Source organism: Enoplosus armatus, chromosome 14 (genome assembly GCF_043641665.1).
Source record: "Enoplosus armatus isolate fEnoArm2 chromosome 14, fEnoArm2.hap1, whole genome shotgun sequence".
Taxonomy (NCBI): Eukaryota; Metazoa; Chordata; class Actinopteri; order Centrarchiformes; family Enoplosidae; genus Enoplosus; species Enoplosus armatus.
In genome coordinates, this window is record NC_092193.1 from 9,424,035 (window position 1) to 9,568,213 (window position 144,179).

Sequence of the window (144,179 nt, forward strand, 5' to 3'; positions counted from 1 at the left end):
TATTTATTCCACACAGTTAACAAGTCATTGTATGTAATCATACTCTCAATAGTATGCTTATTAAAAAAACAAGCATAGCTGTTCATATCACTGTTGAAAAGCTGAATCCGTGCCCATCTTGTTTAGTTGCATTAGCTAGCTAAAATATAATGCGATTACCTTGTGCAATTATTTTCTTTTGAAGTTAACACAAGTACTGTACATGAAACTCCAATCATCTTTGTTCATGAAGCGTCCTTTAGTATCAGTAGGATTTTAGCCCTCAGGGATTGTCTTTATTTACTCATACTTCTTTCCTTCCTGTGTAATTTTGTTTTGTCAGTCATTCTCCTTTAGTTTGTGTTTTCCTTGTTTAAAGGTAGATGTTATTTATCAGTTGACATATTTCTTTTCTTTAAAGTGTCAGATCAATATTATGGGAAATGTGTTTATTTGGTATCTTGTGGCGAGTTAGATGAGAAGATTATTCAACTTTTATGTCTGTTCATTAAATATGACACTACAGCCAGGCGCTTGCTAGCTTACCTTAGCTTAGCATATAGTCTGGAAGCAGGGAAACAGCTAGCTTGGCTCTGTCAAAAAGTAAAACAGAATCAGTTTACTAGTGCTAGTTGGTGGATTTTGTTACCTTTGAACAGAACCAAGCTAGCTGTTTGCCACTGCTTCCAGCATTCATGCTAAGCTAAGCTAAGCAGCTGCTGCATATTTAATGCACAGAGGTGATGGTGTCAATCTTCTCATGAAAGCAAACAGCGTATTTCCCAAAGTATCGAACTCTTCCTTCCTATAACCTTCTGCATGCACTTTTACTTTCACACATTCTACCTTTATGCACACCAAATAGTTCTACAAATGTATAATATGAAGAATAATTCATTAATGACAAGGAATGTGAAATTGCACTATTTTAGTTGTTACTATCATGCCTCTAATTCCTTAATGCAAAGCACTTCATCTCATTCGATATATGAAAGTATATCCCAAAGGCCCAACAGAGCAGTATATGAATTCCATGAGGTTTTCTTTGTGAAAATGTTGGTGGTTATTAATGTAAGTAAGTCTGAGGGTGCTAGATACAGATGACGTGAATGAAGTAATGCACATAGGAAGACAGGGGGTGTACATACTGGCCGGATGTTGCTTTACAAGATGCATAGTATTGTTAATGGAACCTGGTTGTGGTTTTTTGTTTTCGTTTCGCCAACAATGATCAAGGGGCTGGCCACCGCGTATGAGTTGGCATCGATGAAACGAGCAGATCTGACTGGAGGCCAGGCTTTTGGTAATGCACTGCATGAGGGATTTTGACTTCCTGTTCCTGTGGAATTTTGGTGTCTCTTTGTTCTGCCAAGTGTCCATTGAGTAGCATGTGTCTCATCAGCGTCATCATGTCCTGAACCTTAACATCACTTCGTAATCTGTAGCACAAAGGACATGTTTATTTTTTTCATAGGATGCTGCATTTCATTTTGTACACTACATAAAAAGAAGAAAAAAACACATTAACATGTGCAGCAATAAGATTTTAAATTAAAAAAATTGTCTCTATAGTATAAGTACCAGTATATGCACATTATCAACATGAGTGTAATATGCTGTATTTAATAAATTATTAAACAGAGTCTAGGTGAAGTTGTGTGCTGTCTCTAGTGCTTCAGCTTGTAATTCGTTTTCTCAGCAGAGTATATTGGATTGCTTGACTGACCATGTACTGCAGGTTAGAATAATTGACTGCAATTGCCTTTTGTCAGCAGTTCGCTGTCTTTCTTTCATTGCCTGCCTTTAACAATGGGGGTTTTTACACCTGTGGCTAAATACTGATAATACCCAGACTGCTGGGTCAGAAGCTCATCAGTCACGTGAGGTGTCAATCTCTCACAGGAGACTTCAAACCTTGGACACAGACTCGCCCCCTGAAGTCAAGACATTTGACAGTCTACCACTGGAGCAGGTTTGCTGCATGGCCAGTGTGTCACTGCAGGGTCATGCTCCCTCTCCTCTCACATCACAGTATTGGGTTTTTGGTCCCTGGAATTGACTCACTCCACACTCACGGGCTTAGCTGCTGATAGGATATGCATTGCTGCAGTAGTGGATTTGATCCACCAAAGGCCAAACTGTAATCCCCCGGCACTCCACTTACCTTCACCCCAAACCCCCCCCTCCCCCCAATAAGCCAACAGACAGATGAGCTTTGGTTTTAGCTAGATGGTTTATGAAAGCATGAGAGTAATTAGAGTAGACTGCCAAGAGGGATGAGTAATTTACTGTTGGTTACCGTCTATGAAAATTGATATTATGTGGCAGGAATCCCTCGATTATAAATGTTGATATCTCTGCTCATGTGAGAATGTACGCTGCATAATTATATATTTACAGATTAATAAACAAGCAATGTTCCTAATGTTAAGATGGAATAAAGGATATTTCACAGTAGTATGGCGCAGTGATACTTTTAATCATGTCAGAGTTTGAAAGCAGTTTAATATTAACTACTGCATTGCCTGAGGACTTGTGAAAGAAATATGTCAGAGGGAATTATCAAGAGGCATCTTCACTTTTTCCTTCAAAGGATTTGCTGAAATATCAGCTTAAATAACAAATTAAACAATGAAATCCATCTAGGAAACTGCACCACATGTAAAATTACAGCACAATGGAGAGAAGCCAAAGAAAACCAATCTGAAGATATTGTGTGGCAGCAGTTGTAAAACAGTCGATTAGCCTTTACCCTCTTTTTAAGCATTGGAATCCCCCAGTTTGTCAGAAATTAGTCACTGTGGGACATCTAAAATCTTTAGAGGCAAAATCTCTCTTGGCCTTCGTGCACAACATCTTTCTGCTTTCTAAAAGAGCAGTTATGAGGTGCAAGAATCAGCATGCCCGCCACTCTGTCTTGCCCTCTCTTCCTTATCCTATCCTGACTGCAGCTGGCTGAAAATAGCCTTGTGTTATATCACACAGGGGTTGTAGGTTGATGGAAAGTGTGCTCTAATATTACCTCGCAGGAGCTGAAATAGTACTGTCCCTGGACCAGCAATGCCCCTGTGCCCTTACAGTGAAGCCAGAGAAGATCTTATAGCACCCATTAAGAAGCCATGTCTGCTCCTGATAATGAGGGGGTCATTGTGCGTACTCACGGCATGGCCGCAGAGGTGTTGAGGTGAGACAAATATCAGGAAAGCAAGCAGAACAAAAAGACCTGGGATTGAATGGATGCAGAGGTGAGTGAGAGGATTATTAATCGCAGGCTAAAGTTGGGGCTGCACATGCATTTCAACACTGCTTAAGCTTTGTATTAATATAACTTGCAACACACTTTGAAATAAACCCAGAAATCAGCAAAACAAATGTAAATCAGAGCTAAAGGAGCACTCCACCAATTTTACACATGAAGTTCAGTTCACTACCCAGCCTGTGAAAACAGCCACAGAAGACATTGTACAGGGACAGAGCTTTCCAGAGTGTGAAAATATGGGCTTGAGACTTAACATTTTAAACAAATAGCCTACCTTACTAAGTGGAGTTGATAGAAGTGGGCAGCTGGGAGGCAACAGGGAGTTCTAACAAAAGACACAATCAAGTTGCATAATGGGAAATGTAGAATCCAGCAATTTTGAGGCTTGAGTTATAATAGAGACAAGTCAGGATATCTCTGCAGGATATATTTACTGCTTCAATATTGAACATTTATCTTTACTGGATCCATCCAACAGCCATCTTAGAGGCTCTGGGGTGACCCGGGAAAACCATGTGTTTGTCAATGCAACCGTAAAAGACATTATGGGATATCCCAGTCCAAACAACTGTGCTGTGATGTACCTGGGAAACATTTAGGAGGGTATACAAGGAAGAGACCAATAACGGGCAAGAATGTTTCTCCTTTCCAGCTAAAAAAGCTATAACAACAAATGTGTGTGTGATGCTGATCGTCAAGGAAAAGAGCACTGGAAAACATATCAATAGTTCAGGAAATTCATTTGATGGAAAAGTTGACCTGTCTTTTAAGGAAATATTCTTGACTAAATTGACTATTTTCCTTTAAGTAGTCAAATTTAAAGCAAACTATCTTATTCCACTCAGTTTGACAGAATCTCATATACATTCTGTATCAGCTTGTTCCAACTCTTTATTTAAGCTACAGGATGTTTAGTGAAATATTAAAACCTACAATGGGTTTTTCTATGGCTGCACTGTTCCATTAAATGGATTCTACATGTCGTGCATTATTTTATACACATTTCCCCAAAATCTAAAATCATATTTGGTGTTGGGGAACACTAGAATCGGTTTGAATGATCTTGGGCGACACAGCTTGAGTTTGTACAAACTTGGGGTTAAATATGGAATATTAGAATGTATATTTCTGTCTCAGTACCCTATGACAACTATATACTCTGTGTTATACTATATTTGTGCTACCGTCATCATGTTTTGTTTCCAGAGATCCAGGTGAAAACCATATAAACATTTGAACATAAAAAACAAACAAAAAAACATGCAAATGATTTTAGAAGTTATTTTTTATTACATTCATACATTTTCAACAACAATAGCATGGCTCTAATGTCATATGTTCACAGCCACCATGGTAAACATGAGGTAGATCACCCAGACACCTAGGCTACCACTGGGCCGCACATAATTATCAAACACATTTCAGTGAAGATTGTGAGAGCAAGTTGCATATTAAGTGTTAAATTATTAAAAACAAAGACACATTCTATGGACCATTGGAGTTTAAGTTAAAGTTTTGATCACCAGTCTTAGATTTGGACTCATTTTTGGGTTCATTCAATAGTGGGAAATATTTTTTTCTGCTGGCAACTTGTATAGTGCAAGTTCACATTTCCTACCCCCAATGACATTCAGTGGATCTAAGAATCATTCATTTGGGTCTTGTGCAAAGCCTTCATGGATGGTTTTGAAGAAGACACACTCCCTTGGTTTAAGCGACCTTAGCATGCAATCAAATATTACACTTCAATATGATTATCAGTCCAAAATGCTTGTCAAATAAATAAGAATCCCTCGTGGACCTGATTTTCATTTTCAATAAAAATCCAACACAAGAACAGGAAGGGATACAGACATATGGTTAAGGACACATCTAGGTAGATTCTTCTTGCCTTTGCAACATAACATCAAATGCAGACAGACATTTATGACCAAAATATAATGGAAAAAGTTACACAAGACTACAAAACATCAGTAACCCTCAGTGGTTAAGGGGATGATATAATATATTAATAATGTAAACAAAGCTTTAAACAGTACAGTAGTCCAAAATCCAATTATTTCATCTTGCTTTACTCAGACAAACAACATTTCTTCTCCTCACAGTTAAATGGTTTCTTCATTCTCATTGGTCCGAAAAATGAGGGACTCAAGCAGTGACTGTATGAAACTTAATGTCACTTAAGGCATATTCTTTGGACAACCCTGTGCAGAAACATATAAAAACATTCAACTTTCAAGTATATGAAATGATCTGGTCAGCTGCTTTTGGCAGTGTGTTCTTTGATTACCCTTTGTTTTGGGGGCAAAAGATGACAGATTATGAGTTTAATGTGTGGACGGTGGCCAAGACCATCAGTGTACAATCAGCCTCAGAACAGGAGGTGAACTCCCAGGCACAGTCAGTAGCAGGATATTTGGCAGTGAAGAGGCTTGCTTATTATATAGCATTTACTGACGTCATGTGATTATGCTTATCCAGTATTTACGTCAGTAAACATGTAATTTAGAACACACCAGTAAACTAATATTACTTCTTTGCTGCTCCGTCTGATTGGCATTACACATTAACAGGTACGTAGTGAAAGTAAAACCCTGTGGCAAGTCAGATAAGTCTGTTCTGGACAACAGACCGGCTTCATGGTTGTATTTTCAAGCCATAATAGAACATTAACATCCTACATTCTTGAAAGGACACAACTTGTACTTTTCTTTCGTTGTGAATAAAGTCATTTGGAAATTAAAACCACGCTCACACAGCTCCTCAACAGAGGGATTATCGATGCCACAAAAATATTTGCAGAGGCACAAGAGAAAAGGATTCCCCATTTGTGGTGTAAATGTGCTAGCTCAAATAGTCGCTTATTATTTGAATCCCGATGGGGTTACAGTAGAATTTGAAATGCTTGATTACAGAAATGTAGTGAGCTGACTTCTTGTAGAGATGAGATTCGTGGAGTTTGAGAGGCAGAGCAGGTGGGAAGGAAAGCGAAGGGAAAAGGCAAGGGGCAGCTGAGGATGTCTTTGGTGCCAACATAAATTAATGCCAAAAGAAAAACACGGTGAACTCGGAGAAAAGCTTTACCCCTTTAAGTGATCTCCCTTTAAAACCCTGAGATAAACGCGTATGTACAGAATGGGACATACTGTAGTCAATGTCCATGTACACATACAATCTTCAAATAGTCACATCATTGATCGGAGAGCATCCGTTTTTGCAAAATACAACAACAAAGCAAATAGAGTTCAGTTTCAGCTCTTCTTCAGTCTTTTTCAGTAGGACACAAGCTCAAGTGGAGACAAGCTCAGCTATAAGCAAGAGTTAAAACATGCACTGACCCTCCTCAGAGCCAGGCGTAGTGCACTGTGGTAGTACAGCTGTAGGGAAAGCCATATTAGGTGGCCATGTGTCCACTTGTATGGCACTTCAGATCTCTACTGACCTTCTGACCTTCCACTGGAATGGCAAGAATTGTGATTGCTGGCTGGTTTGGAATCAAATCTCTCCTCATTTCTGATTGTGTTTCTGCAGCAGGGCAGCGGATGTTTCAGGTTCAAACATGGCGGCCTGTCAGAAAGTAGAGGGGCCGGTCCTCACTGCAGTTGGCCGTCTGAAACTCGTCCCGCAGGCGGAATTGCCACTCATCCTCCAGCTCCAGTCGGACGATGGTCTGACGCAGAGAACTTCGGTCCTGGCAGATCACACAGAGAGTGGCACCTGTGGACATGATCAAGGTAAAACAAATCAGAACCAGAGTACAGAGAAACAAGCCTTTGATTTGTTTGTCTTCATTTTTTCCTCGGTATTATATTTTGAGAGCAACAACCCATACCTAATCAGATCATCTACTCTATGCTGCACATGTAATACATATATGATGGTCTATGTGTAATGTTTCTACCTTTAATTTTTCTCGACTTATGGGTTTAACAAGAATGCGTCGACACACACAGAAAGACACATACAGAATATATTCATAGACATGCCCCGATGGCAACACTGTGTGTACAACCGTAAGGTAAGATAACTTGAAGTAGAACAAAAGCAGTAGCGATAACTACGACTACACTGATGAGTCACCTTTGAGGAAGCGGAATTTCTTGAGCAGTCCAGAGACGACGAAGGAGTCACAGAGGTAAAGCAGCAGGCCACTGAACAGCAGGCCCTGGTGGTTCAGGTTGGTGGAGTGTGGACGAGAGTTGATGTAGCACACAGAAATCTGTGACACAACATACAACAAGTTACAGCAAGTGCATATCTTTCAGGTTACAATGAATGAAATAATCATTATGAAACCTTAATAATCCCTGTGGGGAGATATCAGGGGCGTCTTTGCAAGCAGATTTATAGGTTGCATTGTGTGCAACTGTGCATCATGATTTATTTCCATTACAAGAGAAAACACAAACACAAGAAATGTGTCTAGGTATGCATATAATGAAGTTGTACAGTTATCACCTCTTGTGCACAAATGTAAAGTACAAATATGCAGTGTTAGCATTCACTGCACGTGTGTGTGGATGCGGGTCACAATGTTCTGAGCTAAACAGATGGTGAAATCGCACAATATTTTTCTCTGTAGGTTAAAACATTTGAAATAAACTCAGTCAGCAGGTTATTCCTTATTTTTGTAATAGTTAACACATTAGAGATTCCCCTGAAACAGTAGTACAGTATGTAGAAATATATGAAAGCATGTCTGGAGCACAACAGCACTTGACTTCTATCCCAAAAGAGGTTTTCACAGTAGGCCGTTAAGTCTTCCTGTAGGTTTAAGTTGAAGGAATGATGCTAATAGTCTCCTCTCCTGCTTTCAACTGCAACCACTTGGGAGCTCTTACCTCCGGGCTGATGTTGAGGTAGCTGTCGATGGACAGAACTGGGTTGTTTCTGTTATGAACAGCCTTCGGAAACAGTCTGTGACTGCAGCTTTGCAGGAACCTTTCAAGCAGGAACTGGGCCGGGGCGTCCAGGAGGGTCTGCTCGCTGTCTGGGGCGCAAACATACTGCGACGGACTGATTGGGGTGGGGTTTTCTATTTCCTGGAGAGAGAGAAGAAAGCAGTTTAGTATTTTATGTTTTAGATGGTGTTTTATAATCAATTCACTATAATTCCACTTACAAATGGGCACACGAACATGACACCCACCATGAGTTTAGGTTTGACCAGGAAGTCTTTGTTTCCCCCAACTGGAATGTGTTTCTTCATGAGGCTGAAGTAGTTGAAGCGACACAGCAGCAGCCCACTGCTGTTCACCCTTAAATTAAAGTCCACTTCCTCACAGCTATACCTGCACAGGAACAGCAAAGCCAGAACATTAAGACACTGTACAAATCACCAAATGTGTGACTGACTGATTCGATTCTCTGCTAACTTACCGATTAAGGTCATACTGAACGTTCTGCGTCAGGTCCACGTTAAGCATGACAAAGTCGTGGAGGTGACACCGACTGAAGGGGTGGCTGGGGGACTTGCGGGCCAGATTGCCGCTCCACTTGCGCGTACCGCACATTGAGTATAGGGAGATCTTCGGAGTGGTTTCCATATGCTGCAGAACCATCTTCAGAGACACGTTGGTTAAGCTTCCATCTGATGTCTCACTGAGAGATACAAAGATACAAAAACATGAGAATGTTTTTAAAAAACTTTACTTTACCCATTTCCCATAATAAATTTTAGAATGAACTGACAGAAACAGTTACTACCTGCTGTCTGCTGGCCGGTGCATGTTCCACAGCACGCAGGAGTCGTCCATCATGACAATGAAAGGCCATACATCTTGCCTCTTGACACCTTGCTCCTCCAGTCGGTTTCTCTCCAGCTCCAGGTTGTGGTATGACAGCTCTTTGATCATGAAGCGGGCAGCACCTTCAACAGATGGGAGCGCATGTGTCAATTTTCCATTTATACTTTCTCAAAACTTTTACACCTACAATGCCCTTCCCCTTTCAACCAAAACACAGCGCTGCAGGACGTAATAAGCACTGCAAATCAAGTTTAAAAGCTGAACATTACATTTGCATAGTGTATGTATGCATTACAAGTTTACTAGTGAACTCTTGCAGTTCAGAAAATGCATATTCTATAGACAGCACAAAGGGTATTGGGTGTATCCTGAACAGAAATATTAGCAGCCACGTTGACACTCAAACAAAATGGGTAAAAGGTTAAATGATCTCTTTAACTCACTGAACCCTGTTGCCGTCTATTTGGGAGCAATTTTGTTTAGTTACACCCATTTCAGCCAGGTCATACACCTCATTGGCTTACTTACAAATCAGACTACTGACTACTCTCCAATTGGGTAAGACAACATTTAACCTTTTACCTCCGGTTAACAAACGTGACTGACTGTAATAAATATATGACCAGGGTGGCTCACTCACTATAATAAATCCCTCATTATCAGCAGAGAAATGAGTAGTGAGGAGACGTAGACTTAAAGGTGCCCTGTGGAGTTTCTGACCACTAGTGAGCGCTACTGCAAGCTAACTGTAAGCTAACAAATGTGGATGTAAACAATGCAGGATTCGAAATATTCCAAAAAATCCAGTCTGCAAGTGGAAGGAAATACAGTCCACGTGATTGTTAGGTCTCAAGGACACAGGTAATGCATTTGGGTGAGAAACACTGAATGTAAACATCGCTTATGTTTGTTTACAAGAAAAACTTGACACGGCAGCTTTAACCTTATTTAAGTCCACCTTTAAAATATCTGACAAACTTTAGGGAGATTTAGTTTGTTGTGTTTGTGTGACCAAATGGTCTATTTTGATTTGATTAAAGCCACTATGTGTAGAATTTCTATGTGATTATAGCATATTTCAAATGATCCTGATGGCATAAGTTTGTTGTTTGTAGTAAAATGAGACAGTTCCCGGGATGACTGGTGCATCCACGGAGGAAGAGGAAAGGTTAAAAAAAGTTTTGTTTGGCTGCTCACCAACTCCCGCATTGTTAAACATAGCCGGCAGGACGAGCAGGATGTGGTTGGGCCAGTATTTCCTGTAGTGGGGCATCTCGAGTTGCTTGACCACCAGAATGTGCAGATGAGTGGCGCCCTCCATGGCATGGAAAATGTTGAGCAGGCCGTGCTCTTGGCGTCCTGTTGTCGGGGTGAAGATTGGACTCTTTAACAGATCAGGGTCCTAGAGACAGACACGGAGAAATAAGAAAGTAGAGTTAAAACAAAATGAATAAAGTTGTGACCCACCCTCTCCAGACACACAAACAGAAACACAAATACTCCCACATGGATAAAGTAAACTAACCCTGTTGGAGACCAGAGGCAGGCGCATGCTCTCCAAATGGCTGCCCTGCTGACTGAAAACAAAGTGCTGCTCCTTGGCTTTGGGAATGACAAACTGGAGCTGGACCTCCTCCCCCAGCATCGACGAGCAGAAGGTGAAAGCATGGAAGGTGCACTCCGACAGCTGCAACACACACATGCATTATTAACACAGAGAGGTCACCATTAAGCACGACTACAGTGAGTAAAAAGCTCTCAAGCTCTCAAGTGTCAAAGTATTTTGACAGGTTAGGGTACATGTATGTGCATCTATAAGTGACGTTACTCAAGCCTAAACACGGCAGCAGACAATGTTTGATGTTAGCCTGTATACTGTACTCACCTGTGTGGCTGGGCCTGCTTCACAGTAGTGGTGACACTGTTCACAGTGGTGAAAGGCATTGTGGGCAGCAAACCTGCTCAGACGTATGGACTTGGTCGCTCGTTTGGCTGGTCTTTGGCTCTCTCCTTCTTGCTTAAAATCTGCAGATGGCAAAAATCCAACATGTTCACACTCCTCCTTTGAGATAAGCTTGTTTAAGTTAACATTACATTTACATCCATGTTGTATTTACAGTGGCAACTCAGAGACTGCTGTGTGTGTTTGCATATTTCTACTGACCTCTTAAGTACTTTGGCATCTTGTCAGAGTAAACAGGGCTGGCCTTCCTGAACATGGGGTCCCGGGGGTAGGGGTCAAAAGGCAGCTTTCGAACTTCCTCAATGTCAGGCCACTGGGTATTTACTGGAGTTGTGACCTCTGATGTTTCTGGAGATGAAAAGAACATGAAAAGATGAAAACCACCATGAAGAACACAATCTCACATTTAGTTCTCATTATATCTGTGGTGTGTTTAAAAACATCAGAATGAATGGGTCAGTTGAGTCCCAATGATCTTCACCTTCTTCCTCCTCCTCTTCCTCATCGTACACATCTACCTCCAACAGTCTGATGAGCATTCGAAACAGGATACGAAGAAACTGCAGATAGGCACCGGTTTTTCCCACCTAGCAAAGGACAAAAACAAAATCATCCCTGTAATGTTAAAATTACACTTTTGACATTTTATGATCTTATTTTCACAGTTTAAAACTAACAAAAATGAGTGAGCAATAATATTCAGACATTTTGGTTCATTTGCAAATAACAGAATTTCTTCTGAAGTATAATTTTTAAATGATTAAAAATCACTGTATTCCTGAAATAACTTCTTATAATAGCAAATCAGGTTTGTTATTTTAAAATAAAGCCCATATTAATCTCAGTTCATCATTCATCCCCTTAATTTTCTATTTGTAAACATTTTACAAATTCACATATATGTACATACAGTGGATGATGCACTTATAGAGGAAGCAGTGTTTTGTTACCTGTGGGGGTCCACTGAGTAGCAGGCGTCGTGGATGTGTCACAGGTGGAGCTTCATAATCGGCGTGATGCTGCCTGGCAATGGTCCACTGGCGGTAGTACATGCTCTGCTCTGCCCCCTGCAGGTTGGGAGTGATAAGGGGCCTCAGCGGGCTGCTCCAGGCCACATCTGCATGAGGCAGCAGGGAGAAGGAGCTCAGCTGACTCCCTGACTCCCCCGACAGCAGGTTGTACGCCGCCCGCGACATGATGACTGTCCGCGGTGACACCCGAGCGGGCTTAGAGTCTCGACCGCACTGTGTGGACTGGCTGGGCCTCTGGGTGGAGGAAGAAGACGGTGAGGGGGAGGAAGAGGAGGAACTGGAGTAAAGAGAGGAAGGGGCCTTGGAGGCTTTGGAGGGGTTGGAGGAGATCTGGCTTCCCAAGGAGTCGCACTCCTGCTTGAACCCTTGTGTTACTGTGCCTATGTCCGAAGTGACAGCACCTTCAGGTGGGCACGTGGAGGTGGAGGGCTTCTGGAAATAGTCGGCAACGTCAGATGAACTGACACCGTTCTCTGCAAAAGAGCCTGAGTGGAGACATGAAGAGGTGTGAGAGATAAATACAAATAGCTGTATATAATGTGAAATGCTAACTTCAGTATCCCAGTGAAGTACTCACCAGAGGTTCTGGTTGCAGCGCTGCCGTTGCTCTGAGGTCTCTCTAGCTCATCTCCATCATTCAAGCTGATGGCGGCCTTCTCTCCATCTGATTCCCGAGGGGCCATGGCCTTTTTGGGCTCCTGGACCACACCCATGGACACATAGGTGCAGGCCAGACCCACCTCCTGCTCCAGGGCTGTACGGGTCAGGTAGCTTGAGTCTATCAGACGCAGGTCGCTGTATTTCAGAGACCTAGGAGAGTAAAAGTGTGAAGAAGATTATTGCTGAGAAAAGGTGTTTTTGGATTTTCATTTTCATTTAATATATTTTTTTTTCATATATATTTTTTTAATATATATTTTCATGTTTTTCACATCTTTAATTTTGAAAATGCATTTTACTCTGAAATGTATTTATTTGTAAATTGTACACTGTCAGATTGTCCCAAATTGTATCGAAAATTAGATAAAAGTTTAACCTTTGTTAGAAATCTAACAGGGTCTAGTGATGCTGACCCAGGACTGACACACTGGGTGCAGGACAAAACGTAACTGGACCTCTCTCGTAGAGAAGACAACACACTGTGTGAATGTAGACGTGTAAAACAACACTTGGATGGAGGATGAATAAAAGACAAAGCAACGGCACACCAGGAGGAATTATAGATGAGCTAAAAGTAAACGTACTATACTTTCCATGAAGAATTCTGATTCGGGGTATTGTGACGCATGAGCTTACCTGGGGAAAGTTTCTCCAAGAGGATCCTTCCCTGTAAGGATTACGATGCAGGGCAGCCCCTCCAGATCCTCATAAGTGTGCGGTACCCAGTCTTCATTCTCACAGCCTCTCCACGCCTACAGCAAAACACAATTATTACATCATTTTCACTGTTTAGTTATGTATGTATCATTTAGAAATAGACCAATAATGCATGTTGGACTGATTCTGGACTTTGATATTAAATAGTGGTGGAGTCTCATGGTGGTTTAAATGAGGGTTGAGATTAGATCTCAGTATTCTAAGAAAAACAAAGTCTGAGAAAAATAAATAAATACAATTCCTTGTCTGTAAAAACCCAGTTTCATTCAAACCCTGATATCTATTCTAACATTCATGAACTTGAGTGTTTCACTCGTGGATCTGATTTGCTTAACGCATCTTGCCTGAATGAACTACAGTAACTTTGTTATATAAATGTTGAACACGTTTCGTAGAAAACCCAATTAAGAAATGCCTCATGTGACTCTGGTTTCGTGTCATTCTCACCCTGAGGCGGTTGGTGAAGTTTCTGGGCAAGTTGAGTTCGGAGGCGGGGCTTCCCAGCAGCACGGCGAAGCACAACTGGAGCCCCAGTTTGTCCCTCACGTCCTCAAGTCGCTCCCGAGCCAGCATCGCCAGCTGCAGCGAGGGGACTCGAACTAGCAGCATGTGGCCCCGGCCCTGAGAGCCCTCTCTGCTCGGGGCGTTGATCAAGTCCTCCACCATGGCCAGGGTCTCTGGGGTGATGTGGTCTCTCAGGGACGGGGAAGAGGTCAGGGCCATCATGGCCTCGGTGTACTGCTGAATCAGCAGGTAGCTGCGGATCACCATGCTGTGCAGGTGCGGATGTCTGGGACACAAAATAGATAAGATATAACTGATTATGATGCCTCTTATCAACACAGACAGAAAACACACATGTTTGACAACAGCCTTCTGTGTTAATGGCCTCTCAGTGATGACACCACGCTGACCTCTCCAGCAGAGTGTGGACCATCTTCTCAAACGCATCGTCGCAACGCAGAATGGGGCTGGCCACGCCCCACTGCAGGGAGCTGCTGTAGTCCCTCAGGCCAAAGTACAGCAACTCATTAGGAGACTGCTCCCCCTGCTGGAATAAAAATATACCTGACTGAGTGTTGACGGTAAGAACATGGCATACTCTTAAATGTCAATTCTTTTAACTTCATTTTCCATTTAAACACTCACTATACTGCTCAACATTCAGAATTTACTTGAGTCTCATTGAATGATGCTTGATCTGAAAGCCGAGGTAATGCTTTCACATCATTATTTTTATCCTCTAAAATTAGGCAATTATTATTTGAGTAATCTTTTAGAAGCCTGGATATTATGCAGCAATAATTCACAAGAAAAAAAGCAAAGCTTAGAGGGGTGTCTGAAAAATGAAACTAATTTAAATTAATTTAATGTTTTAATCTCCTTTGCTGTCCTGTTAACTCAGTTTGGGAACAACTGCTCTAAAAAATGTAATTCAGATGATACTTCAATATTATGTTGAATATTATATCTATGCACATTCAATATAACAACAGGACCTTAACGCCCCTCCTCTGCTCTGAAACTCCTGGAATAAAATATTAAATAATGAACAGTTCAAGCTTAAATATTATTATTTGTCATTTTTTCTCTACAACCGTCAAATAAAGGAAAAAATGCCAAACACAAAAAAAGATATCTTATTGAATGTCTCAAAAGTCAGTAATGCTCAAGTTCCCTTTCCAGGTGCAGGTTAAGTCCACCAGATGGAGTAGCTAAACCACAGCTGTTACAAAAGGGCCTCTGCATGCTGCCATAAAGTTGAAATTGAACAAAATTTAGAAATGAATTAGCTCAGATGTCAAAATATCCCATTATGAATTTCACTAAACTGTGCCTCTTTACAATTGTGTGTCGTTTGACATCAGAATATTTGGGGTTTTTGGTGTTAAAATAATACTCACCAGACTTTCGCTGGAGGGCCAGTGAACTTCGTTGTGGATGCTGATGCGGGACTGGCGGGTCTGCAGTGTGTACGGGAAGCAGCTGACCTGCAGGACCAGCAGGTTCATGGCATCTAGGACTTCCTTGCAGTTCACCACCCTGTCAGCCAACCCCTGCAGCTCCCCGTGGCACACAGAGCCTGACAGAGCGCTGGAGAGGGAGCAAAGTGTTTGAAACCTGTGATGGATATTTTGGATTCCTGCCCAAATCGTACTATAGTTATTAATAACGTTTAACAAAAAACAACTTAATTACGGACATGGTTCACTAAGGCTTTTATGTTTCCTGTGCTAACTGCCCAGTGTGTTGTTGGTCATTCCCAAGTAAAATTCTCTGGAAAACAGGAAGTGCTCTATTTTGTGTTTTTGGCAGTGAAAACTTGGCTTGGAACAGGCAGAAGATCTTGGCAGCTGGCAGCAGTAGCAGCCATCTCTGAACAAGACCACAAGATGCCTACAAATGTCAAACTGCATCAACACAAATCCAGCAAAAAATGAACCCTAAGACATAAACAGGGGTCTCAAATGATCTGACCTACAAAAGTCAAGGTAATACATACTCTGTGCTGTATTTGTTTTCACTTACTTGCAGCTGTTCTCGTCTCTCGATATTTAATTGTGTGTATAAAAGGGGCAAGGCTAGATTTGCAGCCATAACAACTCATCTTTTAACACAGCTTTAGATTATCAATGAAGCAAAATAAAGTCCGTTCTCAGAATGTTTAACCGTAACTTCCTGTGTTTCTGGAGTCGTCTTACCTTGTGAGGTCGACGTGTGAGTTGTCGTGAATGAGGACAAACAGAGTGTAGGGGTTCTGTTTGACTTTCCTCATGAAGGCTTCCATCTTGGCGTGAACCTCACCGTCCAGACGCACCACGTACTTATCTGATTTCTGGTGGGCTGAGGGGACGTCTTCGATTCCCAGGTCCACAAGCACTCCTGAGCAAAGAAATGACGAATTCATGTTTGATGTAATCTTGTAGTCACAGCTTAGTGAAACAACACTTCTTGAACTTTAAGTCTCTGCATTGGAAAGTTCTGAAAGTTTAAAATCTGACCATCTGAGTCATCCTTGAGTCTTTATTACTGACGTTGGTGCTGGACACTAACCTGATTGTCGAATGCGCTGTGCCGTCTGGTGTACCAGAATGTGAGATGGAGGCACCAAAACAAGAAAGTCCACTTTACAAAAACGCCCCAAGTCGAGGTTCTGCGTCCCTGAGTCAGCGATGGAGCAGACTTGAGAGAGGAGGCTCCGAGCCACGCTCAGCTGGGTCGGATGGATCTGAAAGACCTTACTTAACATCTCCGCTACAGGAAAATAAAGAGGGAGAAAGCCAAGCTGTCATTTTAATGTTCAACAAATAAAAATGACCTCAAGCAACACAGACATTTAAAATGTGGAGAAGATTGCTACCAGTGACAAACAGTGCTATGAATTTATTGTGATTTATTGACAGAGAATCTGGTCATTTGCTGCTTACAGTACAGTTAAACCTACAGCTTTTGACTAAAAAGAGATATTTCTGAATAAAACAGGATGTGGCTGTGGTCTGGAATTAAGGCATGAAGCGCACATGTGACTGGGACACCAGTAAATTTTGCTGCATAGATGAATCACCACAGGGCTCAGCAACATATTGATTTACAGTATGTAGAAAAATAACTGCCCCTGGCAGATGAGCCAGTTCAGTTTAGACAGTGAGTACAACGAAGAGCAGTCTAACCTCTGTCTGATGGTGGTGACATGCTGGCAGCCTCCTGGGAGTGGATGTAGTCAGTGACATCGCCCTGAAAGGGCTGGATGACCTGTCCCTTCCGTCGTCGCTGGTATCGCACCAGCTGCTTGTCCAGATTGTCCCCTAAAAAAAAACAACCAGTCACCATAGTCACACAAAGCTGCAAGCTGCTACAACACAAATGTTCTCTTTGATGTAGAGTTCATTCACTGTAAAACATAGACACAAACATTTTGCAGTTATCATCTACAAGTCATCTTAAAGGGATTCTGTTCTATTTTAGTGATTATATTCTTTTACAAAATATTCAGAGAACACAGCAGAGCCACAGTTCATTAATGTTACATATTGATATAGCCTCGTTATTGCTGTTTTGCAGCCAGTACAAACTAAGGTGTCTGCAATGTCAAATGAAATGCATACATACTAAATAATTCACCTAATTAAAACAAATGATGACACTTTTAAAATGGCAAGTTAGATGGTTTGTAGAAAACATTACACCATTTCATCAACTATTTACTCGTACTGCGTAGTTTCCCTTAGGAAGTTGATATCAGAGGTTGTAAGCCACTCAGTTATTGACCCAACTTGTCTTGAGATCGATTTAGTTAGTAGATGACTGAGAGAAACGGAGCATCAGCTGTAATATTTTATTCCAAATAAAGGTAATGAAGGTAGCCGACCTTCATCATAAAACGCTGTGGGAAACATTCAGTTAATCTTGTTTCTTAGCGTCACTCACCTAGTGACGTGGTTTTGAAGTGAGATGCCAAGATGCTGACTTTCCCCGTGATGAGTTCGTAGCTGATTTCCTTCAGGAACTCATTGGTTGTAAGCATGCCTTCAGCTAAGGCCCGTGCTTGGTACTTTCCTGTTTCCAACACATGTGTTAAGATTACATTACAACTTTAACATACATATTGTGCACAGATTGGTCAAGGTAATAAGGTTACAACCAGGTTAGATGATTTCAGCAACACTCACCCAAAGCAAGCACACAGAACTCGTTGCCGCTCACTTTCGAAGCACATATAATGACTACATAGGTGGGCAGGCACTGCTGGTGCTGAGGACCCTCGCTGAGAGAACGAAGTGACTCAGAGATGCCCTCTCCCAAAGAGTTGTGGGTAACCACGACTTGGACGCTGCCCCCAGAGACGCTGGCTTCCAGCCGAGCCAACCAGGGCAGCTGGGACGGGGAGATGGCAGGACCCCCGGGACAGCATAGCATGGCCTTCAAAACAATCTGCTCCAGCTCCTCCCTCAGAGGAATCTGCTCCGAGCCTGAGAGAAAGACTTTAACATGAAAACCCGAAACCACTGATCATCCATTTCCTAGAAGGGTGTCCTTTAGTTTGCCTCACTCACAAGGAGTTTGCAGAATATTGAAGCTTACGTGTAACAAAATATACAACAGTTAGATATGTCATGTTTCTGATTAAATAAGACACCAGCACCTCCCAGTCATCTACCTCTGTTTGCTTGATAGCAACAAACATACAACATGTCCGTGAAAATACCAGTGACAGTGAGGCTTTTTCGTATGTGAGTCTGTGTTTGCTGCTTACCTAAACGTGCAAGATACTGTAAAGTGAGCAGAATCATTGTCTCCACACAGAGCAGCTGGCTGCTGTTGAGGCCCAACGTCTCCAGGGTTTTCTCTGTCAGCTGGCTGCTCTTATAGCAGCTGACCAGGAGGGGGCTCACCACTATATCGCCAACATTCCCATAGAAGTAAGGTAAAGTGCCATGCCCTGAAAAGAGAAGTTATCTTGAGACAAAACATATAGGAGCAAGAGATATGGGACAACAACCAGTAACAGCAACTTAATATTTGTTTGGCTGAGTTGTAAAACTTTCAAAACTTTTAAAGCTAAGCAGTTATTATATATACATATATAAGCTAGACACTTCATATTTTGGCACAGGTACACAATGTAGCTGTGACAAGCCAGGAAATGGCAAACTAATCAAAAATGTTATGTGGTGACTCACTTTACTCATCTTTTCACTTAGTCAAATTGATTTTTTTTATGGTTGAAACATTAACACAAAGATGTTATAATGATGGACATTTGCCCTGCAGGATGATACTTTAACTTGCAGTATTAAGAAGGAGCAGATCACTGAAATAAAGCTCATACCAATGAGGATGACAGGGCGAACTCCCGAAGAGTTGAGCAGGTTGTCGGGGACAATGACCGTCTCCCCAGCGGTGATGGGCTGGGGCTGAATCACTCCGGCTACTGGTGGCTGAGGAGAGGACACTCCTAACACAGAACCTGGAAGGAAAACAAAGGAATTACTGTACAGCTAAGTTGCTTCATACGCTAAATTTGAACATATTAGTGTTTTACAATAGCCAGAAAACACTGCAGTAATATTTGTGGCTGTGGTCACAGAAACGTTAGTAATAATGAAAGAGGAAGAATCAGGGCAGACAATTTATTTGAAATGATGGTAGTACATACAACCACAATTACATGATGTGGCTGAAATCTTCCTCAATCATGCAATTTTTAAAATAATTTCTGCAACAAAATCTCCAGCTCTATCTCCATGGAGATGCTGAGTGAATCATCCCTAACAACCAGAGAACGTCAGGGATGTGGATGTGGCATACTCATCCCCAAACCAGAGGGAGGGGAGGTGTGTGTGTGTGTGTGTGTGTGTGTGTGTGTGTGTAGGGGGTTATAAACAACACAGCCTATGCTCCTTAGGGCACAGGCACACACTTCTGCTAAATTAGCTACAAAGAAGACACATGAGGGTCAATTTACAACCCATCTCACACTGACTCGCGTAGAATACATTTTAGCTCCTTTAGAGCCGCCCTGATTGGGTTCAGGAACTGACCTGGAGAACAAACTATCGGCCGGATGGCCGGCACAGGGACGGCTGTCGGTGGGACGGGTACCAACGTGCTGGGATGCCAGCTCCGGTGGCGCTTCTTTGGAGGACCCGAATTCATGGCGGAGGATACTGAACATCAAATGCAGACACAACAACGTCAATACAGAAAATAGAGCAAAAAAGAATGAATGTGTAACATATTGTGCTTCTAAAAACATGTGACTTTATTTTCTCTTCAGAGAGAAGGACTTACCAGGACTGTCTGCTAAGTCAGCAGTGCGATACCCCTGACCTTGAGGCCCTAAAGAGACCTGAGAGGGGCTCAGTAAGGGAGGACGTCCATCAACACCCAGACCATTAGTCGGCCCGTTCACCCGCAGAGCTGTGGGTACTACAGACACACACACACACACACACATGCACATAAATACACAAGAGATAGTTAAGACTTTATATTTTACTCTATACTATCTATTCAATGTCTACACACTAGATGCTCTGTGAGGCTGTATGTAGGCAAACGAAATGCTACCATCAGCATGCTAACATGCTCACAATGACAATGCTAACATTTGATGTTTAGCAGGTGTAATGTTTACCATGTTCACCATCTTAGTGTAGAGTTTTAGCATGCTAACAACGTGCAGCTGAGGCTGTTGAGAATGCCAATAGTTTTGCAGTTTTGGACAAATTGAAATTTTGGCCTGATGATGGCGCTGATGATGGAGGAGAAGTCATTAGATCACCAACGTAATTACGATTCATCCTCTGGGCACCAAGAATGCTTCCATTCAATAGTTGTTGATTAAGGGCTAATAAATACATAAATAAAATGTTAACATAAAAATATTTTCACGACTGTAACTATGTGCAGAGGCTGAGTAATATATGAAAATTAGTCAGTACTAACAGTGGTTTATTTTTATACATCAACATCTGTGGCCAATGACCGGATTGGACATTTTCCAATCTCATATTCACTGTGTTTGCAAAACGCTGAAACATTGATTGGTATTTGTAGCCTTTGCTTGTCAATATCACAACCTTGTAAAGAGGCTAATGGATAGCAAGACCTTAAAAAGTCATTACAGCATTCCTTCCTTCAGTATTGATTAGTGTGTACATACAAGCGCACACATGTGCATGTGTTTGTGTGTACATGTTATTTGAGCGTGTTTGTGTGTGTGTGTGTGTGTGTGTGTGTCTAAGCAGGTCGTAGGAGATGCTAATCTTGGTTCCATGGTCAGCCACGGCTCCATCTGCCTTATGCTGAACCACGTAAAAAAAAAAAATCTGTAGCTAAGCAACCCTTTCGCCAGTGTCAAAGCCTGGATGCAACTATGGACGTGGGAGTGTGACTAAAATTTATGTGGTGTGATATTGCTTGTGTCTCTTGCATCATCAATCCTGGTTAATGATACAGCCAAAGTGAAGCATAATGAAGAGGGTAAATAAATTACCAAAGGTAACATGAAACTACAGAGGTACTGAAAAAGAGCTTCACCTATTGGTAGAGTCTTGTTTCCGGGTGTAGATGCCAGAGGTTTGAGGAAACTGCAGTCTCTGCCGAGGTCCTGACTCCCGAAAAAGACAGAGGTTGCTTGCGTCGTTCTGGTGGGCGGAGAATCTGGAGGTAGAAACAAAAGATGAAGTACATATAACACTCACCAACTCCCTGTCATGCTGGTGCCTGATGTTCTCTTGTCCACCGACCTTTGGGAGAGCACAAAACTCAAACTGCAGCCTCAAACGCCCACTGTTCCCCTGATTGGTCATTCGGTTACATTTGGCCTTCATGTATCAAACAAATGCTAACAGACTTCTGTGTCTATATCCAATGTCCACTGCACAATACAAACAAACCATAATTCTCCTTTTCATTAATCCTTTCAGGATAAATAGTTGTTTGGAGCGGAGGCGGAGAAGTGCATGTTGTGTGTCTGACCTCTCAGATCTCTAAGCGAGTGTCAGCGACCTCTTTGGGATCAGGATGTGCCCGGAGGTTGCAGTCAGGAGATTTGAGGTAAGAGTTATGCCAAAAACGAGCCCTACAGCTCAGCTGCCTAACGCATTAATGTGTGAGATCTCTGCTGACAGGCAGCTTCCAGCTTCAGAACAAATCAATACCGTAAGCCCAGGAGCTTCTTTCAATCAAAGAGGGAACAGGCACTCCTGTTGTGAGAGGTCAGAGAATAACAACATCTCCTTAAAGAGAAGCCGAATCTGTGTCATAGTCATGTGACGTTTAGCTACTGGTTTACCTGAAGAAATGATTCACATCGTTATTACATTACACGGTTGTTACATTTCTGTTTTTACATGACCTCGTATGATAAAAATCTTTGTGTTCTGTAAAGAAGTATGTTACTCAAATGTATGAAATTTCTTTTTTAGCCTTAAAATATTACGATATGACATGGCATCAGATACTGCAACAACCACTGCTAATAATAACAATAATTAAGAATATGGTGAAAAGGTTATTCCCGAGATGAAACCCAACCAACAAAGCCTCCTCTTTGTCACGCACTGACTTATCATCAACATCTGAATGCAGTGTAGTGTTTCAAGTGCCAGACTATGCTCACCTAATACATTTCAGGGCTTAGCCATCACCATCTGTCTCTATGGCAACAATATAAAACATATACCAACAGACAGCAATAACTGAAATATATACATATATCTATATATGTATAATCATCTTGCACAGAAGTTAATCCATGTCAGCCTGATTGCTAAATCTTGCGATACATGCATCTGTGCCGCGTGCCGTCTCACCTGAGAGGGAAAAGGGAGAGGAGCTGTGTCCACTGGTGCCTCCGTTTTCTTTACTGCTGAGAGAGGAGGACGAGCTGGGTTTGGACGTCGACGCACTGCTGGAGAACTGACGGGTTTTACAGTCTGAGAAGGCAGAGAGAGGAAAGACAAAAACTGTGACATACAGCACATCATCACAGAATAACATATAAGACCGGTGGTGCACTGCAAGACAGAAGTGTAATATGGAGGCAGAATTAAAAAGCTGGGATTTAGGGGGTGTTTTTACCTTTCCAGCAGATGAGGGGTCCTTTGCACAGAGCACCCTGAGAATTCTTCACCAGGTAGTATTTTAAGTGCTTCTGCTTCTTGGGCTGGGTGGATAACTTCAGGTTGATGTGGTTCGAAAACTCAGTGAAGTATCTGAAACCCTTTTCCCCACAGCCCACACAGTTTCCTGAAAAACCTGGAAGAAATGTAACAAAAATGGAATTATTGTATTATTATATATTGACATTATTTGCAAACATTTACAGTGCAGTGTATGAGCAGCAGAGGCCAACAACAGAGCGTTCTCATTCTACCAGGAATTTAAAATGATGCTGATAGCTGTCTGTCTCCTTCACTCTTATCTCAGACCATGGGAACAGACTGACCTAAAAGTGCATTTTTCCCATTCTCGTCAGGCAAAAAGCGGCGGTCCACAGCGCACACGAGGATGTGCTCAGGGACGCCGGGAGACTTGGCGCCGACCAGCTCGAAGCCTGCTGGGACTTCGATGGGCTCCGTTGCTATGGAGACCAGGCGGAGGTCCTTGCCGGCCTGACAGAACCCTGAGGAGGGCGGATTTTTTTCCGTCAGGGGAAGAAACAGATGTGATATTTGAAGAAAGAAAGATGGGTAGATCCAGCTGACAGCTTATTTATATATTAAGTAATGAAAACAAAGACATCGAAATCATATCTTCTTTAATTCTATCATCTTTAATAATGAGCTTAATATTTGTATTTCATTCTAAGTAAAAGTTTTTGTCCTTTAATATAAATATGTCTTTACAGTCAAAATCAAGGCTATTTTGGGTATGGGGGTTACCGTCCAGCGTGCAGCAGCCATCGGGTGCAGGGGCCTGCAGGTAGGGAAGTGGAGGGCTGCTGCTGTCTGAGTCTTCATCGTCCTCCAACTCCTCCAGATCGTTGGAAGAGTGGCCATTCATGAGCTCGTGGCCTGGCGGCTCCCCAACATGGAGGTCAACTTTCGACTTCACATCTGAAGGACATTTAAAATCAGATTATTTTTACTACAGCTGGATTAGAATTAAGGGGAACACCGTAATCCATAAATTCCTAAGAATTTTCTAGTAGGTTTCCTGGAAATAACTATGTACTTTGATACTATTTATAGGGAACTATAGCGAATAAGGGAACAGTAACCAAGAGAGACTTTTACTCAGCAAAAATATTTCATTTGTCCAAAGGTAAGCATTACACATAAATGAAAAGTACTAATAATAAATGAATTATCATTTATGTGGGTTTAAATGGAGCTGTTACCAAATAACATTTTCAAAATTTCAAATAAACTTCCTAGGAAATTATTAAGAAATAAAGACCCATCAAACTGGTGTTTAATATTCGTGTCAGTAATTTGGGTAGATAAATTGTCACTTTCATATACTGTAAAATGTAAACCAGAGGTGCATGACAAACATGCATCACTTAATTTTACTGCAGCCTTTTAGACCAAGAATGACATAAATTAAAGGTTCAGTGAACCTGAAACTAAACAGTTCTTGAGTAAGTATTTGTGTAAAGAAATGGGAAGCCTTTCCTATAAACCCAATGCAGTTTAAAACCAGATCCTGTTTTGCTGTTTCCTGCAAGGTTCCTACCTTCCATGTTACCAGAATACGGCTCCGGCTCAAGGTAGAGCTGTGTGAAGATGGGCTGTGGATCTCCGCTGCTAGAGCGCAGTGACGCCTCAATAGAGTTATGGAGAGCCTCTTCAAATCGAGCAGACTTCAGCTGCCCGGCATACGAATTCCCCATTATCTGTGGGAGCAAGGAGAAATGAGCAGGACGATGAGCAAAAGATGCACAGTCATGGTACTGTCTATCTCAATTCATGGATTCAATTCTTCCATAAGGTGTCACAAATTAGATATCAAACAGTGCATGATGAAAACTGTTTGATTACTGTATAAACAATCAGTTCAGTAAGGATTGTCTATTAGAAGTCCTTCAGCTGGAGTTTATGCTTCAAGCATTATGCTTAATGAATCAAGCTGTAGATGCCTCCAGTGTAGGAACTGTCTTATAGTTCAGTATAAGATTTAACACCAGCGCAACACCAGATGAATGTGTACATATAAACCTGAAGTAATCATGTGTGTACACTTTACAAAAGAAGAGTGGCAGTCACAGTGAGGAGAGGTTTTACACTATTGATGGCTGTGCTTTATATTAACAAACACTACAAGCAGCTGAAAAAGACAGACCAGTCCGAGCTTATCAATGACTGTAATCAACACCGTAGTTTTATTTTAGTGGAGGTGCAGATCTGCTATGTCGACTAAGATGTATGTCTTCCAACCCTAGTTGTATTTTTTCCATCTTAAATGTGCAGACCTGAAGGGATTTGATTCATTGATTAGTTCATCTATGTACATTTTTCAAGCAAAAATTCTAAAACTTTTCACTTTTCAAAACGTTTCTCAAATGTGAAGACTTGCTGCTTTTCTTTGACTAATATGATAGTAAACGGGACATCTTAAGGTTTTGGACTGTCACTGACAATTGAAAGACGTCACATTGGGCTCTGGGTAATTGTTGCTGGGAATTTTTCACTATTTTCTGACATTTTATTGACCAAACTATTAAAAGGCTAATCAAGAAAACAATTGTCAGATTAATCAATGGTGGAAAATAATCTTTAGTCGCAGCCCTATGTGTGTGTACTTGTGTCTGGTTTACCAGAGGCTCCTGCAAATAATAAGAGAACTAAATAACTGAGAATAATAACTCAGCATATGTGTGCTTGCAGTCACACACACACACACACACACACACACAGTTTCTCTATGTCGGCCCAAACATAATGGCCAAGGCCAGTGGCTTTTTCCTATCTTTTTTTGGTTCTTTCTCCTTCTGTCTGTTGTGTCACTCTGTCTGCTCTGCCACCGTGCCCCCTCCACCCCAGTGTCCACTCTGGGACATCTGCCGGGGTCGGCTGTGTGGGCCAGAGGTTGGCTGGCTCTCTGGTGGCAGGTGGCAGCTGGACTGAGGGCTAAGCATGTAGTCTCAAAGAAGAGAGAACAAGAAAGAGACAGAGGGGAGAAAGAAAGAGAGACAGAGAGCACTCCAAATGTGGTGAAAAAGCAGCACTGACCAATGGCTGTGCTACATCATGGTGTCCATTCATTGCACAATGGAGCTTCCTACTCAAACTCCCATTTTCCAGTTTGTCATAACATTTCACTCGAGCTGTTTTTAATATGAAGCCAGTAATCAAGAGTGTTCAAACTGCGTGGGGTGGAGAGCTGAAAAAGAAAATACAGGGAGTTTTGGCTGCTTTCCTGACACATGAGTTTGGCCTGAAATGCCCTCCATATTTGTCCTTGGACTACATTTGACTGGTGCAGGCCAGTGTTCATCAACACTAGAGCAGCCAAGTGGAGGTCCAGGTTGAACACTTCAGCTGTTTGGGAAAACAGCGCAGCTGTTGAAGCAATTACATGACAAGGTTATGTGTTGTATCTTTAGTTTTGACAGTCAGTTGTATAACTGACCTAAACTTGAGCTCAGAGTTTAGTGATAAATAACCCCAGACTTTTTTTAGTCTACAATCTACAATCCAAGGCTGTTTATTTGCATGTCATGCTTCTGCAGCAGCTTTTACAAACTATTTATTTTGTTAGGGGCAAAAGAGCACAAAGGCTGAATTAGAAATGTAGCCGCAGCTATTTAGCTAAATGAAAACATGATACAAAACTGGAATAATCTAAGCTATTTAGCACTTAAAATAGGTCACTGAAAGGTATGATTCTTTTTTTAATGAAAAAACAATCATGTGTTAGATTGGTAGATTAGTTAATGACAACTACTTTTCAAAATTAATTTGGGATTCATTAGATTAATCTGCCAATTATTTTCTCAATTAATAGATTAGTTGTCTATAAAATGTCAGAAAGTAGTGAAAAACGTCCAGCCAAGATCACAAGGTGAGGTCTTTAAATGTTTTGTTTTGTACGGCCAACAGTCCAAAACACAAAGATATTCAGTTTTCTATCATGTGACAAAGAACAGCAGCAAAGTGAATATTTGGATTTTTTGCTCGAAAAAGGACCAAAACTCTTAATCGATTATAAATAGCTGTTGATTAAGGTAATAAGTTAACTGACTTCTCATTTCATCTCTAAAATTCCTGAACGTATTTTCCAGTCAAAATCTTGCATACTTGTGAAAGTAACCATGTCTTAATTTATACATCATCACAAACAACATGGAGGTGGCTGCTTGTTCACACACGCACACATATAAAAATAAAAAAATGAACTTTGCAGCAATTAAATCAATGATGGTTAGTTGTACTGTTCGTCTGAACCCCACACTGAATATGTCAGTCAGTGAATCAATAGCCACAGATACACTGTGTCTTTTGGTCACACAGATCCCTCCCTTTTTATTTTGTCAATAATGGGAAAGGTGGGAATAAAGTTGGAGCAGCCTTCCTCCTCCCAGGTTTCATTTTGCCCATGCCTGGACAGGTTCCAGACCCCGTGTTTACCTAACAACCTTCCTGGGGAGGAATCTGACCAACCCAGACAAAAGACAAGATTAACAATGCCTGGCGGTGCTGTCAAAGAGATAAGAAGCTTAACAGAATGAAGCTAGAGTATTTCTTGCTTAACTGATGGAGGAAGGTGGCTGCACAGAGAAACAAAGATGGAGGGGGTAAAAAAAGAAAAGAAAATGAGTGCCTGAGGGCGTCTTTCAAGCAGCCGCTGCCTCCAGAGGCCTCTTTGGCTGGCTGACCCTCAGGCCTCAGCGGACAGATTTGTCATTAACCTTGCGCAGGCCGGAGGTGAACACAGAGAGTGACCTTTTATCACCTGCGCAACTTAAAACAAAGCGTGAGTGTGGCAGAGGTCGCCTAACGGTTGTTTCTGGGGTGTGACTCAGGTGGTTGCTAAGGTCAATTGTAGAGGCAGGGGGGTATTTCAGGTGAGTCAGCGGCTTCAGTCCACTTGATGGATGGTTAAACATAATGAGTGGACTCTACCGGGGAGATACAGTTTTATGTTCAAAGACTAAAGGCTAAAAGGGGCTGTTCATGTCACTGAGCGGTGACTTTAAAACGGCCTCTCAGCCTCTCAGATGGTCAGTCAAGACCATTCCTCAGCTCCTGGGTGGCATCAACAGATTGCATGAATGTGACCCCAGGTCAAAATAAACTAGTTTAATCTTCACTCAGCGGATTTGAGAGGACCAAGACAGAGAAAATATGAGAACACGGGGCACTCTGAAATAATAGCCGACAACACACGAGCAGTGCATTAAAAACATGGTGACTTACGTTGTCGGATTGTTCCCAGGCGCGAAGCGACTTGTTCACCTCTGCTACATGCTGGATCGCTACCACTCAGCGGAAAGTTTCAGCAAAGACATTTCACTCAGCGCTTCGAAGACCTGGGGGAGAGCAGGGAGATCTCTAATTAGATCACAGAGTGTCACTGTCAAAGAAACACAAATGAAACATTTTATATGTTCTGAAAGACATGTTGTGGCATACTGGGGTTAGATTAGGTTAGGTTAGGTAGCCATGTTAATCTCAATTCATTAAAAACTCATTTAGTGTCTTCTTGCTTCCACTGCATGTTTTCCCACTGCATTACAGGGATTTTCAAGAAATCAGCCTCACGGAGACAACATGACACTCATTTCTTGAAAAGACACTCTCAAAACATGATGAAAAAACAATCTTTTGACTAACAGGTGAAATAAACTACTCCAGACTAAGTCCATTAGCAGTTTCATTTTCTACTTGTATCAAGAATTTTACGACTGTAGTAATGTGTACAATTTTTTTGCAAGATAAAAAACAATGTTTAGGTAATGTACCATTGTAAAGAAAGCCAAAAACGTCAACTGTTCGCTGAAACATGAATGCCACAGACAGACCGGCACTACAGGTCACCACAAAGAACAAGCCCATTCACAAAATGAATGGGTGCACTTACGGCCACTCAAACATTAAGAGTGGATCAAACCATGACATATGTACTCGCTGTACTCCGAGACTAAATAGGCGTTATGTGATACTGCAGCCCCGGGGCTATTTTCATAAAACACAATTGGGTGTTTTAGTTTGTAGCTGCACACAGTCACTCTGCTCTGAAAGGATGTGCCAGTTACTTTGACCCTTTGACAAAGTATTGTTTGGCCACTCTGATGGCTCTGATATAGCTCAAGCAAAGTTCCCTTCAAAACACTGACTGTCACAATCTACCCTGTCAACACTCCTGACTGTGTGGTGCTGTTCTGTAAGGGGGGAGGCTGGTCTGGGATCCAAGTCCTTTCAAATAGCAAGTGTAGACAAACTGGTTCAACTTGCATTTACTGACCACACTGGACCTTATTTTGTGAATGATTAGCCAGCTTGATACAGCTAATCAAAGAGTAAAAAATGTCAATATGTCAGACAGAATCCTGTGCTCCTTCACATTCTGGGGAAGTGAAATGCTTACTGAAATTTTTGTTTAAGATAAAAGAAAATTATATCAGAATTCAATACAGGATTGATCAAGTGAAATGTACTCTTCTAGCTAAAGTACATCATAACACAAGTTCATGCTTCCACTGGGTGTTCCCACAAAGGATATGAATCTCAACCACAAAGGATATGAATCTCAACCACAGGTCTCGCACTCTGCTAATTACCCAGAGTCTTGAAATATTTTGATGCTTATCTGGTCGTGAAGGGTAGACGACGCAGAAGGAGACACAGATGGCTCCTGAGATGAAGATGAGGGAGCCGTAAATCTAGATACCAACAGAAGCTCCGGCCCGAGGCGCTGAATAAGCTCCTGTTTTTCCAGTAATGACATTTAAGGGAATGTTTACACTGACACGCCGGTTTAGTTTCTTACTTAGATGCCAGGTCGGATTCCAGGCAATAGTTAAAGACACGCACATTTTACAATTACACTTTGTCTTGCAAGTGCAACTGCATGTGCACACACACACCCAACGTATGTAAATCATACATTCGTATGTACACATATATAATATCTCATTTGTGTATGTTTAAATTGTTCCCTTAACTTTGTTTTTAACAAATGAAACCATAAAATTGAACAGTCAACCGTCGTATTATTATTGCTTAGATTTTACATTGAAGACTGTAATGAAAAATGATTTGTTCTCAAACAATATTTTGTTTATTTGCAATTATTACTTTTTCTGTAAATGGTATGCTTTGTTAAGAACTTAAATCACATGTTGTGAAATAAACCTCATCACAGGCCTTTATCCGAAGCATTTTAGATATTTAACTCTATCTAACCGTGCTGATCTTACTTTTAACCCTGCCTTTTCTTCCTCTCCAGTCCTTCTTTTGTTTCTCCCTCAACTGCATAATTATTTATAATTTACAATAAAGGGAGAGAGGCAGGATTAAATTTACTTCCCCTCTTAACCTGGTTTGATCACATTCTGACTCAGCAGATCCTTCAAGTCAAAGCCAACGCATTTCTAAATAAATGTAAGGAAATCATTCTACTGTTTTTTTGATCTTATTCCATATAAATATCTGAGAAATGGAGGTAGGAAGATGTTGATACTGATACTGATAATTAAACAACTACAGGTAGCTAAAAAACGAGGTAATCCAGCATTTACTTAAATTAAAACTACCTATTGACTAAATGTGTTTTTTTTTCTTTTCACCTTATGAAACTAACTGTAGATAAAATAAAAATTTGATAAATATCTAAACAGTTTTCACCTCATTGTTATGCTTTAACATTTAAGGTCCATACTAATAGCAGAAATGCGGGAAAGAGCTCAGCACACTCTTAACATTAGAAAAGCTGTGGTGAAAAGACACTGGCCATCAGACATAAGAGAAAGGGGGATGGGGTTAAGAAATGAGGAAGAAAAAAAAGACAAACATCTCTCAATGTTCCCTAAATTAGGTGCTAAAAGCCCATCTCATTAATGCTACCTCAGGGCCACATGTGACACACAGCGAGCAGTTTAAGTGCTGTACCTTCCATGGCTACACGACCGGTGGATGAACCCTTCAAATCCAAATAAAACGCGGTAAATCCCAAACGTGAAGGCGGCTTTTTTTTCTTCAAATATAGTCCATTTTTGATGATAAATCCTCGTGGAAAGAATGTGTGATATCCAGACAGCATATGGAGTTTCACTCTTCTCTGGTATGTCTCAAGCCACCTTTGTCATGATACTCTATAGAAAGAAATGGGGATCCCACTCTGCCCCTCAGTACAGCAGAAACCCTCCCTCTCTCTCCCTCTCTCTCTCTCTCTCTCTCTCTCGTCCTCTCTCTCTCTCACTCACATGCAAACAAACACACACACACACACATACACACAAACCCCTCCCATAGTCCCCTATGCCGTCCTCTGTCCTGTGCCATTTGCCAAGGAGGGGGGGAATCCACCGGGGGGTCATTCATCTTGGCCCTGCTGACCCCCTGTGGTGACAGATGCTCTTGGAGGCCTGCAGAGCTTTGGGAGGCAGGGGGGGACAAAGAAGAAGGCCTGCATTTCCCCGTAGCCACACAGCCACGGCGCCCTGCCACGCGTGACCCCCAGCACGCAAAGACATCCGCTGTTGGCACTGTGTCAGGTGGAAGTTTTAATTTTCTGGAAAGGGAGGTGGGGGGGGGGGGGGGGGTCTTCAAATCAACCTTTCGCTCTCAGTCTCTTGCAGCCACACCCGAGACTTTTTTATTGGGGGGGCCAATTCAGAGACAGGAGAACGCGTCCCCAGCAAAACGGGGACAAGAATGTCAGGTCAGCTTGAGCATTTTGTCTTCGTAGCCTTGCCCGGGATTGACCCCACACTGGGCTTTTACTCCCGCTATAAATACCAGGGGCTCATCTGGTCAAAATAAATAAACGGAAATGTACCACAAATCAACAGGCAGAGGCAGATGTTGGGGGATTATATGTCATTATAGCCTAGTGATCAGCGCTAGTACCTTATCACGATATTACTAAATGGAGAGGTTACTCATAACCACGGGGCCCAAGAGTGATCACGCTGTACGCAAGCAAAGTTGGTCTGTTCATCACTACTAAAACATGCACTAAATGTCAAACTTTAAAATATAAAACGAATCAAATCACTCTTCCCTTGAGTCCAGCTTCCTCATAGTGACACACTTAACTATCTCCTGACTTTGAATGGTAAACACAAGCAGCTGCCAGATTGCCAAGTCTAACTGTATACTGCCAGGACTTTGTTTGCACTGCAGTTCCTAATGTTTCTAACACTAATATATTAAAAGTTACATGAATCACTTACTGTAGCCGTACACATTTTAAGTTATAATAAGAATTGTACGGCGTCCCAAGGCTTCTGTGTCTCTTTTCCTGCAGACTAATTTATGTCAAGTAAAGTCAGCAAGAATTTGTCAGGTAAATAGTAGGTCTGAGCAAACTCACATGTACTTGCTGGCAGGGAAGATGCACTCACCATTTACCATGACTCAGAGTAATACCAATATTTCCCCTCAGATTAATTGATTAGATTTATTCGGAGTTGAAATGGATTTTATTGCAATCGGAGAACAAAGAACCTTGAATGTAGAATTCTCAAGAAATTGTGGTTTTAACTGAAAGTACCTACTTAAAACACAAAATAATCATAGCAATATTTGCAATAACCTCTGGTTAAAATTTCAGTTGCCATAAATTCTCCCATTATCAACATCTCCCTTTACTGGCGCAGGTTTCTTGCTTCACTGAGCCTTGTCACTGATGTTCCAGTTCATTACCACAGACACAGTCAACAGTTGTTTTAATCAAGTCGTGTGCAGCTCTTCTCACCTCCTCTCCAATGGTTATATTAGGGCACTGTCAGTGTGAGGGCTGCTGTAAACCACCACACGAGCCAATCAGGGCCTCCATTAGTCCTTACGGGGCTTTCATGCACTCATTTCTCTCAATCAGCCACATTTGTCTAAACATTGGGCTTGAGTTTGACTGTGAAATTTGTCCGGCTATTGCTGATCTGGACCACACATGGGACACTTTTCAAGCACTGCCTCTGGTTATATTTGACATTTTTAAGTGATACATATTGTAAATGAACTGTAGTTATCACATGTAGCAAAAGTGAAATCTCTACAATGACCCATCTGATTTATCAGCGTAGCCACAAGTTCAACTGGGGGAAAAGAGCTGTCAGTGTGATTTATCTCTAAGCCCCTGACTTTGACATGGCCTGTCTTAAATAGCCCATTTAGAACGGAGATAATGAGTAAACCCAGCATTTTGTTTGGCCTCAAAAGACGCTGGGCGAAAAAACAAAAGAGTGTGGATTGAATGCTTGCCCGCCCCCGAGCCCATCCTTCACCGCTGCATTGAGCTCCTGCTAAAGTCCCTGACAAAGGGGAAGTATCCTTGCCACCGCCACCTGAGGAAAGACGAGTCACATGCTCAGCTGGGGGGGGTTCTGCAAGATCTTGGGCTTGGGGGTAGGGGAGAGGGGCTCTTCCTCTCTTAGGATTCCCAGAGGAGCACCACAGCTTTGTCTTAGCTGACTCTACTAGTTGCACGTGACGTGGTTGTTTGGAGTAAGTAACCTGCCTAACATAGCATATTAGGATGGCTTCTATTGATCATACAACATGGCAGGTCTGAGGCTCTGATGCTGCAGGGAAGAATGAGAAGTCCTCTGCAGCTGATTCAACCGACAAATCAAGAGATGAGAGATGAGTATCAGGTGGGGAGGAAGTACAGCAACCAAGGTGCTAATTAGCACGTCTGACTCTTATAATAAGAAAACAATCCTGCGGCTCAACTGTCAAAAAACAAAACACGAAAACAAAACTGCCACCATGTGAAAATTCCCGCAACTGAATTCCTTTTTCTACCTCGCTTCACGTGGGCTACCTGACGCCAAGGGTGTGAGGACTCGCACTGCTGTTTACTATCCGGGTGGCAGTCCACGGCTCTAATTTCCTTATAAAAGCCCCACAACCTTCTTCGAAAACCCCCTCCTCCCGCTCCTCTGGACTACCTGCTGGGCCCTGAAGTGCAAATCGCTGCTAGTGAGGATAGCAGATGAGCTAAGGTCATTCATGGCTTTCCAGTGGGCCACACAAACAAAGGCACACATTCCAGCTGAATGCCAATGCTGAAGTCGGCAGCAACAGAGAGAAAGAGAGATAGAAGGAGACAGAGCAGGGCTCTGTGGAGATAATAGCCTGAGGGTGCGTGTGTGTGTGCATGTGTGTGTGTGTGTGTGTGTGTGTGTGTGTGTTCTAGGGGATTATCTGTGGAACTATAAAGTGGGGTGAACCAGGGTTTAAGGCCTGGTGTGACCAGAGGGAACGGGGGCAGGGTCCAGGGCTTGAAGAGGGGTGGACAAAAGGAGCATTTGGGCAGATGAAGAAGTCATCATCATTAAGCCACTGGGAGTTTACTGTCCAGTTATAAAACTCATTTCAAAATTAGGGGCTAGGGGGTGCGTGTGAAAGGGCAGCAGGGCTGGGAAGGCCGGCGAGGGGCTGGAGGGCGCTGTAAGGACTCGCTGAGGAACTGTAGCGCTAATTCATTAGGGGACAAGCAGGCTTTGTGTGAACACTAGGTTGATTGGAGCGGTGACCTTGCCACACACTCTGCCCCAGCGGATGAGTTTAAGGGCAAGGCATTTAACCTTAAACTAAATCTCAGCCACGGAACAAAGGCCAGCATCACTTAATGGCACAGGCCCACCAAACAGAGAGCTGATGCAGCACGAATGGAAAACAAGCCTTATTAAAAGTTGCCAAGTCACAGATAACACGGTGCACTCTACTTGTTTACAGTAAAATTATAATATGTATAAAGTATCATAACTAATATCAAAGAATATTACTTGGAATTTTTATTTTCATGTTTTTGCTAAATAAGTAGCAATCATTAAATTGTGTGTAAGTTTTTATTCATTTTTTGCTTTAATGAATACAAATAAGAAACTTGACTTAAGTGACAGGTGAGTGTAGACAACGTTTTGGGTGTTTGAACCAGAAAAACCTCAAACTTCCTTTTACACTTGAAAACAGTGCTGCAACTAATACATAATTTCCATTAGCAATTATTGTCTTGATAAATCAATTAATTGTTTTGTCTATAAAAAGTCACAAAATAGTGACAAAAACCCCAGTTGGGCTTGCTAACAATATGACATAGAAAAGCAGCAAATATTGACCTTTGAGAAGCTGGAACCAGTGAACTTTAATCAACTAATTGTTTCAGGTCAACTCAAAATTAACGTTCCAAAATGTTTTGGGCACGGCTGACCAAAACAATGCAGGTAGTTAAAATGTTTACAATATCACAGTGATTGCAAATATACATTCTCCAGTAATAATAATACAATCTCTCGCCAGAAATTAGAAATTGATCACATATCTATTTTTCTCATGTCACCCTTTGTAAAGGTAAACTAGTTTCTAAATGTCTAAACTGATGGGCTTCCTTTGGGCATCTCGGTCATACAAGTCCATATTTACACATTACAGAATGTAAGAAAATGTAAAAAGGTGAAATTCCAACATGTCTTGCCAGAAATGTCCGTTCTTTGATAATGTGACCGGTAGGCAGAGAGATCGGTTCTCATGGCTGTTACCCCTGATAGAATAAGTGAATGAAAGTGAAGGACGAGTGACAGTTTACAATGCTGTTCATGACTGTGTAATAAAATGGAAGGCCTGTCAGTGAACCCAATCTACATTTTACAACGCTGCCGGGTTGAACGCCAGTTCACCTAAGTCGGAACAACAGGGAGAGACACAGGACCCTAATGCATTTATGGACTTATTCAGGGAAGCCATATTGAATAAGACAACAATGAGTTCTATTTCATACTGTAAAGCTGTCACTAGCAGTGGTCAAACGCCGGTCAATGGTAAAGGGCAAGAGGAGGGACGAAGAAAAAAACTTAAAAACATGAGCAAGATATTAACTGGTCCAAATGCATTCTGTAAAGATTCACATTTTTATTCTAACACGTGAAAAATCATCCCAAACTTATGAAATGAATAAAAGGTCAAATTAAGCTTATTATACATTAATTCAATCATGTACCTTAATTCTAGCCAGTTTTTTTCATCCTATTCTGATAAAAATTGATCCTCCACCATCAGCACAGCTTCTTCTAACATCTGGTCTACACCTAATGGCTCATCCCAGAGTGGATCTTTGATGATGGTTGACCAGGCCTTGTCCTGGCCATAAACTGTTGTTTAGACAGCCCTATTTGTTATGGGGTGTAAAAGGAGAGCCATGGATCACAGTGAGAGGGCCAACACTATCAAAACATTAACTCTTATCAGATGACAGAACTGGCAAAGGGGTCAGGTTCTGTTTCCAGGAGCTGGCTCGAGCTGCACTCCACCCTGCCTCCACATCACATGTCGGGGGATTTCAGAGATGATCACCGTGTTGGCTAACCTTTCAAATACATTAGAAGGGCTTGGTATTGTATTGTTTGACATTTTCAAGATCAGTGCCAATATGGCACCTCAGTTTTGGCACCAATACCAAAATAATTTCAACTCAAGATCCACTTATTAGCTTTCAATCACATTTTACGGTCTTCATCAGCAAAAGGAACTGGCTCAGGTATCATCATGTGACATAAGTGTGAACCAACATGTTTTTACAACATGCTTTTATTTCATGGTTCTGTAATTTCAGAATATTTTCCTGATAATTGCCAAGATGGTTTGTTTCAAATATCTAATTAAAGAGAAAATTGGAATTTCCTTGAAAGTAAAGCTCCAATTAAACCCAACCAAAAATTCATTCATTATTAATTCATTATTAGAAACTTCATTCTCCATATTTGTTGAATTGTATGCTTGGCTGTAGACAAAACAGTCATAAAATACATCTTCCTGAATAAAGAAAATTATTCTTTAAATGAGGAAATATATTATTTAAAAAATACTGAACATTCAATGCCAGCTTTCGGTACTTCACCCCTTTTCATATATACAATTAGTTGATTAATCAATTAACTGATCAACACAAAATTTATTGGCAACTATTTTGATAATCAATTAATCATTTTAAGCGTTTTTACAAGAATAAACATTTAAAACAATAGCTACTTTCAGCTTCTCAAAAGTTTTTTTTGTCGTATGTGATATAAACTGAATATCTTTGGGTTTTGGACATTTGAAGACGTCACCTTGGGCTTTAGGAAACTGAGATGGACATGTTTCACTATTATTTGGCATTTTCTAGACTTTAATTGAGTAAATAATTACCAGATTAACTGATGATGAATAGCCATTAGTTGCAGCCCTACCCTGCTCTACTCATTAGAAATGTTGAAGACGCTTTAAAGGTAAAGACATCCATCATCCGTGTCCAAGGATCTTCTCTAAACATTTTGGATATTAAACTTTTTTTTTCCAAATAAAGGAATGTACATAAAAGGCATAGACACAAAAGACAGGCAATCCACTCAAAGTTCAGTCAAAGGGCTTCTCTGAAAAGTTCCCACAACTGACACACTAACTCAATTTAGCCACGCAGGAGAACTGAGCACTCATGGAGAGGACATAAGAAAGAGGTCTGTTGTGTTTATCAGGCGTCCAGAGAGAGACCCACCTCTCACAATAGGACCTCTCCTTTCTTTTCCTCCCTGAAAAAAGTCTCAGCCACCTTGAATCCATTTGAGTGACATCGTGACAAAGAGGCTTCTTAACGTCCTGACGAAAGAGCCTCCTCCCCTTTCCCTCAAAACTTCCTTACCGGGCGATCAGCTGTATCAATCATGTCCCTCTTCCTGACCCCAGGCGGCACTGCTGCATCAGCGCCACCCCACCCCCGTTACCCCCCTCAACTCTCCTGCCACATCTCCTCCATTACCCCCCACCCTCCCGATTAATAAGCACCAGGTTGCCGTCGGTGACAGGACCCACACTTAAATCCCAGTCCTTCTTACTGCAGCAAGAGCCACGGCATCAGCAGGACTCTTTTTGTCTTAATGGGACAATGGAAGCAGAGCCATCCTTTGTTGAGGGCTTGACCCCACACACAAACCTTGCTGATGAGAAAAAGTGACAGTAAACCTATTCAGGCCCGGTGCATGTCATCCTGCACTGATCCCTCTGAGAGATGGGATACTTTACCAACCGGCAGATGTAACAGTTAAGACAGGACTCCTTGGAGAATGTGGCATAACAGGCAGAAATAACGCTGAATAAGGCACTCAGGTGCAAAGTGAAGAGAAAAAATGAGATGATGGAAAATGTGTCCCTTCTTTTTTTTCAGCCATGTTCTGTTAAAACAGCCAAAATGCCAAAGTTAATGGATAAGTGGGCCATTTGAAGGTGAATTTCAAAATTTTCCTACTTATCAGTCTTGGATCATTTTTATTTAAAAGTAATATTTATCATACCTAAGCACAGAGCAAGTTCGTCCAAACCAGGTATTCAAACCTGATGTCATGATGGGTAGCGTTCTCCGATTACTCTGGGCTTCAGCTTAATAGTTTCACTTTAAATAATCTTCTTTAATCGACGCTAGCACAGCAAGACACGGTAAACACACCCAACATCACTCTCTCGGCTTAATATCAGACACCATGCTCACGTAAACTTATAGGAGTAGTTTTACATTTTGGGAAATATGCTTATTCGCTCAAGATCAATACCACTCACATGTGTCCATTCAATAGAAGACTACAGCCAACAGCAGCAAGACTGGAAACAGGGGACGCAGGTAGCCTGACTCTGTCCCCCTCTAAAGCTCCTTAATTAACACGTCACATCTTGTTTGTTTAATCTGTAAAACAACTGATAAAAAATGGCAACTCACCATTTTGCTTCTCCCTACAGTAACTAAGACCGCATTTTGTGTTGTTAAGTGCGCAGAAAGGAGGCAAAAACAGCATTTAGGCAGCCCAAATGGATTACAACACTGCAAGCGTAGCCGAGAGTAATTCAAGCTTTCTGCCCTGCTGCATCATCACAGGGGACAAAGAGCAGCAGGTAAATATGTGCTCAAGTAATTTACATTCTTCTTATAAAAGCATGAGATTCTGGAGGTTTGCTGCAGTCAGGAAAGCTTTACACAAAACAGATAACACAGAGATGAGTGACAAATTAAAGGTGAGGGAACACCGCATACCCTGAGACCAGCTGCAATACTCCTTGGCACAAGTCTCTGGAAATCGACTGTAGGGAAGAAACACCATTCTCCCAAAAGATACTCCCTCATTTGTCTTTTAAACGATGATGAAGCTCTGTCTAACATGCTACTCCAAAATACCCTAACAGTTATCCAACTGGGTCAATCCTGTAAGGGATCTGCATTTGTTATGTTTCCCCACTTTATTCAGGGTTCATTTGGTGCCTGTCTGTATGACATTTTCAGGAAATGACTGAATGCAAATAAAAGACCGACTTTTCTATGTCGTGTTTGTCTGTTTTTTTCTGGCTGTGCTTGAGTTGCAAATGTGCTCACAGAGAGAATGAAAAGAGAGAGTGAGGGAGAGACAGGGAGAGAGAATGACCTCCCCTGCCACAGAGGAACGTTGAGTCCTCGCAGCAGAGGGCTGGGTCTTGGTCACCGTAGCCTTGGACAATCTGTGACAGCCTATGGAAAAGCCTTCTGCTACAGAGCTCTCTCTCCCCCACAGACCCTGGCAGCATCAACACACGCTGACCTTGTGTTTCAATATGAAAAGGGAGGGAGAGTGAGAGTGAGAGAGAGAGTGAACGTCCTCATTGGGGTAGTGTTTGTGCATCTGTGTGTGTGTGTGTGTGTGTGTGTGTGTGTGTGTGTTCGTGTATGTGTGTGTAGGCAGGGAGATTTTGGGAAAATATATGTGGGCAAATGCAATGATGCTGCTGTGGTGATGTGGCAGTGTTTCCAGCTGCTGTTAACACACACTCCTGCCCCTTCACAGCAACAATACCAAATACGCAATTTACAGATCAGATAGAACAGCAATAAAATCTTACATTTATCACAATGAATCACCTACCAAAAGTAACATTTTACACAACTAAAATGAGAATAAATCTAGACATGAGTGCTAACTAATTTAATCATCACCTATACATGACAAGTCTTTTGCTCATAAAACTGTTTAAAACAAAAGACATTTCAAACTTACAACACCAGACAACTCAAAAGGAGCGGGACAGGCAAGGGTGTTACATAGTGTACTGTTCAATAAACCACTAGTCGTCTGGCACAGGTTGTAGTATTTAATCAACAACAGAGGATTTCTGTGTTGCAGCTGCAACAGATTAAAAGATGACAGTAAATAACGGAAAATGCAGCAGATGATCAACGCTGCGTCTAACTGCCATGTTAATCAATAGATTGAAACCCAAGACTGTGATGAATCATTCGAACAATGTTTACCTTTGCAAAAAACCTGACCCTTGTAGCAAAGGCCAAAACAATGAAATTCAACCTAAAAACCCTTAACTTTCCTTCAGACTAGTGCACTATGATCTAGCCTGTTGCACAGCACACACTGTACTTTTTATAAAGAACACATAAGCTGCGAGCAGTCATTTCTGGCCGCAGCTACCGTTCCACTGTGGTTGGCATCTGTGCACGGGGTGGGGGAATACAGCAGTACACCCTGTGAGAACACACTGTTCCACAACAGGACCGCGCAAGAAGGGCTTCTCAGCTGGATGCTTTCCAGGTGTCAATGGCAAGAATGGGGATATATTATTACTAAGTGCTCTCCATGGAGCAGCATGCACACTTTGCTCTTCATGAGCTCACATTGATGAAATGGAGCCCATAAAAATCCAAGAGATTGATCAAAAAATAAATAAAAGGAGGAACACTGTAGACATGAGACAAGCACTTCATGCCACAATCCTGCTGTGATGCAATGCAATATGCAATGGCCCGGGTGTCAGGGTTAGTGGCCTCATTTGTTTATTACGGCTGCAAATGAAAGAGTTCAACTCAAGGGACAAAAGACTGAGATTCCTCTTTCACCTTGACATGCCATCACTCTCCTGCGAACACACAAATGCCCTCGCGCTTGAAGGCGACCCTTTGACACGCTTCCTGACGAACAACTCGGGGCCACGTCCAGATAAGTTCCATTCATTTATGTCAGGGAGCTATTTCAACTTTGATCTGGCCGTGGGAGGACAGAGAAAAAGAGGGCAATGGAGGTACAAATGTGGAGCTTTTAACTTCTTATGATGCCTTTACGAAATACCTTATAACACTGCCATGAAAAGAGTTCTCTGAACAAGATTTGTTAATGCTACAGAGACAGAGGGCTTCAATAAACTAGGGTTAGGTTCATTGAGTCCTTCGGTTAGTCAACCAGGTTGACAGATAAGAACCGGCCCTGCATGTCAGAATCAGAGATAACTAACAGGAGAACAGGAAGTGCCATCTACCGGGGTTGTGTTCCACTCATGCATAAATGTACACACACACACACACACACACACACACACACACACACACACACACACACACTATTAGCATCCCAAACTTGCAACAAAGAGCAGGATGTTCAGGCCAGTCTTTTTGGCTGTACTCCTATGTATTGCATGTCCTACCTTCCTGACTGTAAGTTCCTTTCATCCGTCACTAAAAGCCACATTCTAAGGATGTGAGAAAGAGAGGCTTTTCTTTCTTTCTTTTTTTTAGCTGAGAGGAATTCCATCCTCACAACCTTTCCCTTTCCCCTTCACTCCTGAGCAGGCCATAAACACAGAGGCGCGAAGTAGACTCACACCCAACAGCACAAATTCATGGTCAGACATTTAGTGAGGGGGAGTTTGTTCTAGACAGGTTAGTGAATTGCTGCAGACTCTTTAGATAGTATGTTACAGTAATGTACCTCAACAGAACTATCAGGTTGATGAGTATGGGTTGAACTCTTGCAACGTCTGACCTAATACAACAAGAACAAGGAGCAGTGGGACTTCAGGTTAAATGTGTAGGTGCTTTTAATTCAAGGTAAAAATAATTATGTTTAAAATGTTTAGTCTACAAAACATCAGAAATGTACTTATTCAAATCGCTGGTTTTGTCCAACCAACCAACCAACCTGAAAACCCCCCCTGAAAATATTCACTTCGCTAAAATGTGTATATTTCTATTTTCTATTTCTTATTTTTATATTTTGTACATACTTTTATTTCTAAATTTATGCTGCTTTCTAATCTTGAATGGGAGCACCAGTACTGTACAATTCCCCCCCGGGGATCAATAAAGTATTTCTGATTCTGATTCTGATTATAGAAGATCAAGAAAACCAGCAGATATTCACATTTGTGAAGCTGGAATCAGTTAACTTTTGGCATTTTTGCTTATAAAATTACTTAAATAATTAAATGATCATTATTAATATATTATCAAAATCGCTGCTGATATACATTATATAAATAAATCCATTAAGTTAAATTAAAAAACAACAACAATTGCTCCGCTTCCTCCAGGTGAAACTAAGATATAACAGCTGATGGTGGAGGGCTTTGAGGAGGAAGCCCCACCCCCACCAGGGGGATCAATGCACATAAATGGAAGAGGTCACAGACCTTTGACATCTCCTTTCAGCCGGGGGAGGGGCGCAGGCCTTTGTGAGATTGGCTTTAATGATCCAATTGTCGACTGTGTCATGCACCTTCATACAGTACATACAGTTTGTCTCACATTTTGCTCCACCCTGCGCGCACACTCCACCCTTACCGGATGTCCACTCGCTAAACCGCCCAGCCACAAGTGTGAGGTTTGAATAAGAAATGTTGCTCTGTATCTCATTTGCTGTCTGCATCCAGCTGCCTTGTTTTGCTCTTCATCACTCCCACATCTGTTTTAACCTATTCTCTCATCTCTTCCCCTCCTCAGACTCCCCAGCTCCTCTCCAGACCTTATCTGTGCCTTCCCTCCCTCCCTCCTCTTTCATGCTGAATTTTTTTGAAGAGGGATTTGGTCAATTAAAAGACTTTCCAAGATACTCTGATGCATTTCGCTCCATGGAAATCATATGGACATAATAGCAAGAAGCAAAACATTACATAAATCTAATATTCAGATTTTGGATCAATGCACTCACTCAAACACAGCTTTTTTTGAGCTGTGATTGCTGCTTTTGAGTAATAGAAAACTAATTTAACCAGATGTAGATCTGACTTCCTGCTACAGAAAGCCTGACACTGCCAGTACAGTCTGTGAGTATTTGTCTTTCTTACATTAGACTCAGACACTACCAGTGAACACGGTGTTCCTGGCATTCTTGACCCTCAATAAAAACGACAGGTTAAAAGTTTACAAGCATCCACGCGGAACACATCTGGCTCTGCAGATCGGCAGCGACTCTCTCGAGCTCTTTTAATTCTGACATTTCTTGAAAATGGCCATCAAACAGTTTGGCTGATATCTGATACGGATACGACCTTGCTGTGATAATTAGCTAATTCCATTGATCCTATTCAGATTCAGAGCAGCCTGCATGACTGAATGATTCTCACTCACTTTTACTGCTAAAGCAATAAAGATACCTTGCCAGGAATCATAAAATACTTTGCTAGGAGGTGAAATTAAATGAATACACAGTTTATGTGGGATTTATTTGTATTTGGCATAAACACATGATTTAATTCAGTTTTGTGTAAAGTACAGATAAAAAAATATATTTAATTTTGAGGTACTTATACTTTACTTGAGTATTTCCATTTAATGCTACTTTAAACTTCTGCTCCACTACATTTCATAGGGAAATAAAGTACTTTTTATTCCATTACACTTATTTGATAGCTATGTCCTTTTACTTAAGTAAGAGATTGAATACAGGACTTTTACTTGTAATGGAGTATTTTGAAACTGTTGTATTGCTACTTTTTAAAAGATCTGAACATCCTGTCCATGTCAACACAAGCATGTGGCACAAGGAAACATTTGAAAAGACGGTCCTGACTCCTGCCTCAGCAGTTTGATGAATGACAGCTAGTTTGAGGACCACCTGTTTTCTGGGTCCTCTCACATCGGGCTCAAAAAACATTGTCAAACAATAGCGCTGATCTCTCTAGTTGGGATTTGGTCCCCTTGTGCCATCTGCACTCAGGATCAGAGAGGACCCACAATCACTAAGAAGCATCTCTGAAAGGATCAGGAGAAGCATCTGCATGCATTGCCAGCTCATCCCGGTGGTGTTTTTGTGATCTAAATTGGCATTGCGAACGATCTTTGAGGGTGTTTTATGTGAAAGATTTCGCCTCACTGATCAATATTTAAAATGATACGTTTGCTGGCTGAAGCCAAAGCCGAAACTGAAACCTCTTTGTTACTGACTGGATGGGTAATCAATTGTTATATACGCCTTTTTTGTTATGACACCGAACGCAAATCTGAGTGATCTATCACACACTGGTCTGTCATAACAGACAGACATAACTAGAGAAAATGTGAAAGAAAAATGGATTTCAAATGAACACGCTTCTTCTATTTTACACCAGGAAATAAACACTGAAGGCCATCTGAGCAACCACAAAGAATAAACAGCAAAAGAGGAGTTCTGATGTGCTCATAATGATAGAGGAGAAAATAAATCAATCTGTTACCCTGGTGACTACTACCATATGTACAAATGGATGTGAAGCAGTCATCTATCTGCAGCTTTGTCGTGCCTTTTCACATGTGAAATGACATGTTACATTTTTTGGAAAACCTCTTTTCTTCGCAGCAGGTCTTCTGCACAATAAAACAACTGTGAATGAGAACTTGGGCAAGAAATAGAGAGGGAACCATTATCATAACAAGATGAAAGGCTGACAAAAGGTATTTTGAGCACGCTAAGAAGATGAATTATTATTTTAAAGAGGGCCTCTTTTGAGGGTGAAAAGGGATGAGCCATAACTACATCGCTTCATTTTTTTTCATTTTGGTTCATTTGAATTTGCGTACTTTGTACTCCATGAGTTTATTAACCATCAATGACATAAGGTTGGTATTTGCCATTTTATTGTTTACAACCTTCTGTAAAAAGGGAAATAATGAAGATCTGACCAATTTTCTGTTTATCAAAACTATATCCAACTCACTTGCAGTGTTCTCAGAGCCAATGACTACTCGTGTTTAAGAAATTAAAGGTTAAGATGCCACAATCACACAAAGAAAATGCCCGCTGCCAAACCTCAACAACTCAAGGCCTTCACAAAGCAACATGGGAAGGAGATGTCTCCTTCAAGGCTAAAGAGAAAAACCTGTCCGAGCGCAGGAGTGGTGTCACCGGGGCCTTACTTATCTCCTCCCAGATTAAGTCCCAATTGTTTGCTGGGAACAAAGGCAGTCAGTGAGGAAACCAGCCCCCCAAGGGCCAGATGGTCAGCGTTCAGAGCCCCCTGACCCCTCCAGCTCTTGCCCTCTATGACAGGGCCACGCGTGCTCAAGGCGAGACGGCCACCCGGCAAATTCCCAATCCACGCTGCTCGTACAGAGCATGTTCTCACATGATACTGTGCTACCTGTCTGACTTAAAGTGATGAAGTGATTCTCTTTAGCAGATAGTTATTTGTCATAGGATGTGTAGTTGCAGAAGACAAACATGAATGTCAGATATCACAAATCTGCACTTAATGGCAACACTTAATTAACAATTCAAATATTTTAAAGCTCAAACATGTGAATTTCTATGAGCCTGGACAACAAAATTGCTCGATAAGACAAGAAAATGCTGCTTTAACGTGAAAAATGGCTGTTGGGTGTTTGACATTATCATCAGTGCCTCTCTGCATCTGGTAAAATGAACTTCTCTACTTTTGCTGTAGTTTGTGGGACCGTGTAATGTGCATGCAATTGTCATTAGCTCCAATGACATTTTGAAAGTACAAGAGGGGGTAGTGGAGACACGAGGAATGTAACCTTTGGGACGTGAAACATGAGGAATGGCAGATTAGATGTAGTCAAGACAGACTGGTTTGCCTGTAATTACAATGACAAACCACCAAATACATCTCCTGGTCACTCTTATCTGATATGACTTTATCTAAGCTGCTGAAGCCTGTTTCAACAAGAGCCTTAGGCAACTGTAACAGTATCCAACAGACAAATGTGTAAATTAGTGGCCGGGTTCCAGATATACTTGACATGACTTTGTTAAGGATGATTAATCAGCAGGAGTGACATTTTTAAAGATGAAATAAAACGTGTTATCTGCATTTTGAGGAAGGAAGCACAGACTGACCTATAATTCTTTAAATACCCATAAGGCACATTATTTGACTGCTGATCTAAAGTAAGGTTTCATTTCCCTCATTTCCTGCTACAGGTTTTACAGGAGTTAAAGTTCCATACTGACACTCATATTAAACAGCAACAGACGTTAATGAGAAGACTAGTTAGGCTATTAGATGTCGGTCAGTTTACACACACACACACACACACACACACACACACATTTGCGGCCGAGCATCACTGACAGCTGCGACATCAGGCAAGACTTGTTCATTTGTGCAAGAATAAAAGAAGACAATGAAAAAACGGGTTTAACATATGATATTAATGCAGTTTTCCCGAGCATTCAAACAGGCTTACTGACACACTTATGAATTGATTATACCCAATTGCCTCTCGTCATACTTTAATCAGGCTACCCCTTCCTATAAAACATCCTGTGCAGGTTCTTCACCAGTAGCTTTGATGCCATTTAAAATTCACTGGTGAAAAAAACTTTGAGCATCTGTTTCAGCCTCGTTGACGCACCGACAGCAGACTGCAGTGCGACCATCCTCCGGAGAGGGTTAACAGGCTAATCCAGTTTATGGTCGGTATCATGATTCCTTACGACACGTAGTTTTAAGCGAGTGTGAGCATACAGAGAAAAAAAAAGCAGCACCGTGCAGGCCTACCTTTATCCACACGGAATCGGGTCTGTGGGTAAATGTGCGTCCCTGGCTCCAACAACACCAACACCTCCGCCGCCGGTCGCTCTCTGCTCTGCAACAGCTGATCTGAGCACAGCGAGGGAGCCGCCAAGTGACGTCAGGAAGTTACTGTACGTTGCCATACCGTTTGGTTCAGTTCAGCGGAAGAAAAAAAAGAAAAGGTTCAGCTTGTTGCTCCAGTGGGAGGGTGAAAACACGAAGGAGGACGGGACAACTATTACATCTCAAACGTAAGCAGTTATCCAAATGGTTAAATGACCAAAAGTAAGTTTTGAAAGTGCAGGAACGAAGAGGACATAGAGGCAGACGTTACATAGCAATGTAAAAAGGAAAAGAAGTAAAGAAGACAAAACACAAGCAAATGAACGAGATAAATGAATCAAACCTGTAAACAAAGTTCACTGATACATATGTATGCTGCGTCGGCCTAAGGCCTACATATTTACCTGCATACTACATCTACCAACATAGCCTACATACATGACAGCGCACTATATAGGTCTATTAGAAAATTATTATCATTAATAGCGTGCCTGTAAGCTATATTTTCATTTTAAACTACAGATATATGTCTGTACCTGTATGAAGTTTCTATGGACACAACTCGTGAAATAGACTGTGGACAGTATTTCTCCCACTTGTGGTTTCTAAGGTTAAAACAACTCCCCCTCTGCTGGCAGAAATACAGAACTAATGCAGGAGTTCAGGCTGCAATGTTTGCGTAGGTTGTGCAGAAACCATCTCTACAAAAAAAAGTAAATCTTCAGCCGAAATAAAATGATATAAACATAAAGTGATTTGCGAGACAGCAGGTTCAGTTAACACTTTATTTCGGTGCCATAAAAAGTCAGACTTGCATTGAGCTCATTGGCCTCCAGTTTCTGTGAGTTTTCATAATAAAAGTTGTAAAACATCGCCCTCTATTGGCTGATGAACACACAGACAGACAGACTTGGAGAGGATTACTGCTGAAAAGACAAAAAACAAAAACTTTTCACGCTATACTTGGTGTAAACTCACACATTTGAAAGTCCTTACAGTTATTAATGTTATATTATTATTGAAGGATTACATAAACATAACAGTTATTATGGAGCAAACACTTTTCTGTATTAGAAAAGACAAGCATTTCTAAAAATAAAAAATAAAAACAGGTAGCATTTGCATCAAGCAAATAAATAAATAAAGACAGATAGTTAGACCAATGCTATTCTCCAGGGAGCAACTGTCAGCAGGTCCTAGAAGCATTTCCTGTTCATCATTTGCTCTTTCAGAGAACTAACTGCATGTGTGTGACCATGGAAGACGAATAAACAGTCAATGGATGGACTACAATGATGATATTAACTTTTTACCCTTGAGTCTAATCTTATCTTGTCCAGCACCAAGGTGAGAAAAGAAAACGACAAACAGACACATTACAAAACAATTACAAATATTATTTAAAAATGGTCCCATAGAGGAAGGAGTGTCTCTAGCTTCAGTTTGTTTTGCAGTTAATTCCTGTAGTAATATGTATAATACTGGAAACCAGTCTCCCCCAGTTCAAAGTTGGTAAGAAGAATTTTTAAAGCTAACTGATCCTGTGATCTGGTGTCATGGTTGTTCACTTTCAACTCAACTAAGGATGTTAAATATCTTGGCAGCATGGCCTTCTAAATGAAAACACAGGTATGCTGATGCCTTCTAGATATCAGTGATGACCATCTGACCTTTTCACATAACTCACAGGGGTGAGAGGGACAGCTGTCTTCGGTCATGAATTGAATGGCACTGTGATGAATACTGTGTAGAAAAAAGTGTAGTGTAAAATAAAATACAGAATAGACAATTTACTGTAATTATGGTTCAGAACCAAAATCATCTTTAACCCATATGGATAATTTACATTACTCAATAGTATAGAAAAGAACAGAGTGGCCCATTTAGTTATAAACCAGGCAAACCAGTCTGAATAATTTTCATTACTCAATGGAAAGGAATAAGCAATTTGATTATGATCCAGAAGCAAGAGCATCTGCAGCCCATGTGGATAATTTCAGTTAGAATAGAATTAAAAAACATTTGAAAACCATAACAATGAATTTTCATTATTATTTTCATAATATTTTTTTCTGCCTCGGTGGCTTTTCAATGACACCCTATCGTTCACGTTGTAACATTTGGGAACAGCAACATGTTGCCATTATCAGACTGAACTCTTTGAATGCGCCTCGACAGGGCGCATGCGCAGTGCTTGACATTTTGAAGTTGCTTCTCCGGGGTGTTTGAACAGGAAGGCGGACATGTTGGTCAGGCTGTGGGAGAAAATCGGGCACCGTCTGCTGTTTTTTTTCCGAAAACTAACACACATCTAAACCCGGTTTATACGCCTTCGATCTGAGAGATGAAGCAGTTTGGAAGGGAAACAATGACAATGCACAGGATGCAGCGGAAGGACTGCCGTTACACGTTGTAACGACGTGTTTAAACTGATCGAAATTTGGAAGAAGCAGAAGTTTTTTTCCCACCACTTCTACTTTTGAGCTGTCAGATTCTATTGTCGTTTTCTGCAAGGGCCTGGCACAGATATGGGAACGGGCCTGGACTAACATTCCCACAAACTGTGCTTTTCAAATAGACATTACATTTAAGTTTTAATTGCCTTTTGTGTGGATGCACCAACATTTTAAGCCCTTATCCTCAGTGGCATCCTGCGGAGGCTGACTAATCTGTCGCCGCATTTATCTTTTGCCACTGAAGTTGTTTGCCACTCATACTGGGAAACCATCTTTCGACTCTGAAAATGTGGCTTTTGTATATTCAGCGCAACCTTAAACGTTTTATCGTCTGTGAAAGCTTGAGGAGAACGATGTATTTTCTTTGAAGTGCGGTGTAAAGTTCACGCGAAGAAAGGAACATTTGGCTAGCTAGCTACCGCTGGCTGCTAAAGCTAGCTAGCCAGCCTTCTGCCTCGCCAGTGAGCTGTTTTTGTTCTTAACCCAACATCGGGACTGAGTTTAACAGCAAAAATGACTGCTCGTGAAAGTTTGGAGGCTCGATTTGAAAAAATCGATGCCATGTTGAAGGATCCAAAGTCAGAAGTAAACACGGATTGTCTTCTGGTAAGTTTGTAGCTTGCTAGCTGGCTAGGCAGCTAAGCTAAGCAAGCCAACCATTCGGGGTCAGTCTACTCCTTGGAGCAGAAATTCTTTCCGAGACCAACAAGTCGTCTCAATTGTCACTGAAGGAATGTGCTGATATTGACGCCAACAGGCCAGTTTGACTCGCACACTTAATCAAGTTCAAACACCTGTGTGAGATCGTAACGTTATATGTATTAAGGATTTGCGAGAAAAAAAACCCAATCACCAGTTTGAGACTCTTGTGTCCTACATTCAAATACTGTATAAACTCACAACCTAAAACAATGAAACTGTAATTGCCAGCAGTAGGATTGGTGTCTTCAACAAAGGAGTCTAACGAATTAAGAAGCAATGCTAACTAAAATACACTGACAGATGGCAACCGTGTTTCTGTTCTCCACAATGCAGACACACTTTGTCTGATTATTTTTTCGTTAGGCCAGTTAAAACAAAACGTGCTATTAAATCTGCTTTGGCTTCCTTGCCACCCACCACACACTGATACTGGTTTGTGGTGTCATTAGTGCACTTTTTAGATCATTAGGAAGTGGGTGTTTAGGTGTGCTGTTTTATCTAGATTTACTTATCTAAGCTTCATTTGAAGCGATAGGCTGCCTGCAAGCCTGTTGTAACCTGCAGGCCTCCAGCTGCATCAGTACACCTGTTGGCTGAAGCCTGCCCTGGCTGCTTCCTGTCTATGGGCGACAACTCATGAAGCGACTCTCATGTCTGAGAAAAGGAGGCGGCTGCTGCCACGTGCTAAACCCTAAAGCAACACCTTCATAGGTTTTTATTACATGCGGCAATCCCAGGAACTGACTCACCATGGAGTGGATGCCAAGGGGATGTTGTTGTGTCAAGTGTTTGTTGATATCAGGAGCTCCTCAGCTTGGGTGACAGTGGCACTCAGTGTTTTCACAACGATTTGGCTCTTAGTGACTCATGTCAGCGCTCAGATGTAGTGTGATGAAACTAAAATTCGTGTGGGTAATTGGTTGGAAAATATTGGCCTCTGAGTTTCCAGAGACTGACCATGGCTCCTTTGTTTTGTGTTTGCAGGTATAACTGAGTTTTCACCTAGGGTTCACTGCTTTAACTAGCAAGGGATGACTGGTAGTCCTGTTTCCTCGTATGCAGTAGTTTCATTGTTAATCAATCAGGTAGTAATTTCATTATAACTCATTCAGGTGTTGTGCACATACGGTCATACTCTGATTAATGATGCCTGTACTTTGATTGTGCGATATGGGATGTATTAGCAGACAGACTGACTTGCCAAGCAAAAGAACATCAGGGACACCGTCTGTTTTGGGATGGGGGCTTGTCCTGAAACTCCACCCACACACCCGACTTAGTGTGTTTTGTGTGTACAGGCTGCTGTAGATAGCTGTCTTTTGAAAAGAAAATTTGCTTAGTCTCTATGACCTCCAATCCTGTTGCAGAAAGAGGCAATTAAACTCACCTAAAAGTGCACACGCTCTGCATTTTTAATGGCAAAAAGCTGTGGGGACTGTTCCTGCTGGCAGCCACACACACAAGGGTGTTGTTCCTCTTTTTTCCCCTTTCTGCAATCTCGCCTGATCAATGAATGGAGGCCTTTTGCTGAGGCTCTCTCTGCCACCATGCAACTCCACCCACAGCTTAATAAAATTCCATGTTAATCAAATAACCTCTTGTCTTTGACTGGCCTGGAGTTCCCTGTGTGTCCCAAAGCCATTCTGCACGTCTGGAGAGAGTTGAGAGCAGGCAGGCAGGCAGCTCTGAGGTAGCTGGGTGTGGGCTCTGCTCTCTACCCATAAACCAAAATTATGTGGACTGAAGACTCATGTTTCTGAACGCCATGAATCAGGACATTTAACTCATAAAGCAGCCAACATGCATGGCTATGAGTAATAGGTTCCATCAGATTGTACAATGCAAGCCTTTTACTGGCCATGTTTCTGTACCTGAGTCTTGGGCTGGCATTGCTTTCTCTCTTTAGTATAGCACTGCTGGGATTATACATTTTCCCATGGAAGCCTGGTCTGTTTTGTGTGATGGGTGACATTTGGCCTGCACCTTACCACTCAGCCCTGGGCTGTTCTATTGAGCACAGTATTCCAACCCTGTTGCCCTTATCTTCACCCCCTAAATAAATCCTGCTTGGAGAGAAGAGCGCCTTATCTGGATGGGCTGCCCCCTCCCCAGTCATTGTGCTTTAGGCAGGCTTCTGAGAGCCAATCTGAACAGACAGAATTCCTGACATTGTGATGTGAGAGCTCACAGACGTTAAGGGTCTGAGCATTGTCCATTTATGTTTTTATGTTGGCAACAATCAATATCTTGCATCAAACAATTTCATCAAATGATATGTTTGAATTGAACAAACTCACCTGAGTTGAAATCTCTTTAAGTTAGAATGAAAGAGATGGCGTGTTTGTCGATTTGTGAAAATATTGAGTGGGCCCTTAAGTGGTAGAGTCTGTTCATTATTTGGTATATTAGAATAGTTGAGATGATAGGTTGGAACTTGTTCTGCAAGGGCTTTGCCTCTATTTGAGATATGTAAAGGCCTCCTGGCACAGTCTTTGCTCTTACTTTGACACTTGGGGTGCATTAGCTTCCCTGTGTTTTGATCCCTCTTTCATCTGTTATTTGGAATCTGTAATAAGAGTAATTACAGGAAACTGCAAGACTAGTAAACCAGAATTGTAGACATTCGATTGACTGTGTGAATGCTGAATGTACATGTTAGGGTGAATGCTCTCATTTTGAAGTGATTTAGAATATAATTCCTAAATCAACAACACTAGTTGTTAGTAGTTATAGTTAATAGTTCCTGTGGTAGCTTGCTTTGATACAAAAAGGCATAATTAGATCTCATCCATTCATATATGTGTTTAAACTTTGACTTGTAGCTATGAGCTAATTTACAGACGCTTGCTTTATTAAATGACTGAGATAATGAATGTGTTAAAGTCATATTTGCTGGTTAACACCTGCCAGTATTTGCCACTAAAATTAGATTTCGTCCCACAGCAATATGTATGTTGACTAATTGAAGGAGGTGCTTGTTATGTCATTATAGCTAGTTAATGGTGCTGTGTGGCAAAGAAGCTATGGAACAGAAATTGCTAGTGTGAAACATTTTACTTGCTCATGTCAAAAGTTTTTTGTTCCTTCACCTCCAATTATGGTCCTGTGGCCACAGTTAGAATGTGGCATGTTTTCCATTTCAAACAAAATTCAGCCCAATTCTCAGAGTGTAGGCATTCAAAAGCTGAACTATCATACAGCAAAACCAGGGTCTACAAATGCTGACCATGAAGAATTTTTGTACAGGAAGAGGGACGGTTTTCAGTCACAACTACCTAAATTTGACCCTTGGTAATGATTTGTAGAACCATTTTACTGCTGTGCTTCCTAATTGCCTTACATAGTCAATCTGCTAAAGCCCAATTTCAGTAATAACAATCTTTGTCTTGCCTTGTCTGCATGTAGAATTTCTGCTGTTGTTCTAGCGACCTTTGCCTTTTAATGGACAAACCTTACCTGCAAGGTGTTGTCAGCACTGATAATGCAGCAATAGTGAAATTGTATTTGGTTCTAGACAGATCTGAATAGTTTTGACACAAGGAGATGATTGTCAGTCAAGAGTATTTACACTACATGACATTTTTCCAGTACTTTTTACTTGACATATAAAATCAAATTAGGCCTAATCAGTGTAATTTGCTGTAACTTATTCATTTGAAGCAATGTATAAGGTGACCCATTATCATTCGTAGATGGACCAATCTGGTGGATTTCTGTATTTCAGCCTGTTAAGTTGCGTACTGCCTACAGTTTGCTTATGTTGCCCAGCCTTGTTATTGTCTGATGGTAATGCAGCTGCCAGGAGACACTGATTTGGAAACTCATGCAGGAATCTTGGATGTCGCAGCTTCCTTTAATGCACTCCCATTTTTTGCAAAATGGTCCCTGCTTACAGTTACTTTTTACCCTGCAAGGCTGATGTACAGTAACTCCGACATTAAGTAAAAAAATGACAACATTTTCTTTGTTGTAGATTATGTACTTGTGCGTGTTTCAATTCTCTGTAAGTTGATTTTCGTAACATCCTCCCTGAAAGAGACAAAAGCACTTTAATAATTTCTGATATGCTTTGGAAAATAGACAGGAAGTATGTAAACAATATGTAATTTGTAGTTAATTGGCTACAATATGGAAGTCCATTTTTAATGATAAATTACATCTCCTTGAGTTAAAAAACATGTATATGTGGTAACGGTTATAGTCAGCATTGGATCCATCCCCATTGTCAGACAGGTTCAGGGCTGTCAGTTGTAAACTGCTCTCCTCAGCTTTTCAGCTATGGGAACAACAATTGGCTGAGCTATTTGTAGTTCTGCATTCCCTCAACAGACTGATTATGTGCAGGAATGCATACTAAAAAGATCCAGTCTTTTAATAATGGAACGCTTTTGCCTTTGATTCACCCATTGAACTTTCCTGTTTGTCTTTAATCTTGTTTCTTAAAGGGCTATAGGCCCAGTTAGTTTGTCCCACTTACAAAGGACACTGCAACCCCTGTCCAGTGAAGATGGTCCAAGTGAACAGCGTTGATGTTTTAATAAGATGGTTATTTATTAGGGTGAGGTCAGAAATCCTGGGCAGAGCAGGCAGGACAGCAGAGTTTTGCTTGAGAATCTAGAGCTCGGTCAGTGGAAACTCGTGAGTGCTCTCCGCTGTTGGAATAACTCAATTATATTTTGACATGAAAGCATTTGTGACAGTGATTCTCGCTCACTGGGACCTCATAAGGAAATGGAATGCCCCTGTTTTGCCACCCCTGGGTTCACTGTCACTGCCATTTATCCAGTGGAGTTGTTAGATATGCAGTCTTTCTAGGTAAGTGGGATTTCCTGTCAGTAGATATTATATACAGCAGGAGAATGCAAAAGGAGTTTGGGCCAAGTACTTAGTCTAAAAAACTTTAGTGAATCTCTAAGTGGTAGATTCCAAAGTGTACCACATTAATAAATCCCAGAGCAGATGGATATGTATCCCCTTAGATGTCCACTTCTATCTGACTGCCTGCACCTGAAAGTTAGCAGTCAGGAAGCAATGTAGTATTTCATGCTTTGAATGGCTCCATTAGTTTGTATGATCACATTTGTGTTTACACTGGCACGGCCTGCGATGGAACTGCCTTTATTTGCATGGCAAACTGAATGGCTGTCTGCACAATTGCTCACATGTGGAAAGCATATTGTCTTGAAGAGGTGGCAGAAAAGGAAGTGAGAAGTAGGGCTCGACTCAGGCCAGTCCACATGCCTTGTGCTGGCATGCAGAAAGGGATGATGTGGCTGAGTCTCCCATGGAAATTGTAACTCAGACTTTAATGTCTGGAAAAGAGCTTGTGTGTTGTGTGTGTGTGGATTTTTCTCCACTAAAGCTTAAAGAAATAATTGCCATATGTAATGTCAACCACTGGCTTGTGCGTTTTGTATAACTATATGTTTTTTTTACATAATTACCACATTTCATTAATAGGGTGATGAGATGGTTTTTCATATTATTATTTAGTAATCCTAGGGATGTGTCGCCCTATGACTGAAGCAGCATCAGCAGAAATAGGATAACATGGAGTCCTGCAAGCTCTGATTTGTTTTCCCAGCGATTTCTTTTCCTAAGACTGCCACATAATGAAACGTAGCCTGTGCACTGCTACCGCCCAGTGCTTAAAATTAAAGAGTTAAATTTTATTTGCTCTGTTTCTAATAAGGTAGATTACATAGGATATTATGTACATTCCATTTTCATTCCATTTATATTTTCACTTACTTTTAAAATGTGTTAATATTGTCATATGCTCTTGCCTGGTTGATTCAGCTATACCTGCAGTGAATGAGGCAAGCTCAGAGGCTAAAGGCTAGATCCACATACATTTAGAATTTAGACCCTTTTTGTATTACTATTTATCTGCACTACTGCAGCATTTTTGTTCTGCATTGTGTTGCACAGTTTTATCATTGATGCCTTTTTCCCTTCTGTTTGCCTGGAAAGCAGACAGAAAGACCTGAGCCCTTGGAAATTTCAGAAGTGTGGCAAAAGTGCTTATCTAGGAACAGTTTCACCTCTGTAAATTACTCTGAATTACTAGCTAAGAAAGAGCTTTGTCAGTGATCCTGGACCATCAGCCTCATATTTGTTAGTGTAGCCTGGAGCTGATTTTGGGCTGAGCCATATTGGTGCTCTATCTGGCCCAGCTGCAGAGTGGTCTGATAGCTGAAGCCAGATTGTGACGGATGATGTTTGGTTACTAACCCTCAACCTCGATGATTACAAACCAGTTAGTAGAGCTTACTTGTGTTTTGTATTTATATATTGAACCAGATGACCCTGCCTGTGTGTGGATAGTGTTTTTAAACATGGAGATGAGCATTCAGGTACACCTTTTGGGTTGGCCAATATGACTATATATACTGTGAGAGAATATAGATTTGTATACAGGTAGAGATTTTGGCGTACTGTAAATACTGTGGTAGCTTTTTTTTATTATCTCAGGGTGGCCATTGTAGATGGTCTTTGATATCAATGAGGAGTAATATATTATGGCAATAATGGATTTTTTAAATGTTTTTTTTCCATCAGTGTCAGGTATTAGTATGCTGGAATAGCCAAAAACACACTTAATTCATAATTTCTCAATTGATTTTCCCAAAAATCTACTGTATCACTATATATTATTGTGAAAATAATTACAGATACTGACACCCCCCCCCCCCCCCCCCCATACCTTGATGCAGTCCGTCTTTCCGTGGAGATAGCTGACACCACAGCAGAGATGCAAATGCTGAGATTCAAAGCTGGAACAGTTGCTGCTGACACACCCAGTACTGCACACTCTTACTTGCTTACTGCTTTAAATTGCTAATTCAACATTGGACGGTTTGTTCCTTAAATCCACTTTGTTTTACTTAGCAATTCAATTCTTGGTTCTTTTTTTTATGCCACAGTGTGATTTTTCACTTGCTAAAGCTGGTTCTTTTGTCACACTGGTGTTTCAGTAGAAGACTCTTAGCATGGCTGTCTTCCGATTTTTCTTTGTTTTTTCCTTCATTTGTTCTTCTATTGCACTAGCCAGCCCCACATGTACCAGCCCTCCGCTCCCTCCTCCTTTCCGTCATAGAGTTAGGCACTAGTGCTGATTGAAACTAAGACTCACTATGTGACTCTGTACTTGGGATGGATTTTTTTTCCTCCCTTCCTTCACTTTTTGTTGAGAACTTGTTTGGCCACATACCTAAAATAGCTCTCTGACGTGTACAGTCCTGTTAAGGAATGTTACTGTGGCTGTCCAGAGTTCTCTGCGGCAGGAAGTTATGCAAACGTGCATTGCTGAGCACAGAGCCTTGTGATTAGGGTCCTGAAGGACTCAGTTCTTATGCTTTTTTTTTTCCAGTGCAGGCTGGCTGGATACTGTATGGCCAACAAGGCCCCTTTTCTCTCCTAGCCCATGGTCTGTCTTATGTAAATTTTCCTTCCTGAAAGCTGACTTTTAAGTTTTTTTTTAGTTGAGCAGAGGATCCCTCTCAGCTCAGCCATGTGTGTTGATCACAACCTACCCTCTCATTAATTTCCCACATTCTGTCCCCGTGAATGTCTACGTTGCTTTTGTTCTTCCCACCAGCCGTTCTTCACCTCCCATTTTTCCTTTTCCCCTCCCATCTGCCTTTTTCCCTGCTTCCACCCATCCCGCAGGGCGCTTGCTTGTTTTATGTCTCATAGGGGGGGGTATGGCCCTGACCTCCACTGCTGAGCAGAAGCAGCCGAGTTACTTAAGAGGATTCCTCGCCTTGTCTGAGCTGCTGATTCACCATGTGTCATCATTGTTTTGCTCAGAGATGCAAAAAGAAATATGTCACTATTTAATAGATCATTCACGATACAGGAATGGCAGGATTCTTGTTATGATAGTGAGTTAAGAGATGATGTAGCTTATGTCAACAAGTAATATAAAGTTATTTATTTTATAAACAGATCAGCTGTAATATTTATTGCTGACCTTTTTGAAGAAAGAAAATGTAGGCTAGGTGACCCTTGGCAAAGTGTCAGAAGATGCTTAGTGTCAACATCTGGCTCACACCCGCTAAAGGGAATGCATAACAAGTTCAAGAGCTTGTGTGCCTGTCTTCTTTTAGCCATTCTGGATTATGGAAGATTAGATTAAATCCACAATCTACAATCCAATCCAGACAATCTAGCCTGTACTGTATGTATGTAGATCTATTATTAGTTTTCCAATATTGTAGCTGTCACAATTTGAAATGGGTATTTATGCATGGTCCTTTTTCAATGTTATTTATCGACACCATCATTCTTAACCCCGTTTTTACAGCCAATGATGCCATTCAAGTTGTCATGAAAGGGATTCTAATGAGGGTCAGAAAGTGGTGAGGTGGGAGTAACTTCTGTAACTTCAGTGGGATTTGCAGCACTGTATCGTAAAGTCACACATATTACCTCACTGTACGGTTATTGTTAGGCACCACCCTGTTGCCTTATTCATCAAAAGGTACTTAGTTTCCTCAGTTGCTTTTATTAGAAACTTTGTGACCGGGTAGGGAAATTCTGAGTTTGATCATCCAGCCAAAATCAACCAGGGACTTGCTTTTTACATCAGCCTTTTCCTTTTGCAGATACAGTGTAGAAAAGCTGTAGAACTGCAAAACTGAAGCATTCCTTTTCACAATGTCTGTGTTTGCTTACTGGCTTCAAGGTTTTCCAGTTTCTCTGATCAGCAGCTGACTCAAGCCCCCAGACGTAACAACCTCTCTCAGAATGTGCACTTTCACCTGTATGATTATCAGTAACATAACTTTGACTCCAATAAAACCAGACACGCTTCCTTAGTTCTTTTGGCAATTGACTTTGTTACAGTAAGTGATACTGCAGCCTCTTATTGAATCACAAATGAGGACTTAAGATATTAGTTCAGCCTATTCCAACATTTGTTTGAAACAGCAGAATTTCTTTTTCTTAATTCCTCACATGCATTTATAGATGCACAGCATGATTTTTAAAGATTTTCTGCCAGAATGTTAAAGGGGTTTACAGCAATGATTTTGAGAATTTAAATTGACCGTAGTACTATCCATGGCAGACTTTTTGTGGTGCCATTGAATGAACAACTGCCCTTTAAGATCCTTCAGTGGATCTGTTATTAATCACTTTAAGAAACGGTGAATGTTTACAGTAGCACTGAAATCCGGATATTTGTAATAAGCTAAAACCCTCCTAGACATTATTAATGTAATCCAGGCTGGAAGCCCGCTGCCAGCTTTGTGCAGAAGTCTGTTCAGAGATGTTCTACAGAGGCCAACAGCTTGACAGGACACAGTGTTTGCTTTTTACATGTTGTCTGTGATGCCGCTGAAGTAGTAGACACTGTAGCTTTGTTTGCCTGCTTTTTAACCCTTCTCCTCTCCCCTCAGGATGGCTTGGACGCACTGGTGTATGACCTTGACTTTCCTGCCCTGAGGAAAAACAAGAGCATTGACAACTTTTTGAATAGATGTAAGTAGCTCACATCATGCTTTTTCCCTTATGTCCTCCTTTAACATTGATCTGTCCATGTCTTTCACTTGAACCACTGGTGTTTGCAGACCCTGTTACATATGGGTATAAGCCTAGGCTCAGAAAAGAAGGGTGTTTTTGGGTCACTGCCTCTATGTAGGCTTGGACACAATAGGTGTCTGCTGCTTAGTGTCCCCAACAAAGGGGCATTCATAAATGGCTGGTGACCCACATGATGCCCATCGTGATGGATTCTCTTTTTCACAGTGCCCTCAGACTGGGGGACCCCCATAACTATGTTTAGACAGCAACAAAAAATACCAATCCGAGGCTGATGGTGAGGCTGAATGTATCTTTCCTTAACAGATGTAGATCTAGTATAACCGCCCAATTCTTTTACATTTCTTGGAAATTGCAACTATCATGTTACAGTGTTTATCCCAGAACTTGTTCTTGCAAAGCCAGCAATGTCTGAGGCGGGGGCAGGGCATCAGTGTTATATCTCTGGGGATATATGTCTTTCATTTCCTGAATTACATATAGACAAACATATCATTTACGCAAAACACCTATAACCAAACTGAACTAAACAACAACCCCTCCCTTTGTGGCATGTTTTGTAGCCTTCACTTTTCATTTTCCTTTAGTTTCTCAAAGAATTCTCCCCCAGTAAATAAACGTTGCACTGTGTTCATGTGCGTTGGTGATCAGGTTGTGGCGGCTTTCATGGGGAGATGCTTGCTGCTCTGTTTGCACTTTCCACTCTATGCTGTGGAAGCACACAGATTGTTGCTTTTTCCCATAATCATGTTTAAAATCTATAAAATTTGAATGACTTTAGTTAAGGTGGTTGCTAAATTAGTGGGGACAGCCTGCCTTCATAAGACAACGGTTGGGAGAAAATGTATAAGGCTTAACAGTTTATTTTTGTCCATGTTATGAGTGCAGTCTTAACAGCGCTTTTAAACATTTTTATCAGTTTGAGGAAAACTAAAATTCAGCTTTTCATATTCGATAATCAACCCGAGCTACTGTAAACCCTTGGGCTGAAACTGCCATTAGACATCTCCTCAATTACTCCTGGTACAGTACTTTTGTATATAGCAGTGTTGGAAATGCATTGATGGATATGGACTAATGGACTAGCTGTCTTGAAACTCTGGTCTTCAGTGGCATGCTTTGCCTGAAGGGCTCTTTACTCTGAATTCTCTCCTCCACGCATTGTACTTTGCACCCCTATCACCTCAGCTGGTTGCTCTACTGTATGTATGCTGGGACCGACTGGAAATAATCCTCCTCCACCCCCCCACACATGCAAGTGAACATAAAACAGCAACATAAAATCCTATTTGTACTTTTTCTAAACATGGTTTATATATCTTTTTGGTCTTCTGGGATTTTTGATGCAGGGATCATGATCCCAGAAACCTATGCTCCGAGTGGAAATGACTCACTCTTAAATGTTCTTATTCTAATAACTCAGGCCTTGCTTTTTATTTTTAGATCAATTGAACTTGAATGCCCCCGCACTGCGTTCCCGTGCCAGTTGTGACCCACGTGAATTGAATATTATCCTCCTAGTTCAACTATGACCAAATTTGGCTTAACAGTGAATACTATCTCCCCTTGGGGAGCTAGCATTGTTACATCAGGAAGAGGCCGACTCTCAGTAAGCAACAAACTTTCCCTAAACGGCATCTCTCAGCTGTGCAGAGGCGCTGTCAGCTTTTTCTGCTCAATTTGCCAACAGGCTGGATGTTCCGATGAAAGTCAACCTCGGCTATAAGTAGACATTACGTGACACCTAAATGATGTTGGATAATAAAAACTGGGTAGCAGTGAGGTCATCTTCCATATAAAGTGCAACCACTAGAAACTGTAATAGACAAAATAGACAGGAAGTTATGAACCGATACCTGTAAAATAGAACCCACATTCTGCTCTCTCAGCTACCTTATACTGTATTAACTTGAAGTCGCTGTCTGTCTGTATGTTTTGTCACCATACCTGTGATCTGCTGTGATGCTTCAATGAACAAGGCTAACGATAAGACTCCTCTTAAAGGTTAATGCAATAACTTAAGCATAGTAGAGTTCTCTGTTTTCTATTAACATCTGCCTTTCCTTGTTTTTTTTCCCAGACAAGGAAACCATTAGTAAAATTCGCGATCTACGCATGAAAGCGGTGGACTATGAGGTGGTTAAAGTTATTGGGAGGGGAGCTTTTGGAGAGGTGCAACTGGTAAGAATGCTGTTTTGTGTTTCCTGTATTGTGAATAACACTGTCTATAAACCTTTTTAAGAAACTTGCAATAGTACAATTGAATTAAGCCCAATTTTATTGTTGCCTCTTAATTTTTTCCAGGTAAGACACAAAGCCACAAGCAAGGTATACGCCATGAAGCTGCTGAGCAAGTTTGAGATGATCAAGAGGTCGGACTCTGCTTTCTTTTGGGAGGAGAGGGACATCATGGCTTTTGCTAACAGCTCATGGGTGGTGCAGGTATGATGTGGAGGCATCTAAAACCTACTTAACCTAGTGTGATATTATGTGCAGGCCACAGACTTTATGTGTAAATTTGAAATTTATCACTAAGAGATTTGTTCACTTTTCACTGACATTTTTCTTTTTTATTAATTGTTTAAAACATTATTTCTTCTCTTTTCTATTCTGCAGCTCTTTTTTGCATTCCAAGATGACCGCTACCTCTACATGGTGATGGAATACATGCCCGGTGGAGACTTGGTTAACTTGATGAGCAACTATGACGTCCCAGAGAAGTGGGCCCGCTTTTACACAGCTGAGGTGGTGCTGGCTCTGGACGGAATCCACGCCATGGGCTTCATTCACAGGTAACAACAAAACTTCTGCCTTCTCCCTGTCCCTTTTTATAAAGTGGTTACTATTATTTTACACACTGAGCTCTGTGCGTAGCTGCGATGGTGGAAAATTCACAGCATGACAGTTGTATTAAATAGTTTTCGCTGTTTTCCCATTAGCTTGCTGGAAGTTGCAGTGAAAGGAATTTTCAAGAAGACATAAATTCTGCTCTCTCAGCTCCCAGCCTCCTTCATACCTCATTACATCTGACCTATTGCTGCAGAGCAGTGCAGCACCTTCACATAGTCTGATTTCGTCAGCAATGTTTTTCTAGTGGCACCCTCAAGCAGCTCTAACCTTAATTGTTCACATACAAACGTGCAAAGTGCTTCAGTTTTCTCGTTATATGATGTATTGTTTGTTTGTCGTATATGCGCCTTGATATCACTTTATTTTTGCCTTCTCAGGGACGTGAAACCTGATAACATGTTGCTAGACAAAGCAGGCCACTTAAAACTGGCAGACTTTGGGACGTGCATGAAAATGAACAAGGTATCACATTTGGTTTCCAACAGGAATGAATGTTATCAAACCACACACATCAAAAATATTTTAAGGATAAAATTGTAGGTGGTTTTGCTGATTATTTAGTTCTATGAAAAACATTTGAAGCTTTTGACAGGCAATTATTTTGATGGATTAAATATTACGAAAAGGTATTAAAATTGTGATTTTATTATGTTTTTCCTCTTCAGGATGGTATGGTACGATGTGACACAGCAGTGGGAACTCCAGACTACATTTCGCCTGAGGTACTGAAATCCCAAGGAGGAGATGGCTATTATGGCAGGGAGTGTGACTGGTGGTCAGTGGGAGTGTTCCTGTACGAAATGCTAGTTGGTGAGTGTTTGGTTATTAATAGGTCATAATGCCCATTAATAATGTGAAGTTTGTGTTTTTTTAAAAATAACAGCAAAAACCCTGGATCATTTTTACCTTTCTCTCCATTATAAAAACGTGCGATTCTGAAGCTTTCCTGTATATTTGTTTTATGTTCATGTGTATGTCCCTCCCAATTTGTTCTTACATATCAGTAACCCATGGCTCGTTTGTCCTGCGTTGTGCACAGGCGACACTCCTTTCTATGCAGACTCCCTGGTGGGGACCTACAGCAAAATCATGAACCACAAGAATGCCCTGACCTTCCCTGACGACAGTGACATATCCAATGACGCCAAGAATCTCATCTGTGCTTTCCTGACTGACAGGTTGGATAGTGGCAGACTAAGTGCTGGATTTTGAAGAGGGTTCTTATCATAAGACCCTTACCTTGTTTAGGCATTGATTGTTTTCCGGCTTAGAGGACCCTCAGTGGAAAGAATCTTGATTGAAAATTAAGATGTGCCTCTTTGCTTTGAGATATTTTAAGAACTGCTTCTACTGGTATTATGAAAACCACGCACATGATTGTTGAAATGATCAAGGATCAAACTAAGTATGTCCTCCCTGACCCCCACAGGGAAGTTCGACTTGGCCGTAATGGTGTAGATGAGATCAAGAGGCACCCTTTCTTCAAGAATGACCAGTGGACGTGGGAGAACATCAGAGAGAGTAATAACATTTTCACTGTTAAGATTACTGATTACTTTCACACCTCCCATTTTATTTGTCAAGTCTGCTCACTGTCACTGCAATCATGTAGCCAGCGATCATGTTTTCCATTTGACCTACTACAGACAGTTGCAGGAAATTCTTGTAGACGAGCCATTCATTCAGTATCCTTTCCAAGACTAAACGTGATTCCTGCTCTGAGTAATAATTGGCAGCACAGCATTTTTTGAGGCCAACGACGGGGGAGCAGTCCATCGCAAATGTTAATGCGCCAGGATTGACACTGGAGCAGAAAGAGATTAGAAATGAAGGGCTAAATCCAGGAGCTATACTCAGTTCTTTAGTGGCTTTATATTTAATACTTTACTAGGCCGAGGTCAGCACTTTGGTGTTGGCCACCCCTGTCGTTCCACTGGCTGACCAGCTCTGCTAGCTGGCTGGTTTCCCTCGTTTTAAAGAGGGATTCAAAAGAGATATGTGATCCAGAAAAAAACTCTGTGTAGAGCAAATTGAAACACTTGTTTCTGTGTCTCTTATCTATCGGGAAGGTAATCTACCTCATAATACAGTTCTGACAGGTAATAAAAGAAAATATCTGGAAAATAATAGAGGAACAAGAGAAAAATAAATCATCTGCTCATCATCTTTTTGGGAGTGTGTTTTGAAACCTGTGTTTTAAATTTTGATTGCCTTTAACACATAGTGACTTATTATACGTAATGAACTTTGGTGGCCTTTTTTTGTTTTTTTTAATCTTGTTTTATCACAAATATTTTTGTGCCCTGTGCAGCTGCTGCCCCAGTAGTGCCTGAACTGAGCAGCGACATTGACACAAGTAACTTTGATGACATCGAGGAGGATCGGGGCGAGGAGGAGACCTTCCCCATACCAAAGGCCTTTGTGGGCAACCAGCTCCCCTTCGTAGGCTTTACTTACTACAGCAATCAGCAGTAAGTCTGCTGGACTTCGCTCCACACCGTGTTCTTAATCAATGTGCAAAATTGTTGGTTTGATTCCTTGTAACACTAAATTGTCCACATAATTGCATACGATGTGGAATATTTTACAGTGATGTATCTATGACATGATACATTGTTCAGTCAACATTTCACATCCTAAACTGACTCGTGACTTCAATTGCAATCCATAGAGTTCACGGTTTCCATGGTAAAAATCAATTTATCATAGTAAACATTGTTTATATATGTTATTTTGGAGCAAAAGTCACAGAGACAAACTCTTCTGTTTGCCTGTCAATGCTCCTATAATTTATAACATTGCTCTATATACTTATTTCTTCTGTGAAGAAATAGTGGTAGTTGTTAGTTTTCACTCTGAGCAGAGGTTTAAAGATAAATCAATAATATAACTCTTCTGTTTCCAGCCTTTTGCGCAGGTCCACCACCACCACAAAGGCCAGTGACAAACGTAGCAGCTCCACAAAGGAAGACAAGAGTCATGTGAGTAGACAACAGTAATTTTTAAGAAGAAAGTCTGTGAGATGTAGAATATCTGCCAATTTTTCGGCTCCTCTCATGACTTCTGACGTCTGTATCTATGAAGGTCTGAGATTGTTTATTGTATGTTTCTGTTTAGCTGGAGAACCTGCAGAAAAGGATCTACCAGCTGGAGGAGCAGCTCCACAGTGAGATGCAGCTGAAGGATGAGTTGGAGCAGAAATGCAGGTATGGAACAGGAGATTTATACATACACAAAAAGGTAGATGCTAACTAAGACATGATTCAAATGTTTTGGTCTCATAGACAGGCTGCGTTACAGAGAGAAGTTTAGTGAGAACATATATGTATTTACTTCTTTAAAAAATTATTTTATTGTTTCTAGTTAAATTGTGATATTTGTAAATGCAAACGGGTTCATAGAAAAGTTAATATGACATTTTGGCAATGTGTTCTCTAGACTTTTGTACACAGCAATGCACATGCGATGAAGTTCAACTGATTGTTATAATAGACATTTAATGTATTTTTCTCATATCCTGTTTTCCCCAGGACATCAAACACCAAGATTGACAAGATCATGAAAGAACTGGATGAAGAGGTTAAATACTGACCCTTTCTCTCTCTCTCTGTCTCGCTCTCTCTCTCTCTCTCTCTCTCTCTCTCTCTCTCTCTCTCTCTCTCTCTCTCTTTTCTAATGGGCAAATTTTGTTTGCTGCTTTGATTGCAGTTATATACACTCACTGCATCTACAGCTTTGTTTTGGTAATACATTTAAATGGCGTGATGATAAAATCAAACGATGAAGCTGAATAGATGACTCTTTAAAATGTAGGGGCTAGATTAAGGATTGGTTTCTTCCTGCCACATCACAGCTGCTCTGTGTTTCCTTGCCACAGGCAAACCTGAGGAAGAGCGCGGAGGCCAGCATGTCTGTGCTGGAGAAGGACAAGATCATGCTGCAGCACAGATTCACCGAGTACCAAAGAAAAGCTGACCAGGAGGCAGAGAAGAGACGCAATTTGGAGAATGAGGGTAAAGATAAAGAGGTTCTGCTGACGTATGATTCAGACACGTTGCAATTAAAGTATAATTACAGAGTGAAGCGGGGATGCAGTCAGTATTTGAAAATAGGCTTGTTGCATGTTAATGCCCTCATCCTCTCCGTATCATTTGATCTGGTTAAGACATATGCCCCAAATGGATTACCTGGTATCCTGGTGTGACCTTCAGCTTGCTCACCGCTAAATACAGATCTAGTTAACTATTAAACCATGCACATGTCTCTCTGACTTTCCCTCGTAACAGAAGACAGCACCAACTGGATTGACAAGCTGTTAGAATTAAAGACTTGATATTCTGTGTCTGTAATTTAACATGATTTTAATCAGGAAATTGTGGGTGGGATTTTGTTAGGGGTTGAATGGGAGCTTAGATGAGGCCCTGTGTAATTAATTTCCCATCTGTTTTTTTTTCTAGTGTCAACTTTAAAGGAGCAGCTTGAAGATATGAGGAAGATCAGCCAGAACTCTCAGGCCTCAAATGACAAGATTGTCCAGCTGCAGAATCAGGTATATGGTGGACACACACACACACACACACACAGAGTCTGGATGAGTGGAGGACAATGCAGTAAACTTTATTTTCTCTCCCGGCTACTCTCTGTTTTGATTGACAGCTGGAAGAGGCCAATGACCTCCTGCGTGCAGAGTCGGACACAGCAGCGAGACTGAGGAAGAGCCACACAGAGATGGCCAAGTCCATGAGCCAGTTGGAGAGCTTGAACCGCGAGCTGCAGGAGAGGAGCCGCGCAGCAGACGGGGAGAAGGCCCAGCTGGAGAAGGAGCTCCTGCTTCTTCAGAGCACCCTGGACTCTGAGAGGAGGAACTACAGCCAGGGCTCCGAGGAGATCAGGGAGCTCGGAGGTGACCCACTGACACACAAATGATGACGCTGAAAAATGAGAATCCAACAGTAAAATCCATAACGGCATGAGCAAATCACAGTTAGCAGTGTTAATATATTTTTTTAAATCCTACATTAAACCATCTCTGTGAGGTTCCAAATAACCAGTCTCTGATTTATCTGTCAGCCGGTTATATTTTAATGGAAACAAGCTTATGAAGGTCAAGAGGGAGGGAGTGTGATGGAGGGACATTGAAGTGTTTTTTTTGTGGTGAAAGTTATAGATTATCAGAAATCATGAACTATCTGAATGGCTGTAAAAAAAAAAAAAAAAAGGACTTTGCAGTGAAAATGCCAGCTTCATATCATAAACACGATGATGGTGACCATTTGTCTTTATTGTCCGTTCTCAGCGAGAATGGCAGGGCTGCAAGAGGACAACAAAAGCTTGAAGCTCAGCCTCTCCAAAGTGGAGGCAGAACGCAAACAGGCCCAGGAGAGGAGCAATAACCTGGAGAAGGTATACACAACAAGTACTAGTATTTATGCATATTTAAGTGCTTCCACCCTGTAACATTTTAAGAACTGCTGTCATTTTGTGCATTTGTGATTAGATACCAGGACAGTTGTGCCTTCACCTTGCTTTGTGTTGTTTGCCTGATCATTACTCCTCCCCATAGGAAAAGAACAACCTGGAGATAGACCTGAACTACAAACTAAAGACCTTGCAGCAGCGTCTGGAGCAGGAACAGACTGAGCACAGGGTGACGCGGGCACAGCTCACAGACAAATATGAGTCTATTGAAGAAGCCAAGTCAGCTGCCATGAATGGTATGCCAGTCCTGTGTCAGAGCATGCCCATCTCCACCGTTTTTCACTTTACTTTTTCTATTTGGTTCTTTTATTTTTTCTAGAATCATACTTGAACTTTTCTGTCTCTTCATTTTTATTGCCTCTCCACCTTTTATTTATTCAACTTCTTTCTGACACCATCTTCCTCTTCCTGTTTCATCTTTCTTGTCTACCATCCGATCAGACTCACCTGCAGGGGATGTTTGGGTGAGAGGAATTCAAGGAGTGTAAGCCAGTCAGCATGTCAGGACATTGCCTCATTGCATATTAAAGCTGGACTCTAAAGCTGTTTTTGCAATAGGATGAGTGATTCCGGGTGATTTTTATTGCCTTTCTTGTTGTACATGTTGGAATAGACTCCAGCCTCTCCTTGGCAAATTTCTTCCATGACAACTTTCACTTACTAATAATTAAAGCTCGTCATTGTCCACGTTCATCAAAAAGTATTTTTGTAAAAGGTTGAAAGACATTTTTTCATCTGGATTTCATGCCGCCATGCATTCACACATTGTTGTGTTTCCAGCTCCAAGAACACACTGTTCTGTAGTTCATAGAAAAAGCACCCTTGGAACAAATACAGCTCAGAGTATGCCCTCAGTAATAGAAAATTGTGAGAAAATGTGCATTAGCTTCTGATAATCTGATTTTGTTTTATCCAGATTCTGTCACATTTGTTCAACTGATACTCAGACATTGATAAATGATTAGAACACATAGTGTTGTTGTTCTTCCATCTAGTTATTGAATATGGAAGGGAACTGTCAGAATTGGTACATATTTGACAGATGGATTGTTCATTGTGAATTCAGGGTTACCAAGTGGGCCAGCACGCTGAAATGGTCATGCAAGGTTTTCAGTTCACTTGCTTTTCTGTCAGTTGGCAGTAGAACGAGGAATTGACTCTTTTTTTTTTCTGTCGCCGTCCTCCTCCAGCTGTTCAGCAGAAGATGTCTGAGGAGAACGGAGCGAGGATGCGAGCAGAGAGCCGGGTAGTAGAAGTTGAGAAGCAGTGCTCGATGCTGGAGTTTGACCTCAAGCAGTCTGTGCAGAAGATGGAGCAGCTGATGAAGCAAAAAGAGAGGTTGGAAGATGAGGTAAGTAATCCCTCTTCCTTTCCTTTTTAATATTCCGCTATATTAAACAAAGATGCCTTTTGTACAGCATTGTTTGTGCCTCTATGTGTGATATCTCACATCTCTTATGTCCTCCTCCTACAGGTGAAGAATCTGCGGATACAGGTAGAGCAGGAGTCGAGCAAACGCGTGCTGGCTCAGAACGACCTGAAGAGCCGCACGCAGGAGGTGGACCGCCTTCGGTGTTCAGAGAAGCAGGTCAAACAGGAGATCAACACAGCACTAGAGAGTAAACGCTCGCTGGAGTTCCAGCTGGCACAATTGACCAAGTGAGTGGCCTTCCTACACTAGAATTTTTAAATCTATCATAATTGAAAAAACGTTTTCTTTTCCATGAAATGTTGCATATGTTGTCCATCCACTACTAACATGAGATGCTGTCTTCAGGTAATGTACATGAAATAAAACAGAATAGAAATTATAATTAATAGAATAAACACTTTTATTATGTTAACTATGAAAATAGGACCATTTGAGGTTACTTGCACCATTGTGCCAGTTAATATTACTGTGAAACTAAGTGACAGTAGCTCCAGCCAGAAGCGTTCTGTTGTCGCTGCACTGGCCAGTAATGCTCTTAGGAAGTCAAGGCGTAAATTGCCCTACAATTGCCTGCTATTTTCAAATAAGTGCTATTATTCCAGCTTAGAGGGCGACTATGTCAAAGCTGTTCTGCGACTGAGTAAACCCTAATCCTTTGATGTAAACACAGAGTCCAGCTCCATCCACTCCATTGCTAATCCTCTGGCTAGTGATGTAGCCAGTGCTGCTGGTTGTGGTGCTAATCACATTTTACTACAGCGGTGGACTTAGAGGCCGGCACTGTGTGCCTCGCTGAAGAGTGTTGTTTGGAAAGTGCTCAACCTTACAATAAGCTAGATATATGGATTTATTTAAGGAATGAAAATGAAGGACCTAATGTATCTGGCTGATGTGTTAACAGACAATACAGAGGCAACGAGGGACAGATGAGGGAACTTCAGGACCAGCTTGAGGCCGAACAGTATTTTTCTGTAAGTATAAGTCTCTGTTCCCCAATGTCTCTGTCCTCTTTATTTAGTGTGAAAACTGCTGGCTAAGCTATCTGTCTGTCCCCCCGCAGACACTTTACAAAACTCAGGTCAAAGAACTAAAAGAGGAGATTGAGGAAAAGAACCGGCAGGTACAAGAGGCTCATAAAAAGGTGCAGGAGTTGTGCAGCGAAAGGTAAGTGACTACATTTTGTTCACAGAGGGCACATTATTTATCAGCTAATTGTTTAATGTCCTTTTGTTTTACTGAGTTTTTATTGCGGTCTGATTATAATATACATAAACGGCTATAACAGCCGAAGAGACAAGATTATGGCTGATATGTCAGGACTTTTAAAGACTAAAATTTGTTTTATCCTGGACAAAGGGACTCCCTGTCTGCCCAGCTGGATCTGACGGTGACCAAGGCCGAGTCAGAGCAGCTTGCCCGGGCACTTCAGGAGGAAGAGTACTTTGAGCTCAGCCAAGAGAACAAGAAGGCAATGACTAGACATAAGCAGGAGATTGGGGAAAAGGAGGCTACTATTGCACGGGTGAGCAAAACCTAAATTGTCTCCACACAATGTATATTATCTTGTACATTTAGTAAGATGCAACTTTATTTATTGTCTCAATTTTGAGTGGAAAAAGTGATGATAGAAATGTGTCTGCAGCTTGAGGAATCCAATAAAACTCTGACCAAAGATGTGGAGAACCTCAGCAAAGAGAAGTCTGAGTTAAATGAGAAGCTTCATACTCAGGATGACGGTACTGTCCCTTTTCTTTTACCTTCGTGTCTTATTGCTACGTTCTAATTACGTTGTTGTACAAGCTGAGTCTCTTTTTTTCTTGACAGAGTACACAGCTCAGAAGGAAGAGATTGCAAATACAATCAAGGCCAACTATGAGAAGGTCCTCTACACAGAGCGCACACTGAAGACTCAGGTAAAGATGCCCCTTTTTAGTCAGTAGGTATTTGCAAACACTAGTAATGCAATTGGAGAATGTTGACTGACGCTTTCCAACTATTTACCTACTTTCATTTATCAGGCGGTGAACAAGCTGGCAGAGATCATGAACCGCAAGGACATGAAGCTGGACCAGAAGAAGAAGGGCAGTACTGCCGACTTGCGGAAGAAGGAGAAGGAGAACCGCAAGCTTCAGCTGGATCTTAACCAGGAGAAGGAGAAGTTTAACCACATGGCCATCAAATACCAGAAGGAGCTGAGTGAGATGCAGGCGGTAAGTCAAAAAGAAGTCTCAGGATACTGGAGCCCAATAAAATCAAACCTTTTAGTTGTTTTTAACCCAAATCTCGTGGCTTTTTTTACCAACAGCAACTGGCAGAGGAATGCACCTATCGCAATGAGCTGCAAATGCAGCTGGACAGCAAGGAGAGCGACATAGAGCAGCTTCGGGAGAAACTGAACGACCTGCAACAGCGCATGGATAACTCGAGTGTGACCAGCTTGCAGACAGATGAGACGGACAGCAACATCGCAGGTAGGGTCACCACAGGGCCTTACTGGACACTGCTGCTGCTACTTTTACTGCGCTTAAGAAACTCAAGTCCTAAATGCAGGATTCCCGAAAGTCTGAAAAAACTTTGGATATCAACTTTAAGAGCATATAAATAGTCTGGGAATTGCGTAGAAAGACACAAAGTATTGGAGGAGATGATGGTTTTGGGGTTGTAAAAATGTTGCTGTTTGTGTGCTGTTTTTAGATATGTTGCACCTTGTGGAGGCATACAGTGACCCGCCAACTTTGTGAGCTATGCTATTTGGATCTTGTGGCATTTAGAAAGAGGTCCTCTTGTTCTTAAATATCAAATGATGATAGAAATGTAGGAAAGATGTTTTGGGTTGATAATGTGCAACCACAATTCACTAATTTGAATACCATACCTTACCCTCCTCCTTCTGTTTCCTTGTGGTAACGTGTTTAAAATATTTAAATATTTCAAATATGTGTGTTAAGATTTCTGCAAACCTTGACTTGCCGTGTTTTGGTTAATATAGGTGTTTGGACATGGTTCCTAAAAAATCCTTTGTAACACTAAAAACTACCTCACAGGGAAATAATAAATGTAAAGGACTGCTGTTCAACTTGAGTGTGAGTTTGAATAGTTATGTTTGTATTGAGTCAGCTCATTTTTCATTGATCTTATTAAGAAAGAGTTGGACTTTATTCTTTAGGGGATGCTACCTTTTGGTACCCTATTTCAAGGTCTTTTGCCCTCGTTGCCCAGTTTTGTTGTTTTTATGTGGAGTGTTTAATCTATTGCGTTTAGGATGGTTAAAGCAGCGATTCAGTGTCAGCAATCTTGTGCATATTTAAGACATAATAGCAGGTGTTTATTGAACAGACAGCTCAACAGGTTCCTGTGGTTTTAGGTTTAGTACATCAAAGGGACAAAAGTTGAGGCAATCTCTCGATTTAGTCACGCTTACTGCTGCACAATAACTAACAGTTTTTCAAAATTCATGTTGTAAACTCCTCTAACACATATCTTAATTTACAAATATGCCTTGCTCTAGGTCTGTTTTCATATATGCTGGTGTCTGTGGTTAAACCATTCTCTTTTTATTTCCCTCATGTCCAGCCGGTTCTCCTTGCTCTTCTTATCTTTGTAACTTCTATTCCTTTCCCTCTGTGAGTAACCGAGTGGGCGAGCCCCTCTTGCCTGGCCTGTGCTGCAGCTGTTGTGTGTTTGTTTCTTTTTGCCCCTGATTTGATTGAAGTATTGTTTCGCCAAAGGTGAGAAAAGCCATCTCTGTTGGTGGAATTCAACAACACTTTTGAAAGAAGCCTGATGGATTGGAGAGAAAAATGTCTTTCCAAATTGTCAAAACAGTCTGACCAACAAAATGTATAAGACTAACTTAAATGGGAGCTGAAAGATGCTGGCGAATTTGCTTAATGTCGGCTCCAACGGTAAAGTAACCACATCAAACCAGAGGTTACTGTCATACTAGACTACACCCTGTGTGAGGTTTACTGCTTCACTCTCAGCACCTTTCAAAACATGTCTCAAAACTGAAAAGGCAGTTGTTGTTTTTTTTTAATTCATGGCACTGTGAGCTTTAAACACTTAACACTCTTATTGGTTGTTTTTTTTGTCGGCATGTTCACCCAGAAGTACTGCTCGTTTGGACACGAAGACCTCCCTCACAGTGTCACATTTAGTAGACACGGCCCTCTTAGTTCACTATTCCCATTTAACTTGTGTTGTTTCAGCTGCATGCACTTGAAAGTATAATTTTAACACCAAATAATGTATATAACCTGCAATGCACATGGTGGTTTCTGTGAAAGGAGTGAGTAATCAAGCTATTGGAGAGAAAACAAATACTAATTCCTGCTGCAAAACTAAAGGACTTTTAACATCATTTGAAATTATACATTTTTACATGCTCTTTTAACATGCTGTAAGCAGGACCATGTCTAATATTTTCCTCCTGCATGGGGAGTGTGTAGTAGCAGCATGGGATATCTAAACTCTCCTCTCTCTAGATATGGGATATCTAGACATGTACTCCAGTGCAGTTACCTTAACGCTGGCAGGTGTTTTTAAACAATTATGACCTTTATCACTTAATTTGTCATTTCTCCCCAGTTGAGTTTGGATTTAAACACTGCATGGCCTTTTTCTGCAGTGCATTTAATTTATTGCATAGATTTGTAATTTTGTTTTGCATCTGGGCTGCTTTTCAGAATCCAGATTGGAGGGTTGGCTGTCCATTCCTAACCGTGCTAATATCAAGCGATACGGATGGAAGAAGCAGGTGTGTTCATTTGGTGTTTTTATCTATGTGTCGGCATTGTGTTGAAGTCTGTTATGGTTTGAGAATGCTGCCAACCCCTTGAGGGCAATATCGGGCTTCCTCTCATTGTCCTTTCAATATTTGCAGTACGTGGTGGTGAGCAGTAAGAAGATTTTGTTCTACAATGATGAGCAGGATAAGGAACAGTCCAACCCCTCAATGGTACTAGATATCGAGTAAGTATTTTCTGATCTTGTCCTCTTTTTGACTGTTTCAGTTTTGCGGAAAAGGAGTTATCCACAGAGTTGATGTTGCAGGGGTTGTGTTTAAAGGTTAGTAAAGCTAATCGTGTTATTGATATGCGATTGCTAATTTTGTTCCCTTTTTTGTTTAGCAAATTGTTTCATGTGAGACCAGTCACACAAGGAGACGTGTACCGAGCGGAGACGGAAGAGATTCCAAGGATATTCCAGGTTTGGAGGCTTCTTCCTGTCTTTCATGATTTCTCTAGATATTCGTATTTGCATTCAGCCTGGACTTCTGATGTCAGGTTCTGTGAAGCTCTGCTCAGCCTCAGAAATGTTTATTTTAGTGCAGATTTTGTTTGACGTGGCCTTCTCTCTTGTCTGTCTTCAGATTCTGTATGCCAACGAGGGAGAGTGCAGGAAGGAGGCGGACATGGAGTCGGTCCCTCAGGGCGACAAGACCAACTGTCTCCCACACAAAGGCCACGAGTTCATCCCCACACTATATCACTTCCCTTCCAACTGCGAGGCCTGCTCCAAGCCTCTGTGGCACGTCTTCAAGCCGCCTCCGGCCCTGGAGTGTCGCCGTTGCCACGTCAAGTGCCATAAGGACCACCTCGACAAAAAGGAGGATGTTATTGCTCCTTGCAAAGGTACTTTCCAGTTGATGTTGAGGCTGTATAAATGTGGGTGGTATTCACAAAGAGTCTTGAAAAGTTTGAGTTAAATGTGGCAACGTTTTCATAGCTTAAAGGTGCACTGTGGTGTTTTTTGTAGACAAAGAAAAGTTTACATTCAGTGTAACTCGCCAAAACACCTGCAACACAGCCATGGTTACGAGCTAGCAGTCTTCTTCTTTGTTGTCGAATTTAAGCATATCTTGGTGCGTTACCTCCACCTGTTGATCAGTGGAATAGTGTGAAACAATTGGCGTGCACGATAAACAAAACTGTAGGGTAGCACTCATAGAAATAACAGCTCCATAGTGCTACTCCGCATTGAACCTTTAATAATTCAAAACACTATTTTAGTAAAATTGAAAAATACTATGTTGTGAGATGACTCATAAGCTGCCACTTGATGTTGTCAATGGTGCATCAAGTTCAGTCAGTTTATTTGGTTTTGAGGAAGATGTTTTCAGTATATTCAGTGAGTTCATACAGTAAATACAGCCACACCCTTAACTAACTTCACCATGAAGTAGAGTTTAAACAATAAGTCAACGAATAAGTTGAATGACAGAAACTTAATTGCCAACTATTTTGATGAGCAATTAATTGTGAATATTTTCTGGTGTTCTTGTATGATAGTAAACTGCAGGTTTTAGGGGCCAACCTTGAGATGCAGGGTAGTTTTGAGGTCTTATTTGTCAGAATTGATTCTTGATCTGCAACACATTTTGCCATCCCCTACAGTAAACTACGATGTGACCTCTGCCCGGGACATGCTCCTGCTGGCCCTTACTCAAGACGAGCAGAAGAAATGGATTGGCCACCTTGGAAAGAAGATTCCTAAGACCCCACCATCCACATTTTCAAGAGCCTCACCTCGTTCCATGTCCACTCGCTCTGGACCAAACCAGTCCTTCCGCAAGAACCCTAAAAGCAATACAGGAAAGCTGAGGTAACTTGACAATATGTGACTTACGTTTTTAATTAGATAATTGCATGATGTACAATAAGGCACTGTGGTGTTGTTTTTGGCAGTATGTGAGGGTGTGCTGCAGTCAGAGGTCTTATTTTATCCCATCTGGTGGGCTGAGATGTGGTCAAGTCAGTCGGGTGACCTGCTGTTTGTCTCCTGTGTTGTAGCAGAGCGCAGTCCAGCCTCCAAGCAGCAGACACAACATCCAGCACTTGTTGACAGGAACTTCTTCAGAAAGTGTTGATGTTTTTTTTTTTTTTTTTTTTAAGACTTTTCTCTACAGCTTTAAACTTGTCTATTTATTAATTGTGTTACTGGGTGTTTCTAACTCGAGACACTTTCTGGTTGGTTGGTTGTTTGGTTGACTCCTGGGCTCTTTCCAGTTGACACTTGGGATTTTTCTAATTGGCACTAATGTGTTGTCGGGTTCGGTAACTAACTTATAGACTTACTATACAACTCTTGATAGAATGGTCCATGTAAAGGATTTACCTGTCAAACATGATGCAAAGATGTTAACGGTGTTGCAAAACCAGGTTTTCTGTTGTATGTTGACTTAGATTGGGTTACTAACCAAGGTAAAGATATTATGTCTTTCTTTTACTGGACACCTGTCTCTGTTCTTTCTTTCAGCTAACCATCTGAACCGTTTGGATTTTTCTTTCTGGACTCTCAAACTTTTCCTCCTTCCTCATCCTCAAAAAAATGGAGAAACCTGTATTACATAGAAAAGTCATTAAAAAGAAAAATATATCAATACATGACCAGCGCTGGAAAATTGCAACACGTCAGACACAAGGCATCATGGACATTAAGAGGCCTGAAACCCCCCTCCGCCCCCTTTCCACATTCAACAGATAACCGCCATCCAACTAATCAAACTTGCAGCTCTTCATGTCCACCAGAAGATGGCACACTCGTCTTGAACTAAGGACGGCCAGAGGAGCGATAGAGACTCATGTCATGGAGACATTCTGTGTTTCATATTATGTGGCAGTGATGATGGAAATGGGAAGGTAAAAGGGGGTTTTGCTGGGACACCTGCTCGTATGTGTTCAGTTTAAGGTACTGTCATACAGGGATTGCAGATCTGCAGTGAGTGGTTGTGTCTCAGGGGTGGAAAATGAATATCTATTTTGTAATTTTTTCCCCCTACCTGACAGATACTCAAGCTATATGCAAGCATACTTCTGTTTTCAGCTTAAAAAAAATGACTGATGCCTTCATCTACTATCTTTGGCCCTTTTGCCTTTATTCTTATCACTCTGCAAGTCACTTATCAGGTTTGGGACAGAGTATTGGGACATAAGTATTAGATGTTTTGAGTATTGAGTGAGGAGCATGCAAGATCATCATTTAAATCTATGCATTATTTTTTATTATTATAATTATTTTTATTGCTCCAAGCCATAAGGAAAATTCCATTGTAATGGCATATAGGAGTCCTAAAACTTAATTGATTTTTTTTCTGTTTATTTGGTACATTGTCTCTGTAATATTTTTTTTTTCTTGTATTGTTTATTTTTTCGTAATGTATTGCCTTACATTGATTCATAGATAAATGGTTCAAAAGGAAAACATTAAGTTAACAAATGTAAAACTGCACTGTTTGAATTGTAAATTATTTGTAGAAGACTAAACAGGTGTAGCATTTGGCCCACCTAGTGCCTTAACGTTTGGATATTGATTTTACTGCCATATCTGTTTTTTTTTTCTTCTCCAAAACAAGTCAAATCTTAACTCTTCCATCATTTATTTTTTAAGAAATCGCCACATATTTGTGGTTTTATCGGAACTTCTTTTCTCTGGTTTGAGTATATAAAGTATATATATTAGATTACCTCTTTATGGACACATTGCAATAGAGTTAGCATGTCAAAAGTCCCCAGACTCGGTTCATATCATATGACAAATTTTGGGATGGTGTACCTAGATCGAGCCTACCTGTGTCAATGATCGTCCTTGTTAACAATTACAAGTTGTTTCTCTAACTCGGTAATGTCCCGTTAATGCAAACCCCCCACAGTGTATATAATGAGAGAGACATAAGGATTATGGAATACCTCCGCAACCTTTTTATTTGTAACTTTTTGTTCAGTTAAAAAAGCACTGGAACTATGATCTACTCTTGTCTTGGATAATTTGCATGGTTAATTGCATTGGAGTCCGCACTGATGGATATGTCAATAAACATATCTTTATCATTCATTGTATACTAGTTTTCACTACAGATACCCATCACAGGGTTCATAATTTTACGAGGCTATACATGAGTCCATCTCAAGGCTGCATTACCAACCAGGCAAAGTACCCCCATGGGCCCCAAAAGCTCCAGGCTTATTGTGTGCCAACTGGTTTGTGTTAATTGAGAATTTGTTTGGAAATATATAGCACAATATCACTATTAACTGACTTGTTAAAGGCCCCAAAGTGAGTCCTGTTGTATTTTCTAATCTTGAAGCCCTGTCTGAAGAGGTTCCATCTGTCAAAATGTAGTTTTAAGACCTTCATTATTTCAGTTTTGTGCTTACATTCTAAACAAATTAGTGTTTAATGAAATTACCATGCAGTTAATGTTGGGCCAGGTAGTATTCCAGTGCAATGTGTGTATTACACAGAGAATGGTTGCAATAGGGGGCTTAATGGGGGCCCAGCAGCTAATTTTTGCGCTGGGGCTCTCCAGCAGGTTAATCCATCCATTTATCAGTATCAGGGATTCACAGGCTCAGGAGATTTTTATATGGTGGGAAACTATCACCTGCTCGGAGTGTTGTGGACTGAACAAACCTCAGTAACAACGATCCTGACTCTCATAAATACTGTAATTAATGTGGCAGAATGATCTGGGTGTGTGTAGTCTGGGTGCATTGTATGCTGCAGGACGGCGAGCAGATGCCAGAGCGCATCGATAAGTTCCCAGCGTGTTGTTGCAGCGTCATTCTGTTTGAATGAAGTTCAGACTGAGAACTAGCCAACTCTTCATTCGCGCCCCGGTGGATTGAAACAGGAAAAAATAAAGAGTTGAGGAAGTAAAAGGTTGCCAAACATGCCGGTGTTTACAGGTATGATGCTTTTTTAATACAACACATTCATTGCCATTGAAAATAACTAACCATGAACCATTACACGTGTTTTAGTGCAGTAACGTAAATTACATTTAGCATACTAGCTTAGCTAGCTTTAGCATGATATGCAGTTAGCATGCTAACGGTAATGGGTAGTCTGTTAGCTTTGTTAGGCCACAGGTAGAGTTATTACAAAAAATAGTATTTCGAGACAGGAGAACATACGAAAGTGTTACACAGCTGTAACTGTGTTACTGTTGGTTAGCGGAGTTGACAGAATGTGTTTGGTAAAGCCGGCTACGCTAACTGGCATCTGACACAAAACAGAAAGCAGCTAGCCACTGCCGCTAAGTGTCAGCTAGCTAGGTTAGCCAGACACCAGTTAACGCGAACACTGGCTTAACTACTTTAAAGCCATTGTTTCTCAGCACAACTCAACCACTTTAGTTGTATTTTTGTCAGATTAAGCCATGAACACGTTTAATTCTGTACCGGTATGAAATTAACAGAACACATTTTATTACTACAGGTAGCCTTGCTAACCAAGTTAGCCAAATAATGAGAGTACACTTTTGAAGCTTTTCATTGCAGTTGCGGCTTGTTAGAGAACAACAATGCCTATCGAACACGATTCTGCCGTTATAGCATGACGGTAATCTTATACGGGTTTCTAACGTGGCTAATCAAATGTTTTATCTCATTGCCTTGGCAGCCAAACAGCTGAACATTAGCTTTCACTTTGTGCTTTTAGCCCGATAGTCAGTTGGACTGTAGCTAGCTGTCTGATTCCATGGAGCACTTTACTGTTGCTGACTATATGCTGTGTCATACATGGCAGCAGTTTGACAACGTTGTGGTGCTTCTCAACACTCACCCTGGGAGGCTAACGTGTGTGTATGTCCTATCCCTCTCTTTCTTTCAGTAAATGTGAAATGGGGCAAAGAGAAGTTTGATGCAGTAGAGCTTAACACTGAGGAACCACCCATGGTTTTCAAGGCTCAGCTCTTTGCCCTGACAGGAGTTCAGCCAGACAGACAGAAGGTCATGGTGAAGGGAGGCACTCTTAAGGTATTGATATGAACAACAGTCAAGCATCTGGCTCTGAGGTGCATGTGAAAAAATACTGTGCTGCAGGTTTTCTTTTGTTAAAGGATTAGGCAGTATTCTGTATTTTCTCTTGTTGTCACCAAATCCCATGAAAAGACCAAAACCAACAATTTGTAAGTGCCCTACAATTTATAAGTTGCCTGTCTAGCCAAAGACAATGTTATAATTTGTTATAATAATACACATTATAGACTTGTTTTCCAAAAATTTATATTAAAACACTCCAATTAGCCACACCATTGCGTGTGACATGTTCCTTTATTACGTTGAACACACACCGTCCTGATGTCGTAAATATTGAGCACCAAAACTAGAGCACCAAATGTGTATTAATCCACAGCTGAAAATAGTCTATTTTAGACTAGACTATTTATTCCTGTCCTTTAATTCTTTAACTGTGTTTAACAAGCTAACCAAAGTGTTGTCCTTTTTCTAGGATGATGAGTGGGGGAACATTAAACTGAAAAATGTGAGTACTTAAGCTGTGTTTGGATGCATATAACAAGCATTTCTTAGTTCAGAAAGCTAACTACCGAATGTATTTTAACAAATAAGGTAGTGAATTTCTGTGTATTTCTATTCTTTTTGTAGGGAATGACTCTGCTGATGATGGGCTCGGCAGATGCCCTGCCTGAGGAGCCTGCTGTCCGGCCCATGTTTGTAGAGGACATGACTGAGGAGCAGCTGGCCTCAGCGGTGAGTAAGCCTGAAAAATTACCAGTACGCCTAAAACAAATATGGTGATTGCTGTTTTCTGCACTGACGTAGTCAGGTAAATGTGTTTTCCTCAATGTGATGTTTACCAAGTAGAGAACATAATAAACTAAATATAGAGTATGTGCCCCTTTTGGGAGATCAGCTTCTGAAAATGAGAAGCTTCGTCAGGTCAGCATTTGTGTTGATCTGAGAGAAATGTTCTTTTAACAAGTTAAGCTGCAATCAGCAGGGGGTTTTGTTATTGTCAGTAATTTATGCCAATGTTAACAAAAACATTTCTACTGAGGAGGAATTGTGAGGAATTGCGCCCAATTGTGCATGTGAACGCCAAACTGCTGTGTCACTTGATACTATGCTGCTGTTTGGCCAGTAGTGTCATCTCTGTTAGGAAATTGCCAGTTGCTCATAGCTGTTTTAAAGGGAAAGAGAGTAGCTGATTTGATTTGTCTGTGACAATGCCAGCTCTTCTTTGAAATCCACACAAATGTAATTATTTCATGTGTTAGCAGGATGGTGCACTGTAACTACTGAGCACTAATGGAAACTCTGGCATACCGTGATTAAGCCTGTAAATTAAAGATGAATTTTAACCTAACTGAACTTTTAAATGACATAACATAAAATGTGAGGGAAAAACAGCATATTTTTCAAACAATTTCTACATATCTGTGGTTAAGGACTAACATTCATCTTATTGGGAGTGGCCAATATAAAACACTTGAAGATGAAATCAGTCCAAAATATAGACAAAGTGACATGTTGATCTACTTGTATTGTCTCTTAGGAAATAAAAACTGTATTTTACCTTGAGGAACTTATTCCACTCTTTGTCATTTTCAGATGGAGCTGCCTTGTGGACTGACAAACTTGGGCAACACCTGTTACATGAACGCCACAGTGCAGTGCCTGCGCTCTGTGCCAGAGCTCAAAAGTGCACTCAGAAAGTGAGGTTTCTGCTATTATTGAGTATAGAATACATTCAGAAACTAAAGACACTAAATACAAAGAGAAGCTGTGTTTAAGTGGTCTACATTGTAATTTTCTGTTTGAAATCAACTTTTTGTCTTTTCCCCTGGTTTTTGTTTTTGTGGCTTTGCTCTTTCTAAAATCCCCTTGCTCCTTCTAGGTATTCAGGTGCTCTGCGATCTTCAGGGGCAAATGCACCATCACAATACATCACAGCAGGTATGAGGCATAGTAAATTGTTAACCTTATGAAATCACAGCCATATATTAGCGTCTTAAACGTATGAATGCATATAAAATGAATATGTATTTATCTTTTCACCCTCAGCCCTTCGTGACTTGTATGACACCATGGACAAGACCTCATCTAGCCTCCCACCCATTATTTTACTGCAGTTCCTTCACATGGCCTTTCCACAGTTTGCTGAGAAGGGGGACCAGGGACAGTACCTCCAGCAGGTTAGAAAGTTACTGTCACTGAAACTGATACAGCCATGCCATGTGTCTTTTATCTAAGTTCTTATAATAAATGTTGAATGGAAATATCAGGACATGGTCTCACTTCTTGGCATTGTTTTTGTTTTGTTCTCTCAGGACGCCAACGAGTGCTGGCTGCAGATGATGAGAGTGCTTCAGCAAAAGTTGGAGCCATTAGAGCCAGAGACTCCCATGGAGGTAAAACCAAAAAACATTTTTAACCTTATGTTTTATGATGAAACTGTAATTGAGAAGTTGGGGACAAATAACATGTTCCATTTTTGCTTTTTGTCTGTTAATCAACAGACTGACTCTGAGAGCGGAGCTGCCTCTGCCTCCGCGAAGAAGAACTTCATTGACCAGTATTTCGGGGTAGAATTCGAAACTACGTATCCTTGCAGTGTGCCTTTGTTGATCACATCTTTCTACATTTTATGTCTTGGTTCAGTATGTTTTGACTCTAAATGTTTTGCTCATAAAGAGCAGTGTGCAGTGTCATAGTTGTGTTGAAGTAACACCCAGCAAAGATCTCCCAGCTGTGTGACATTACTCTGCTAGGCTTTTTCTTAACTCTCCTGTTCAGTATGAAATGCTCAGAGTCTGAGGAGGAGGAGCCAATCAAAGGCAAGGAAAGCCAGCTCCAGCTCAGTTGCTTCATCAACCAAGAAGTCAAATACCTTGCAACAGGACTAAGGCTGGTATGTACCGAACAGGCAGCTGAGTACTTTTTAAATGTTTTGAAACAGAGGACCATGTGTTTGCTACACAAGAGAAGTGTATCATATTTATGTTTGTCCAGGTCTAGTTAGAGTGAAAGAAATGAATACAACATGCATACGACAAACTGGCACATGGTTAGTTTGTTTCCAGGGTAACAAGTATCAAATCATGTTTCTGCATGTTTTATCTCTCCAGAGACTGCAGGAAGAAATCACAAAAATGTCTGCATCCTTGGAAAGAAATGCCCTGTATATAAAATCTGTAAGTTTTTCCTTTTGCTGTAATTTCCCTTGGACATTTGAAAGAAGTGATCTTGTCTACTTCTCTGTTTGAAATGTATTTGCCTTCTGAAACCATCCTGTCAACCCTCTAGTCAAAACTCAGCCGTCTCCCTGCCTACTTGACTGTTCAAATGGTCCGATTTTTCTACAAAGAGAAGGAGTCCGTCAATGCAAAAGTCCTTAAGGTTTGTCTTGAGCCGCCTTTAATCTTTAATCCAATCATCAATTTATAACGGGGCTCACTATAATTAGTAATTTCATTGTAAGTCTAAAAAAAAAAAATTTGTCTTCAAATATTTTTTGAAGGATGTTAAGTTCCCGCTCATGCTGGATGTCTATGAGCTGTGCACCGTGGAGCTCCAGGAGAAAATGCTGCCCATCAGGTCAAAGTTTAAGGAGGTTGAGGACAAGAAGCTAGAGAAACAGCAGCAGAAGGTAAGGCCGATTTATAGCTGTTTTTTTTTTTTGGTGCTTCTACCTTTCATGCTTAACTTAGTTGCAGTTCTGTATAGCGTCTCACAATTGTCTTTGTTTTGTGCATTAGTTGGTGAAGAAGCCAGACGCAGCGAAAGCGGTGAAATATGAGCCTTTCTCAGACCCTGATGGTATGTTGGAACTTGACATTGCAATATTTAAAGGGGGAATCCGCACTGAAACACTCATCATGAATGCATCTTACCATTTTTCACAATGCATATCTGTTGAAATATAGACAATTTCAACACTTAAGAGGAAAAGCATGCACTCTTCCATGGGTAGTGTGGCGTAACAAAAAGCTGATTCCAGCAACTCAAGTGGATGCTTAAGAATAAAAATGCTTTAATAAACATGGGCTTACCATTATAAAAATACACCCAACTCATGTAGGCACATTTTTGAACAGCAGAAGAAGAAAATGTGTCAGTGCTCCACAATAGAGAAAATTCTGCATTTAGATTTGATATTTTTTCACCAATTTCTAACATTCAGTCATTCATCTATTGTTGAAAAGGCAGACATCTGTTTTCTCCTACTGTGCTAATACTTTTGCTTTTTGCACTTACTTACCAAAGGTTGTAATTAAATGTCAAATCTCTAAAGTCCCTGCAAAATGCCATTGTCCCACAATGCCTAGCAGTGCAATGACATTTGAAGGTGGATTTTCCCTTTTTGAAGGTCTACCATTTCAGTCAACTATGAGCCACAGTTGAAGGAGTTGTAACACACCAATTTTTCTCCTGCAGACCTGGGTTCCAACAACAGCGGCTACTACGACCTACAGGCTGTGCTGACACACCAAGGCCGCTCCAGCTCATCAGGTCACTATGTGGGCTGGGTCAAGAGGAAAGAAGGTAACCACAGTTGTTTCACACGACACGTATTCAGCATTAATGTGTCATGACTTATATCAGATGCACGCAGGAACTTAATCTTTAGAGTAAACAGATGTTCAGGAAGTAATTGTTTCCTCTTCTTCCTGTGGTCTCTGCCTCCTGTCAGATGAGTGGGTCAAGTTTGACGATGACAAGGTGAGTGTGGTGTCTCCAGAGGATATCTTGCGACTGTCTGGTGGCGGAGACTGGCATATAGCTTACGTTCTACTGTACGGCCCCCGGCGGCTGGAAATACTTGAAGAGGAACAGTAGCTGTGGAAGATTTCCTAGAAGACAAAGACAACATCCAACACGTACAAATTGCCATTTCCAAGCACTGTCTGCATAGATGTGCAGTAAAACTGGTGTCTTTAAAGATTTGATTACCTTAATTTTTGTTTTGTTTTGTTTTTGTAACCAACACGGATGCTTGTAAAACAAATTCTGTCAAATGGTGTTAAATATTCAACCATAGTGGGCTTTGAAAATGGAGATATGACGAGAGGCAATCTCTGGACTGGATCCTTGAAAGAGGTTTTTAAGTCTAGCTCTGCAGTTTCATTAAATGTTTTATACACATTGTATATTTTTTAAAGCCTTTGATAAGGTGCTCATATCATAAAAGCAAAATATTTCTCTTTAGTCATTTAATCAACTTGTACAAAAATGCCTAGCCAAGCTGTTGTCCTTGACATTCTGGCTTGTATCTTCTCAGATGTATTATGGAGATTTTCACAAAACACTGTAAAGACTTGCCCTTGTTCACCTGTTGGCCCTCTGGGAAATGTGGGTTCAATCTCAGGTCTTTTCTTAAGTGCTTGGCTTGCATCATCTCCTGGAATTGTTCTCAAATGTATTGACAGATGAGGTTCTTTCTGCCAAATCTTCACTAATGCTTTGTTGGGGAGGGGGGGGAAGTGTTTGGGGAACTGGTCAGGACAGGTTGCCCTTGTGGTGAACTGTGTGCAGTTAAATAAAGACTTGAGATTCAACCATGATGGTTTACTCCACAAGCCTTGAACATCGTTCTTGCTGACACTGATTTCAGACTTTGACATCTATATGGTTAAAATGCTACGCTTCACTTCGTTTCTCCATGCAGGTTTTCTGATCACTCTGCCACAATGTGTAAGACTTAACCATTACCACTCTGTAATAAGTTATTGACTGATTGCTTTTCATAGGTGGTGAAAATAAACTGTTATACCAAAATGTCAGATTCTTTAATGCGAGCACATGATCAAAATGAATGGTCTAAGAAATGTTTTATTAAAAAAAAACATTTATTGAATTTTCTACAGTGAAAAACAATGTGGGTTTCAACCTTTGCTACATACAAAAATGTTAGTCTCCAATTGTTTTTGGTATGAAAAAGGATGCAACAATGTAACGGAGATACTGATTATTGATTTACTTCAAGCCTCATTGAGGTTGTCTGCAATCTGAGAGAATCCTGCAGCATTAAGAGCAGTGACCAGGCTCTCCACAGTAGCTTGTGTTCCCTCTCTGTCCTGCCAGGCTACAAGCAGCAGTTTGGCCTGCATGTCAACATCTTCGCTGTCTGTTTCAATCTCTCGCAACTCTGCCGCCTTCATCTCCAGATGAGAAGCCAGCATCTTCCATTGAGCGCCCAGTTTAGCTGCTATGTCATCCATCTGCTGGTTTGTCACCATCTTGCTCTGTATGCTCGGACCTGGAAGAACGATGAGAGTATTAAAAAAACAAAAAAGGATGGGGACGAGTGGATACAGAAGGTGATGTGATTTGATCACCAAAACAAGGACCTAAACATGCAGACATCAAGCTGGGGGAGTGATAAACCAGGGCATGTTCAATTTTAGTTGAAGATGCTTGTTAGGATGTAAATAAATGTGCCATATATTCCTAGATAAAAACTTTAAGATCATTCATTCCTCTCCTAAATTAAGTTTAATTTGTGTGTTAAAAATATGAATATGAAAGAAGAAAAAAGTTCATATAGGTGGGATAAAATGGTGGATAAAACCCTAAATAAGGGGTTTCGTGTTGAATAAGCAATTCAAACTCACTGTCATTGCTGTCTTTGAGAAGATTGTCGCCATTATCGTCGTCATCCTCTTCTCCTGTCTTGATCTCTTCAGAAGGGATATCCTTCTGCATGTGTGGAATGAAAATCAGCATTTGTCAACAGTTCTTTATGGCCATCATACAGTCTTATCATAATGATTAATGCCCGTTTTTAAGTAACAAAAATCCTCACCGGCAGTTCTTTGGCCAGTTTGCTAACCATGCTGTCTAGGTAGTCTGCCAGGCTCTTGAACTTCTGGTTAGTCGGTTGAAAGAAGTGTGGACTTCTCCTGGACAGCAGCCTCAGAGCGCGCCAGCCGTAGTTTGGGTTCCGCACAACTCTGCATTCATTTACAGAACAGAAGAGTCACACAAACGCATACACATTCTGGGAATCAGAATCAGAAATACTTTATTGATCCCTGGGGGGAAATTATACAGTATCGGCGCTCCCATATAAGAGTAGAAAGTAGCATACATTTAGAAATGAGAAGCCAGTAATGCTCTTTCAAACTTTTAAAAAGGATTTTGTTCTTGCAAACTGGCTTTAAAAAGTCCTGAGAAGATATGTCACAAACTTACTTGTACTCTTCCTCCACCATGTTGGCAGGATCGGCCTGTTCAATAGCCTCTGTAAAGAATTCGTCCAGTGATGGCATGAACTCCCTGAATGAAAGACATCAGATGTAGAAGACTTTATTTTCTGATCTATACAAAAACGTGAACGTGATTGTAGATTGTTGAACTGCTACTTTGCTTTCTGACCCACTGACCTGTTGTCTGACTTGCAGGCCTCCATGTTGTCTTGGTTCAGGTTCCATAGTCGAGTCAACTCATCACTAACAAAACACAGAACAGCTTGAGTTATGGAAGCTTCATAGTCTACAATTAAATTATGCAAGAAAGATCTCTTAATTTGTCTCCACATATTGCAGACAAACATGATCTGCACAGAGCAACGCGCCTTGAGCTGACAGTTTTACTACTTGTATTAGATCACATACTTTCCCATGAAGATCTTGCGGTCCGGCCCTTTTCCAAGGAAGTCTTCTGGAGCTTGTCTTTTTCTGGTGGGTCTTTTGGGTTTGTCATCTACTGCCCTGTTAAAGAGGAAACAAGTGGCGCAAACTGCTATTTTGTCATGCTAGCCCAAGCCCAAGATTAATTTGTTTATTATTGTAAAAATGGACCAATCAAATGAATCAATGTATTCATCAGATCATATAATCATAACATTAGGCTGCTGTACCTTTCTTTCACAAAGCTCACGCATCCCTCATTTTTCCAGGCGTTCCAGTTCTCCTCTGTGTTGAGGATATGCTGTGAAAGATGAGAAGCATTTCTAGTGTCACTAGTGTACAGAGAGCTCTAACAAATGTGAGCATGTTCAGAAGAGCCTCATTTAATATTTAATACAAGTGTAACAAAGACATGGCTTACCTCAACCATGGTGGCAAACTTGTCTCCATCAGGAGGGATCTCTCTCAGCAGCTACGGTCACAGATTAATACAAATAAAAAGCTGGTGGTAAGTGGAAAAATGATTCCTGATTTCAGTGTGCTGACCCTTTTTAAAGTACCTATTGTAAGTCTATAAAGATCCAGGTAAATCTCAACATAAATAGGTAAGATAACGGGAAGACAGTGAGACATATGTATTTATGTGCCACACAGAAGCAACTAGCATGTAAGATCAAAGTCTGTGTGACTTAGGACGGACCTGATAAACCAGTTTAGTTGTCTCTTCAATCCACGCAGTCTGGTCATCATTGAGGATACAGCTGGAGCTGTACGAAGATAAAGACATAGTAAATATGAACCCCCAACACCTGATGACTGTTTTTTCACACAAATGAAAGTTTGTTTAGTGTTCTACGAGGTCCGAGGAGGGACGTGCTTCACCTTTTGAACTTGACCTGACCCTTCAGGTACTGGAAGAGGATGAGGTACTGCAGAAGAATGTGCCGCCTGAAGTTGCTGTCGCTGAGCTGCAGGTCCATCAGCTGGAGATGAAGAGGAAAGAAAAAGTAGTGAGTTTATGTCAAACCCATATCTTTGGGGGACATCATTCTTTACTTGAATAAATACAAATACAGATGCCATCAGTGATATAACTAATACATTTAAGAACATATCTTATTATAACATGGTACGGAAATACTAAACAGTACTGTCAAAGTACAGATATAAAGTTTCTATAATACATAAAAAAACGAGGCGACTAGGCAAGCTTCTTGTTTACTAAATGGGATTTAATATCTCCTCCAGCCTTAAAAAAAAAAAAAACAGCCTCAAAGCAGAATAAAATTACATGAACTGCCAATAACTCCTGGGGTAAAAAATGTTTTCTCACCTTCTCACTTGTTAGGAACTTGGCAAAGTAGACATGTTCTCCTCCAGATGCTCTCAGCTCCTCCAGCTTTCTCTTAGAGGCCTGCATGTCGTCCAACTTGTAGCTCTTGAACACTGCCAAGGTCTCATCTGAGTACTGAGCAGGACAAAAAGGAATGAGTCATTATTTTTCAGCATCTACTTTGGTTTTTTATCTGGCAAATTGAAAGCAAGGCCGCTAAATGTTCTCTGCTGCTGTGGTCAGGTGCATTACCTTAAGGAACGTCATCCAAGAGAATTTATCGTAACATTGGACAGGGTTTCTGAAGTAGTCCTGCAGGGTCCAGAACTTTCTGTACAAGTTGTAGTCAATTGGAATGGAACTGAAAGAAAAATTTGATTCAGTTTTCAGAAACTTAAAAACAGCAACAACAAAAACTGGAATTTAAATCTAGGCTATTTTAGAGCATGACCTTCACTTACCACGGTGCAGGAGCATCATCCTCTCCCATTTCTCCTTCCTCCACCTCCATGCCATCCTCCTTTTCTTCCGTGTGCTATAAACATGGAACCATAAAACAACATTAAACTAAAATCTTTAGATTATATTGAAAAAATTCACAATCATTATCAGGTGTCAACACTTTACCTTCTGGCTGAGGGTGCTTTCTTGTTCATTTTTGTTGAACACCGTTATATTGTCCAGATTAAACTGGCTCTGCAGATTGAGACCTGGAATAAAAACAAATGGCAGCATATAAAAAAAATGCAAAACGGACGCCGGTCATAAACTATTATACATTACATCTACGAGGGGTTGATGTTGTCTCATTTATTCAAAGATAACATACACAAATGCCATTCTTACCTGATTTTTCAGACAGAGGGAAGAGACGTGCCAGGAAAAGCTGGATTCGCCCACAGAATACAGTGTTCTGAGATTTGGACAGCCTCCTTAAAAGATCTACACAAATTGAAAAGGTGTGTTACAAAGAGCTATGCCTTTTAAAAAGTCTCGTTCATCAACAAGAATGAAATGTTCTCCTTACCATTACACATCCTCAACAAGTAGTTCTTCCCGGCGGTGTAAAACGAGTTCTAGGAAAAGGGAGGAGTGTAGACTTACAGGTCAAATAATTTTCATTATGCTGGAGAAATACTTCAACTGCTTTTACTGAGAGGTTGTAGCTTATTTACCGATTTCCAGGTGGAAACATTCTCCTCAACAAAAGAGAATATTTTGTCACATTGATCAAGAGGAAGGCAGTCCAGTACATCTCCCAGTAGAAGGAAAGGAGTTGTAGCAGAACAGATACCTACACGAAGAGACAGCAGAAGTTTGATCAACATGAGTTTAAGCTGTGTGTGTGTGTTGAGAGGTTAAGCAAGAACAAAACAATCCTAAAATTTCATTGGAAGCCAGTGCTGTGAAGCCACATCCAGGGATATGATATGTGTGAGGATTAATTGACAGATTGCAACTCAAATACATCATAATAATGTCTTATTGTTAAACATAGCTTTTAATGTCTCAATTCTGTTTTTGTGTAAACCATGTTTTACTGTCTTTCCAGTCATTTAGGAAGCTGCATAGTATGTGGTGTCTTTATTTTGGAATATGAAGGTCAACTGCTGGAAGTCTAGTATAATATCAATATCAATATACTACTAAGTGTTATGCAATTCCATCTGGGGTGGGCAATTTGAATGACATGAGACAAAAACATTCATAGGGAGAGTAACATACCTTCTGTAACTGCATCAATACTCAGGTAGATGAGAGACAGGTAGTCATCACAGCTCGCCTTCTGCTCCACCTGCAGAGAACACGCACTCTATTTTCAATTTCAGGCTTTCATATGATTAATTTAATGAGTTGTGTTGAAATAATATGGAGTAGATGACCGCTAATTTACTTACTATCTGATCACCAAGAACACCCCTCAGCGCCTGGTCAAGTGTGGTCTTCTTTTCTGTCTCACTGTAACATACGAGACGGGTAACAGTTTGATTGGTGATTTGGCAAACTCAATGAACGTTTTTGATGTGTATTCGTAAATTGTACAGAGGGCTAACACAAATTAACATTACTTACTTCCCAGGGATCTGGTTGAAGGCATTTACCAAATGTTTGCCGGTTTTACCAGCTAGAGCATTTCTGGCAGACGTCTGTATGCGTGTGAGAGGGAAGGAGAGAACATTTATGAGAGAAAATGCATCGATACATGGCGTTTTGTTAGCTTAGCTAGCATTATGCTACCTGCTATGTGAACACTAACAGCACAAGCAGTAGCTTGTATAAACAAACCTGCTATTTAGCTATTTTTAGCTAGATTAACTACGACGTACGGGATAAAGTCATACGCGTTTTAATACGAAAGGCAAGATTTCTCACCGTAAATTTGTCTTTAGCGTCGTCAAAATTAAATGGGGACGGCGACATCTTTACACATTTGCAAACGGAACCGCCGTTAAATCTCTTCCGGTTTCTTCGGCTGTGTGGTGGGGTGCATTCAGGAGCTCTCTGATCCGGAATATGCTGTTTATCACACTTAATATCGTAGACATTTACAAATAACATGTAGGTTATTATTTGCAACATTGTTACTGCCACCTTGTCTGCAGCCATGGTGATATTTTGTACTTGTATAATGTGTATATTGTCAATGTCTACAGTTGTAACATAAAACACTGCTAATAATTAATCTGTCTAGACACATGCATTCATTTGCTCAGTAACGACAATAATTTGATTGTCTTTTTTCTGCCTTATGGTTAAACCAGACCTAAAGCAGAGACGTTGGTGCAACCTACCATTCATTTTTATATGAGAGAGCTTTCCAGATACACTGGATACCTCTGAAATAAAATACCTCTTTAAGCAGCATACTTCAAAATTATGCTTTCTTTAAAATCAGAAATGTGTGAAACTATCATGTTAGTGTGCAGGCAAGGCGCAAGGCTGAACATGGAGGAGGCGACGTGATATCCCTCAAACATGTTATGTGAAGTGATATTGGGGGTCTGAAAGGCCTGAGTGAAATGAAAGAGGAAATGTTTTTTGAAAAGTTAATATTAATTATCATATTAGGATGGATAGATATTAGTCTAACTTTAATTTGTTAGTTATTGATGTAACCGCATTATGAACTTTAGGCCTAAATCCAATTTAGACCAGAGGGCGGCAGTGTTGCACACTATTTTTGTCTGCTATGGTGGAAAATATTAAGTGGGAGCTACTGTATGTGTGAGCGTGTGTGAAAGCTCTGTACCCATGGCAGGATAAATCTAAAATACACCCTTTCCTGATGATAATCCCTGTAGCATTTCACGTTACACAAACATGCAGCTACTGAATTCTTACCCCAGTGATCTGCATTTGTGAGTGTACACTTCGGTGTGTTATAGGCATACAATTTAAATTACAACTACTGAGCTGCAGGGCCTGAATTCCTTGATAAGATTTAATGTTCAACAATGTCACACAACACATTGGAACCAGCGGAGCATTCTACTGTGATTTTAATCATTAAAGGCCCAATGTGTCATTTTTTTATTACATACATTCAAGGTTTATTCACGTACACAATTGATTTTCTTTTCTTTTCATGGGTTTGGTAGACAATACAAGCCTGTTTTTTTCATAATCAGGCATTATTCACAAGTACATGTGTACAAGGAATTTGCATGCTGCATTCACAAATATTATTGTTGTAAACAAACCTTTAACCACACCAAAAAACATTGATTACCTGGATTTAGTTAGTTGCAAGTGTTAGTCTGTGCTTTAAAACACCTGTTAATCAATTTGAAAGTGATAGCAGGTTTCAACCCCATGTTTTGAATTTTGGTGGTAGGGGGACCCTTTGGTTTACATATGAATCATGGACTCTTTCACAGAACCAATGTGAGCACTGTGGCCTGTTTTGATCTGTGTTTACCATGCAGTTTCACGGGTCAGGGCCTCCGAAATAGTTTGTAGAAGTGGGACCAATCACCTTCTGCACCCTCTGACACGTGTTTGTAGCCCTGCAGTTACAACGACTGTTAACTGAACCTAAAGGTGTTGTGCTGATGTTGGGAGAAAAGCACTAAAGCTGCGAAAATATAGGCCAGTAGTGTCATGTAGAAAGAGCTGAGAGGGATCATTTTCATGACATCCGTGTGGTCGCAGTGGTCATAAAAAGGGGAAGTGAGAACTGTTCTACTCTGCAGTTTTGATTGGCACCTTGTTTCTCATAGGTAGGGTTCTGCACACAGTTCACCAGCTGCACCCCCCCCCACCCCCCTTTCTAACACAGCGTTTATTGAACCATTGCCAAAAACTGATGGTAAGTAACTCTTGTGTTGCAGATAAGGGTCCGGCATCAGTCAGTATGTGGAGATGGGCTAGTGGGGGGTTAAGGTTAAAGGCAAGTAGTCCTCAAGTTGGAAAAAAAAATCTGTTTAAATCAGGTTAAGCCTTCATTCCCAATTGTTTATTTTGTCTAGATAAAGATAATGAGAGGACCACTGAACACTCTCCCATGCCAAATTAAGCTCAACATGAGAGCCAAATAATTCGATGAAGGACAGTCTCAGACAAAATGACTGAGGGGCAACAAAAAGAGCATTGTCCGTGTTGTTGAGGACAAACTTCAAAACAAGAGTCTAAACACAATGCTCTGACCTCCGAGGTTAAGCACACAAAGGAAGGAGATTTTAGATTGGCCACCGTCACATGACCGGCCTCTGAAATTCCACCATAAAAATCATGCGAAGAAGCGTCATGCCATATAAGTGAGATAAACCCATCAGCACAGCAATCCTTCATTGATAAAATTTAAAGCACAGTGCACCTTAGTAGGTTTATGAGGAACCAAACTGACAGAGTTGTGGTAACATATACCAGAGCAGAGCAATATTCCTCCTTGAAGGGAGGAAAGCCATAAAGAATGATGCATATACCGAGTGTAGAGAAATATTTTGATTCTGCTAGTTCCAGTCATTGCAATTAAATGTAATGAAATATGTTGATTTATGTAGGCTTTGCAGATCCTTATAGCCTCTTCATTTAGCTCCTTGCATTTAACGTTTGTGATTTCACCTGCTAGCTGTGTGACAATAAGTGGACGTGACAATATAACAAAATGTACACCTTTACTAAATTATTTGGGACAGACATTTTGTTAATGATCATCTCACACAGAGCAGAATAATGGGTAGGCTCAACAAGGGGATGTGCATCCAACCACAGCGGTTATCCTGCCCCTGATTGGTGTTTAAGCTTACAATAACTTGCATCTATTTAAGCGACCTTGGCTGGATTGCCCTCACACGGCAGGGTTTCTGTTGAGAAATGTTCGGTTGTGGAGTTTAAAGTCACTTGATGTTATTCAATGATTAGCCCAGGGTGTGGGGATCATCAAATACCCATAAAACGGGATGTGAGAGGGGCCGTGTGCGTAGATGGAGAAAGGACATTCTTGTGACACAGCCAAACAGGAAATCTCCATGATGGCCACATCTTGTCTAATCATCCTTTTTCTTATGAAGAATTTAAAGTGCTTGTATGTGCAATTACCTGATCCACATCCTTGTGTTGTTTTACTACAGAGAGATTTTTGGGACTGTCGCCAAACACCTTGAATAGAATAATACTGTATATGATACATTCATATATACAGACCGTGACTCATGTCAAGGTCAAGCAGATGTAAATATGCTGTACATTATGTTATTCTGGTAACTGCATAATGTAAATAAGGATATGTTGACCTTACTTTGAACTTTACAACAAAAAAAACAAAACACTGAAATGGGATAAAAACAAATCTTTATTATAATATAATCATTAGTTAAAAATACCCACATGATAAAAATGACAAAAAAACTCATTGCAAAAATAAATATAATTAATAGCCATATTTAAAGCATATCTGTAAATTATGTTGTTTATAGATGTGCTGACAGACAGAAAAGCTAAGATGTTGCATTCAGAGTTGTTCAGTGTTTCGGCCACTGACTTTGCCCTGGGCTGCTGTTGCCCTCTCCAGTTATTTCAACTGCATCGTTTTCATTTTCTGGGCCATTAAGCAGGACGTACCAGCGCGTACTTAAGTTTGGTGTTCGTGGATACAGAAGCAAATCATAGATCAGAGCTGCCGCTATGCTGCCACACATGGGCCCCAGCCAGTACACCTGGAACGAAATCAGTCACATTTGTCTCAAAATAAAAAAGGGACACAATGGGATTTTAAAAAGCTTCAAACTGTTTTTGTATTACCCAGTGGTTCTTCATTTCACTGTTTATCAAGGCTGGTCCAAAGGAGCGAGCGGGATTGATACCACATCCAGTGAAACTTATCTGTAAATGGCAAATTCAGTTATTCAACAAATTATATTCAAGGGAATTCATGTAGTTTGGGAATATGTTGCAGGATTATGCATATACAAATTAATTGCGCAGGTTAATCACAAAGTAACCTTACAGTTAATCTGTTGACATGCATAATTTTGAGATTTTTAGATGTGTTTAGGGACCAAAGTAAACAATTGTAAACAACAGTGTTATACATCACCTAATTATGACCACAGTTCCTCTTTTTAAAGCAGTTTCCCTGTGTTTAGCATATGTCGTAATATTTAAAATATTTTGCAAATATATTTTTGGCACCAGTGATCTGCTGTGATCCCTTTGTATAAATTGCCTCATGGTGCCAGGAAAATACACTTGCAAAAGTTTTAAGTTGACACTCGCTGAAAATTTGTCTTCAATTTAACATGGCACTTGTGTAGCTGTCGTTACAATTGTGATCTGCTGCACCCGCTTCCTGAGCTGCTGGCACATCAGCCACACACACAGCAAAGTTATGTAAGAAGGCATGGAGGAAAAGTCTTGAATCATGATAATTCCTGCCAAACACAGGAAAACTGTATTGGCAAAGAGGAGTAGTGGTCTCAAGTAGATCCTTAACAACACTGACTGAACAGGCTATTCAGCTCCTGAACACTGCAGATGGTCTCAAAGTATCAAGCAAAAACACCTTTGACAGTCTAACATAAAAATCTGCAGCAAATTGCTGTTTACTGCAGAGCTATTTGTATTGAATAGTGCTTCTATTTTGTCCACCCTCTTATTTCAATGAAACCCTTGTCTGTCCCTGCAGTACTTATCTTGGCTGAAGTGGTAACCCCCATTAAGAGTCACTTCTACAACATACATTTATGTCCTGAACTGAGTTTAGTCTACTGTTGGTCTTGTCAAAGTTTCTGCAAACCACAGATTACTTACAGCTGCAAAATGCCCGAGCCCCACTGACAGCCCAACGGCCAGCGGTGCTGACCCTTTAACATCGCTCCGTTGCTTATCAGTCACTGCTATCACACACAGAACCAGCTGAAGGGTGGCGAGGAACTCGATGACGAAGCCTTGGCCCACAGTCACTTTGTTTAGCTGCAAAAGACAAACAACTACAGCTTAATGCAAAAAGTTATTAGATTGAATGCACTGGTTTATATTTCATGAAAAGGTTTAATTGTCCTGTCAAATAAAAGTAAAAAAAACAAAAACAAACAAACTAGAATGACTCCCTTACCTTGTTGACACCAAGGGACTCGCCTTTCCTGGATCCATTCACAATAGCACTAGCTACAACTGCCCCAAGAATCTGAGCCAAGATGTAGCAAACACATCGGACCGCACTGATCTGGCAGCTGACCAGCAGGCCCAAAGAGACAGCAGGGTTCAGGTGTGCTCCGCTGATGTGGCCCAAACTCTGAGCCAGCGTGGCGATGGCCAGCGCAAAGGCCAGTGAGACCTTTAGCTCCTGAGCCACTGTCTCCCCTGGAACGCCGTTCTCATCTTTTCCAATGATCGCAGATATACCAATGAATATGAACAGTAACATACCAACAAACTCTGCAGTCACAGCCCTCCAAAACACCCAGCTTTTTATTTCTGTCATCTCTGCTCCAAATGTGTCTGGTGTGTTAAAACCAACATGAAGGCTCTTCAGTATTTATACTGGAGGGGTTTGTGTGCAGAGGGGAGGAGAAAAGAGATGAAACAGGAAAAAGATACACTGCACAAGTTCCATGAAACGCCTTATGTTGAAAAGGCATTTTATTTGATACAAATAATACAATAGTAATTTCCTCTCAGAGTATCTCCTTTGACCATTCTACGTCTTTAACATCCTCCAGAAGGGGCGCACGAATTTCATTTTCCGATGTTGAACCACGGCAGAAAAGGACTCTTGTTTGTTCGCTGAAGGGCTCATCTTTGGGTGCCAGCAGATAATTATACAGAAGAGCTGCCACCACACCGGCACTCAGTGGTCCGGCCCAGTACACCTGAAAAATGAAAACCAGGACAGACATGTCCCTGTTTCGATAGGAATGATTCCATGAGTCCAACACTTGCTAAATATCTTATTTACAGCTCCACAAATACGTACCCAATGATCATCAAAAGACTTCTGTATAATTGCAGGCCCAAAGGATCGAGCTGGGTTGATACCACATCCTGTGTAGCTGATCTGTAAACCATATCATAGGAAACCACTTGCCTCTCTGGCTGTATATCAGCAGATTACATACAAGTTTGATTTACAGCCAGTTCACCCTACTCCAATCCATTGTGTCAGGCCACAGCAAGATGGAGAAACCATCCATCAAATTAATGAGGGGAAATGTTTTGATATACTCACTCCAGCAAGGTGTCCCAGCCCTACGGACAACCCGATTGCCAGAGGTGCAAATCCACCGACGTCACGTCTTTTGTCGGAGACGGCAAGCACACACAGGACCAGCTGGATGGTGAGCAGGAATTCTACACCAAAACCTTGAATCGGGCTGATTCCGTTTAGCTGCAATAGAGGAGAAACCATTTCAGTTTGCACTCTGCCTCTTTTGTCTTTGGATAAACAATTTATTGTGATATGGGGATTATTTTGCCTCAGCTTCTGCAACTCTTAAAAACCTAAAACGGATCCAAGCATGCTGCTAAAAAGCCAACAGTCTTACCATGCTTAAAGTATTTAGTTGCCTGACTGATTCAGTCCTTTACAAATGACTGCAGAGGACAGTACAAGCTTTCATCCTATAAACACTCCCTGATGAGAAGGCCTGCCTTTGTTGCATGACAACTACAAAACAGGAGTGATAATTAAAATTTGACATTTAAATTAAACAACTTCTCACCAGCAGTGAGCAAATGTGGAAGTCTTAGAGATTAAAACACACAACTTTAGACAACAAGTGTCTGGATTTCACAAGGAAACTAGATCAGGCTGGAGGCAATTCCCCAAATGACACTCAGTCTGAGCACTACATGCCATTCATTGAAGGGAGCATTACTCAAGAAAATTGGTAGCACATGGATTCCACCTTACCTTGTTAACGCCAAGTGAATCTGTGGTTTCTGGCCTAATACCATACACAATGGCACTACCAGCCACTGCTCCCAAAATCTGAGCTATTATGTAGAAAAAGGCTCTGAGGACGCTCATCTGGCAGCTGGCCAGGAGGCCCAGGGTGATGGCAGGATTCAGGTGGGCACCGCTAATGTGACCTATACACTGGGCTAATGTGGCAATGGCTAAGCCAAAGGCAAATGCCACTTTTATCTCCTGGTCAGGGTAGGAATTATTTCGGTCCCCTATTGCAGCCGAGAGGCCGATGAAGACAAAGATGATCATTCCCAGGGACTCAGCCAGAAGTGCCCTCCAAAATGCACACGTTTTAATTTCTGACATGGCTACTCGGATGTCAGCAGCATGCTAACAAATTTCGGGCAGTATTTGAGTGACACACCAAGACTGTAGCACAGGCAGAGGTTTGGTTCCACCAGCAGCCCAATTGAAAACATCATGAGTGACGTTCACCAGCATTCATCAAGTGTGTGGCTTTAAAAAATCAGGCCTGATTAGAAGCAGCTGAGAGATATGCGTTTCAACCAGTGAGAATGACCTCCACGTCTCCTGTTCAGTTCAGTACTTTTCCAGTTTAACAGAATGCGGTGCTGCTTTTACTGTTATTCACAACTCATCACCACACCAAACTGTTTGTGTGTGATAAAGTGTTATCTGAAAACAGAAAACCTGTTCAGATGAAAAATATGTTAAATTATCTAAATGTTTTTTTGGAATAAAGAGGAAAAGAGGAAGGTTTGAGTGCATTATAGTACAAAATAACACATGCAATGCTTAAGCCAACTGTAAATGAACACTGTATTGTTGTTTTAACATAAAATTGAAATTAATACAATACATCTTAATATTATGGAAGATATTTTCAATCATTTGGTTTAATTCCAGGCACATGCAGTATTAAATGTGTGAAGGACATGCATGAGATGTGAAGGACGCTCACTGACCTTTGCTTTTTGGAAGTCTTTGTAACTGGCATCCCTATCTTTCAATCTACTTATTCTATTCTGAGCATGTGTCATACAGGGCCGGCTGCATTGAAGTTAACATCAGTCACATGCCGCTGTGAAGGAAATGGGACCTTTGGAATTCACGACAAGGAAACCAGCCGTCCATTCTGCTTTTCTGTATGAGCGGACTGACAGGTCGAAGGGTCATGCTGCTTCTTGTCTTCTTGTCAGTAGAAAGTCAAAGCATCACCTTTGACCTGGTCAACAATAGTCCACCCAAAAAAGAAGACCACATCCCTATTTCCCTTTATCAAAGAGCTGATGTAGCTTTACTTGCAAATGTTTGCCAAATATTTCTTCATTTCTATTTCTTTCATTTATTTAATTCAATTTCTTTCTATTCTCAAATCAAATCCATGTTCTGTCTGAGATTTGTTTAAAACCACACTACAGATATGTTGTAGTTTTGACAATATAGCACTTGCAGACAAGGTACCAGAGTTGAGAGATGATAACATAATTGGGAGGATGTAGGATGTATTACTTCAGAAGAGCAGGATGGAAGAGGAGTGTACAAATGAACTGCACATAATAAAGTAAATATGATAGGAGAGGGGTGAGATAATAGTGGAGAACTGACAGGAAGGGCGAAGGTCATGCTTTCTAACCCAGGAGCAGCTCCACGGGACTGCCAACTCTCCACTGCAGAGCAGCAAACTGTCAACCAACATTTAATTTGTTGAAAAATCACCTTTTTTTCTTTTGGGATGTGCATATCTGATGCTGTACTACTCTACTGAATAGCATTTCATAAGCCCCACTCCTACCCCTGCATCCATCTGCAGGCTCGGAGTCTACAGGAGGGGGGAAGTTGTTATCATCCCGCTCCCTGCTGTGCTAAGCTTGGAGTTTCATGCGGGGAGTGATGTCACAGCCTAGACGCCAAACATCTACTCTGTACATATTCTGAAATACATACAAATCACCAATAAAACATAAAATAATGTTTGAGTTCAAGTGAGTCAAAGTGCTTAGAATTATACTGCATGAAGTAGAAATATCATAACAGTTGCTGAAACAGCTGTGGTATAAATTTGTCAAGCGGGCGCAACTTATTTCCGACCAGTTGATCAACATTTTCTCTGGTTGAGGACAGTTGTAAAGCCCACCAAAACCTGTTTTGATCTGGTGCCAGTGGGAACACCTCATCATGTGTGCCCTCCACTCATGGTGTTCACACCCCTGGTTGTCAAATGTAAATTAAAAATGACACAAACATCCCCAAAATCTAGTCTTCCAGAAGCATAAATAACATCAGGATGCAGGTGTTCTGAAGAACTCCTGAGGGGTTTTGTTGTTGTAGTCTGTCATGAGAAGTGGACCTCAACCTAACTCTAGGAACACAGAGAATTTAACCATGCAGAAATGGAAGCAAGTCAAGTATATAATCAATACGTACGCTGGTCTGTTAAGCAAAGAATAAAATGGTGCTTACAACGTCAAAGGTTTTCCCTTCCAGCAAGTGTAACCACAACCACACAAAAAATAACTTATGTCTAAATGGTGATAAATGACTTTCTAGTGTTCAGTGAGTCCAGTTTGGATTTGTTGGTTAATCTCCAGCAGTTTATCCATGGTCCAGGTCCAAAGCTTGAATTGAGATCCCAGTCCCAGGTGCAGTTGTCCATCCAGTCTGATGGGAAAAAGGCTCCTACTGAGCCTTGGTGGTTTTCCTTAAATAAGGCTCTTTAATCACATCTTATTTCCCTATCACATATCTCCCATCACATTTTTCGTGGAAACCGTTTATGGTCTGTTCCCTCCCAGAATGATATCACCTGTTGTTGTAAAGGACAGCACATGACATGTGAAGACAGTGACCCACACTTAAATATAATAATTTGACATTAATATACTACTTAAAATATCTTTGTGGCACATGACAGAGAGGAGGAGCCGAAGCAAACCATTAAAAATGGGGAAATTTGAATTCTTGGAAAACAGTTGCTTCTTCGAAAACAGGCTGTGCACCAATGCAAACCATTGTCTTGACATTCATAGAAAACTGTTGGTTCCTGGAAAACTGTGATCTCACTCTGCATTGGTAGGCGGAGCTAACAACGGCAACCAATAAAGCCATCACAAATTTTTGAATGAATAAGACAAGAGAAAGTGATGTATTTATACATCTTGATGGATGGAGGAAAGCTAGAGGCCTCCGTCAGCCTTTCCCTCCAAAAGACTACGACAAGGCCTAAAGCCTGTCTCTGTAGTTCAAGCAATCTAAGAAAAAATGAACCTTAGCCCTATACACAACCCATATCCTGCATGCAAGTGGAGGTGCCCCCTTTTTCATACTGTCTCCACTCACTGTGCAGCAATTCCTTAATTTCACTGGAGAGAACACTTTACTCCTGTGTGGCGAACAGAATGGGAGCTTAATACCAGCATACTGGTAAGGATGAGCAAAACCTGCATGGTCAAAGAGCTACCAAAAGGCTACTCAGTCCTTCTCAGTCCTTTCCCCACTGGCAAACTGCCTCAGAGTGCTAGAGAAAGGGTGAGTCAGAGAGATCTCCTGTATGCACTGTTTCTTGGCAGCTGGGGAGAAACTCTCACCAATCTGGCAACCTGCCAGTGGATGCTTCACCTGTTGAAAACATAAGCGAGAGAAGCTACTCATCAATCAGCAACAGCAGCTGGGCGGAGAAGCAAACACAAGAAGATTGGAAGCATGGCTGAGTACATAGGGCCAAAATGTAGGCTAATATCCGTCTAAGGATCCTTAGATAAGCTAAGGATTCATACTGTTTTGGTGTCATAGAGTTGACCATCAGTATCGTCTCAAACTATCACAAATTTAAATACCATATTCAGTTATAAAAAGTGTGGACCCTGAGTGTATGTTGGATGAGGACAATTGTTAGTTACAGATTAAGCCCAGATCAGTGATTTAGACCATATGAATTATATATATTCACAAATAACATAATAATAAATATAAAATAAGCTGAATAGCTTCAGCTCATGATGATAAATAAACACTTGTGTCTCTTAAACTTGAAAATGCAGGCCTGTGGTATACCATAGGGCTTTACTCCTGTGTTTATACACACACTGATTTCATCAACCTTTGACATCAGATAACGTTAACAACTCAGACTTAGCTCTTGTCTAATCTTTGCATATGTATTTAAAGACCTGTCAGTCAGTTTGGGTGCGATAGCAGGTTCCACTCCCATGTGTTTTAGTGGGGTGAACTTTTGTTTACATTTGAATTACAGATGATGTCTTTAATTTTCCAGTCGACTAGTCGCCAACCGTTGATGTGTGCTGTTGTTTCTTCAGCTTTACACATTTAACATTTGTCTGAAAACCCTGAGAGGAAGCCTGAGAGCTTGAGCGCTCTCTCACTTGTGTCTCTCCTGCACAGCTTTTGCCTTTAGGTCACCTGTCCTTGGTTTTCTGTGGTTTGGTCTTTGTTAATGCATCATGCATACATCAACATTTGATCAGCATGTAGCTTTTGTAGCATCCATCACATATGCCACTTTACTGATGACAACTTTGTTTATTATTTTGTTTAATTGTTAATTGACTTTAATTGAAAAATTCAAAGGCTGAAACATGTTGGCCAATAAATAATACATTAGATGATTTGGCTCAAGTTCTTCAGGAATGCAGACCTTTGTACACTTATTGGATTACCAACTGGGCCACAGACCTCTAGGGGCTTGCAAATTTGTTAGGAAATGTACAACATCAACTAATGTCAGTTTTGCATTATTCAGTTGTTATAAGTTGTCTTGTCTGGGCTGTGTCAATATCTAGTTTTGATCCCTTAATTATTTTAGTTTACATTGTACTTACCTAGTACATTTTTATAAATAGAGTTGTGCTTAATAAAATTACACACAGTAAACCTGAGGCCATGTCTACTTTGCTATGTGCACTGTATTCTGATGGGAACTCAGGGGAAACAGGGTACATACACAATACACAATGACAGGAGACGGGGGGCCCAGAAGAAGGCCAACAGCGAATCCTTGCCCTGGGGCCACATAAAAGGTTAATCTGGCCATGGATGAATGTGTATATTTTCATGTGGAAATATTATGGAAGACACACTAATAAGTATCTAAATTCCAGTGCACTGTACTGTAATTTGATTTGGTGTAACATATTTTACAGTTTAATAGGATATTTTCACTTTTCACAACAAGCTACCAATGTGTAAATGAGTGTCGATACTTTCTTTCTGTGTTCAAGGACATAATTTCAAGGGTTTTGTATGCCTGATTGTTCAAATCTCTAACATCAGATATCAAACATTTATTTATATTTGGTATCTTTACAACAAGAAAACACATAAAGCAACAACTCTTAACAACAAGTGTTTTATTTACTTAAAAAAGTGACATTTCGAGAGTGTACACACAATACATTATCCATCAGAAATACAAAGTGATGCAGGCACATAAAGTTTACAAAAAAAATGGCTCATCATAGAATACTGATATGGGGAAAAAACAATTCAACACACTGCTCTGTCAAGATTCTCACAACCTCGACTTGTATGCTCGAGCGGCAGTTAGGAGAAAGATTGTGTATGGGGTCAAACAAAGGAGTGAATTAGAAAGAGACACTAAACTGACCCGTTACCACAATCCTCATTGGTATTTCAAAATAGCACAAAAACTTCCTTCACTAAACTCAAGAGCTTTTTTTTTTTTTTTACAGGAATATAGACATGGACAATGAAACTAAGTGGCTGTGAGCGTGTGGTGCTATTTTGACGTCATTTCCACAGTTGTAGTGTCATTGCCTCCGTTAACTTCATAGTCACCCACGGGGCCGCTGACCAGGACCTTCATGCGCTCGGGGAAGTCGTCAAATTTGGGGGACAACAGGAAATCGTATATGAGAGCTGCTGCTACACCACCACACATCGGCCCCACCCAGTACACCTGCAATGGATAACTCTGATCAATCTCTGGATTGGCATTAGTTAACGCCTGTCAAATGTAAACCATAGTTATCACAGAAAGAAATAACACAAAGATTCCAGTGAAGTTCAAAAGGTTTACTTTTGTCAATATCTCAGCCGGGCTAATTGTAAAACAATAGGAAAGGCTATAACTGATTAACTCGTGAAGGAGGACTCGCGGGTAATGCAGTCGTCTGTCTGTTATGGAGTTATTGAATTATTTAAGCTTGACATGTAATATGCATGCAGAAAAATGAGAGGCATGCGTAAAAGAACTTGTGTGCTTCCCTCTCACTGCTTACCCAGTGGTTCGTGAAATCGTTCAGGATCAAAGCCGGACCAAAGGAGCGAGCGGGATTGATCCCACAGCCTGTGTAGCTGATCTGTAATCACCAGCAAAGAGACAACATAAGAGGATATCTTCAGCTATGTGGTCTGGTGGTATGATAGAGTCTGGCAGGGGTAAGGGGCTTTAACTAAAACAATAAAAATGCATGAGACACTTTCACTCCAAGAGCGCTATCATATTGTGCCTAAAACTGCTTTGGGTATGTTTTGTAAGGTGCAACTTACAGCTGCCAAGTGTCCCAGGCAGACTGAGAGGCCAATGGCCAAGGGTGCTGAGCCGATGACATCACGCCGCCTTTTATCAGTGACTGCAATGACACACAGCACCAGCTGGAAGGTTGCCAAGAGCTCTATGCCCACGCCTTGGCTGGGAGTGACACCGTTGAGCTGCGAGAGTCAGGGAGGAATCCAAAACAACAACAGTTTGTCAGTCTATGTCAGTTAGGTGGAAAGTTTCCCGTCACGACCACTTCCCATTTAGCAGCCGTTGGCATCGCCCCTGACGTCTGACAGCAGTTTGGCAGAAACTCCAAAGTGCCACATTGCGTATTCTTTTTTAATTTGTGGAAAACCTGGTCATTGTTATTCAGCGTCATTGAGCTGTGGGACACTGTGTATGGGGCAGTTTCCCCACAATGAGCAGATATCATGCCTTAACACTCACAAGCCTTTTGGTGAGAAGACAGCTGATGTTACAAATTACAGATGATTAAAGAAAAGTGTAGCATTTTAGCATTTTAGAATCCCAAATTTACCGAAACAGCTGAGGAGAAATGTCAAAGAGTTGACATTGAATTTTTTTTATTTGCAGATTCTTTCAGCTGTCGCAGGGTGGTGTGCTTTAATCATGTGTCATCACTCTTCAATAATAAGCAATGACAGAATGTCCAAAGAACAACACAAACAGTGCCAAATGAAGTGCCTACATCCTCACAAAAGCCTCAGTTTTCACTGGGAACTGTCAACTTTAGACCACAGAGGCACTTTGAATACATACTGTTGCATCATGTTGCAATGCATCCCATTTCCTAGTAGTGTGGGTTGTTTTAGAGCTCCCAGTTTTAATTCACATTTTTGTCACATGTCCTGTCAACAACAGTAAAATGAAATGTTTTACTTACAGAGTTGAGCCCCAGTGCATCAGTGGTACTTGGACGTGCTCCATACACAATGCCGCAGGCCAGGGATGAACCCAGCATCTGGGCCACAATGTACATGACTGCCTTGAACACGCTGATCTGGCAGCTGGTAAGCATCCCGAGGGTAACTGCAGGATTCAGGTGGGCTCCACTGATGTGGCCTAAACTCTGAGCCAGCGTGGCGATGGCCAGTCCAAAGGCCAGTGACACCTTCACCTCCTGGTCTGGCTTGCTGCTCCCAATAGCTGTGGAGATGCTGAGGAAAATGAAAAGGGTCATGCCAACCAGCTCGGCCAGGACGGCCCTCCAGAATTCCTTGCTCTTGAACTCTCTCATGGTGGTGGCAGTGTGGCTGTCCGGCTGTGGGTTTGAGCTCTGTAAAGTGTGTGTACTCACAAACAACAGCTACCGGCTGCATATATAAGGCCTGGGCTGATAATGGTCAGTGGGCGGGCTTTAAAAAAAACTGAAAGAGAGGGCCACACTGAATTAATGAGAAATCCAAAAGACTGGTCTCTTACTTCCCTCCCTCTGCTCCCTCACCCTCCCTCCTCCTCACTCTGTCCTCCGGCCCCTCTCCCAGTACCTCCCTGTACTCCACTTTCTGGTCTTTGGACTTTTGTGAGTAATCGAACTGGGTCCTGAAATAGCTGTATCCAAAGGTGCATTTTTCACTCATACAAGCATTTAGTTTTAGTGCAGCGCTTTCAGTTGGAAAAGATTTTCTCTTTAAATCCAGATGAATGATGAACATTTTAAACTTAATTAGTTCTGCTTACCTTTTGTGCTTCAGGTGTAAGAAAATAACAACTTTGCATAATTGTGTCTCCTGTGGACTTAATCGCACCATGGATGACTGACAGGACATAAAGGAGAGCCAGAGAAAAGCCAGACAACTCCCAAATAGTCATTTCGGGTTTCACCCTTCCCTCCACAGTTTTCAAGCTTTTACAAGACCACCCAAATGACGTCTCACATGCCAGCTCTGACTCACACTTTGAGACAAAGAAAGAAAATAAAACTTAAAAGAATAAAAAAAAAACATAATAAAGGTATTGCCAATGTTACAAACGAATACAAACAAGCCTGTTTTGTTTAAATTGGAGTAAACTGGGACATATTTTAGCAACCTAAACAAAATTCAAATATGTTGCATGTGAAGAGAGAATTAAATTTTAGAAATGGGACACATTTCAAGTAGATGGAGCAACAATAACTCATTAACTGAAAGGATATTTGCTAAATAATTGTTAGATGTATTGTGGAGCAAAAAAGTTGGAGCAGGGTAAAACATCAACTTTGAGAACTGAGCTGCCTGTTGCACCTGGCCCCCAACTCAAGGGGGTGTGACGGCAGACAGCAGCCAGGCCACTGCAAAATATGTCATGGACTTTACTTTGCTACTACTGAGGGCGTTTGTATGTCTCTGTGTGAGCCGGCTCTTGACTTAACAGGTTTTTTATTTTATTTCGGAGGATATTAAATGTCTGATTCAAATGAAACAAATTCAACTGTGTTACCGAAACACTTCATTTCCACTGGTGTAAAACTCAATGCAACTACAACATTATGGAGCTCTTTCAGCCTGTTGCATTTACAGTACAAATGTAATAAATATAGTTGACTAAATCTGTCATTGCTGCACAGGATGTCTTATTAATGTTTAAGCAGCATCAAAGGCAGATGAGGGAAAGCGTTGTGTCCTTAAACAAATGTATGACTTTTTAATTATTAACTGTGCCAGCTTGTACTCTTACAAGCTCATATTTGCCACATTCCTCGTGGTGAGAGTGACAGAGACAATTGCCAAACCATTTCTTGTAGTACCATGAAACATGCTCTTAAACCACAGACTAACACTCGGAGGACTAATCTACTTGGCTCGGCGCTGTGTCATCAGTTGATTCAATAAATGTGTGTCAGTCGGTGTTGGTTGCGCAGCTGGCTACGTATTTCACTGGACTTTCTTATTAATTGAATGTTCAGATTTTTTTGTTGACCTGTTTCAAGCATTATTATTCCTTAGTCATATATAACAGAAACTGATGATTGTTAGTCACTTCCACCTGCTCAATCAGCTAACATTTTATGGCAGTATAAGTATATTCAGTATAAAAACAGACTTTTAACTTTTGTTACATTTTGTACCTTAAAGAGAGCAAAAGGGCAAAAATATTTGTTTTGATATGTGTTATATCACATCAAATGTTTGACTGGGACACACCTACAGCTCAGTTTTTGTGTATGTGTGTGTGTGTTCCTGTACTGTGCTTTGCTGCATGGGGACAGGATGTAGATAAGCACCATTTGACAGTAAGGAATGATGACATATCCTCTTTATTCCTCCAAAAATACAGTTTGATTTGAACATTTGTAAAATATACTGCAGCACACTCAGTTATCAGACTTAAGTCTTTAGGTTTCCTGACAGAAGCATTTTCTACAGGGCCCATTCTACATTTCAAGCTCAGCTTGCCAGCTTTGCTTTTATCAGTATACGCCAGTGTTGGAAGAAGAATTCAGATGCAATACAACAATGTAAAAATACTCCATTACAAATAAAAGTCCCACTTTCACAATCTTACTTAAGTAAAAGCACAGAATTATTATATTATCATTATTATTATATTTTTTGGGATATTATCTTTAATGCATAAACCTCAAAAAGCATTTTAATGTTATATCTGGTCAACGAGGAGCTGATTTTATCATAAAGAGTACGTGTAAGTGTCATGAGATGACACTTGTGATCTGGTGCTATATAAATAAAATTGAATTGAAATTGGACTGAATTTTATTATCTTAAATATTGTTGGGCAATTTAAAAATGCATGTAATATATTGTGTATATGAAATCTTAATCTGCAGAGTAACAAGTAACTATAGCTGTCAAACAAATGTATTTGAGTACAAAAATACAATATTTCCCTGTAAAATGTAGCAGAGTTTAAGTTTAAAGAAGCACAAAATGGAAAGTAGATAGTATCAATATTAATGCAATGTTAGAAAAGTTAGCGGTAACATGTTTACATCTCTGCAGTGCTAACAGTAGCATGTTAATGATAGCATTTAGCCAAAAGCACAACTGAGCCTGATGAACAGCAGATGAAGCTAACAATCGACAGCTGAGGCTGTTTATGAATACACAGTATGTGTGGTTACTGTGTGCTAATAGTCTGACAAAACTGCTTCCACAGTTTTCAGTTCCCCAAGTCCCCCAGTGACCTGAGTATGCCTGATTTGTTTGTTAATTGAGTTAATGTCCGGAAGGATGTGTGGTAGCTGACAGGAAGCAATTATTAGTACAACAAAATAGGAGAAGGAAAACTTTATTTTTGGCATTGATCACTCTAATTTTCCTCCACTGTTAGCCAAGACATAATGCGAAAAAACAACAACAAAAAAACATATTATTGTTTGACCTTACTGAACCATAACCAGAATCAAGACAGTGTAAGAAATTAGATTAAGGTGTATAAATTCCACAAAAATTTGAGAGACTGACAAATAATCCAGGTCTGTTTGGTTATGGTTACCCTGATTTTGACCCTAATTAAGTAACTTGTCAAGGTGTTAACATAAAAATAATGAGAGGACTGCCTTAGTGACTAACTACACTAATGTATAACTGAGGACTGATGCACTGAGGACCACCGGCCTCTAATCTGTTACTTGCAGTGACACTCAGACTGGAGACATGGACATTAATCAGCCAGTGAAGTCCTGAACTGACGAGATTGATAGAGGATAGAGGAACATTTGTCAGACCAGTTCTCAAGCTAGATTCGTTCTGAGCCCATGACTACTTTACTGGATCTCTGCGCAAGAGAAGCACTGGAGCAAAACGTTCCAGGACAGGTGTGGCCTGAGGACTACGTTGAGAAATAGTGTTAGAACAGAAACACTGAATAAATTGTGTTTATGCTGGAGAGGTGAAAGCTTGGTATGTTCATGGCCAGAGGTGTGCAGTGCACGCACAAGCAGCACAGTCAAAATGAGATGGGATTTGGAGCCGCACAATATTTTGTCAAACCTGACATCACTTACAGCAAACCAGCTACTCTCAGTCCCTTTAAAAGCAGTGTGCTTCACTGAGCTGCCAGGGTGAACTGACGGCTCTGCAATGGAGAGAAGGTGACGACTACTAACATTTAAAAGAACAAACTTGATGACTCTTTTAGATATGTCTACTACAGTCACCTTTTCTAATATTAGAAAGAAGAATTTTCAGCAGATTTTCAAAGAGAGATATCTAAGCAATCAGGGACATCTAAAGTCATCAGAAGGATCAGATTTCAGATGAAAAATGTCAAAAATAGTATGTAATGTGGGGTGGACACGTCTGTGAAAGCAGTAATGTAAGCTGTAAGTTTTGTCATTAACAAGGTTATGGTGACTTAATTTGAATTTCCAGCTGCCTAAACCTGCGGTAACAAAGATGGTCTCTCTGGATAATTGAAATGCATGGACACCAAGAAAACCCAGATGCACCCAAAGTGCAAAAATACAAGGAAGGCGCTTGACTGTTCTGTTCTCCAAAACAATAAGTATATGTGCGTTAATGTACAGAAGTGTGAGTCAGCTAAATCTTGACCAATATTTTAAAAAACCTAATTAATGGTATTCTAGCCCTGCTTCCATTATATTCAACACAATTCTAGTAAGTACATTTTTTTTTATCATCACCTCTGTCTGAAGTCAACTGTAACCAAAATAATTATGAAAAAAAAATAGAAATACCATATAAAGAACAAAAGTGATTCAACAGAACCACTCACACAAACATGATGAACTTTACTAATGTCATTTTTATGCCTATCATCTTGCTTTTGTGGCGCTCCATCCTCACGCAGAAGATGAACATCAACAACCATCAGGTGTGGCCTGTTACGGTAAGTGATTCCACAAATCTTTCACAGTTTACAGTGTGATGGATATCTCTGCATCTTATCAGGCTTTCAGGCCACTCTAGTGTTGCCTCTGCTTCCATACTCCTGCTGGAGCTTGTAGGGGGGTCGTCACATTAGACCAAACTGTGAGGTGCTCAGACCACTCGTAGAGGAATGTGGAGAATGCTTAAAAACGCACACATTAAGAAGCTCTGTGTGAGTTATTTATGTAAGTGTTGAAATGAATGTTCTGAAAACCTTTAAAATTTTGCAGCTGATGGAACTGACTGCTGTAACAACAGCAGAAAGTAAATGTCAAGGGGAGGTCAAGGTCATGGTTGGCTTGATTATCACATGAGTTTGTTTGGTATTTCAGTTCAAAGGTGACACATACCACAAACAGAGGTTGCCGCTAGTATGCCGCCATAATCCAACCATGCATGCGGATTGTACATACAGCCATAAATAATTGTGGAAACTGCAATAAAAGACTGTAGACTGATCTAAAAAGTAGTAAAGAACTGCAAAGTAAAACCCTCCCTGACTTGTGGGGAAATCATACATTTATTTTCAGAAAAGTGAGGTGTAGTCAAGTGGAACTGTTTTTTATTCAATATGAAAGTGGTTGTACAGAAACTGTGTTGTTTCACATAGTTTTGAACCTGCGGCCTGATAGCAGCTGAAATGTACTGTTGGGTGGATGTGAGAGGATGGAGTTCCCTTCTTTCTTTTTTTAATATTTCACGCAAGAGTGCTCCAGTTAATTTCCAATTGCTTGCTTATCTGCATTGTTACATTATTGGTATCCTTGCACTAAAATAACATAAAGTGAAAACATAGAAAAGAACATATAAGAAAGTGTGCTAAATAAACACCATCGAAAAGAGAGGAGAAAATAGATAAATTCCCTTCTCCCTTGTTACTGAAAGCAGTACATGACGGATGTGAACTGTGGTTTGGGAAATGCCATTCCAAATATTAGATCTGCTTAAAGCCATTTTTCTTAGTTTTAATTGTCAGACCACAATGAATAACAAAACTAAATTAGTATAAGCCTGACAGGAAAGAGTCATCATGGTTTGGCCCACATTACCACTCTCAGATGTCAGACTCCCTTTCTTGCCACAGTAAAGTGATTCAAAGTGGCACAATGCACAGGGAATATAAATACTGGGAATACAAAGGGGAAAGATGGAATAAAACCATACATATGCTCCCAGTGTTTGTCGGGAATACTGCGTGCTGGTGGTTGAACAAACAGCCTGATGGGTTAAAGGTTGAGGAGCATGGACAACACAGAAATCCAGTGACCCGCGAAACTGCCTGTGACAGTTAGGAACTCATTTTACTAATTGCTCAAACTTATCTAATTACAGTTTGGTCACAAGGTATTTTTGTATCCAAAGGAAAAAAATCTTCACAGCAAAACAAATACGACACATTTGCATCCTTGCTTGCATGATTTCCTCTGGGAAAAAAAAAAAGATGAAAGTTTTAAGGGTACAATACAAACAGAAAACACTTGGTGGCAAGGTTGATAAATGTGTTCCCTAAACAGATGATAAAGAGAGGGATAAAGAGAGGTCATACTTCACATTGACCTCACACTGACAAGGAGAGGAATTTAGCTACAAGCCTGTGAAAGTGGACAGGGACAAAAGACAGATGAAATGATTCGCCAGGGCTCAGATTCATGTGTTTGACTGTCATTTGACTGTCGTGACGTGTTGCCCCTGCACACACTCTGAAATCATCACCGGTGAACAGCTTCCTTCAAAAGCTTCTATTCAACCCCAGGAGCAAATCACAATCATGAGACTGCTGCTACTTAGCGAGTCCGGGTCAGTGCGCTGGTGAGCTGCCCCAGACTGGACTGTCAGTTATGTAACTAATGTGAACCATCTCAAAATAAAGAGGCCTGGCCCAAATTAGCTCATTATTGTCATTGTTGGGGTTTTTAGATATCAGAATAAGGACACATAAATATTAACAAATCCCTGCAGTTTCTCAAGCAGGTTGCATTCGTGGGCTATTTTTAAGTTTGTTTACTTCGTGATTGATCAGTTTTTCTCAACAACACCTTAGCCTTGCGTCCAGATATTGTTAGAAAAGACGAATTATGACATCCCAGAAACTTCCTGCTGCCTCTGCGTCATTTTTATTTGTTTATAAAATATCCAAGGTGTAATGTTTGGTGTGGCTGCTCAGAATAGGAAGCATTAGCAGGTCTAATGTTGCTTTAATGGTTTTTGGCTTATCTGACTTCCACAGTGGGAATGTAATTAGAGAGTTATAAGGTGAAACTGTTTATTTTTGCAACAGCCATCATAGGATATCCTCTTATTCTGCATGTGTCTCATGACAGAAGAACAGTAGTGAATTTGTAAACCCCTCCATAACATTGATCAGTGATTTTGGCAGGATGTCAGCATGTGAATTCCTTTGTTCATAAAATCACTTGTGGTGTAACCGTTGTGTGAATAAATAAGTGTATTACAACTTATTCTAAATTATGTATTCGTCTCCTTTATCTCTGCAAAGGAAAGGCATCTAAACCTCTTCAGTGCAACAAATGATTTAGCTAGTACACTCAGATTGTTCTACAATAGTTGCAACAGCATCCAAGTGTCTTATCTGTGGTGGGTTCATATACCTTTAAACATTAACCGATTAGTCTTTGAAGGGATTTTGTTCTTCCTAGATGAAATGCAGCTTCCTCAGGTCTTTAAATGAGGCAACTGTGGTGAATTGTCAAGATTTATCTCAGTTGTAACCAACTCCTTTTGTTTGGTTACAAGTTTCTTTAAGACTTTGTGCATCGAACCAGCCTCTGCAATTTGGTCCTGGGCCGATGCCTACATATGTCTATCTCCGAAGAGATTTACATTTCCACTCCATGTGTTCTCTTGAGGCTGGCAGACTCACAAACACATAGGGGGCCTTTTATTAGAGGGATCAGTTCCCCTCAATTGTTACGTCTGGCTCCTGGCTCTTTGCCTATTTATTACCATTGTAAAGCCCCTTGCCTGTGTCCCCCACTTCTACAAAACCTATACAAAAACATTTTTGAAAAGCTTAGTCAGGGGTCTGTGATGCCATGACAACAGATCCAACATTATAGACTTCTTCCCGCTTTGGAGACCATATCATGTTTTAAGCATCTCTGTGGCGAGATCACCAAGGAGACCTTGATGACTAACCACATCCGGATTTTGGTACAGAGGCTCATCCTTGAACATTGATCGCTGTGAACAGGAAAAAAAAAACTGTGATGTGAAATTGATCACCAGATTTGTAAAAGCACAAAATTGACATCATGAAAGCTGACATGTTTGAAAACCAAATTAATTGATGGATTGATGGTACATATGATACAATGTTTGCTCTCAATTATGGACAAAATACAAGCTTATTTTATGAAGACTTCACACGGAGTAGAATAACAATGTCCTGTATAATGTAGCTGTCTCTCAATAAAACCTTTTTTACCCCCCAGACACTAGACGTTATCAGGGCTTTATGGCGAGCTGTCATCCTGGATGCTTTAGGATAACATTAACTTCTCTGGCATGAAAACAAGTTTATAAAATAATAAAATGTAGTGTGCCAACTGATAAGGATGGACTTTGTACTGTTGGCGAGCTCGTCTCTGGCTTTAATCCAATATGGACAATGATGCACTATTAGCCCAAAACTCCCTCATGAGGCCAATTTGATTTGATGTGTCTGTTTTTATTTACAGTCCCTGTCCAGTAAAAGCTGGAACACAAATTGCTCAGTAATTGAGTGTGAGCTTTGGACTGCACATCAAAAATACAACAAATGACCCCAGTGATCCATTCTTAAAATGAAAATACTGATTAATGCAGCTTTAAAGGAAACATTTTTGGAATAATTAAAGAAACTGTGATGTGCATTCTGTGGACAAAAATATATATATATCCCTCCGAAAACAAACAATATTTCATAAGCTAAGCTGCTTTTATGGCAGATGAACCCTGGTGTATGTCATCTGGTGAGGTTTGCTTGCAGTGAAATAGTGGTATCAGGGTGATCTTTATATTCCAAACAGAGCAGCAACTTGAAAAAATCCTTAAACCTACTGCAAGATAGTTCATTGGCAAAAGCTTCACTGGGAGGCAAGATATGCACTGATGTACGTATATAAATTGTGGAAAGGCCTCCCTCTGGTCAGAGTGGGATTCATCATATACCATGTGCAGTAAATCTTAGTAATGATATTTCATATATTATTACAACATTCATTCATTCAAACCATCTCAGCAACTCTAAAGTGCTTGGGAGAAGAAAGGGGAGTAGCACTGGTACCACTGTCTCGGAGTTATTTTATACTGTTCAGGCAGAATTAATCAAATAATCATCTTTTACACATCAACCTGATTTTACAGGTATACCCACTGAGATAAAAAAAAAAATCCCCTGCAACAATTTAATATCCAGAATGGGTGCTTCCTCATAAAAGCTAAATGGAAACAGCCATCACACAGCAGGACTAATCTAAAAAAGACAAAATGAAGTGAATGTCTAAAATATCCAAAAAAGGACTATCTCAATGGCATATCACTGAATAACTGCAAATATCAACAATTTTATTTGATTTCTTTCAAATTAGCAACAAACTGACTTTCACATCCTTGCTACCAGACACCAACAGCACATTTTTTGAAAGAATCAACGTGTCATGAATCAACACAGCTGATGACAGCTTGATGATGCTTAACACATCTCAATGAACATTTCACCAAATGCTTATGTGAGGAATAAATCAACACTGTTATGCCAAACAAAGCAGCCAGTGATGTTGTAACAGATCAGATGAAACATTTCTGTCTGCATCTCTGGCCACAACGATCTGTATCTAAACACCATCAGTATTATCCACTTCATCTCTTTTGGAAAGATAGTCTGACTGAACATTTTGATTCATGCAACCAGCCACAATATCAACTTTGATTGGGTTGAGAATCTACTTTTGTGCTTTTGTGATAACAACACTGATGACGTCATCTTTCCTTTTGTTTGTCCCCTCCCACATGGAGGTCAAAGCATTGTGTCAGCAACAGATCAACGTTCCTTGGAGGAGTTAGGGCCTCTACATGAGGGTGGATACTTACTGTCATGGGAGGTTGACCCTCTGGCCTTTGTGCTGGAGTTTCTGGTCTTACTAAACCTCCTGTTGGTCACAGAGGCTCAGCCTGATAACAAAAACTCATTTTCAGAAATGTCTTTAAAAGTTGTTATGAGTAAAAAGTCAGTCATCTGGGTTTGTCAAACCCCTTAATGAAACCGGATAACACACATTTTATATTCTGTGTCCACATTTCAGACAACTACAGGCCTATAAAAAATGGAGATACAACATATTTGTATGATCACAACTGATAAGCTCTTGCAGAGTGAAGAGACAAATTCAAGCTCTTGCCTGAATAAAGAGGGGTAACAAAATCATTAGTCACATTACTGTCTGTGCAGTGCATCTGTTCATCTGGGTGTGTGTATGGGTGTGTAAGGCCATCTGTTTTCATACTGCGGAGGGAAACAATGAAACCAAATTAGACTATATCCTAAGAGACAATCAACTGGGGGCCAGGAATAACGACAATAAAACGGACTTCCTTATCATATAGCAAGCTTCATTATACCACACATGCCAATGGGTGAGACATTATACAATTCTTTACATAATCAAGAAGGAACACAAATTACTCCACACATGGCCACAGTGTACATTCAGTACTTCAGACCAACATTTCATGGGAGAGTAGTTGGAGGACAATGGTTGCAAATGTGGTCAGCAGTAATTTAGGACGTGTCCGCAAATATTTTAATTTCACAGAGAGTGTCTGAAGATCAGTCTGGAGTGCCACCCAAAAGAAAGGCTCCATAAAGTCTCTCTCCCTGTGGTTCCCAAGTTGAAAACAAAATGTTCTCATGTAGCAGTTAGTGTCTGATGACACTGACATTGAGAAAAAGCAACAAAACACTCATCTGTCCTAACCACTTCATCCTAGAGGAGGGTGCGTAGTCAAAAATCCTGTGGTGTTCATCTTTTCATACATTTCTTCTCTCTCTGAAGATGAACATTGGGAACATCTGCAAATATCGCCACATTTAGGGAAAATGCCAGGGTAAGTACACAATGCTTTTTCTCAGAGCGGATTGATGCACAAAGGAGCATTTCGCAGTAATTATTTTAACAGTGTTTAAGCCTTATTTTTAGGTACAATCTACAGTGGTCAGAAATCCGGACACTCTTGAAAATGAGATTATGCTTCTCAGTGGGCTTACCCTGTAAACAATAGACTTGACATAATTTGACTTAAATCAGACCGCATATGACCTTCAAGACATTCCTTCTATGGAGGTATTATTGTGGCAATAGTAGTGATAATGCCAAAAAAATCAACACCCCTCACTGACAACTCGACTGTGATCTGTGATCCTGTCATTTTTTCCATCTCTTTCCAGGTGCAGCCCATCTTTCTGATGTCCACCTCAAAGTTACTCTCCAGGCTTTATCTTTTTTCCCCCTGTGAGTTTGAGTTTGTTAAAGCCTTTCTGGTGATGTTGGTGGCTGGTATTCCTTAGTGTGTGCCCTTTCTTTGTCCTTCTTCTCTTTCTAAACTCATCTTATTTGGATTCTACTGATATGTAGAATCATTCAGAGGCAGCTGTTTATAAAGGTCTGTATTTTCTTAAAGGTTGGTTTTCACCAAGTCTCAGCCCTGTATGAGCATGAACTTCAAATAATTTTTTTTTTGTGTGAACCAGTTTGCCTCTATTGACGTTGTTTATTTTGCCTGTTTAAACCCACCAGTTAAACAAGGTGAGGTGGACAGTCTTCCCTACATTGGACTGTATATCAGTACTGCCATGATGTTTGAGTTAGCCATGTATTTCTTTGTTTGTTGTCTGATCTTATCAGACTTTCCGGTATTTTTCAAACTCTGGACAACAAATGTTTGCCCTCGCGCCTGCATCAGTGTCTTGATTTGTTTTCACACACTCTACCCAGATAAATAAATGGTGATTGGTAGTATTGATTTACAGTTTATCTGCATCTGATTGTTGTCGTCTGTGAAAGTAAAAGTGCAGCCATGTCATCATCATTAAATCCAAGTCCAGGTCATTGAACTGGGTTCATAAGGTTGTCTGGATTCCTTTTATCTTTTCTTCTGAATACTGCCTTCATAACCCAATCAATGGTGGTTAGAAACAGAAAAGGAGACAGCAGGCACCCCTCTCTGGCTTTTAACCCTAAAATGTCCTGTCAGATTATCGCACACCATACTTAAGAGTCACTGAAAGCTTGACTGTCTTCCGTAGTGCCTAATTATAGCCCCCAATATAAACATATAAAGAACAACTGTACTCCAGTGATATATGATTTTAATTATTGGAAGAATGTAGTTCATGACTGTCCCCACAAACTTGCCTGTTAGTCCCTCATTTTCTGGTCCAATGTCTTTCATCCTTCCAACAAAATACAGTGAATTACCTTTTTTTGGACTGATAGTAGTGTGATACCTTTATAGATTTTGCAAAGGCTAAGGCAACATTTCACTGATATCTTGATAAGAGATCTTGTCTTCCAATCCTTTGGTGTCGTTTCCTCATACAGACTAAAGTATATATGGTATGGGAAAGGAAAATGTTTGTACTGAAAAGTAAATGTTTCATAACAGGCACACAATGGGCCCTAAAAGCATAAATATTCATCCATCAATAAGGTAATAAGTAGTTTCTGATAATTTTAGGTACAAATGTGCAGCTCTATCATAGGTGGAGTTTCTATTGTCAGTCAAGGCAGCACATTGAGCGAGGCACTTTAATGATGAAGGGAAAAAACACTTTCTAAAAAAACACAGCTACCTGGGTTCTTTCTGCCGCAGTGTCAGTTTTCAGGGGTGGGAAGCTGGTAAGGTACAACAACCAAACAACAGGGAAAGCAGTATGCCATGGATAATGGGTACATTATTTGTGGCCTTAAGGCACTAAATGATGGGAGTACAAAAATGCACTTTCAAGAAACTGTATTGTAATATACTCACAAACAGTACTACTGAAAAGCTTTTCAGCTGCACCTTTTTCTCAGTGCTTCTGGAGGTATGCTGTCTGGACCAAACTGATAACTGTAGAGCTGTTGTTGTACTCCGGAGAGTGATAATGCCCTGCGTACACAGGACATAGGACTCATGTTGACACAGTCCACAAGAGGCCCTTTGGTCAAGAATAAAGGCTAATGCTTTCTAAACTAATAAGAGGAAACTCCTTGCACCACCAAATGAGTGTGGAAGCCAAAGACACCTTCTACAGCACAGTCAAGCATCCTTGGACAAGCCCAGTAGCCATTCAACGATATTATTGGATATCATTAGTTTGTCTCACTTGAGGAACCATTTTTTCCCACAAGCCAGTCTGGTTTCCTGGATCCGACCACAGAGAACTGAGATTGAGTACTTCTGCATGTCCAAGAAGTTTCAAGATCACTACACGACGTGCAGGTAAAGAAATGGGTGGATGCTAAAAGAGACCACCATGTACTAACTGCAGGAATAAGCATGAAACGGTGGCAGTACTTCACAATGAAGCGATACAAAAGGCAGAAATGTAATGTATAGGTCCTGAAAGACCCAGAGATCCAGATAGATTACAGGTTGGCACGCAGCCTCATGTTCCAACTACATCAGGAGTTATATGACAAGGAGAACCACCTTGATGCCCTCTGACAGGATGTAAAGCAGGTCTCACCTATCAACAAGTACTGGAAACAAGGAAAACAACAACATGAGGAATCGCTATCAGCTGAGACCACGCAGAAGGAGACACGACAAAAGAAAAAGGAAGCAGTGAACAAACAGCCATGCAATACCAGTGACCAGCGTCAGCACAGGCAGAGTAAATGAAAGCCAACGGGGGAGACAAAATTCTGAGAAGAGAGATGAAAAACACGTCATTGAGAGTTTGGTAGCAGAAGCAGAGGAAGCCTGACCCGAGTGCTTGCAGAAAATAATTGCAGACCAGAGAGACCGGTCAAGAATAGATAAAGACAGACTGATAGAGCTGCAACTAGCCAGATAGTTACAGCATAATATATAATGCTGAAATAAATCAGATGTATGTATTTTTTTTACATCCTCTTTGTGTTGGTGTTAGTGTTTTTGGTGGGATGTGAATGTAATTTTACATGCATCTACTGTACCAATATCTACGCTTAATGTGATTTTAGTATTGAAACGCCGATCCACTGCATTTGAAAGAAGGTTGTAAAGTGTTTGCATTTTTTTTCTTCATAGAAATTTGACACACTGACAAGGAGTCACGGTGGAAACAAAAAACCCACACACTCAATATTCATTTATTGAGGCAAGCTTTGGGTCAAGGACATTTCAGGTATCCATTGCTTGAAGTTGCCTCCTATCATTATACATTGTACCTTAGCTGCAGTACCTCAAATAACCCTTTATCTGGTGAGCAGGGGAATTTTATATGCACTGGGGAAAAAAGCACCAACACATCCACAAAGAGGTTTCAAACTGCTTCTGCAAGACAATCCTCTTTTCTGCTGGCAATCTGCATGTTTTGAAGCGAAGTACAAAATGTTTACTGTCATCTTTCAAGCCATCAGGGGGTAGAAAGTTAGATTTTGGCTTTAGTATCACTAAGTCATCATAGCATGCAGAGTTTTATAGTAGTTTTGCAGATTGACCTCCTCTGTCAGTTAGGAGAGCACCCCTAAGGACTTTAACCACCTTTCAGGATTTTTTTCTTATTATCTTAAACTAAAATAAACCATGGGGCGCTGCTCTTGCAGTGACCAGAAGTTGCTACTGATCACTACTGATGATTTCTTGTTTGTTGTTATTTTGCTTGTTGTTTCATTTGTTTGTTTAGATCTGTTTTATTTTAATGTGATAATAAACAACATTTTGGTCATAATTACAGCAAGCAATATCGCTGCTTTTATTAGTTACAGGGTGATCACTACTGATGATTTTATTTTAATGTGATAATAAAAAAATGCTCATAATTGCAACAAGCAATATCTGAATAAATTAATAAGCATCTTAATGCTTTTTGGGCTGGAAGAGGAAGCTGGTGCAATTTGTCACCATGGCACTTTGAGGCCATGTTACCATTGTTGGTGTACGGAGGAGGTTGGAGACGACTTCACCCCCCTGACTCAAAGACAATACAAGGAATTGGGATGCAGATGTGCACAATCTGATATGAGATCTTTGTGGCAGCGAGAGATCAGATAGTACAATAGAAAGTTACGTCAGAGGTTTATCCCATGATCGGTTTCTCTTTTTCCTATGAGGGGAAAACAGCAGACGTCAGTGGAAGTGGAAGGTGCTACTTAGCTGTGGGATGTGCGATTCAGGGAAAGAAAGAACTCCTCAGGTGCCATTATGTGTATTACTGCAGTGTGTATCATCCAAGATCTTTTATTTAAAAAGTGTAGGGTTTATTCACGCTTTATTTGGAAGGCATGTGGGTTAAAATGCATAACTACTTTACTTCTTTTTTAAAAGGGAACAAGTTGGAAAAGGCCATCTCTCAGCCTCATTTTAGACAAATAGGCTGAACAGACAAAAGAATCTGGAGAAAGGATGAACTGGACGGAGACAGCCAGGATGCAGATTAAATTTAGCAGACTGTTGATGTTTGGACAGGGCTGTGGTTTCCCTTTTGGACTTTGTGTCAGTTACTGTTAAAATATGTTAAGTGACTATGATGATTTATGGTAATGTATGAGGAATACTGATGGCCAAAAAACACTGAGGCTGACCACAGATTGACCTTTGTGGCTGCGGTTTTCTGTCTTTAATTTGTAAAACATCTTAGAAAGAAAAGAAAATCATTTTTTTGTGCATTATGAGAGAGAATGAGAGGTTTTAGAACACGTATCTTTAATTGTATCTACGCTAAATGTGGTAAAATCAGCCTTTGTCTGCATGACTCCGCTCACTTCAGAGAAACAATTCTGCATGCTGGGAAATGAGAAAGCACCCCTCTTTCCCTTCCCATGTCCACCAGCCTCTCCAAGAAATCCTGTCTCTGTAAAAGTCATTGGTGATGGACGCCAGTCTTTGATGTGGTAAAAATCAGGGGCTAAAACAATGTGGGGGAATGCTGGCCGCCTGGCGTGTTGGACAGTGTCCCATGCTGTCTACCAGTTTCTTCGTAATGATCAATGACAGTATTGTGAGTATAAGCTCCTGGGTGAGGAAGAGTCACATTAGGGATTCGTGTTCCTCTGAGTGGCCTTGTGGTCAGAGGAACTGCCCTTGAACCACACGGGTTCGGGGGGTGACTATATAGCATTTGTGTTAATAGATGTCTGATGTGCTCAAGCAACTTAAAACAAGGCACCACATCCCTGACAGTTCCTGGCCTGACGTAAGTGCAAGTTCCCCTAAAGGGAGTGATAAAATATCACAGTAAGGTATTATTTACAGTGACTCTACTGTATTTTTTGATTGTAAAAAAGCTCACACGTGTCGTGCTGTACCCCCTCCTTAAAGCACTTAAGATCTGGCGGAAGTAGCATATTTAGCCGCATTTTGATGAATATCCAGTGTTAAGTGCATGAAACAAACTGAGTATAGGAATATACAGAGGAGAAGTGGTTTGACATTTTATCGACGTCTGTCATTGAGGAAACATTTTAGATTTTAGAAGTAGTATCATTTTAGATTCGTAATGAGCAATCTTTGCAGTATCTCCAAGGATGGATGTGTTCACTGCTTTAATAAAAAATCTGAAATATATTGACCAATACTTCTCAAAAGTGACTCTCAGAAGTATACTTGAATATATTTTTCTTTTAACTTTTATGCAACCTGGGCGCTTACCAAATGATTGCGTAAATTGCGTAACTCTGTGCACTCCTCCCACAACCACAGACAGACAATTATATCACATTGCAAGCATTTCCTAGATGCCTGAGTGTCAGCGTTAAATCTTACATACAAAGCATTGTGTGGAAATCAGTGAGGGCAGATAATCAGTGGGAGGTGGACTGGGAACTGAAGCGGGAGTTCACGGGTGGCAACGGGGCAGGTGTTGGCTCCAAAGGCACAGGATCTTCTCATAAAGTGCTGGTCCCTATGGTGCAAAAAGGACTCTCCTGTCTCCTATTTTGTAGTAGCCACTGCCTTATCAAGGGAAGGAAATAATCTGGGAGCTGCTTCCCTGCATTGTGTGTTATTGTTCCCCCTAGTGAGAGGAGGCTGCATTAGTCAGCAGGAGGAAGATAATGTTAGGGGTGGCTCAATGTAAGTTTGTTTGTGCTCTCGAGGAATATCAGTTGTTTAGACTTGTAGGAAACAAACAGAGGAACCTGAGAGATTATCAAGTAGCTGATGTGGAAGTAGTGAGAACAGAACTGTGAATACACATGACAGCATCCTCTCCCTAAATATGAAATGCATTGATAAGAAGTTGCCATTTGGTGCTCCCTTTTTATCCTCCAACTATAAGTGACTGTCTGTCCACCTGAAATTCATTTAAAGGCTGAGTTGTGTGGCTGCATAATAAGAGGCCTGTCCATTCACTTCCACTGGCAAACAACCCTGCCAAAAAACACACTTTGCCAACTTGGTAGAAGAACAGAGGATGTCCTTTTCCATTACTTGGACGGGTAGCAGCACTGTAGGGGTCCACATTTTCTCAACATTGACACTTTCAACCATCACTTATCTCTCAAGATATCCTCCACGCATTGCCTCGCTGCAATGCCACTCAATCCATTTCTAATAGCAAGTGTGAGAACAGATGGATGACTCATTATCCGATCATGCACAGTAACACTTGGAGCTGAGCACCAGACTTTGTTAAGATGTTAGGAGGGCTGTAAAAAGGTTCAACAGTGAAAGCTGTATTCATGTTCTCTGCTTAATGACATCCTGGGCTGCTGTTCAGCTGCCCGGGCCAAAGCCATGTTACAAAACAGACTTGTAACCAAACCAACACTTCCCCCTGAAAGCTAGAAGGTTTTCTCAAAGCATCAGCCACAAAGGGTGTAGAGGGCTCCTCTCTTGGGAATGGTGCACTTTATTAGATTTATCTTTCGGAGGACTCCAAACCTTCCTTATACCCTTAGATTGTCAAATTAGTGGTGCTTAAAACCATCCTGCTGATATTCTTATCACCTGACCAGGACTTATATCTGGTGCCCTCTTATTATTCTCCAGTGATCTGTCAGGAAGCAAATGAATCTCAAACAAATGGACCGTCCGCTACACCCCTTCCCTGAACTGCGATCGTTCAATCACAGCCTTAAATGCCGTAACAAGGCAAGGCAGGCCTGTCAGGCTTTGGATTTCTCTCTTATTGAAGCGATTTGCAGGGTGGTGTCCTCTTTTAGTCTTTACAAAAACCAAATACACAAGAGCAAAAAGGTAAGGAATGGATTTAACAGCTAATGTTAGCATGTAATTAGCTACATTGTTTTGTGGGGTTACTGGAACATTTACCCTGTAAGAGCATTGTGTATATCAGAGTTTAGAGTAACAACTGTCTGTGTCCTGCTATTTATTTGGTTTGGGTAATTTTTCACTCCAGCCAAACTTCGGTTATATAATGTTATGTTTACCAAACTCATCGGTTATTCCTCATCCTCAAATTAAATCAGATATCTAACCACTTTGTTGCTTTTGAGTCCAACAAGGGTCCATCCCAGGATTAGAACAAATAACATTTTAATACATTTTTTATTTATAATACTGTAATATATTACGAGAGCTAACTAGCTCTCCCCTACAATACAAGAACAAAATTGCTGCTTGTTTATTTCCTTGACTACTACATAGATAATCAGCTGCTGACTTTTTGCCCGGAACATCCTTAGCTTCAGTCTTTTAGCATTATGTCATATATGTAGTATAGACTGTATGGTGCATAGAAAGAAGTGGAGGTAGCCACTGTGACGTCACCCATTGGTTTGTGGACTACTGTTTTGAAGCCTCGAGTTTGGTATTTTGGCTGTTGCTATCTTGTTTTTTGGGAGCCAGAAGTGACCATATTTGGATGAGAGGGTGGAGCTGGGGATCTGAGAAGCCGAAATCACTATGCACGCCCACCTATACCGGCAAGCTGACTGTTTCTGGCTCCTGTCGAGCAAAGTCGCCGCTAATGAAGTTAGCTTGTAAATGTACTTACTAGAAAAAATGAACAGCCAACTCCTTAGAGAGTCATTTAGTACAAGTGAACACCACCTATCCTGATTGACAGGTCGCCGTGGTAGCCACACCCTAAAGCATACCCTGCTTTATTGTTTATTTTACTCTAAATAATAATTTACAAAATGAGAATTGGGCTGTATTGAAGAAGAAGTGATTGAGACCATAAACTCATTAGGAAAATGTTTACTGAGGTGATAAATCAAGTGAGGTAGTAGTTGGGTAATTTTCTCATAGACTTCTATACAATTGGACATCTTTTTGCATCCAGTGCAGCCATCATGTGAATATTTAAGACCCTTTTACAGGGTTCTTGTTTTAAACCAAATCATCTGGAAACATTCTTGAGTCAAGTTTAATTTAATTTAGTTTGAGCGTTAGTATTAGCCATTGTTGTTATTTCAGCCAACAAAATCCAAGGTCATCGGCTAGAAATGAGAAGCCTGCTGTTGTTTACTTCATTGTGAAATTGAAGTAGTTGACTTTTTTTTTCAAATTACTAAAAATTCAGAGTGGTTAATCTGCCATCGTTATCTTTGTAAACGGCATACGAGACATGGTAGAATGGAAAGCTTGGTAGGCATAGTAACTAAGGGGGGCTTAGTGAACTGTCAATTAAAGCATACTGTCCCACCAAACAACTGGCCAACACGGCAGCAAGGAAGCCTCGCGCCATACCTCTCCCTCCATATAAATAAATGTACTCACAGCTTTGTCTCTGCCTGCTGGCTTAATGGGGTTAGAGGGGTGAAGTTTTCAAGCCATTACTTTGAATGTCACATCATTTAATGCAGACCAAATCCCTCGGATGTAAAGCCTCTCATGTAATCACAGCACTAATTTGGGAAATGATATGTGCTAATTTCAAGTTGCAGAGGAAGAGGTTACAAAACTGCAATTGGCATGGACCTGAGGATATAAAATACTCTGACCGCTTCAGTCCACCTTTGCGCTTTACCTCTTTGAATGAGAGCAGGTCAGAATATAAATATCACAAAGTGTGATTACAAAATCCCTGGTATTTGAAAAGGTCACATCTGCTTTTTTTATTGAAACCACTGATGGGATGCAGGCTCTTTCTCTTGAGCTACACAGCGGTGAAAGGATCTGCTGCCGTTTTTAATGCAGTTTCCTACCAAACCACCCATAGTGAGGAATAAAAGCTATTGAGGCAACTCGGGTGTAAGGCCCCTTAGTTGAAAAGGGATCAAATGTGTGAGCAGAAGGCTGTTTCAGACCTATATGTTAATGAGAGAGCACTGCCAAGAGGCTGTTGCTGCAGCAGCTCAGACTCTGGATGGGAACAAGACTGGAGCCTAAGCCGAGCAGATAGACATTTGACACCAAGCTCAGGGAAAGCAATATGTTTTCAGTCCATTCCTGCAGTTTCTCACGTCATCAATGCATGGTCACAGCAGTACGCCCGAAATAAATGTAAAAATGATGATCAGCATCTGTTCAGCATTGAAGTCCCATTAGTCACCAGACATGATAGGCTCTTCGGAAATGACCCTCCTTTGTGGGCAGTTGAAGTATTTTGTAATTTCCATGTCTCTGCCAAAATGAAAAGTCACCAAGAAGAAGGCAGAGGGAGTCATTCTGTCCCAGAGCATGCAGGGAGGACCTTTCCATGTACCCTATATACACAGAATAAATTAGACCACTTTGATCAGAGCTACTTCCCAGTCAATCAGTCCACTAAAAAGTGGCTCGGTTTACTCCTGTTAAACAAAAGACCTGTAGATCAAGCATTAGGCTGTGAGAATGTCGCTAAATGGCCAAATCTGACTCCTGAACTCTCCTGATAAATTCTGCATACATGCATTTTGCACAATGGGTTAAAGTAGCAACAGAGCACATGTCGTCTACAAATCAAGGCCTATCAGGCATAGGGCCAGTCATTGTGACAGCCTTTTGCCAAGTTCAAAACATGCCTTGCAGACTGGACTGGTTGGCTTGTTTTCTTTTGGAAAGTCTGATATGTTGGTTGCATCCTGTCTCAGTGGGTAGCTGGTGAGCTCCATCCACTAGTGTACATGTTCATTTGCAACTTGTATATTTTTACGGAAAAGCTTTTATTCCTGTGCATAATTTTAGCCATTTATTTAAGGAAAAAAATTAACTTATTCAGCTAATGTGGTATCGCTAAAACCATCAAAAACTTATTGAGGATTTGAATGCTGAAAACATTTAGGCCTGTAACACAGAGAAATGCAGTCAAGCATTCTCTTACTAACTATAGGCCTTGTGGAGCTGATTTCATTCTTTTGTATCCAGGCCACAGATAAAACATTATCATGTTTTCTAACACAACACTATTGCACCGGGCCAACCATAACAGACCCAAAACAATCCCCTCACATCAGATAATATGGCCATTTTCACAGAGAGGAACTGATCTCTACCCATAGTGCACTGGTCCTGATTATTCTGTTTCCCAAGAACATAATAATATGTTCCCAGTGCCCAGTATGAATTAAATGGAATTAGAAATTATAGACAAATCCAATAAGAACTTTATATGAGGATTCAGGATACAGGATTCATTTTAGGCCACCTACAACCATTTTTATCAACTTTTGTCAAGTTAAGTGCTTTAAACTGCTGCTCAGAAATGCTGACAGTGACTTCCTTGTCTCCATTGCTGTCTCCTGTTTCCATTACGTTTGTCTAAATGTATTTTAAAAACAATTAACCAAGGTTTTGCTCTTGTTTAAGACTTTTGCTGCTTTTTGTGCTGGCCCTATAATTGAAATTATACCCTCAGAGTGGTTCTGTCTGGAACATTGAAGTTCAGATTTGGCCACAAATTTCTCCTGATAATGATTATTTGGGGAAAGTAAAATGGGAGGACAGGAAACATCACTATTGACAAAGCACTAGTACAAATATTAGGATAACACTCTGCTGAACTCAAAATAAGGAAGGTATGGGCCTGTATGTTATTTCAACTCAGTATCCTGCCATTGTAAGATGGGATGGGGAAAAAAAGCCAGCACCATTACATTAAAATCACAAATCACAAATTGATTAAAAAAAGTATTAGTTAACTACTGGATTTCCACTTTGGCAGATTACGTACAATAGGGACAGAAAAACTAAACCTGTGATCATTTGAGGGGAGAAAGACATCCTTGTGATCATTGACAGTTTCATGTAGATCCAGGCCCCCCAGTAGCAGCTTTAATGATCTCCAGAGTCATTAAGTGTAAATATATACCATTACATATCAACTATGACATTCTGGAGAGCCTTTATAAGTTGCCTCAGAGGTCAGGAGGTACACATAGGGATCACTTTATCTTTGCTTGTATCAGGGCATACCTTGCATTCACCAGAGGCCCATCAGGCCACCCACAGAGTTCACATTAATGGAATTTTGTGGTTTGTCAATGTTCAAGAAGTTGTATCCCATGAGTGATGTTTATTATTTATCACTGCATAAAGTGGAATGGGAATGCTCAGTCGTCACCCTCTTGTTTTTTTCAATCTATGATAAGCTTGGATGTTGCATCTATAAGCATTTTCACAGTTTAAGACGTTCTGGCACTGTTGAGGTGAGCTTGTTTTTTTAAATGACAGGGCTTTTTACGTGTCTGCAGTGATGGAATAGATGACAAATCAATGACAGATCAATGACAAAGCTGAGAAAGGAAAACGGACACACACAAAAAAAAGCCAAACGTTTCATCATACCAAGTTCAGATGAAAAATCAGTCCATGCTGAAAAGGATTTCCAGCAGCAAAGGGGGGAGGGGGGGGGGCAGACAGTTCAACAGAAAAGAATTATGCAAGAGAAAGTGGAATTGCAAGCTTGCACAAAATGCCACGAGTAAGCTTCATTGTAACAAATGAGTGAGGTTTTATGTATTTACAATGTTGTGTCAACTTAGTGCGCCTCCTTAATTCCACACGTTGTTTGATATGGTCTATCAAACATGCCTTGATATTTATAGTGGGAGTATAGGTACATTACTATCCAATGAAACAAGTTGGAACATGTTGGTTATCTATACCTCCAACGACACCTCCACGGGGTCAAACACGAAATGTGTACCTGTCGAGGGTGGTCAGACCAACCTGACAAAACTGTCCTTGTTTCTGAATAAAGCTTGGAAAACGTTTCATTTATATCTGGTGGTATGAATTACTTAAGCAGACATGTTGATACGAAGATCTTTCTCATGCTTTTATTTGGCATCATCATCATCTGCTTATGCAAGAGATAAAGAGCTGAAAGAAGCCTCACGCTGTGCTTTATTGCTGTCTTGTGGGAGTTGCTGTGTGCTGTATATTCTGTCCTGACTTTCATCTCCCTGTGCCTACATATCTGCCCTTTGTTTGGTAAAAAAGAAGAAGCAAAGTAAGTCAAATTATTAGGGAGTGATGCATAAAATACTCTTTTGATTTGTTTCTTTTCTCAGCCTGAGGGAAACGTACAGTTCCTTGACCTTCTGAAATGGCACGCTGGGGAATAAGCAGGAGGGATTTGCCCTGCCGTCCCCCCTCCTCCAGATGGTGTAGCCATTGGAGTCCATGGAGGCATTTATAGCAACAAGGTGTGGTCTAACGTGCGACCGAGGTGGGAGAGTGTTGGGATACAATACTGCTGAAGTCACACACTCACTCCACGTGACACAGGTCAGATTGACTCCCATCACAACTGAAATCAACATAATGCCCCAACAATTTCTCTCTGAATAGATCTCATTGTTTACTGTGGTGCAAAAATTTTAAATAGCAGAGTGCTTGAACTTCCTCTGCATTATGCTTTATGATTGCCCCCGACTTCAAAACATGTCCATGGATATTTCCCAGCAGGCTTTTCTTCAGTGTGGACGAAATAGCCATCACAAGACTCCTTGATTTCCATCTGAATTCCACTCATTCCAGATGCAGTCTGAGATACAAAATATGCACTATGTTCCTGCAACATGAGATAAAGGCACTTGAACTTCTGGGTCACTGCTCTCAATCTCATCTCCTAACCTCACCATTGCCCTCTAGTGAACACAAAATGAGAAGTTGGTAGTTGTAGGCTGTTAATTACGGCGCTTGGAGTTATCTTCTTTAGCTACATAAGGAACGGAAAAAAAACTCTTTCTCAGCACAGTTTTGTTCCAGCATCCAGATCTAATTAACTCTTACCATTTAGGCAGACAGACACTACGCCACCTCTAGTGCATACAGCCGTGTACCTCTGCCAGAAACTCTTGAGATGGTTGGTTTTGTTATGTTATGTTCTTATTAAATTAAAACAAAAGCAGACCAAATGAATCAGAAAACAAGCATAACACAAAAAACACCAAATGAAAAGATGCACAAACACTTCAGGTCCTTACATTGATTTCATTATTATTTCATTGTCAGTGCTACTGTTGCCTCGTTCCAGCATTTCAAATAACACATGCATTCCCCTTGTTTTGTTTCTTAGCATTAATGAATGGAACAAAGTTAGTTTAATTCCAGCAGAGTTGAAAGTAAAGACATTATTTTTGCCTGAAATCAGTAAAATATTTATACATTTAATTAACATTCAGTAGCAGCATTTTTAAAGCCTCTATATACAAGTCTTAAAGTGAAACTATTTAACTTTTGAAAGAAAAAACATTCTTCTTATCACAAATGAAAAGTTGAATTCATAAGACATAAAATGCACACATGCTACGGCCTTATTTGGTCTGGTATGACCAGTAGTTTATGGTGGCTCATGGCAGCTAATGTTAGCCAAGGTATCTCTCTAATCGCCATTTCTGAGTCAGCTCATTTATTACTCTTATCTTCTTGCTACATGCTACTGTTACACTACATTTGACCATTTACCAGTATCATGTAGATATTCTATTTAGCAAAAGTTACATAGTCAAGCTGTTAGGTCTGACAGTACTTGCACCTTAGGCCTCAAATGTAATGCTGTGATGAGCTGATGTGGCAATACCAACCACAAATATTACCCATCTGGCTTATGTGGCTAACGTTAGTGACATCATGAATGATTTGTCCAACAAATAAAATGCCAACTCAATACCTGTTTCGAAATTTCTGTACAATCATACAACAACAAGTCCTTGTCTAAGCACTTCCCCAAACACTGCTGCTGGTGACACTGACAATGGTTGGGTGCATATGTTTTACTGGGAAGCATGTCTGTAGATTTTCTTATTACTCATTCACCCCTAATCACATCAGGCCACAATAGATCCAGCCTAAAAAGTATATATATATATATATATATATATATATATATATATATATATATAAGTGCTGTTATTTATTAAGCATGCAAAGGTAATTTAACAGCACATTGTGAAATAACACAACAAATAACCAGAGCAGCTGGGAAAAGGATTATCTAATCACCCATCTCTGCACGGCTCTCAATTTGAGTTTATTTCACTGCTGCAAGTTGAGTTGAATCATTCCAACAGTATCGTTTTGTATTGGCTCACTGTGAAATTGATTTCACTTGACTTTGGTCCGTCCGTGTACATTCTAAGTGACTGGGTTTTCAAGCCGCTGAGAGTTGTAATGAGACAGGAGTCTGCTTGGAAGCTGGAAACAGAGGAAGACGAAACAAACAACTGAAGCGAGATCGATGACGGAGACAAAGTGTCTATCCCTCTGCTGATGTTGTGATTCCTAAGAGCCATTCTTTTTTAGATGCATAGCAGCTCACTTACTATTCACTCACTCCCAGCCCTGTCGAAAATGTTTCTGAGTGGATGCTGCGTTGAAATCCACATCTCTCTGTTGACAATGAACACAACCACTTACAGAAAATGAGGATATAACGAAAGAGAGATGCTTCTTTGAAAGTGTCCTTGTTTAAAATGGCAGTTTTCAAATAGTGTAGTTTTTATGTATGCCATTTTTTAATTAAATAAGCCATTAAATTCTTGTCTTTTGAGTTTTTGCATAATTTTCACAGCGCTGAATCCTTTTGCTAAATGAGCATATTCCTATGCAAAAACCAGCTCCACTTTTTGGGACATAACTTACATTTTGGGGACATTTTGTTGTTTACTTTCTGAACATTACTTGACTGTCTGCCCCACATGGACTAGCAGCACTGCTGAATTCTCTCTTTAAATGCATTAGAAAAAGTAAAACAGACTTAGGTGCCTGTCATTGAATTTATGGTATTAGTCCCGCCCATGGGTGTGGCTACAACTATAATCAGAAAACACCTCCAGGCCAGACTCAAAATAATATAATACTACATTACAAATTAGCATTATGCACATAGGGAATAATGAAGAATGATCTCAAAAGCAACAAATGCATCGAATATATATTAAAAAATAATAACTATGATTTAAATATGAAAACAAGGTCAGATGGTTTGACTGTAACAAAAAAAAAAAAATTCAGCAGCTTGTGATGTATCAATGAAATTACTGAGAGACTGTTGTGTTGCCTTTCACTGAGGGTGAGACTGGTGTCCAGCAGAGGGCAATAATGGTTCAACATTTTCTTTTTAATATTCTTCTCTACGTTCAAAAGGTTGCTCACACCTTCTGCATGACCTTGACACAAATGAGTTTGCATATTTTCTGTCGAATGTTTAATTGTTTTAGGTTGTCTTGTTATTTGTACATTGTTTGCTGTCTCTGTGACTAATATCTATCTCACTTTATCTCCATCTACTTCACTGATTTTATTTTCTGTTGCCTCTTACTAGCTGCCAGTCTTCTTGTCTTGTCTTACGGCTTATGCTAATTTCCCCTCAATTCCCCATCTTTACTCTTCCTGGACCTTAATCTTGAATAAATTTCAGTTTTTTATTGACCTGCCCGTTCGAACTAAAGGTTAGATTAACCATTTTTCTCCTATCTTGGGGACGAAGAACTCAGAAACTGAGGTTTTTAAGAACTTGATATAAATACTTGTGGGAGAACGGATCTTCATAAAACACACAGGTACAACTATTAATCCAAATCCCATCAAGAATTCATTTGAACTTTAGGTGAAAGATTTATTTAAGGCTTAAGTGTGGGGGGTCTCCGTATCTGTGCCTATCGTATATCAAATTAAAGTACTGTCTCCTGCCCTCCAGGCAAATGAAATATGTCTTTGTACATACAGTCCTGCTTTATCGTATCCTCCTCATCAGCTGTCTCACTGACGTCAGGCTCCAGCAGCTACATAACTCCATCATGCCACCCCAGACATGGGAGAGCAAAAAAATTCCAGTCTAAAGATCTGTGAAAAGCACATGAATATCCAAAGGCAGGAAGCAACGGATAAACAGTGTGCCTCGCTCACTCTTCAAAATGCTATCCAATCTGTATACCAAAACTGAAATGATGCAAAATCTTTCACAGGTTGTGATGCTTCAGCTTTTAATGTGGGTCTAAAATATTTTGAATGAAAATAATGTTTATTCAACAGGATGTCTGAGATCAGAGCGTGAACTCACAGTCGCTCACAGCAACACAGTGTGTGCCGAAAACCACAAAGGATATAATATTAACATTGTGAAAATGAAATGTGTGTGCACTTCTGGATGATTGGGTTTGTGTCTGTGAGTGTGTTTTGGTTGTAGATTGTGGTATAATGTCCTAAATAAAAAAAAAAGTCCATTCAGCTTTTTGTTGATTTCCAGCACTGAAAGTGAAAAAGCGTCACAACTCCTCCATTGTGGCTACACAGTATGTGTTATTTAGACTTCCATAGCGTTGGAATAAACTTGGAAACCATCCAAAATGCCAAGTGGTCATCAGGTAAATTACGAGATGTTTGGTGTGTGTGATGCGATGCAGCGTCTGGATTACAGTATCAGAGATCTGAGTCCTATCTCTGTACACCCATGACCACAAACAGGTATCACTCTGAAAATACAGTACAAAACCGTCATGAAACATTTCTATTGTGATGACTGGATAATCTGCTGCACATGCTAATCCAACTTTCACCCACTCTTACTCCCTCATTGTCTTAGTTTTAGCTAAACTTTAAAGTTCAATCCCACACTGAGCTTGTAGTTTATTGCTGTTCAGCTCTGGTTTATTGCACTTCTAATCAGTCTGAAATATGTCTGACTCCATCAAACCTACTTCTCTCTGTGTGTCAAACATTTTCACACTCATCTGCTGTTAGTGATGACTGGATAATCTGCATCATACGCTAATCCAATTTGTTGCCGTACCTAAAGGAATGTACAGCACAGCTGAACAGATGAATTTCTTCCACACATGGCAGATTACTGCAATTAGACACACACACGTGCACGCACATGCATGCACACAAACACATTCACACAGTTAAATACATACTACAAGTTGCAGTTCCTGTGATGTGCAGCGGGGATGTTCTCCACGGTGTCTGGAGGATGTGGGGGAGATATACACAAACAGCAATTTTCATGATGAAACTACAGGGGATTATTCACAGTTATTTTGATTCCCCTCTCGTCGGAGACCCTGATTCACCACCAGCGATTTGCCATGAACACAAAATAGAGACAAACAGGGTTTTGTACTGACAAAGACATCAGTGATGACAGACAATGGTTTACTGTCTGTCCCAGATATGCAGTACATGATGTTTACATGTTAAAGAATTGTATTAGTCCAGTATGAGTTTCCTGTCATGAAAAAAAGGAAAATTGTGACAAATACGTAAAAATAAGATCTACCTGGAAACATTTCTAAATGTTTTGTTATATCTCTCCCTGCCCTTGTTACGATGTCTTATTAACTCATGAATCCCATGTTGACTTTGTTTTGCAGAATGATATTACATACAGACATAGATATTTCTTGTGAGGCTGAAAATTCAAATGTAGTCTCGTAAATGATTTGGATGGTTCAATGATGTTAAATATTTCATTGAAAAGTTTCAGCCGATATTCACAATAATGTAAAAAAAACAAAATGACGTCTGTGTGTCTGTACTTTGCTTTGAATTAAATGCTAATCTCGGCTTGCTAACATGCTCACAATGACAATGCTGACATGCTGATATTTAGTATTGAACAAATTTAAAATTTGACCTGATGATGACCAAAGTGGTAGAACGACTGATTTACACACTGATATTGCCACCCCTAAAGGGTTAATGTTTAACGTTATGTTTAAATTAGAGTCATAGCTACAGTTAGATTAGACTATGGTTGAAGTTGGTGTAACATAGTAAATGTGTTTAATAGCGGATGCAGATTGTTCACCAAAGGTTCACCACAGGACTATTCAAGTACGATGTTTATGAATATCAGAATGACTGTCTGCAACATGTTAATTCTGAAAAAAACTGTTCCACTTGTGTCATATGAAGTCATGCTACAGGACTTTATGATTGCCATTTCTCTTTGGATATTGTTTGTAATGCATTTAAAAGCTCTAAAAGGGCACTTCACAGACACTGAGGATGGATCCTGCGGCACTCAACAGTTGCAAGCTTGATTAATGGAAATATCACACATTTAATAATCACTTGATGTTACTTCACAATGTGGCGGGAGCAACAGTGTTATTGTTATGTAAAACTCCAGCTGTTGTCCCTGAGAGATTTCATGTCAGGTCCTTGGTTCGGTACAGTACTTGAAAATGCAAAATTATGAGGAGACGGAAAAGCTGACCGGAAGTTTATTAAGCCCCACAGTGACTGGACGCCTATTTCCACCAACATGCACAGATCAGAAGGATCACATATTGAACGTATGAGTAAATATGGTATTGGTACTGGGGGAGACATAAAGCTGTGTGTCTGAGAAAAATAAATTTTGCAAGAACACAAATTCTTATGTGTGACTGGACTAAAACAGAAATAAACTTCCACCAATAAACAATTTGACTTGCTTTTTTATGCTACATTTCACACAGGCAAAGAACAATGTGTGCGAAAATGTGGGTAAATTGGTGGATGGATGTTGGCAGCAAGGACTGTAAACTCTGCAGAGAGAGCTGAAGGTGAGTGAGGGTTGACCTCAGCTGAGCTATGGCTTTGCACTGAAACCTGCATGAACTGGGTTATAAAATAATACTCACTCATTACACGCTGCAGTATTTTCTGCACTCTACTGTTGGTAATTATTGTTATTTTTACTCTCGCTCACACCTGTGATGTTGGCAGTCTCATAAAACAAATGCATTTCAGATAATTTTGTCAACGCTGATGGACACCTCCTTAGTCTTATTACTAAGGTATGACAAGCCCAACAATTGTGTCCACCCCGAAGACAAACACACAAAGACACACAAACAAAATGGTGTACTAAGCTCTCATGATGCTTACATTAAGTACATGTTAGAACAGTTTATTAAAAGGTCTACAGTATTTACCAAGATAAAATAAAAAAGTGACTCATCAAAATTGGCTGTAATGGTGTTTCGGCATAAAATAAGGATTATCATGTATCCAAAGAGGATACAGACAGCAGTTTACACAATTTAACAGCTTGATCAGACAGGGTAATGAAGCAATTTTGTGAATATTAGATTTTTGTTTTCTTAGCTGCTCCATTACTGAAAATAGTCCCTCTGAAAATTATTTGGAGTGTTATTGGATATCACACTAAACTGGCTGCTCTACTGTAACTGCAGCTCATCTCTACAGCTGAAAATAGGCAGTTTTGATGAAAGCACGGGAACCATTTCTCAACTACCATTTCACCCGAACTCACGAGTAGTTCTGTGGAAGTGCTTTTATCAATTCACCAGGCTAACACAAAGGGGAGCTAATAAAACACAAATTACAGCAAAATATAGAGCTCAAATAAAAGGAGTTTAGCTGCTGATATTAAGTTAGCTGGCCCAATCCTGTTCAGCAGGTTGTCCAAAGCCTGAGGGGCCTTGATGGAGGGATCTAATTACCTATATTATTAAATGACTTCACTTCACTTTACCACAACAATCACACAGCCAGGGTCAGCAGAGTTTCATTTTACAGCAACATACACAGAAAGACATCAATATGACATACTATTTTCACAATATTCACATCTGGACTGGATTGATCAGCTCTGTCTGAGGTTATTAGAAGCCTCACTGGCTCACAAAAGCATCAAACTGCAGTGATACAACAGGATGCAGGTTTAAAACATGCTTTAATTGTGTAACAAGACCAAGAGTCTACAGCCATGCTAGCAGCTCTGTGAGGCTACACACAGTGCTGCTTTGAGCTAAATGCTAATGCCAGCATGCTAAAATGCTCACAATGACAATGTTAACATGCTGATGAGTATCAGGTCAAATGTTTACCAAATCCATTCTGTTAGGTTTGCATTTCAGCCTGCTAACATTAGCATCAGCTTATAAGTGCACAACGTGCAGCTAAGGCTGATGGGAAGTATTAGGTCATACATCAAAGTATTAAGTTATAGTATTTATTTATACTTTGATGTATTTATTTATTTATTTAAAAATTTAAATTGTGACCTGACGATTTTTTTATGTACCATGACCATCCATCCAATAGCTGTCGAGACATTTCACTCATGGTGGTGTTATTTGAAAGATTCATCCTCTGGGCACCATCAATGTCTGTACAAAATGTCATGTCAATCCATGAAATAATGTTGAGACATTTCACTATAAACCAAAAAAGTCAACCTCATGGTGGCACGACAGGAAAAGTCAAGTGATCACCAAAGTCAGTAGAATTCATCCTCTGGGGACCATGACTATCTGTACAACACATTCATGTCAATCCATCCGACTGACTAACATTGCCATGTGGTGCCAACTGATTCAAACAATGGGTAACTTCAACACCAGAACATCCCGGCATCCATAGTAAGATAGTCCAGGCGTTGCTCTCCCAAGCAATGTTTTCCAGCTCCTCCTGGGGGATCCTGAGGCGTTCCCAGACCAGATGAGTTATGTAATCCCTCCAATGTGTTCTGGGTCTACCTCGGGGCCTCCTACCAGTTGGACGTGCCCGGAAAACCTCCAAAAGGAGGCTCCTCGGAGGAATCCTGATCAGATGACCGAACCACCTCAACTGGCTCCTTTCAACACGAAGAAGCAGCGGCTCTACTCTGAGCTCCCCCCCAGGATGTTTGAGCTCCTCATCCTATCTCTAAGACTGAGCCCAGCCATCCTGCCCACACCAGAACATGTTCAGCACAAACAGGCTGAAAAAGACTGAATGACAACGTTATGATTAAATAAACGTATGAATATAAATAACCCTGTTGTGACTGCAGGCCTTTGAGAATTTCTTTCCAAACACAAATCTTATGCATAATTCCAAAGAGTGCAGCAACAACAACGTAAGTAAATTATTGATCCTTCTCACTCTGATTTTGTGCTCTTATTGTATGTCACGTGGAATGCATGCGGCCACAAAGCAGAGCAAAGATCAGCTTATTGTCTCCTGAAGTGTGCAGCACTGGATGCTCTGTCATCTCCCAGCTGAGCCACTGATTTCTGCCTCAGTCAAAAACAAGCCTTTTCTTTGTAGATAGATTCAGAATAACAAATATAGATACTTGAGAAGAGTGGTTGAACTGCAGGTGGTGCATTAGCTTTTATTAATATGTAGCAAACAGAGGACATGACAGATGAAAGCAAATTATTAGCAAATGTTCCAGAGTCAGAGGCCTCAGCCCTCATAGGTATTATAGACAGAATACAGTCTTCATCTGATTGATCACTGGTCAAAATAATGATTGCTCAACAGGAGTTGTGATTATCACAGAATGGAAACATGCAATGTGATTACATGAGGTCAGAGGTGATTGCCTCCCGGTGATCTCATTTCAAAGGGAGATAATTAAAAGGAACATAAAAACAACATCTAATAAAAGATGCATTCTCTCCAGGGATTGTGATGACAATGGCTTTATAATTGCTTGATCAATCTTTCAATCATTAAATGTCCTTCAACTACTGCAGGTTTTAAACAGAAACAAAAGATGGGAGTAAGTGGTGTGACACAAGGCTGGGAACAGTTCAAAGAATGAAAATAAGTCAGAAAAATGCATTCAAGCTTGAAAAACAGCAAGAATTAGATCAAAACAATATTGTAAAATGCAGTTTTGGAAAATAGATGAGTGTGCAGCACACAGGAGTCATCTTTGTTAGGGCTTTGTTTGTTTTAAAGAAATTTTGGATTTCCCTGCCCACAGAGGAACATGAAATCTTTCAATTGAAGTTAAGAATATCACTAACCAGATTTTTACCAGATATTTTTCAGGTATTAGCCAGTATCCAGGCTGTGCCAGCAACAAGTGTCTCCTCCTCCTCCCTTCTACACTCAGCTTCATTCATCTGACTGCAGGAATTTTGAAAAGCAGAATCCAATTAAATGACAGATTAGAGCATTAGCATGAATCCTCACATTCATTTGTCATCGACCATGAAGGGAAACAGACAGACAGTGTTTGTCCTCCCTGATGCCAAAATCAAATCTAAACTAAATATCCTCATTCATCATAGAAAAGAAAATACACTAATATCAGTGCAAGATGGAGGGAATGTAGGAATTTAACAAGATGTATCACAGTTAATGCAAATGTACAATTAAGCCAATATTTGATTATTATTTGCTTGCTGTTTCTATTGTTGTTTCTTGTGCTTTGCCTGTGCACTCTGTAAAGCACTTTGGGTATGAAGTGCTATATGAATACATTTTCCTTTGCTTTTGCATATGCACAGATAAAATGAATAATCATGTGGATAAATATGACGGTAGTATATCACGGAACTGTCTAAAATGTGGAACTGGGACTGCAGCAAAATTCAGACGATTTGGTTTGACATTTAACACTATCAGAGATGTTAGGGGTGAAACTTGAAGTAGAATTAACAAAAAATGAACCCATCAGTCTATATATTTCAGGATATACTACAAGACCCAGCTTGTTTGTTTTGTGTGTGTTTTTTGTTGTTGTTGGTTATTGGTATATATATATATATATATATATATATATATATATATATATATATTGGGAAATTAAAAAATGTTTAAACAAGTCAATTATTAGAGAGAACTTCATTATGCTGGTTATCAGGTCTTTAGCTATGACAATGGATCGAGAAAGGTGGTAATGAGCTGGTTGCATAATAAAATCAGATAAACACAAACAGCTCCACCAAACATCTCTTTTACTGCTATCTATTACTCATCTTCATACATTTTATAACAAGGGCCACTCTTTCCTTTGTGTCATGTCAAAATTGCCTTTTTTCACATGCAGCTACTACCAAATGGCATGGACACCATGTGACTTAACACCTGCAAACTTGAAAATTGGATTGTAAACACCTTGAAAACAAAAGGACATTTCCACAAAAGATGGAAATGCTTAGCTCTGTGGCGATACCTCTCTCTGAATCCATTGTGCTGTCACCAAGCGTCTAAATGGGGGCCAGTGGAAAGTTCATCTGAGGGCACGTTTACAACAAGTCTATTTTGAGAGGTTTTATTCCAGCCTTTGAGTGTTTATCTGTTTGTTTGTTTTTCCTCTGGCAGGTGGCAGGAAAGATCAATGCCAATCAAAGCCGACTGCGGACCAACAAACTCCGTCAAGATGTCTGGAAATGTGGGTCTCCACACTCCTGTGTCCTCACACTCCTGGCAAATGTTGTCCAGTGTGTTAGAAGTGGGAACATTTTACCACTGATATCTGTAACTTGGCAGAATGACGGGTTACCAACCTCCAGTAGAGCTACTTGTGGTTTTTGTATGCACGTTTGAAACTATGAATTTGAACTCAAACCAAATGCAAATAAAATGTAAGCTTAATTTGAAGGTCATTTTCTGTGATTCAGATCAAAGAAAATGAAATGAAGATGTAATTGCATCCTCTTTCCGACAGTATAGGGCAGCATTTCAGAAAAATGTATCCACGTTCCAAATGCATTACAGAAACAGTCAGCTTCTGAAAGTTTTCACTTGACCTCCTGGCAAATACTCAAGTATAGTGCGCAAAATGAGTGTTGGAGTGATTCCCTGTGTGTGCCTCAGGTTTTTCACATGATTCACCTCCGCATGATTTAATTCAGAAAAAGGAATCTGATTGACGTGTTGTCTCTTCAAGGCACAAAAGCTGATTAGCAAGTCAGTGTGACTGCTGCATGCCACAATTATAGGTTTAGCATATATAAGTATACTCTCTTAATTGAATTTGCCGATGCGAAGTGCATCTCTGCATACAAAATATGGTCTGGAGATTTCAAGGACAATTCTCAAGAATGCATCAATTGAATACAAATGGTCCACACTCATGCTACATATATGACCAAGCAGCTCAAAAGATAAATCTGTTTTAAAATGTCAACTGAGCCTTATGGGGCAAAACAATAGCACTGCTGAAGCTACACTGCGCAAAATGCCATAGAAGACATCTCTTCAGTGGAATTTACTTCAGCATGGAAGATCCTCTAAACTGACATCGTGGCAGGGTGCACAGTCCCCCTTTCATTGAGGTGATGGAAGTAATCATTAGAATTAGAATCATTGTTGGTAAGAAAAGGCAGCGGGGGAGCAACCCGCCTACCGCTCAACAGGGTACATATCGCAGCTATGTCTACAGCGGTACCCTGAACAAAAAGGCTGCTTGCCAAGCAGAATGATAAGTGTAAATAGCCTATGCAAATCAAGCAGCATGTCTATTGTTCAGAGGGAACCTGCACACAAAGCACTCTCCATTCACCAGCGACGTCAGAGAATGCTGTCAAATTTTTCAGGCAACGTGAAACAAAATGAATTAAGGTGGATCAATACATTCATTTTAAAGCCTGCTATCACAGAGTTCATTTATGTGCATGTTCTATGCATCCTGATTACTGAGGATAATTGTATTAATGGTATAGTTTGATTAAAGTTGTTACATGGTTTCCGGTAAGCCAATTTTCCCAGTAAACCGAGATTACGTGATCTGTTTGGATGATGTTCAGAAGGATGTATAGTGGCCCAAAGGAAACTAATTTCATCACAAAAAGAGGACAAAATATATTGTATATTGGTTTTCTTCTGTTGTTGTTATTGTAGCACTATTTTTCTTGGGATCACTAGAAGCATACAGTAGGTGAACACACCACTCCTGCAGTGTGATCTGTTTGTCTTTCCTCCTGCTCGTTTCTTCTCCCTCACTGTCACTTGTCTCCTGTCTTGAGAATGAGAGAAATAGACCTATGCAAACAGAACTGGGACAGTTGTTTTCCTACAACTTCATGTAATGTCCCTCTTACAAACTTTAGTCAAATAGAAAACGGTTTCTCAAATTTGCTCCTTTTCTTTGAAAAAGTATTAAACAGCAAAAATGTGCACATTTAGACAAACTGCATTTGCTTGTAATTTTGTCACTTTGTTTCTGTAAGTAGTAAAAATTGGACGTTTGTCAGCCATGGCTGTTGTTTCTAATCACTGACTCGAAAGATTTCCAAGATGTTGTACACATGGATAAATGAAGAAATGTGTGGGCTGCCGGGGTACTTTCAATTGGATTATTATGCAACAAGCCAATCCCAAAACCGTAGTGCTGCATGGAGGAATGAATGAATTGAGAAGTTGAATTTTGGGATTTGTTCCGAGTTCAGAAATATGACAGCATTGCTAAATTAAAAGAGCATTAAGCATCTTTAATGAAAAGTGAAGATGGAATTGTTTTTGAATGGGATTTCTGTGCTGCTGTGATTGGTTTAACATTAACCAGTAAATCATGACTGGGAGGAGAAGTGCAGTGGCAGACCCCATAAAACAAGAGGTGGTATGATATTTGGAAACCAGGCTACATCAGTGACATTTGTACCAAACTTTACTAATGACCGATATGATATTAGGTCTTCTGAGTAACTTGAATTATGTTCAATACTCTTCATTTTCTATATGTTTCTATATTATTTACTGTGTTTTACTACTGCAAAGCTCCATAAAATGCAGTTTCACCACAAGGAACATTAAAAATGTATTGACTCCAGTTAATCCAGGAGTTGAACGTGCTTACATTAATTTCAGGACTCTTTTCTGCCATACATTACTGTAGTTATCATACATACTGTACATACCATCCATTATTAGGGCCTGCATTATTCTGCCTCCAGAAACAGAGGAATAAAAATGTCTTTGACGCAAATAATAAAATGGTTGCAATGTGTAGGAGGAGGGAAACTAATAAAGCTAAAAAAGACAAGAATTATGTGTTTGTATGTGCATGTTTGAGTGTTAGGGGCTTTTAGTGAGACACACAGTAATGTCAGCACCTCTGAGGCATCTGTTGCCACGGATACATGGCAGGGATTAAAAGTGGATATCAGTGAAGGCGGACTGGTAAAACAGTAATGTTGAAAAGAGCCTTTGACAGATGTGAGAAGGTGGCAGTGTAAGGGCATGAATGACATAAATTAGGGATTCTGAATGAAGCAGATTAGCTCAAAGACAAATATTTCACAGTCAGGGACTGAAGTCTATCAGTAGGCCACGGACAAAAAGGAATTAGAAAGCCTGCATGATAAAATTCCAATTAAAACTTTTTCCTTTTTTCTTTTGAGCACAGTCTTTGTATTCTTTACAAAAAGATCTTAAATGAATTTAAACTGGCTGATGTGAAGCTGTGGGTGCAAATTGAGCATCTTTCTTACTGCTGCTCCCCTCAGATCCCAGAGGGGATTTCACACTCTCAGAGGAAAGCTGCGGAAGTCTTTGTTAAAATAACACCTGCTGACGCACAAGACTCTCGTAGACCCTTCAGAAGAATTTTTGTGCACTATCGGGCTGCTGTTTGACTCTTTAACTGGCAAAGTGACATTCAATTTCTTACCCTTCTTCAAGCCTCACTCGAGGAGAAGAGGCATCTGAAACAGGTGCTGAGATCAATTAGAGGGATGACGGCTGAGTATTAATGGACCCAGGCTCTGTCTTGGATCAACCAGGGAGGGGGAGAAGGCAGGAAGATGGACAGTTTTAAGTATAAGACTGACATATATGTCTTGAATTTCATGGATGTTAAAGCCAAGTCACGGTGTTGCAAAGGGAGACAGGAAACATTAAGAGCTTGGCTAAATTTGGATTCTTGGAATTTCTAGGCACACTTTTTGAAAAACCTGCATCAACACAGACATGATATTACCTTCAGTATAAGGTTGTTATAGAGTACATATTGGCAAACAGTTGCCTATTTACACATCCAGGGGACATGGAACATTTGTACAAGTCATGTTCTGTCCATCTGGCATATATAAGTCCAATGTTCACTTTTATATCTGGCTCTTCAGCTGCTAAATCCTCCACTGTGTTTACCGGTCGGTCGGTTTATCGGTGCCTTTTTGCTAAAAACAGCTGCCTGCTATGGCTGGAAATGAGACTGATGAGAGCGGTGAGAGAGAACCA

At 40.6% G+C, this 144,179-nt stretch overlaps 7 protein-coding genes across 11 annotated transcripts; 2 read left to right on the top strand and 5 right to left on the bottom strand.

The window, feature by feature from the left end:
* Window positions 1-6,791: 6,791 nt before the first annotated feature.
* On the bottom strand, window positions 6,792-28,266 carry greb1l (GREB1 like retinoic acid receptor coactivator). Its single transcript, XM_070918755.1, has 33 exons — window positions 28,227-28,266; window positions 24,544-24,703; window positions 23,748-23,921; window positions 23,312-23,488; window positions 22,945-23,121; window positions 22,650-22,799; window positions 21,400-21,522; window positions 20,149-20,286; window positions 19,908-20,024; window positions 19,187-19,324; window positions 18,611-18,796; window positions 18,027-18,326; window positions 17,785-17,913; window positions 17,028-17,162; window positions 16,411-16,611; window positions 16,059-16,239; window positions 15,261-15,450; window positions 14,271-14,395; window positions 13,804-14,146; window positions 13,276-13,391; window positions 12,557-12,789; window positions 11,899-12,464; window positions 11,430-11,535; window positions 11,150-11,296; window positions 10,871-11,010; window positions 10,511-10,672; window positions 10,183-10,387; window positions 8,942-9,107; window positions 8,618-8,839; window positions 8,388-8,529; window positions 8,080-8,280; window positions 7,319-7,457; window positions 6,792-6,955 (listed from the first exon to the last, which is right to left on the bottom strand). The coding sequence occupies exons 2-33, from the start codon at window positions 24,698-24,700 to the stop codon at window positions 6,792-6,794; spliced, it is 5,850 nt and encodes a 1,949-aa protein (XP_070774856.1). The 5' UTR covers window positions 24,701-24,703; window positions 28,227-28,266.
* Window positions 28,267-49,068: 20,802 nt separating this feature from the next.
* On the top strand, window positions 49,069-78,120 carry rock1 (Rho-associated, coiled-coil containing protein kinase 1). Of its 4 annotated transcripts, none has more exons than XM_070918171.1 (33): window positions 49,069-49,888; window positions 59,389-59,470; window positions 61,611-61,711; window positions 61,835-61,972; window positions 62,147-62,322; window positions 62,758-62,842; window positions 63,046-63,190; window positions 63,420-63,558; window positions 63,810-63,901; window positions 64,692-64,851; window positions 65,286-65,361; window positions 65,498-65,586; window positions 65,911-65,959; window positions 66,258-66,393; window positions 66,838-66,929; window positions 67,037-67,283; window positions 67,677-67,783; window positions 67,944-68,094; window positions 69,049-69,209; window positions 69,333-69,517; window positions 70,192-70,261; window positions 70,351-70,454; window positions 70,647-70,812; window positions 70,933-71,026; window positions 71,115-71,203; window positions 71,309-71,500; window positions 71,596-71,761; window positions 73,976-74,046; window positions 74,173-74,261; window positions 74,420-74,498; window positions 74,662-74,923; window positions 75,686-75,893; window positions 76,548-78,120. In XM_070918171.1, exons 1-33 carry the CDS (start codon window positions 49,796-49,798, stop codon window positions 76,549-76,551), a joined length of 4,098 nt encoding a protein of 1,365 aa, XP_070774272.1. In that variant the 5' UTR covers window positions 49,069-49,795; the 3' UTR covers window positions 76,552-78,120. The 4 variants fall into 4 exon arrangements, with proteins under 4 accessions (XP_070774272.1, XP_070774269.1, XP_070774270.1 ...); XM_070918168.1 differs by lacking the exon at window positions 76,548-78,120 and adding an exon at window positions 76,082-76,444; XM_070918169.1 differs by lacking the exon at window positions 76,548-78,120 and adding an exon at window positions 76,082-76,444 and having other exon boundaries at window positions 64,692-64,848.
* Window positions 78,121-78,127: 7 nt separating this feature from the next.
* Window positions 78,128-85,801, top strand: usp14 (ubiquitin specific peptidase 14 (tRNA-guanine transglycosylase)). The gene is made up of 16 exons (XM_070918172.1): window positions 78,128-78,976; window positions 79,902-80,047; window positions 80,523-80,555; window positions 80,678-80,782; window positions 81,644-81,747; window positions 81,930-81,988; window positions 82,097-82,227; window positions 82,363-82,443; window positions 82,552-82,634; window positions 82,829-82,943; window positions 83,161-83,226; window positions 83,339-83,431; window positions 83,553-83,681; window positions 83,791-83,851; window positions 84,470-84,577; window positions 84,726-85,801. Exons 1-16 carry the CDS (start codon window positions 78,961-78,963, stop codon window positions 84,869-84,871), a joined length of 1,476 nt encoding a protein of 491 aa, XP_070774273.1. The 5' UTR covers window positions 78,128-78,960; the 3' UTR covers window positions 84,872-85,801.
* A 98-nt stretch (window positions 85,802-85,899) lies between these two features.
* thoc1 (THO complex 1) lies at window positions 85,900-91,429 on the bottom strand. 2 transcript variants are annotated; one of them, XM_070919016.1, is made up of 21 exons: window positions 91,370-91,429; window positions 91,070-91,143; window positions 90,895-90,955; window positions 90,722-90,791; window positions 90,172-90,290; window positions 90,024-90,072; window positions 89,843-89,938; window positions 89,624-89,706; window positions 89,458-89,531; window positions 89,249-89,357; window positions 88,997-89,131; window positions 88,546-88,646; window positions 88,364-88,430; window positions 88,085-88,135; window positions 87,894-87,964; window positions 87,649-87,744; window positions 87,418-87,483; window positions 87,227-87,310; window positions 86,838-86,985; window positions 86,647-86,728; window positions 85,900-86,291 (listed from the first exon to the last, which is right to left on the bottom strand). In XM_070919016.1, exons 1-21 carry the CDS (start codon window positions 91,415-91,417, stop codon window positions 86,014-86,016), a joined length of 1,962 nt encoding a protein of 653 aa, XP_070775117.1. In that variant the 5' UTR covers window positions 91,418-91,429; the 3' UTR covers window positions 85,900-86,013. The 2 variants fall into 2 exon arrangements, with proteins under 2 accessions (XP_070775117.1, XP_070775116.1); XM_070919015.1 differs by having other exon boundaries at window positions 86,647-86,731.
* Window positions 91,430-94,959: 3,530 nt separating this feature from the next.
* On the bottom strand, window positions 94,960-96,920 carry LOC139296869 (aquaporin-1-like). Its single transcript, XM_070919429.1, has 4 exons — window positions 96,552-96,920; window positions 96,248-96,409; window positions 95,240-95,320; window positions 94,960-95,154 (listed from the first exon to the last, which is right to left on the bottom strand). The coding sequence occupies exons 1-4, from the start codon at window positions 96,918-96,920 to the stop codon at window positions 94,960-94,962; spliced, it is 807 nt and encodes a 268-aa protein (XP_070775530.1).
* Window positions 96,921-97,113: 193 nt separating this feature from the next.
* On the bottom strand, window positions 97,114-98,711 carry LOC139296870 (aquaporin-1-like). Its single transcript, XM_070919430.1, has 4 exons — window positions 98,349-98,711; window positions 97,665-97,823; window positions 97,413-97,493; window positions 97,114-97,308 (listed from the first exon to the last, which is right to left on the bottom strand). The coding sequence occupies exons 1-4, from the start codon at window positions 98,709-98,711 to the stop codon at window positions 97,114-97,116; spliced, it is 798 nt and encodes a 265-aa protein (XP_070775531.1).
* Window positions 98,712-103,777: 5,066 nt separating this feature from the next.
* LOC139297050 (aquaporin-1-like) lies at window positions 103,778-106,226 on the bottom strand. Its single transcript, XM_070919634.1, is given in 5 exon segments — window positions 103,778-104,301; window positions 104,624-104,704; window positions 104,895-105,056; window positions 105,791-106,147; window positions 106,149-106,226. Coding segments are annotated over 5 exon segments (858 nt in total). The 3' UTR covers window positions 103,778-104,121.
* Window positions 106,227-144,179: the final 37,953 nt, after the last annotated feature.

Bases quoted from the DNA above. Each gene is read 5' to 3' on its own strand.
- greb1l (XM_070918755.1), bottom strand. From the start codon at position 24,700: ATGGGGAATTCGTATGCCGGGCAGCTGAAGTCTGCTCGATTTGAAGAG. The intron at 18,797-19,186 runs GTATGAGCTTTA...TTCTCTTTTCAG, and splicing joins TCGCCCTGTCATCCTCATTG to GGCATGGCACTTTACCTTAC. The intron at 14,396-15,260 runs GTGAGTATTATT...CAGGGGGAGCAG, and splicing joins GGCCCTCCAGCGAAAGTCTG to TCTCCTAATGAGTTGCTGTA.
- rock1 (XM_070918168.1), top strand. From the start codon at position 49,796: ATGACTGCTCGTGAAAGTTTGGAGGCTCGATTTGAAAAAATCGATGCC. The intron at 61,973-62,146 runs GTATGATGTGGA...TCTATTCTGCAG, and splicing joins ACAGCTCATGGGTGGTGCAG to CTCTTTTTTGCATTCCAAGA. The intron at 75,894-76,081 runs GTAACTTGACAA...CCTGTGTTGTAG, and splicing joins AGCAATACAGGAAAGCTGAG to CAGAGCGCAGTCCAGCCTCC.
- usp14 (XM_070918172.1), top strand. The intron at 81,989-82,096 runs GTATGAGGCATA...TTTCACCCTCAG, and splicing joins ATCACAATACATCACAGCAG to CCCTTCGTGACTTGTATGAC. The intron at 83,852-84,469 runs GTATGTTGGAAC...TTTCTCCTGCAG, and splicing joins GCCTTTCTCAGACCCTGATG to ACCTGGGTTCCAACAACAGC.
- thoc1 (XM_070919015.1), bottom strand. From the start codon at position 91,417: ATGTCGCCGTCCCCATTTAATTTTGACGACGCTAAAGACAAATTTACG. The intron at 89,358-89,457 runs GTAAGTGAAGGT...TTTTTCTTTCAG, and splicing joins GATGATGCTCCTGCACCGTG to TTCCATTCCAATTGACTACA. The intron at 86,732-86,837 runs GTGAGGATTTTT...CCACACATGCAG, and splicing joins AACTGGCCAAAGAACTGCCG to AAGGATATCCCTTCTGAAGA.
- LOC139296869 (XM_070919429.1), bottom strand. From the start codon at position 96,920: ATGACAGAAATAAAAAGCTGGGTGTTTTGGAGGGCTGTGACTGCAGAG. The intron at 96,410-96,551 runs GTAAGGGAGTCA...TGTCTTTTGCAG, and splicing joins AGTCCCTTGGTGTCAACAAG to CTAAACAAAGTGACTGTGGG. The intron at 95,321-96,247 runs GTAAGTAATCTG...TGCCATTTACAG, and splicing joins GGCTCGGGCATTTTGCAGCT to ATAAGTTTCACTGGATGTGG.
- LOC139296870 (XM_070919430.1), bottom strand. From the start codon at position 98,711: ATGTCAGAAATTAAAACGTGTGCATTTTGGAGGGCACTTCTGGCTGAG. The intron at 97,824-98,348 runs GTAAGGTGGAAT...CCTCTATTGCAG, and splicing joins ATTCACTTGGCGTTAACAAG to CTAAACGGAATCAGCCCGAT. The intron at 97,494-97,664 runs GTGAGTATATCA...TATGGTTTACAG, and splicing joins GGCTGGGACACCTTGCTGGA to ATCAGCTACACAGGATGTGG.